Source organism: Leuresthes tenuis, unplaced genomic scaffold (assembly GCF_036924035.1).
Source record: "Leuresthes tenuis unplaced genomic scaffold, fLeuTen1.0.hap1 SCAF_15, whole genome shotgun sequence".
Classification (NCBI taxonomy): Eukaryota; Metazoa; Chordata; class Actinopteri; order Atheriniformes; family Atherinopsidae; genus Leuresthes; species Leuresthes tenuis.
Window position 1 is genome coordinate 14,133,275 of NW_027325369.1, and position 140,108 is coordinate 14,273,382.

At 40.7% G+C, this 140,108-nt stretch overlaps 2 protein-coding genes and 1 non-coding gene across 5 annotated transcripts; 1 reads left to right on the top strand and 2 right to left on the bottom strand.

Moving 5' to 3' along the window:
• Positions 1-5,230: 5,230 nt before the first annotated feature.
• LOC140270965 (U5 spliceosomal RNA) lies at positions 5,231-5,343 on the top strand. The gene has a single exon (XR_011907782.1). It is a non-coding gene; the product is annotated as a U5 spliceosomal RNA (small nuclear RNA).
• Positions 5,344-45,577: 40,234 nt separating this feature from the next.
• LOC140270141 (solute carrier family 2, facilitated glucose transporter member 1) lies at positions 45,578-50,359 on the bottom strand. The gene is made up of 10 exons (XM_072365237.1): positions 50,345-50,359; positions 49,556-49,654; positions 48,786-48,946; positions 48,474-48,714; positions 47,532-47,694; positions 47,078-47,262; positions 46,660-46,761; positions 46,390-46,491; positions 45,956-46,159; positions 45,578-45,757 (listed from the first exon to the last, which is right to left on the bottom strand). Exons 1-10 carry the CDS (start codon positions 50,357-50,359, stop codon positions 45,578-45,580), a joined length of 1,452 nt encoding a protein of 483 aa, XP_072221338.1.
• An 8,724-nt stretch (positions 50,360-59,083) lies between these two features.
• smoc1 (SPARC related modular calcium binding 1) lies at positions 59,084-121,619 on the bottom strand. Of its 3 annotated transcripts, none has more exons than XM_072365957.1 (14): positions 121,253-121,619; positions 102,335-102,500; positions 101,819-101,902; positions 98,779-98,891; positions 98,495-98,594; positions 95,104-95,151; positions 91,029-91,085; positions 90,533-90,613; positions 81,519-81,711; positions 78,568-78,650; positions 74,296-74,401; positions 73,591-73,835; positions 72,894-72,927; positions 59,084-62,947 (listed from the first exon to the last, which is right to left on the bottom strand). In XM_072365957.1, the coding sequence occupies exons 1-14, from the start codon at positions 121,352-121,354 to the stop codon at positions 62,908-62,910; spliced, it is 1,452 nt and encodes a 483-aa protein (XP_072222058.1). In that variant the 5' UTR covers positions 121,355-121,619; the 3' UTR covers positions 59,084-62,907. The 3 variants fall into 3 exon arrangements, with proteins under 3 accessions (XP_072222058.1, XP_072222056.1, XP_072222057.1); XM_072365955.1 differs by having other exon boundaries at positions 91,029-91,118; XM_072365956.1 differs by having other exon boundaries at positions 72,874-72,927; positions 91,029-91,118.
• Between the last annotated feature and the right edge of the window lie 18,489 nt (positions 121,620-140,108).

A 140,108-nucleotide genomic window follows, 5' to 3' on the forward strand; every position in this document is an offset into this window, starting at 1 on the left:
ATAGGTGGACATTCACACCTTCTTGCAGCTGAACACCTCCTCTCCCGCTTATGATCATGTGCGGTTTGATATTCGAAAATTTTCTTTCATGTTTTAAAGCAATTATTGATGGACATTCAGACCTTCTTGAAGCTGAACCCCTCTTTTCCCTCTTTTGATGGTGTATAGTCGGGCTTTCGATCCTTTTCTTCCCGGTTTTTACAAATTATGGTTGGACATTCAGACCTTCTTGCAGCTGAACCACCTCCGCTCCATGTTTTGATCATGTATGGTCTGGCAATACTACCTTTTCTTACCCGTTTGTGAGTAATTATGGCTGGACATTCACACCTTCTTGCAGCCGAACACCACCTCTCTCGCTTTTGATGATGTATGGACCGGCATTCTTACCTTTTCTAAAACTATTTTGAGCAATTATGGTCGGAGATTCACACCTACTCACAGCCGAACAACTCCGCTACCGCATTTGATGGTGTATAGTCGGGCATTCTCACCCTTTCTCATCAGCTTTTTGCAAATTATGATCTGACATTCACACCTACTTGCAGTCGAACAGCTCTGCTCCCGCTTTTGATTATGTTTGATTCTATATTCGAACCTTTTCTTAACTGCTTTTTACAAACTTTGGTCGGACGTTCACACCTTCTTGCAGCCGAACAACTCCGCTTCCGCTTTTGATGGTATATATTCGGGCATACGAACCTTTTCTTACCCGCTTTTTACAAACCATTGTCGGACTTTCACACCCTCTCTTAGCTGAACAACTCCTCTCCCTCTTTTGATTGTGTACAGTCAGGTATTTTAACCTTTTCTTGCCAGCTTTTTTACAGACTATGGTCAGACATTCACACCTTCTTACAGCGGAACACCTTCGCTCCCTCTTTTGATGGTGTATATTAGGGCATTCAAACCTTTTCTTACCCGCTTTTTACAAACTATGGTCGTACATTCAAACCTTCTCGTAGCCGAACACATCCACTCTTGCTTTTGATGATGTGTGGTTGGGCAATCGCACCTTTTCTTTACCATTTTTCAGTAATTATTGGTGGACATTCAGACCTTCTTCCAGCTGAACACCTCCACTCCCGCTTTTGATGGTGTATAGTCGGATTTTCGAGCCTTTTCTTCCCCGGTTTTTACAAATTATGTTTGGACATTCAGACCTTGCAGCCAAAAACCTCCTTTCCCTCTTTTGATTATACATTGTCGGGCATTCGCACCTTGTCTTACCCGCTTTTTACAAACTTTAGTCAGAAATTCACACCTTGCAGCTGAACCACCTCCGCTCCCTGTTTTGATCATGTATGGTCTGGCAATACTACCTTTTCTTACCCGTTTGTGAGTAATTATGGCTGGACATTCACACCTTCTTGCAGCCGAACACCACCTCTCCCGCTTTTGATGATGTATGGACCGCCATTCTTACCTTTTCTAACACATTTTTCAGCAATTATGGTCGGAGATTCCCACCTACTCACAGCCGAACAACTCCGCTACCGCATTTGATGGTGTATAGTCGGGCATTCTCACCCTTTCTCATCAGCTTTTTGCAAATTATGATCTGACATTCACACCTACTTGCAGTCGAACAGCTCTGCTCCCACTTTTGATTGTGTTTGGTTAGATATCCGAACCTTTTCTTAACTGCTTTTTACAAACTTTTGTCGGACGTTCACACCTTCTTGCAGCCGAACACCTCCGCTTCCGCTTTTGATGGTGTATATTCGGGCATACGAACCTTTTCTTACCCGCTTTTTACAAACCATGGTCGGACTTTCACACCTTCTCTTAGCTGAACAACTCCGCTCCCTCTTTTGATTGTGTACAGTCGGGTATTTTAACCTTTTCTTACCCGCCTTATACAAACTATGGTCGGACATTCAAACCTTCTTGTAGCCGAACACATCCACTCCTGCTTTTGATGATGTATGGTCCGGCATTCTAATCTTTTCTAACACATTTTTCAGCAATTATGGTCGGAGATTCACACCTACTCACAGCCGATCACTTCCGCTCCCGCATTTGATGGTGTATAGTCGGGCATTCTCACCCTTTCTCATCAGTTTTTTGCAAATTATGATCTGACATTCACACCTACTTGCAGTCAAACAGCTCTGCTCCCGCTTTTGATTGTGTTTGGTTAGATATTCGAACCTTTTCTTAACTGCTTTTAACAAACTTTGGTAGGACGTTCAAACCTTGCAGCCGAACACCTCCGCTCCCGCTATTGATTGTGTACAGTCGGGTCTTTTAACCTTTTCTTACCCGCTTTTTACCAACTATGGTGGGGCATTCACACCTTCTTGCAGCTGAACACCTCCTCTCCCGCTTATGATCATGTGCGGTTTGATATTCGAAAATTTTCTTTCATGTTTTCTAGCAATTATTGATGGACATTCAGACCTTCTTGCAGCTGAACACCTCCGCTCCCGCTTTTGATGGTGTATAGTCGGGCTTTCGAGCCTTTTCTTCCCTGGTTTTTACAAATTATGGTTGGACATTCAGACCTTCTTGCAGCGGAAAACCTCCGCTCCCTCTTTTGATCATACATTGTCGGGCATTAGCACCTTTTCTTACCCGCTTTTTAGAAACCATGGTCAGACTTTCACACCTTTTAGTAGCCAAACAACTCCGCTCCCGCTATTGATTGTGTACAGTCGGGTATTTTAACCTTTTCTTACCCGCTTTTTACCAACTATGGTCGGACATTCACACCTTCTTACAGCGGAACACCTCCGCTCCCTCTTTTGATGGTGTATGTTCAGGCATTCACACCTTTTCTTACCCGCTTTTTATAAACTATGGTCGTATATTCACACCTTCTTGCAGCCGAACACCTCCTCTCCCGCTTATGATCATGTGCGGTTTGATATTCGAAAATTTTCTTTCATGTTTTCTAGCAATTATTGATGGACATTCAGACCTTCTTGCAGCTGAACACCTCCGCTCCCGCTTTTGATGGTGTATAGTCGGGCTTTCGAGCCTTTTCTTCCCTGGTTTTTACAAATTATGGTTGGACATTCAGACCTTCTTGCAGCGGAAAACCTCCGCTCCCTCTTTTGATCATACATTGTCGGGCATTCGCACCTTTTCTTAACCGCTTTTTAGAAACCATGGTCACACTTTCACACCTTTTAGTAGCCGAACAACTCCGCTCCCGCTATTGATTGTGTACAGTCGGGTATTTTAACATTTTCTTACCCGCTTTTTACCAACTATGGTCGGACATTCACACCTTCTTACAGCGGAACACCTCCGCTCCCTCTTTTGATGGTGTATGTTCAGGCATTCGAACCTTTTCTTACCCGCTTTTTACAAACTATGGTCAGATATTCAAACCTTCTTGCAGCCGAACACATCCACTCCTGCTTTTGATGATGTATGGTTGGGCATTCGAACCTACTTGTTGCCCGCTTTTCATTAATCATGGGTGGACATTCACACCTTGTCGCAGCCAAACACCTCCGCTCCCTTTTTTGATCATGTATGGTTTGACATTCGCACATTTTCTCACCCGCTTTTTACTATGGTCGGCCATTCACAGCTTCCTCTCCACCATACTTGTATGGTGGGATATTCACACCCACTTGCATCCAAAGACCTCCGCCCCCACTTTTGTTGATATTTAGTCGGTCATTCGCACCTTACCCGCTTTTGGCAAACTATGGCCTTCTTGCAGCCAAACACCTCTGATCTCGCTTTTGATGATGTAAGGTTGGGCTTTCAGACCTTGCTTCACCTGCTTTTCACCAAATATAGTCGGACATTCACACCTTCTTGCAGCCGAACACTTCCGCTCCACCTTTTAGTGTTCTATGGGGCATTCACACCTTTTTTTATCACCGTATTTTATAGATTATGGTTGGAAATTCTCACCCACTCTCATCCGAAGACCTCTCCTCCCGCTTTTGTTAATATATAGTCGGGCATTCGAACCTTTTCTTACCCGCTTTTTACAAATTATGGTCGGACATTCACACCTACTTGTAGCCGAATACTTCCGCTCCACCTTTTAGTGATGTATGGTTGGTATTTGCACCTTTTCTTTCCCTCTTTTTATACTGATTGCTGAAGATTAAGTTGTTCTTTCTCAAACTACAAAATTTTTTTAATGGTTAAAACTTTATTTGAAGTGGATAAATAAGGAGGACAAACAGTTTTAAGCCATGCTGATAGAAGGAATAAATTTTATAGCAAAATCTGTACTTCGTCATATGTCGAGAGATGCTTATTGCTGAAGAAGTTCTTTCTCATTCTACAAAGTACAACGTTGTCTATCGTCCAAACTTGATTAGACATGAATAAATATGAAGGACAAAGCAGTCTTAACTTCGTTTGAGTTAAGAAATTCGTTTTATAGGAGAATCCGAATTCGTGCATAACTCGTAAAATAGAGCTTATTTTCGATTATGCTTAAGATACGAATGGGTTTATCAGTCACATCAGAATCCATACATACTGATCATCCCGTAATAAAATGGTCGGATCTTATCAAACACACTTTGTTTCTTGTGACAATCAAGTCAGCGAAACAGCGTATACACGTCAAGACACCGAATCAAGTTTGCCACAAGAACTCATAAGTTTGGCAGTATTGCTCTGCCGTCAGCAATCATACACCCATTTTATTTTCGTGAGACATGTGCAGGCACCTGTTCATCTACTGTTCTATCACTATGAATTAGTTTATCTATTATCAATAAGGATACATCTACAACTACTATCAAAGTATGTCCGGACTTCTTATGTTGTCAGTTGCTATATATGAATAAGTGGGTAGCTACTGACAAGCATTAAGCATGTCACACAGCCCAAACATATAACATTTCAGGACACACCACACAGTTAACAACCACAGTGAAGCGTGTCAAAGCCCAAACATGTATAATTCAACAGGACACTTACACAACACATTCAAATCAAACAGTCAGACAACATACAAGAACATATACCCCAGCCGGCATTGCTCCCTGCCTATTTTCCTACAGCTCACTATGTGTGAGATGACCTTTATTCACAAACTCTTCAACTGATACTCTTTTACCGAAGCTGCTATAGCTCAATTGGCCGAATACCCTTAGATCCTATTTCGGTGAATTTGACATCTGCCTTACATGTAACAGATTAGAGGTTTAGCAGTTTTAATTTAGTTTGAGTGAAGGAATTCATTTTATAGCAAAATCCAAAATCGTGAAGAACTCATGAAAGTAAGCTTATTCTCGGATTCCTGAAACTTTAGATTTGCTCTTTATTTTACAGTCTTTTGCCTTTTACTAAAGACTTCCGTGGAGAGCAGCACTAATGAGTTGTTTCTATTTTTGGCAGGCTTTACCTTTGCGGGTGAAGCCCTTTCTGTCTGTGCAAAAGAAATCTTGTTACTGTGCAGAGTGACTTCTCTGAGTAGAGTCGCCTTACTTGTTGCGACTGTGCCGATGTTTGAAGCTGGAGTGCAAAGTTGTTGCTTGAATGGTGCTCGCTGGAGCGTGCGGGAGTGCAAAGTTATACCATTTAAAAGGGCTGAAGAGTGCTCAGTACAGCCCCAAAATATTGAGCATAAAATAAGTCTTTATGCTGATGATGTATTACTTTTCCCCCTTGCTCCTCGGCTGACCAAGTAGGAACAATCGGGCCCTATTCGATGGCTGCCTTGTCTTTTACTCTGTGCAAAAGACAAGGCAGCAACAAAAACACCACTGGAACACCGTATTGAGGCTTTGTTCTGACTGCTCATTCGGTGTCACGTTTCTTTCAAGCAATTCTCCCGGTTAGCCCATACTCGGCTCGCTCCCAGAGCCGTGTTAAAGTCTACTTCGCATTCAATACAAAATTCTTCATAGAACACACTATACAGGACAAAGGATGTTCAGGATGGGTCTAACACACTCAAACATCTGCTCACATTTCACAGATAACACACCTGATGATTATGCACACGCTTTGTGGTTTTGTGCGCCTGTCCAGAAGTTCTGGTTTGAAGTCTGTACGGACCTATCAACATGGCTAAAGTGTAGCATTCCTGCATGCCCCACACTGTGCATACTGGGTGACTTAGACGACATCAACATGGAAATTAACTCAGCACACATGGTCCTCACAGTGTTATGTATCGCAAAGAAAACTATTCTCATGAACTGGAAAGCGAAGAACAATCTGTGTATTAACCAGTTTAGATATGTTCTTTTAGATTATATTAGCATGGAAACAATGTCTGCCTCCTCAAAACATCAATTGGCTGAATTTCATTCTCTCTGGCCCCCGCTGATTAGCTTTATCACATAGTGGTGGTGGTGGGTTGCTGTCCCGTCGCTCTGGGCGGTTGGGTGTTTGCTGGGGGGGGGGGGCTGTGTGGCTTCGGGCGTCTGGTGGTCTCTCGGGTCGTGGGGACCGGGTTGGTCATTGCTGGGGGGGACTGTGTTTCGGGCTTGGAGGTCAGTTTTGGGGGCTTGCGGGTGGGGCTGTCTTGCGGTGTGGGGCTGGGTCCCTTAGGGGCCTTGGGGTGGTGGCTGCTGGCTCTGTACCGGGTGGCCGGGCCGCTCTGACGTGGGTGGTGGTGCTGGGCCTGGGCCCTGGTGGCTGGGTTGCCCTGGACATGCCAGAGTATGGGTGGGTTGGTGCAGGTCCTGGTGCCAGGCTTGTTGCTCTGGGACCTCCAGGGTGTCCGCAGGTGATTGTTTTCTTTAGGGTGTTGAGGCGTGCGGTGGGGGTTGTTGCTTTTCCCCTGTTGGGGGGGGCTGGGTGATGGTGGGTCTCAGGCCAGTGCTTTACATCAGCCGGCGTCTGGTGTGACCAGGTGGTTTGTTTGTTGTTGTTTGTTTGTTTGTTTGTAGAGGTCCTCCGGGGTGGGGTGGGGCGGGGTGGGTACCTCCTGGGGGTACATTAGCTCCCGGAATATGGTCGCTGCAGGCCCCGAGCCTGGTGGACATCAGGCCCTCCTGCCCTGTGTTGGGTCCCAGGTAGCCGGGGTGCCTATTGCAGCCAGTCCCTGGCTACCCTGTCCGGGGGAGAGTAGCTTAGACATGGATAAATAAGAAGGACAATGCAGTTTTAACTTGGTTTAAGTAAAGGAATTCATTTTACAGAAAAATCCTGAATCGTGCATAACTCCTCATAAGGAGTGTATTGCTCAAACATAAGTGTTGTTCTTTCTCATACAAGGTTAATAAAAAAAGTTTATGTTTGAAACCAGCTTGGACATGGATAAATAAGAAGGACAAAGCAGTTTTAACTTGGTTTAAGTGAAGGAATTCATTTTACAGCAAAATCCTGAATCGTGCATAACTCCTCATAAGGAGTGTATTGCTCAAACATAAGTGTTGTTGTTTCTCATACAAGGTTATAAAAAGAAGTTTATGTTTGAAACCAGCATAAACATGGACAAATATGAAGGACAAAGCAGTTTTAACTTGGTTTATGTAAAGGAATTCATTTTACAGAAAAATCCTGAATCGTGCATAACTCCTCATAAGGAGTGTATTGCTCAAACATAAGTGTTGTTCTTTCTCATACAAGGTTATAAAAAGAAGTTTATGTTTGAAACCAGCTTAGACATGGATAAATAAGAAGGACAAAGCAGTTTTAACTTGGTTTAAGTGAAGGAATTCATTTTACAGCAAAATCCTGAATCGTGCATAACTCCTCATAAGGAGTGTATTGCTCTAACATAAGTGTTGTTCTTTCTCATACAAGGTTATAAAAAGAAGTTTATGTTTGAAACCAGCTTAAACATTGACAAATATGAAGGACAAAGCAGTTTTAACTTGGTTTGAGTGAAGCAATTCATTTTATGGCAATATCTGAAATCTTGACTATCTCCTTAAAAGAAAGCGAATTTCGGATTCCAGAAGAACAAGTGTGGTTCTTTCTCATATAGGGTAAAATAAAGGAGTTTATACTTGAAACCAGCTTAGACATGGATAAATAAGAAGGACAACGCAGTTTTAACTTGGTTTAAGTTAAGGAATTCATTTTACAGCAAAATCCGAAATCGTGCATAACTCCTCATAAGGAGTGTATTGCTCAAACATAAGTGTTGTTCTTTCTCATACAAGGTTATAAAAATAAGTTTATTTTTAAACCAGCTTAGGCATGGATAAATAAGAAAGACAAAGCAGTTTTAACTTGGTTTAAGTTAAGGAATTCAAAGTTAGCAGTTCCTTGATGAGGGATATTTCAGACACCAAAATCCATCCCATCACTATCAGTGATCACGCTCCAGTTTCTATCACACTGAAGAATAAAAGATTTATACCACCAGGAATTGGAGATTTAATACATCATTACTAAAAGACCCTGATTTTATTAATTATTTCAAAATGGAATGGTCTGTATATTTAGAAAATAATGACCTGCCAGGAATGTCAGCTTGTACTCTCTGGGAAAGCGGAAAAGCAGTCATTAGAGGCAAAATAATCTCTTTTACATCAAATAAGAAAAAGAGGGAAAGTTCAAGGATATCAGATTTAGAACGCAGGATCAAATCATTAGAAGTTGTCTACAGTAATCCAAATAGGAACACACACTGAATGAACTAAGAAAAGCTAAACTTGAATTAAACAAAATTATTAACAAACAAACACAGTTTCTGATACAAAGACTTCGCTTGGAGAACTTTGAGCATGGCAATAAATCTGGAAGGTTCCTACCTAACCAACTAAAGAGAAATAAAGAGAAAACAACAATCACTTCTGTTAAAAACTGAAAAGGAAATGTCACCCATGAAATCAACAATGCTTTTAGGGACTTCTATAAAACCTTATATTCATCACAAAATGATCCATCAGATAGTAACATAGATCAGTTTCATAGATCATAGACTATTCTACCATCAACAACCTGGAAACCACAATAGTCTCTCTAGATGCAGAAAAAGCATTTGATCGAGTGAACTGGAAATTTTTATTTGCAGAATTAAACAAATTCGGGTTTGGGTCACACTTCATCAACTGGATAAGGATATCATATAGCTCCCCAAATGCAAGTGTCAGGACAAATGATCAAACTTCTCCAAGCTTCAGTCTGCAGAGAGGTACAAGACAGGGTTTCCCACTTTCTCCCTCACTTTTTGCTATTTTCATCGAACCTTTAGCAGCTGCTATCAGACAAGATAGAAATATTAAAGGCATCCAACCCCAATATATTGAGCATAAAATAAGTCTTTATGCTGATGATGTATTACTTTTCCTCCAGATTTCACAGACGTCTCTCACTCACGATCACACTCATAAATAAATTCTCAGCACTTTCTGACTACTTGTGGAGGGGGGCGTGGTGCATCAGCTGCAGGAGAGAGCTGTGGAGAGAGCTCTAGGGAGCAGGACTAGGTGAGTGATTAGTACACCGGCAGTCACTTGTCTAATCACTCTCCTCTTTTAAAAAACTCAGTAGCGTGCTGGAGCAGGGAGGAGGATTGAAGTGGAGTCGGCAGCACAAACCGGGAGGGAAGGCCTGCGAACGACTCCACATTCGTGAAAAAGAGTTAAATGAACTATACGTTGAACCGTCCGCTGTCTCTGAGTCTCTGAGTGAGAGAACCCGCAGTGGCATCAGGCCGCCACATTGGCACCCAACTGGGATTCAGCAGAGGAGACATGACGGAACCGCAACAGCCCATAACAGCTCTGGCCCAAATGCTGGCGGAGGTCGCGGCGATGAATCGGGATCAGGCGGCTCTCAGCAGGCAGCAGCTGGCCACACTGCAGGGCCAGGCGGAACGGCAGACGGAGCTGCTGGAAGCACTGGTGGCTCGAGCCGGGGCAGCGGCACCGGCCCCCTCGCTCGCTGGGGTTGGCCTATATAAGATGACGCCTGAAGACGACCCTCAGTCATTTCTGGTGATGTTCGAGGCAACGGCGGCGGCATGCAGATGGCCGGAGGCGGAGTGGGCCGTGCGGTTGCTTCCCCTCCTGTCTGGGGACGCCCAAACGGCCGAGTGGTACGGCCGAGTGGTACGGCGGAGTGGGTACGCTGCCACCGACCCACTGACCTGGAGGCCGCGATCACCCTCGCTGAGGACCATCTGGCCATTTTTTTCCAGGGCCGGACACCGGAGGCTCGGCCATTATCGCTGGGCCGGCCAACACCAGCGCCCAGGAGGAGGCTGTCAACAGCTGGCTCTCAGCTGGCAACAGCACGACCGTCTCCTCTCCCCCGCACTAACCTTTCCTGCCCTCTCTTTCCACCCCAGGTTCCAGCCGCTACAAGTCCTGCTCCCGACCCACAGAGGGTCCTTCAGGTGGCGGGGCAGGAGTGTTTGAGGTGCGGGCAGCCCGGTCATTTTCGCCGCGAGTGCCCGCTCATGGAGGTCGGACAGGTGATTCGGGTTGTTGGCCCTCTATCGCCCTCCCCCGGTCCAGGAGGGACGTACAGCGTTCCGATAAGGATTCAGGGGGGTACACATCAGGCAATGGTGGACTTGGGCTGCACACAGTCTATAGTTCACCAGAATCTGATTCGACCTGGGGCTTTGATAGAGGCAGAATGGGTGGATATTAGGTGTGTGCATGGGGATATTCACAGATACCCCATGGTCCCGGTTGAAATTCGCTGTAAGGGGAAAAAGCATAGTGTGAAGGCCGCGGTTAGCTCCTGCCTGGCGCACCCCCTGATTTTGGGAACCGATTGGCCCGGGTTTGATAGATTAGTGGGGCAGTGTGTGGGGGTGTGCTCACGACCGTCAGGGTCATGGGATATGTGTGCTGTGCTCAGCGGTGACGCGAGGTTGTCCGACACTGCAGATGGGGAGGGGGAGCCGACGGTACGTTCACAGGAGGCTCCGTCGGTTCCCGTGTTCGACTCCATGGAAGATTTTCCACTCGAGCAGTCTCGTGATGATACTCTACGCTATGCCTTGGATCAGGTGATAAAAATTGATGGTCATATGGTGCGCCCTGACGCAGTGCTAACATATCCACATTTTTCATTGTGCAGGGAGAGAGTGTACAGAGTGAGTCGTGACACTCAGACAGAGGAAATCATAACACAGCTGTTGGTGCCGAAAAGCCGTCGGGAAATCGTTTTCCAGGCGGCTCATTATAACCCGATGGCGGGGCATATGGGGTATGAAAAAACGATGAATCGTATAATGGCCCGGTTCTATTGGCCAGGCATTCGGGCAGACGTGCGCCGCCTGTGTGCGTCCTGCTCCGAATGCCAGTTGGTTAACCAACCGGCCGTCCCGAAAGCGCCTTTGTGCCCATTGCTGCTGATTGAGGTCCCATTTGAGCGTATTGGGATGGCCCTCATCGGGCCCTTTCATCGGAGCGCACGTGGATATCGCTTTGTGTTAGTTCTGGTGGATTATGCAACACGATATCCAGAAGCAGTGCCGCTGCGCATCATCTCTGCAAAGAGTGTAGCGCAGGCACTGTTTCAAGTTATCTCCCGAGTCGGGATCCCGAAAGAGATCCTGACTGATCAAGGCACCCAATTTATGTCAAGAACACTTAGAGAACTGTATGGATTATTGGGCATCAAGTCGATTATAACCAGTGTTTACCACCCTCAAACTGACGGCCTGGTGGAGCGCCTGAATAAGACGTTGAAGTCCATGATCCGTAAGTTTGTGCACGAGGATTGTAGTAAGTGGGATAGGTGGCTTGATCCTCTGCTGTTTGCAGTGCGTGAGGTACCCCAGGCCTCAATGGGATTTTCTCCCTTTGAGCTGCTGTTTGGCAGGGGCACGTGGGGTTTTGGATCTGGTTAAGGAAAGCTGGGAGGACGGTCCAAGCCCCAGTAAGAATGAAGTTCAGTATGTCCTGGACCTGAGATCAAAGCTCCACACACTAGGGCAGTTGTCACGGGAGAATTTGCTCCGGGCCCAGGAACGTCAGCGGCGGCTGTACAACAGAGGATCTAGGTTAAGACAATTTTCACCGGGAGATACTTGTATTGCTCCCATCTTCTAGCTCAAAATTACTCGCCAAGTGGTGGGGTGGGGTGGGTACCTATGCTGGAGATGGGTGTGATTGAGGAGTCTAACAGCGCCTGGGGTAGTCCCATCATTGTAGTAGTCAAGAAGGATGGGTCTATCCGGTTCTGTGTGGACTATCGCAAGGTGAATGATGTGTCACGATTTGATGCCTATCCTATGCCCCGGGTCAACGAGCTCCTGGATCGCCTGGGCACTGCTCGTTTTTTTACGACACTGGATTTGGCCAAGGGCTTCTGGCAGATTCCCTTGTCTCCAGAGTCTAAGGAAAACACGGCCTTCTCCACTCCGTACGGGTTGTACCAATTTGTCACACTTCCGTTCGGGTTGTTCGGGGCCCCAGCCACATTTCAAAGCCTTATGGATCGGGTCCTGCGGCCGCATGCTACGTATGCTGCCGCTTACCTGGATGACGTCATCATCCATAGCAACAGCTGGGTGGAGCATGTGCAGCAGGTGGCGGCAGTGCTGGAGTCACTGAGGCGGGCGGGGCTCACGGCCAACCCAAAGAAGTGTGCAGTTGGACGGAGGGAGATACGGTATCTGGGGTACCACTTGGGCAGCGGGCAGGTGCGTCCACAGGTAGACAAGAGCAGCGATTGCAGCCTGCCCAAAACCTAAGACCAAGAAAGAGGTGAGGCGGGTTTTGGGGCTGGCCGGATATTACCGGCGATTTATTCCCAACTTCGCGGAGCTGACCAGCCCCTTGACCGACCTTACCCGAAAAGGTGCCTCTGATCCGGTCCGGTGGACGGAGCAGTGCCAGGCGTCACTTGAGAGGGTAAAGCAGACCCTCTGTGGGGAGCCTCTTCTCTACACACCTAACTTCTCTCTCCCATTTGTCCTGCAGACTGATGCATCGGGAAGGGGGTTGGGGGCTGTTCTGTCCCAGCAGGTGCGGGGCGTTGACCGCCCAGTGCTTTACATCAGCCGGAAACTATCCGAGAGGGAGACCAGATACAGCACGGTGGAGAGGGAGTACCTGGCCATCCAGTGGGCTGGTTAGGCCGGATGGCTCCCCGGCCAAAGTCAGGCAGTGGAGTTATGTGGAGGGGGCATGGTGCATCAGCTGCAGGAGAGAGCTGTGGAGAGAGCTCTGGGGAGCAGGACTAGGTGAGTGATTAGTACACCGGCAGTCACTTGTCTAATCACTCTCCTCTTTTAAAAAACTCAGTAGCGTGCTGGAGCAGAGGATTGAAGTGGAGTCGGCAACACGAACCGGGAGGGAAGGCCTGCGAACGACTCCACATTCGTGAAAAAGAGTTAAATAAACTATACGTTGAACCGTTCGCTGTCTCCGAGTCTCTCTGAGAGAAGGCCTAGGTGATGGTAGGTCTCAGGCTGCTGTGTCTGGTGTGACCGGGTGGTTTGTTTGTTGTTGTTTGTTTGTTTGTTTGTAGAGGTCCTCCGGGGTCGGGTGGGGTTGGGTTGAGTGGGGTGGTGTGGGGTGGGTACCTTCTGGGGGTACAGTAGCTCCCGGAATATGGTCGCTGAAGGCCCCGATTCTGGTGGACATCAGGCCCTCCTGCCCTGTGTTGGGTCCCAGGTAACGGGGGTGCCTATTGCAGCCAGTCCCTGGCTGCCCTCTCCGGGGGAGAGTATTTCCCCCGGTGTATATCCCCATACCCCTCTCCCTTTTAGCTCCTGTACACAACACACACTCATACATGAAGGGTTTTGGGGGCGTGTGTGTTCTGTGGGGTGTAGTGGATGGGGCCACATAGGTGGTCCCCTTGGCTGCACTCTGCAGTTCCCCGCCCCTGTTTTAATTACACCTTAGACATCACTACTTATCAAACACACACACACACACATTAGGTCTTGGGGGGTGGTTGCACTGAGTGGCATCTGGTGGGCGGGGCTCTTTGGGTATGTAGGCTGCCCAGAGGGCCGCGCTCCCACTTCTACAAGGTTGGCTTCCCCTCAATTTTAATCGCTGACTATTAGAAAATATTGAAGAGCCAGAAGGGTGAGGGGAGGGGTCTTCTCACACCCCTGCTTCCTGGTTGCTGCTCGGGCAGGAGTGGCCAGGAGGAATTAATTATTCTGCTGGTTCAGGGTCTGTGGTGGCTGGGGGGCTGCTGGCCCCCTGGTGTTTCCGCTGCGCTACACACCAGCGGAGTCAAGGGAGGGAGGATGTGTGGATGTATGGGATGTGAAAGTGTGTGTGGTGATGATTGGGCCTGGGTCTGGGACTTTCTGTTGCCTGGCCTGCCTGTGCTTCTCCCAATGGGGGGGGCGGTGTTGCCTCTCCCCACTGCTCGCGACTTCACCCACCTGTGGGCACGTCTTGACTCCCAGGGCACTTGGCCAGGGGCGCTGGGGCAGGCGCTGACCCACTGCGTGGCTGTCTGGGGCGCTTGGCCCTCCCGGGTATTGGGTGGGGCCTCTGCTGGGGGGTTTTGGGGCGCTCGGGCTCCTGGGGCCCGGGTCCGGTGCACGGCCCATGTCTGGGCGGCTGGGTCCTGGTGGGGTCGGTGGGCTGTTGCCCCTGGCTCCCGGGGGGCCTCTGCCCTATGCTTATGGGGGCTCTGTCCGGGGGCTTCCTCTGCTGTCTACTGGGTGGATGCGTGGTTGTCCCTGCGGTGGGCATCCTGGGTTCTGTGCTCCGTGGGGGCTGCTGGTGGCCTGGGTCTTGTGGCCCTCTCTGCCTGCTTCTGATTGCTTGGGGGGGGGCTGTGGATTGCGGCCGTGTACACTTATACACTCATAACTAAGCACGGTTATCATGTAGGTCCTGTGTGGGGTGTTGCATGTTCTCACACATACACACACAACACACATTCATTAGTACAGAAGCAGTTGATGTATTACCATGTCGCCTCTATATCCAAAGTTGTGTTGTATGCGATTGCCACTACTTGTGCTTGTTTTTGTTTGTTTGTGTGTTTGTTTATTCTCTGCTTGTGTGCTTTCAGGTGCTCCTGGTGGCGCTAAGGCTGGATTCGCAACAGAGAGCATGGATTATTGTCTGTTTTGTTTTTTTACAGGTGTAGCAGCTGGTTGTCTGGTTTTTGTTTCTATTTTTGTTCTGTTTCCTCTTCTTTCCTCTTCTTCTTTCCTTGTCCTGGTCCGGTTCAGTTCTATTACATGTTATATATTGTAAACAGAAATAAATAAATGGGCATCAAGGGGAGCTTTACATTTGTAAAACTTCGTTGGGCTAAGCAAATCTGTTTGGCATAAAAGGTATTCACAATTCTGCTGCCATAATGCTGAACAGAACAAGGGAAAATAAAAAAAAGGGAAGGAATTAATTTTACAGCAAAATCCTGAATCGTGCATAACTCCTCATGAAGAGCGTATTGCTCAAACATAAGTGTGGTTCTTTCTCATACAAGGTTATAAAAAGACGTTTATGCTTGAATCCAGCTTAGACATGGATAAATAAGAAGGACAAAGCAGTTTTAACTTGGTTTAAGTGAAGGAATTGATTTTACAGCAAAATCCTGAATCGTGCATAACTCCTCATAATGAGTGTATTGCTCAAACATAAGTGTTGTTGTTTGTCATACAAGGTTATAAAAAGAAGTTTATGTTTGAAACCAGCATAAACATGGACAAATATGAAGGACAAAGCAGTTTTAACTTGGTTTGAGTGAAGCAATTCATTTTATGGCAATATCTGAAATCTTGACTATCTCCTTAAAAGAAAGCGAATTTTGAATTCCAGAAGAACAAGTGTGGTTCTTTCTCATATAAGGTAATATAAAGAAGTTTATACTTGAAACCAGCTTAGACATGGATAAATAAGAAGAACAAAGCAGTTTTAACTTGGTTTGAGTGAAGCAATTCGTTTTATGGCAATATCTGAAATCTTGACTATCTCCTTAAAAGAAAGCGAATTTTGGATTCCAGAAGAACAAGTGTGGTTCTTTCTCATATAAGGTCATATAAAGAGGTTTATACTTGAAACCAGCTTAGACATGGATAAATTTGAAGGACAAAGCAGTTTTAACTTGGTTTAAGTGAAGGAATTCATAGTTAGCAATTCCTTGATGAGGGATATTTCAGACACCAAAATCCATCCCATCACTATCAGTGATCACGCTCCAGTTTCTATCACACTGAAGAATAAAAGAGTTATACCACCAGGAATTGGAGATTTAATACATCATTACTAAAAGACCCTGATTTTATTAATTATTTCAAAATGGAATGGTCTGTATATTTAGAAAATAATGACCTGCCAGGAATGTCAGCTTGTACTCTCTGGGAAACCGGAAAAGCAGTCATTAGAGGCAAAATAATCTCTTTTACATCAAATAAGAAAAAGAGGGAAAGTTCAAGGATATCAGATTTAGAACTCAGGATCAAATCATTACAAGTTGTCTATCTTGTGATGGTAAATTTTATGTCTCAGGACTGACAGACTCTCCAATCCACATTAACCATTTGTATCACCCAGATACGCTAATTGTTTTAAACTATTTACCTCTTAATTAACACTCAGACAAGATAATTGTTTTAACCTCCTGTTTCTTAATTATCATCAAGACTGCATCCTGACCCCCTCTGGAGATGTTGTTACACATCTAAAGAACAAAGCCCCCACCTCAGGTATAAATGCTCTGTATTCCTTTTGTTTGTATCTTTTCATACCATTGCCGCTGAATGGTGTGGACTGATATTTTTCCTTGCAACGAAGAATAAAAACTTAGCCGGCCGGCAGAAAAAGTAAGTTTCTCTATTTCATTGCTCATCAAAGGTATTAGGATGGAAGCGATTGAAAACTTCCAAAAAAACCTCCAAAGAGGAACACACACTGAATGATCTAAGAAAAGCTAAACTTGAATTAAACAAAATTATTAACAAACAAACACAGTTTCTGATACAAAGACTTCGCTTGGAGAACTTTGAGCATGGCAATAAATCTGGGAGGTTCCCAGCTAACCAACTAAAGAGAAATAAAGAGAAAACAACAATCACCTCTGTTAAAAACTGAAAAGGAAATGTCACCCATGAAATCAACAATGCTTTTGGGGACTTCTATAAAACCTTATATTCATCACAAAATGATCCATCAGACAGTAACATAGATCAGTTTCATAGATCATAGACTATTCTACCATCAACAACCTGGAAACCACAATCGACTTTCTAGATGCAGAAAAAGCATTTGATCGAGTGAACTGGAAATTTTTATTTGCAGAATTAAACAAATTCGGGTTTGGGTCACACTTCATCAACTGGATAAGGATATCATATAGCTCCCCAAATGCAAGTGTCAGGACAAATTATCAAACTTCTCCAAGCTTCAGTCCTCAGAGAGGTACAAGACAGGGTTGCTCACTTCCTCCCTCACTTTTTGCTATTTTCATCGAACCTTTAGCAGCTGCTATCAGACAAGATAGAAATATTAAAGGCATCCAACCCCAAAATATTGAGCATAAAATAAGTCTTTATGCTGATGATGTATTACTTTTCCTCCAGAACTCACAGACGTCTCTCACTCACACGATCACACTCATAAATAAATTCTCAGCTCTTTCTGACTACTCTATCAATTGGTCTAAGACCACAGTTCTGCCCATTAATTGTAGGGTCCAGAATATACCTGCAATTACTTTACAGTCAGGAAATATTAGATATTTAGGCATAAACATTTCCTCCAGGCTCTCAGAGCTCACAAAGCTAAATATGTGCAATTATTAAAGACAGTAGAGGACGATCTCTCTCGTTGGAAGTCCTTACCTATATCACTTATGGGGAGAGTTACAACCATTAAAATGATGATACTACCAAAAGTTAACTATTTGTTCTCAATGATCCCCATAAACCATCTGCTACTTGGTTTAAGTCACTAGATTCATGCATCTCCAAATTTCTGTGGAAAAACAAACCACCACGTATTAGTTTAAAAACGCTACAGAAAACCAAGGAAAGTGGTGGATTAGATTTACCTCATTTTCAGCACTATTCCTTAGCCAATAGGTTACAGTATATATCAAAATGGTTTAAACCTAGCCCAATATATGGATAAATATAGAACAAGCATTGTGTGATAATCTAGAAATCTCTGACCTGCCACTTATTAGTCAAAACGTAAAAAATCACAAATGTTTTAAAAGCATTAACATCAGCACCTCTCTGACAGCCTGGTGGGAATTTCTTAAAATAACAAAGTCTTCACTTGTCCCGTGTAAGCTTACACCCATCTGGAACAATCCTGACATTCTGCAAAACAAAAAAATGCTAAACTTTACTCTGTGGAAGATCAAAGGAATCAAACATCTGGAACATATAATCCAAAATGGAAATTTTATTTCATTTGATGAGCTCATAGGGTAGCAGAATTTCTAAGCATCTGCACCCCAAAACTACTATCAAAAATATATAAATTATTGTCTAAGATAGATGACACAATGTCTCTACAATCCTCAAAATGGGAGGCAGATTTATCCATCAGTTCTAGTCATAGCTTCAGGCCACAAATATGTTTGAACACCTTCAGAATGACTCGAAATCCTAATTTACAGCTCATACAATACAAAATTCTTCATAGAACACACAGAATCAACATGGCTAAAGTGTAGCATTCCTGCATGCCCCACACTGTGCATACTGGGTGACTTAGACAACATCAACATGGAAATGAACTCAGCACACATGGTCCTCACAGTGTTATGTATCGCAAAGAAAACTATTCTCATGAACTGGAAAGCGAAGAACAATCTGTGTATTTACCAGTTTAGAAATGTTCTTTTAGATTATATTAGCGTGTCAATGTCTGCCTCCTCAAAACATCAATTGGCTGAATTTCATTCTCTCTGGTCCCCGCTGATTAGCTTTATCACATACTGGTGGTGGTGGGTTGCTGTCCCGTCGCTCTGGGCGGTTGGGTGTGTGCTGGGGGGGGGGCGCCTGGTGCCAGGCATGTTGCTCTAGGACCTCCAGGGTGTCCGCAGGTGGTTGTTTTCTTTAGGGTGTTAGGGCATGCGGTGGGGGGGGTGCTTTTCTCCTGTTGGGGGGGAGGCCTGGGTGATGGTAGGTCTCAGGCTGCTGTGTCTGGTGTGACCGGGTGGTTTGTTTGTTGTTGTTTGTTTGTTTGTTTGTAGAGGTCCTCCGGGGTCGTGTGGGGTTGGGTTGAGTGGGGTGGTGTGGGGTGGGTACCTTCTGGGGGTACAGTAGCTCCCGGAATATGGTCGCTGCAGGCCCCGAGCCTGGTGGACATCAGGCTCTCCTGCCCTGTGTTGGGTCCCAGGTAACGGGGGTGCCTATTGCAGCCAGTCCCTGGCTGCCCTCTCCGGGGGAGAGTATTTCCCCCGGTGTATATCCCCATACCCCTTTCCCTTTTGGCTCCTGTACACAGCACACACTCACACATGAAGGGTTTTGGGGGCGTGTGTGTTCTGTGGGGTGTAGTGGATGGGGCCACGTAGGTGGTCCCCTTGGCTGCACTCTGCAGTTCCCCGCCCCTGTTTTAATTACACCTTAGACATCACTACTTATCAAACACACACACACACATTAGGTCTTGGGGGGTGGTTGCACTGAGTGGCATCTGGTGGGCGGGTCTCTTTGGGTATGTAGGCTGCCCAGAGGGCCGCGCTCCCACTTCTACAAGGTTGGCTTCCCCTCAATTTTAATCGCTCACTATTAGAAAACATTGAAGAGCCAGAAGGTTGAGGGGAGGGGTCTTCTCACACCCCTGCTTCTTGGTTGTTGCTCGGGCAGGAGTGGCCAGGAGGAATTAATTATTCTGCTGGTTCAGGGTCTGTGGTGGCTGGGGGGCTGGCCAGCAGCAGAGTCAAGGGAGGGAGGACGTGTGGATGTGTGGATGTATGGGATGTGAAAGTGTGTGTGGTGATGATTGGGCCTGGGTCTGGGTGGGGTCGGTGGGCTGTTGCCCCTGGCTCCCGGGGGGACTCTGCCCTATGCTTATGGGGGCCCGGCTTTCTCTGCTGTCTACTGGGTGGATGCGTGGTTGTCCCTGCGGTGGGCATCCTGGGTTCTGTGCTCCGTGGGGGCTGCTGGTGGCCTGAGTCTTATGGCCCTCTCTGCCTGCTTCTGATTGCTTGGGGGGGCTGTGGATTGTGGCCGTGTACACTTATACACTCATAACTAAGCACGGTTATCATGTAGGTCCTGTGCTATGGGTGTTGCATGTTCTCACACATACACACACAACACACATTCATTAGTACAGAAGCAGTTGATGTATTACCATGTCTTCTCAGGTCATCTATATCCACAGTTGTGTTGTATGCGATTGCCACTACTTGTGCTTGCATGGATAAATAAGAAGGACAACGCAGTTTTAACTTGGTTTGAGTGAAGCAGTTCATTTTATGGCAATATCTGAAATCTTGACTATCTCGTTAAAAGAAAGCGAATTTTGGATTCCAGAAGAACAAGTGTGGTTCTTTCTCATATAAGGTAATATAAAGAAGTTTATACTTGAAACCAGCTTAGACATGGATAAATAAGAAGGACAAAGCAGTTTTAACTTGGTTTAAGTGAAGGAATTCATTTTACAGCAAAATCCTAAATCGTGCATAACTCCTCATGAAGAGCGTATTGCTCAAACATAAGTGTGGTTCTTTCTCATACAAGGTTATAAAAAGAAGTTTATGCTTGAATCCAGCTTAAACAAGGATAAATTTGACGGACAAAGCAGTTTTAACTTGGTTTAAGAGGAGGAATTAATTTTACAGCAAAATCCTGAATCGTGCATAACTCCTCATAAAGAGTGTATTGCTCAACCATAAGTGTGGTTCTTTCTCATACAAGGTTATAAAAATAAGTTTATACTTGAATCCAGCTTAGACATGGATAAATAAGAAGGACAAAGCAGTTTTAACTTGGTTTAAGTGAAGGAATTCTTTTTACAGCAAAATACTAAATCGTGCATAACTCCTCATAACGAGTGTATTGCTCAAACATAAGTGTTGTTCTTTCTCATACAAGGTTATAAAAATAAGTTTATGTTTGAAACCAGCTTAAACATGGACAAATATGAAGGACACACGCATAAATAAACCAGTTTTAACTTGGTTTAAGTGAAGGAATTCATAGTTAGCAGTTCCTTGATGAGGGATATTTCAGACACCAAAATCCACCCCATCACTATCAGTGATCACGCTCCAGTTTCTATCACACTGAAGAATAAAAGAGTTATACTCTTATAATTGGAGATTTATTGTCTAAGATAGATGACACAATGTCTCTACCATCCTCAAAATGGGAGGCAGATTTATCCATCAGTTCTAGTCATAGCTTCTGGCCACAAATATGTTTGAACACCTTCAGAATGACTCGAAATCCTAATTTACAGCTCATACAATACAAAATTCTTCATAGAACACACTATACAGGACAAAGGGTTGGGTCTAACACACTCAAACATCTGCTCACATTGCACAGATAACACACCTGACGATTATGCACACGCTTTGTGGTTTTGTGCGCCTGTCCAGAAGTTCTGGTTTGGAGTCTGTACGGACCTATCAACATGGCTAAAGTGTAGCATTCCTGCATGCCCCACACTGAGCATACTGGGTGACTTAGACAACATCAACATGGAAATGAACTCAGCACACATGGTCCTCATAGTGTTGTTAGCCCGATTTTTTAATTGGAAGCCCAAGAATAAGCTGGAGAAATCGTTTATTAAAAAAGTATTTACTAGTGGTCACAAGTAGAGTATATTGCAGCGCTGGACTCGGAGTGCCAGAGCTCCCGCAGGAAATCCGTCAGGCCGAGCCCCGTTATCTGGAAACATGTCATATTTATATTCAGCTTTATCTCACAGAAGTTGTATTCACACTTGTCAGAGTATAATTGGCCAGTTTTATAATGGCATGATCAGGCCAGCTGCTGTCCTTGTTGTGTTCTTTGGATGTGATAAACAATGTGTGTGTATGTGTGAGTGCTGTTTTAGGTGTCTAATGTACCAGACCTATCTGCCCTAATAGAGATGTTTTGTCTGACCCAGTTGTTTATGTCATTCTAAGGTCTTGGACCATTTAAGGTCATCTATTGTGCAGTATGAGCAGAGTGGAAAAGTACCAGCTAGGAACATAGGTTATTTAGTAAAATACAGAATATGAATTTATAATGTCTAAGAACAAAGCCAATTATAACAGTATTATGGTCAATTTCGGATTTTGCTCTAAAATGAATTCCTTCACTCAAACCAAGTTAAAACTGCTTTGTCTTTCATATTTATCCATGTCTAAGCTGGTTTAAAGCATAAACGTCTTTATATTACTCTCTATGAGAAATCTCCACACTTGTGATTGAGCAATACGCTCCTTTTGATGAATTATGGTCAATTTCGGATTTTGCTCTAAAATCCATTCCTTCACTCAAACCAAGTTAAAACTGCTTTGTCTTTCATATTTATCCATGTCTAAGCTGGTTTAAAGCATAAACTTCTTTATATTACTCTCTATGAGAAAGCTCCACACCTGTGATTGAGCAATACGCTCCTTTTGATGAATTATGGTCAATTTCGGATTTTGCTCTAAAATCCATTGCTTCACTCAAACCAAGTTAAAACTGCTTTGTCTTTCATATTTATCCATGTCTAAGCTGATTTCAAGCATAAACTTCTTTATATTACTCTCTATGAGAAAGCTCCACACTTGTGATTGAGCAATACGCTCCTTTTGAGGAATTATGGTCAATTTCGGATTTTGCTCTAAAATCCATTGCTTCACTCAAACCAAGTTAAAACTGCTTTGTCTTTCATATTTATCCATGTCTAAGCTGGTTTAAAGCATAAACTTCTTTATATTACTCTCTATGAGAAAGCTCCACACTTGTGATTGAGCAATACGCTCCTTTTGATGAATTATGGTCAATTTCGTATTTTGCTCTAAAATGCATTCTGTCACTCAAACCAAGTTAAAACTGCTTTGTCTTTCATATTTATCCATGTCTAAGCTGGTTTCAAGCAAAAACTTCTTTATATTACTCTCTATGAGAAAGATCCACACTTGTGATTTAGCAATACGCTCCTTTTGAGGAGTTTGCTCTAAAATGAATTCCTTCACTCAAACCAAGTTAAAACTGCTTTGTTCTTCATATTTATCCATGTCTAAGCTGGTTTAAAGCATACACTTCTTTATATTACTCTCTATGAGAAAGATCAACACTTGTGATTGAGCAATACGCTCCTTTTGAGGAATTATGGTCAATTTCGGATTTTGCTCTAAAATCCATTGCTTCACTCAAACCAAGTTAAAACTGCTTTGTCTTTCATATTTATCCATGTCTAAGCTGATTTCAAGCATAAACTTCTTTATATTACTCTCTATGAGAAAGCTCCACACTTGTGATTGAGCAATACGCTCCTTTTGATGAATTATGGTCAATTTCGGATTTTGCTCTAAAATCCATTCCTTCACTCAAACCAAGTTAAAACTGCTTTGTCTTTCATATTTATCCATGTCTAAGCTGATTTCAAGCATAAACTTCTTTATATTACTCTCTATGAGAAAGCTCCACACTTGTGATTGAGCAATACGCTCCTTTTGAGGAGTAATTGTCAATTTCGGATTTTTTTCTAAAATGAATTCCTTCACTCAAACCAAGTTAAAACTGCTTTGTCTTTCATATTTATCCATGTCTAAGCTGGTTTCAAGCATAAACTTCTTTATATTACTCTCTATGAGAAAGATCCACACTTGTGATTGAGCAATACGCTCCTTTTGAGGAGTTATGGTTGTCAGTTACCAGGGGATTCAGGACGCAGATGCAGGGTCGTGTGGTTACAAGATGGTTTTATTATAACAAACACAAGAGATCACGGCACTGCAGGGCGCTCTCTCGTACGGTGTACATTTTAGGACATCCTCAAGATCAGGCAATTCAGCGTCATAGCTCAGATGAAAAGGTGTCACACTCGCACCAAAAGGCTTCATAAAAAAACTTTTCACAGTCAACGGCCTCAGAAAAAGAAATGTCAGACTCAACGGCTTCAGCTCAAACGTTCTCATATGAAACGGCATCAGCGCAAACGTCATTTAAAACGGCTTCAGCTCAAAAGTTCTCATATAAAACGGCTTCAGCTCAAAGCGCAAACGTTGTCATTTAAAACGGCATTAGCTCAAAAGTTGTCAAACACCTTTATGTTTTGACAAGTAATTTAGTGTACTGAAATTGTAACTGTCTGTGTAATTGATTGATGTATCAATAACACTGCGTTACGCACACTACAGTTTATGGAGGTGCTGGTGAAGGAGCAAACATGGATAAAGGGTGGACGCCGCACACTCAACTCCAAATGCAAAGAGTTTTATTTTACGTTTCAGGCTGCAACAAGGCCATTGTCAAGTCATGCATGCTCATATAGCCAAATATGAGGAGGTGCACTGTGTGAAATGCCATTAATTGCATGCAAGGCAAGGTGAAAGAAAAAAAAGGGGAAAATAATAATAATAATTGACTCAGAACAAGTCCTAACTGCAAAATGAGAAATAAAGCAAACCAATGACAATAGACTGACAACACACTGGAAAATCAATAAAACAAATATTTGTACATAAGTCTTATTCAGAAACAGTAAGTTTACACATTTCAGCATTGTGGATACTTCTTTCTGTCGGGGCTGACATCTTCAAACAGTGTCTGAAAAATATGTTTTTTTAAATAAAATTGGGTGCATGCCAATTAGGAGAGAGTGGGTAAGAGTCACTTTTCATTATCAAGATCACTAAATCAACACAGTTATGTTATCTTTTAATCAAATTGCGTCTGTTTTCGGGGAAAGTATTTGTTTTAATCATAAACATATTTAATTGTGATGTAATAATTTCGACATACACACATAATTAAAATATTTAGTGTATGGGGCAGGTGTCTCAACTTACCCCAGAGGTATTTATTACTTTGTTACTATCTATTACTCCCCACAGCTAAAACGGTGCACTTTCATGCAAGGTCTATTGTTGTAGCTCACAGATAGTACCACAAGTCACATATAAAACAACATAGCCTACAATGTCATCTACTGCTCTTTTAATTGATTACTCGCCGGCTCTGTTGTAAACAAATGCACATGGCCAGGAGGTGGTTTAGCAAAACTGCGCAAAAGTGACTGGACTTTCATAGTTCCCCTTTGGTTCACACCAAATAGCAAATTTTAGAGACAGTTTTGCGTTGTGAAATAAAGAAAAATAAAATAAAATAAAACTTACGTTCGTGTCCTGTTCCAAATATGTCTAGGATCTTTCTGTTGGAGCGCTTGCCATTGCAGATACAGTCGCAACTTGATTGCAAAGTTGTCTCTGGCCAACTTAACCCATTAGGCGCCAGAGGTTTTTTTCTAAAATCCTTGATTTTGACAAATAAATTTCAAAAGGCTATATCTTAAAACTGATAGGAGATATAGACTTTCTGTAAATTAGAGAAATGTTGAGGATGACCCAAAGTTTATGTAGGAAGCAAATTGACACGCCTAATTTGCATATTATGACGTCATGGCGTGGCGGCCATCTTGGATTATAGAATTTCAATGATGAAATGCAGCCTTTTTCCCCAAATATGCCCCTATGAATGTCTGTGCTACATTCAATATTCTATATTAAATGCACTAGACAATGCAAAATGTTCAGGGAAATAGCAAAGAGTAAACCAACACTGTAAATTATTTCTAGTAAATGGCCGAAAAAATGCACATGAGCGATAACCTCACGTTTGCCTGCAGAGGTCAAAATTGGCCCATGCCTATCCATCCAGGTGACACTGTTTGTAGTTTTTTATGGTGTGATACCTTTCATTGCATGGTACCACACAAAGACCCACCCCACACTGCCTACAACTGTAATTTGTCTGACGGCGCCCTTAGGACGGGTTCGATCAGAACATACAACACAATCTGGGAGGTCATCAGCCTTATACAGAAAGTGACGTTCTGTGAGTCTCTGTGGCATTTCTCCTGATGACTTCTTCCTCCCTTTATGACTCTCTTTCCTGGAGTAGCCTTCCAGTAAACCAGTTACCACGTCTTGCACAAAGACCTTCAGAAACTTGTGAGGAGGTGGAATACAGCTTCAGTAAATTATGTGAGCATTCACCATACTTATGCTAAGAATAGCATGGAAAATTCTGTTATACCACTTTCTTGATCTGTGGGGAAAGAGTTAGGTCTTCATTCTTTGATCTGCAGTGTCAATGCACCCCATGAATTAATTATAATCATAAACACACACAGGTGTATTTATTCATCTGTACCCACTGGTAGTGTGTTTTGTCCTGATGCGTTTTTCGATTTCACTGACAGTTACATCAGACCACTGGTGAAATCTTGAATGTGGCTTGATTTCATGGGAGGCTAAAAACTGATGGGCATAACGATTTGTTTCTACAGTCAATAAATTCCAGAAATCATCATTGAGAAAAATTAACAAAAAATCTTGGGTCGAATCAGCATTGGATAGTTCTCTGTCCCCCTGATAGCCAACTGTTTCATCAAATGGCTTTATCCAATTTTGGTACCCCACCTCATCAGTCAAATACTCAAAGCCTGCATGTCCATAACCTGGTTTAGTGAGACGCACGTTGGCTGACTTGTCTCTGCGCTGCGTGACAGCGTGTCTGCCTCTAAATGCGCTCCTGTCATGTCTCCACCAAGTGCGCCAATACGTGCTCCGGTCAGTGAACAGACAGCATGGCTGCATCTGCAGGAACTGCGCCACTACGTTTTACCCCAGCTCTCCCACTGACACTTCGACCACGTCTGACATGTCCATCAGATTTGCGTTCACATGGCGAGCTCGATAAAAAGACCGAACACGCACATTACTCCCAGCCTCGTTCCCTCCAGTACTACCATGCCTGCTAACTCCTAGATGCAAACTTCGACCCCCTGAAACATTTTCCTCACCACCAACATTGCTGGGCAAAGGATCTGAAGTTGGTGTTTGGTGTAGGAAAACACTTTGTACGACTGCTGATGAGGCAGGGATGCGGCGTGGGAACATGTCGCCACTAGCGGGACTAGCTAACAGCTGACCGTCATCTTCTGAAGGTAGATTTTCCCCTTCAGAATAAGGATTATCGAATAGAAGATCCAGCGCTTCTTTGCAGGTAAACTTTTTAGTGGACATTGTGCAATTATTGGAAAAAAATACTCGCTAATGCTGACTATATCGCTCTGCTGCTGTCGCTCAATGAGTACTCGCTCGGTGAAGAACTCGTACTGATTCAACTTGCTGTAGCTCAAAAAAATTACATTGATGGATGACGTTTTTTGCGTCAAAGGTGAAGTTTGACATGTCTGCCAACCAGAAGTGGAGAGTAGGAACAAAATATGACGTTATTTTTGCCACAATGGGCCGTTTTATTCAAGGCGCCATCTTGTCGACTTAAGTCGACCATGGCGCTTAGAGGGTTCATTTATTTCCGCGATCAAACCATGGATTATATTACATCCATGGGTCAAACCTAGACCAAAGACTATCATTGCCTAGACTTTGTACCAGTGACATTTTTTCCCGGTGTCGTTTTACAACCTTTTAGCTGATGCCTTTCAGTCTGACATGTGACAACTTTTGAGTTGAAGCCGTTTTATATGAGAACTTTTGAGCTGATGCTGTTGAGTCTGACAACCTTTTAGCTGAAGCCATTTTAAATGAGAACTTTTGAGCTGATGCCGTTGAGTCTGACAACCTTTTAGCTGCACCCTGCAGGTTTCTGGAGTGATGTGCCCAGGGCACAAAGCTAACATTTGATAACATGTAAGCTAACATTCCCGTGATGACATTTTACATTTAGATGGAAAGCCATAGAAGCACGTTAGCATTTTTCTGAAGTCACCTGACACAATATAATTTTGAAATTCTGAAAGTGAGAAACTTAAGTGGAATAAACTATTTAGATAAGCTACTTACATTCATCGACAGCTACTTGCAACACGGCACTCTGGCGCATATTTTTTTTTTCGTGCAGGCGCCGACTTAGACGATAGGCAGATGGATAATGAAATGGTACAGTCTGCTTCAGGGGCGTTTGACATTTTACTAGAAAATGTCAAACCCACCCCAACCCCCGTAAATCGCACTAGGTTTACACCTACACGTGATCAATTAAAAGTTGAAATCACTTACATTCAATTCAATTCAATTCAATTTTATTTATATAGCGCCAGATTACAACAATTGTCATCTCAAGGCACTTAAGTAATATAGTCCAATTCAAGCCAATTGGAATTCAATTCATTGTAATCATAATCCAATTAATTCATATAGAGCTAATTAAAAAAATTAATATCCTAGCTAAGGAAACCAACAGATTGCACCGAAATGTGTCTTCAGTCCAATCTCCCGTCCTGAGCGTGCCTGTGGCAACTGTGGAAAGGAACGACTCCCTTTTAACAGGAAGAAACCTCTGGCAGAACCAGACTCAGGAAGGGTGGCCATCCGCCTCGACCAGCTGGGGTTTGAGAAGACAGAAAAGAGGGAAAAGAGGGGGGAAAAACACCATAACGCCATTCAAAGGATATCTGTTGGAACAGGGAAACATAGGTTAATAACCACAATAATGTCACATGTACATAAAATCAATTTTGAAATTAAACAGGGGGAAAAAGAGAGCAAAGTGAGGAAAGGTGTGACAGATGAGGTCCCCCAGCAGTCTAAGCCTATAGCAGCTTAACTATGGGATGTTTCAGGATTACCTGAGCCATCCCTAACTATAAGCTTTATCGAAAAGAAAAGTTTTAAGCCTAATCTTAAAAGTGGAAAGGGTGTCTGCTTCCCGGACATTTACTGGCAGCTTATTCCACAAGAGAGGGGCCTGATAACTGAAGGCTCTACCTCCCATTCTACTTTTAGAAACTCTGGGAACAACAAGTAAACCTGCAGTTTGGGAGCGAAGTGCTCTGTTAGGAAAATATCTTACAATTAAATCTTTAAGATATGATGGAGCTCGGTCATTAAGAACTTTATATGTGAGAAGAAGAATCTTAAATTCTATTCTGAATTTAACAGGGAGCCAATGAAGAGAAGCTAAAACTGGAGAAACATGATCTCTCCTGTTAGTTCTCATCAGAACTCTGGCTGCAGCATTTTGGATCAGCTGGAGGCTTTTCAGAGAATATGTGGGACAGCCCAATAATAAGGAATTACAGTAGTCCAACCTTGAAGTAACAAATGCATGAACTAGTTTCTCTGCATCACCTTGAGACAGGATGTTCCTGATTTTGGCAATATTACGAAGGTGAAAGAAGGCAGTCCTAGAAACCAGTTTTATATGTGCGTCAAATGATAAATTCTGGTCAAAAATAACTCCAAGGTTCCTCACTGTAGAACTAGAAGCCAAGGAAATACCATCTAGAGTAACTATATAACTAGACAATTTCTCCCTGAAGCGCTCAGGTCCAAAGAGAACAACTTCAGTTTTGTCTGAATTTAAAAGCAGACAGTTCTGAGTCATCCAGGTCTTTATGTCTTTAAGACAGGCTTGTAGCCTGACCAACCTGTAGGTTTCATCTGGTTTCATAGATAAGTACAGCTGAGTATCATCAGCATAACAATGGAAATTTATGCCATGCTGTCTGATAATGTTACCTAATGGAAGCATGTATAAAGTAAAAAGAATCGGTCCAAGCACAGAACCCTGAGGAACTCCATGACTTACTCCAACGTGTGAGGAAGATTCCTCATTTACAAGAACAAACTGGAATCTATCAGATAAATATGACTTAAACCAGCCTAATGCAGTTCCTTTAATCCCAATAACATGTTCAAGTCTCTGTAACAGAATGCTGTGATCGATCGTATCAAATGCAGCACTGAGATCCAACAGGACAAGCACAGAAACAAGTCCGCTATCAGAAGCTAACAGGAGATCATTGGTAACTTTCACCAGTGCCGTTTCTGTGCTATGATGCACTCTGAATCCTGACTGAAACTCTTCAAACAGATTATTTCTATGTAAATGATCACAAAGTTGAGCTGCAACTATTTTTTCAAGAACTTTGGACAAAAAAGGGAGATTGGATATAGGTCGATAATTAGCCAACACTTCTGAATCAAGAGTAGGTTTTTTAAGTAAAGGTTTAATTACAGCAACCTTAAAAGTCTGAGGTACATATCCTATCAACAAAGACCGATTGATCAAATCCAATATGGAAGTGTCAATTAAGGGGAAAACCTCCTTGAACAGTCTGGTTGGGATTGGGTCTAACATACAAGTTGATGGTTTAGAAGAGACTATTGCTGTTGTTAGCTCAGAAAGATCAACTGGACAGAAGCTGTCTAAATACAATTCAGGTTCGAAAGATACTTCTAAAGCTGCTCTACTTGATGATACATCAGTGATAATAGTGGGAAGGATTCCATTAATCTTCTCTCTGATAGAAACAATTTTATTGATGAAGAATCTCATGAAATCATCACTGCTGAGAGTTAAAGGAATACATGGCTCAACAGAGCTCGGACTCTTTGTCAGCCTGGCAACAGTGCTGAAAAGAAACCTGGGATTATTCTTATTCTCTTCTATCAATAATGAATAATACGCAGTTCTAGCTTTACGAAGTGCTTTCTTATACGTTATTAAACTATCTTTCCAGACTAATTGAGACTCTTCTAAATTAGAGGAACGCCACTGTCTCTCCAGCTTTCTTGCAGTCTGCTTTAACGCACGCAGCTGTGAATTATACCAAGGAGCCAACCTCTTCTGACTGATTACCTTCCTTTTCAGAGGGGCAACATTGTCCAGTGTTGTACGCATTGAAGCTGTAGTGCTGTCAACAAGAGAGTCAAGTTCTACTGGAGTAAAATTTAGGTAGCCATCCTGTGTCATATCAGCACATGGCAGTGAAGAAAAGGATGATGAAATCAACTCTTTAAATCTGGTTACAGCATTCTCTGACAGACACCTTCTATATGTAGAATTCTTCTCAGAAACCGTGTAGTCAAGTAATGGAAATTCAAAAGTTATTAAAAAATGGTCAGACAAGACAGGGTTATGAGGGAACACTGTTAACTGTTCACTCTCAATGCCATAAGTCAGCACAAGGTCAAGGGTGTGATTAAGGCAGTGAGTAGGTCTGTGAACACTTTGAGAAAATCCAATAGAGTCTAATATAGAATTAAAGTTAATATTTAGGCTGTCATTTTCAACATCTACATGGACATTAAAGTCACCCACTACAATGACTTTATCTGTACTCACCACTAACTGGGATAAAAACTCCTAGAATTCAGACAGAAACTCAGAATAAGGGCCAGGTGGACGATACACAACAACAAACACAAGAGGTTTTTGTGATTTCCACTTTGGGTGGGAAAAACTGAGAATCAGAGATTCAAAAGAGCTAAAACTAATCTTGGGTCTAGGACTGATTAGTAACCCTGATCTGAAGATAGCTGCCACTCCTCCTCCTCTGCCTGTGGTTCTAGGAACATGAACATTTAAATAGTCAGAGGGAGTTGATTCATTAATGCTAACATGATCCTCCTGCTGCAGCCAGGTTTCTGTAAGACAAAATATATCAATATGATGATCACAAATCAAATCATTCACTAACAGAGACTTCAAAGGGAGAGATCTAATATTCAGCAAACCACATTTAATAGTTTGATGTTTTTGTTCAGTTAAAGTTTTTGTTTTAAATTTTTTTTACATTGCATGGGCGAAAAAGATATTTGAGATTTGGGGGCGTTTGGGGGCGACTCTGCACCTGCAGGAGAAAGTTTTAGTCACCTCCCATGCCCCTCCCATAAACTCTCATACAAACTAGAGATTGCGGCTAGATTATTTGGTTAAGAGGCTAAAACTAACAAGCAGCTGACGCTGTAGTTCATATTGAGAGCACTAAGTGAGTATTTTTAAGAACAATCATAAGAAGATGATTAATGACCAATGGTATTACCTACGTTCGTGAACAGACATTTACACATTGTGTTCTAAAATACAGTTTCTCTCGTTTCCGTCCTGATGCGCAGTATTGTTCATATCAGTTTAGATGATGCTACATGAACCTGAGCTAGTAAGCTGCATAACAGAAGGAGGTTAAATGGAAGATAACTCTTGAAATCCACATTTTGTTACCAATATGTGGGCTAGCTGATAGAAATAATTTTTTTGTTTTTGTCATTATAAGATGACATTTTGTATTGCTCAAACTGATTAAAATGTAGCATAATGCACGTTTTAAAATAATGTGAATTTTCGGTGCTAACGTTTTCAATGCCTTATCATCAGAGAAGACAGAAGAAAAGAGAGAGAGAGAGAGAGCAATCCCTTTCCTGAGTAAAGCAGCAACAGGCAGCGCCTTGATAAAATCTGGATATGGCTGGAAAATTATATGAATAATAATATGATAATATGAAGGTTTTTTTTCAACTAATTACAGTTTAAAGAACTGTCAGTGATATTCCTTGTTGCACTGTCTTTGATTAAAAAAGGACTATTAACCTACAGAAATCCGACAATAAGCATTACTCAACGAGTGATTCACAAATACAGATTTAACTGTAAAAATGAATTATTAACTAAAATTAACTTAAATCTTCTTTTTTAAATTCATATTTATGCCAGTTTCCCGTTCTTCCATGTTGTCTTCACAGACAGGTCCATTTTCATTAGGTAATAAAGTAAGTAAATTGTAAAAATTTTACAATGAAAAAAAATATAGAACTGGACAACGAAGTAATTAGATATATCGAAACTAATTCTACACCAAAAGTAAAACAACACTCCAAGAAACAGCTGTTTATATCTTCTACTATGAGATCACTAGCCACACAAGGTTATGAGACATTCAGTAAAGCAAGGTTCAGACAGAAGGTAACAATGTGAGTCCTTCTAAGCATCCAGGGTTTCTAACAAGACAGGAGGAGGAAGCCTCTCTCAGCACACAGTTACTGACTTCATTTCATATAGTATAACCTCAGAACATTTTTCCAACATTTCCCACCTGTTTATGCTAAAAGAAAATAAGTATTAAACACATTTTGGAATATATATAAATATATATGTATATATATATTCATGTATATTTTTTGTTTTTTTTCTGCTCTTCAATTACATTATTTGTATAACTTTGTATATATTGTGCACCATTGTTCAAAGACATTTTCAATAAACATTTGATTTAATTGAGAATTCACTTGGGGTCATGCAAGGCACTGCAAAAACATCATCTGCATCCTCGTCTCCATCATCCTTGTGTAGCTCGTCGTCATCGCCATTCTCTACCTGTTGATATGTTGTGCGGGTAAGGGTGGTCTCAATCAGTCTTTTGAACAGTCCTCTCAGCATGGAATACAGCCACAGGTGACTAGTGTGGCTGCTACAACAAACAGATATAGCAGTACTGAAGTAGCTAGGTTGCTCCACCGGCCAAACCACTTCTCCATCAAAACAGTGAAGGGGTTGTCGATCTGGGAGTTCTCTGCCAGCTTTGCAGAGAGTGATGTGAGTCCCTCTGAGTCTAAGGGCTTGGTGATGCTGCCATCTGGGGAAGTATTGTTGGGAATAAAGGTGCAACAAAAAGTTCCAAACATTTTACGCAACCCTCCTTTCTCTGCCAGAAACATATCCAAAGCCATTCTATTTTGCCATGCCATAAGGGAAGTTAGACCTAATTGTTCAGCAACTTTAACAACACCTCTAATGTAGTTCACAAAGCACTGTTGGTTGTAATTTATGTAATTTATCCAATTGCCATGGCCGTTGTCTGTCCATTTTTCCTGCCTTAATTTAGCCACACCCTATGTTCTCGCTTTAGTCGTGTTTTTCTTCATTAAATTTGACACGAAACTATTCCTGTTGAGAGAATTCTCCTTTGTAGTCAGACTTATGCCTCAGAGAACAGTGGTGGATAACTAATCTTTCCTTTCCTCTGCAGGTCATGACCTTATTAATTGACAGTGTGATAAGTGAATCCAGGTAGTCCTTTCTGCTATTTCAGCTACTGTTGGAGTTGTAAGCAGTACCTGATATGGACGTTCCCACCTTGGACTGGACGCGTTCTGTTTCTTTATCATCTTGATGAGGATCCAGTCTCCTGGTTTTACTGTCTTTAGCGATTCTGACACAGGTTCACTTGGAACAGAATTGACAGAAGAGATCTCTCTACTTGTTAACATTTTTACCATGTGTTCTGCTAAGGTTTCTTAAGGTTTCTTGTCTCTTCATCATGTCTGGTGAATGGTTTTAACTGTGGCAGTACAAATGGTCTGCACTTAGTCTCTTAAATGGAGTTAACCCACATATAACAATATTTGACTGCCATTTGGAGGATTGAACTTCAAATGTCAGCTATTTTAGCTGACATTGCTTGGGAGAATATTGATGGTTATTGGTTATTACATATGGTATAAGTGTACCTCTTCATTCTGTAGGTAAAAGCAAACCAGACTTGACTATCTGGGTGCACAGGTACAGGAAAGAAAGCATTACTAATATCAACAACAGAGAAACACTTTTTCTTGTGTGTGTGGATCTGGTACTGTGGAGCCACACGGCACAACTGCTCTGTTAACTGCCTGCAGATCTTGCTCCGAACCTTTTTCACAGGTGTAATGGAAACTTTAGTAAGGCACAGTGTCAGTTTTTTTCTTCTGAGGAGATAAGAGGCTTTTATGATAATATCTTGCGAGAGAACACAGTACAAAATACAGAATTGCTCTGACCACTGAGGCAAAGACACTTAAGTTATATTGTCAATTGCCACATCATCACTCCTTGGGTATCGTTGATTGTTATTATCTAGTCTACCTTTCCTCCCCAACCACAATTGAGGTTACTCAGATTCATTCATAAATACCAGCTTCATCATTATAACGATCACACAATGGGGAAGAGGGATATAAGAAAACAGGACATTGTTAAGGTTGCAATTTGGACTAAAAAGTGGCAGGGATCTGGGAACAATTTCAGTCTCAAGGGTTTTTAATATTAAATCCAAGATGAACACAAATACTCATTGGAACAGAAAGCAAGGCGGTGAAGGCAGGCTGGTCGGGTAAGCACACACATGGAATCTGAGGGAATCATCTGGCAGAGTCTTGGCTGTGTATAAGAGGGAGAGTGATCGCTAATCCTGGACAGGTGTGTGTCATCTGGGTGAGACCAGCCTGCCTCAACCTGAAAACACAACACAAAAGGGAGGGGGGAAACAAAGAAACAGAAGCAACAAATAACCACAACCATCACAGTAACCCCCCCACGCCCCAATGGATGCCACCTGGCGGCTTTCCAGGCTTGTCCGGGAACTCCCGGTAGAAATCAGAGAGCAGAACAGGGTCCAAAATGAGGGCCTTGCTAATCCAAGACCTTTCCTAAGGGCTGTACCCTTCCAGTACCCAGGTACTGGAAACCGCAGTCCCGCCTGTGCACATCCAGCAGGTGGCAGACTGTGAATGCAGGATGACCTTCAATGAGCCGGGGGATAGGAGGAGGCTCAGTGGGCTCTTCGTAATGGGTTTGAGCAGAGACACATGGAAGGCAGGATAAACTCTTAAAGCAGGAGAAAGTTTAAGCCTGATGACACTAGGGTTGATGATGCGTTCAATGGCCCAATATACTTTGGGGCAAGCTTTCGTAAATTAGTCTGAAGAGGAAGGTCACGTGAAGAAAGCCAAACCTCTTGACCAACCTGGTAATCAGGAGCAGGGGTCCGATGTCAATCTGCCAATCGTTGGTTTCTTGTTGCTGTCCGTGTCAAAGCTGTTCGGGCTTCCCGCCAGACACGGCAGGCGCGGCGTAGATGGGCCTGGACTGTGGGGACTGCAACTTCAGACTCCTGACTTGGAAATAGGAGGTTGATAACCCTTGGGAGAGCATGAACGGAGACAAACCTGTGGCAGTGCTGATCAGGGAGTTGTGGGTGTATTCAACCCAAGGCAGGTGAGTGGACCAAGAGGCTGGGAGACAAGAAGCCACACATCGTAGTGATGCTCCTCGGTCTTGGTTTGCTCGCTCCGTCTGGCCGTTGGTTTGTCGGTGGTAACCAGAGGAGAGGCTGGCCGAAGCTCCCAGAGCATGACAGAATGCTTTCCAGTCTTGGGAGGCAAACTGGGGACCCCGGTCAGAATTATGTCCTTGGGAATACCATGAAGATGGAACAAATGGCGCACAAGTAGGTTGCAGTTTCTTCTAATGCTGAGGGAAGTTTAGGCAGGGGTACAAAATGGACTGACTTAGAAAAACGATCAATCAGGGTAAGATTAACCGTATTTCCATCCGATGGAGGTAAGCCAGTAACGAAATCCACAGCAATGTGCGACCAGGGGCGATGTGGTATTGGCAAAGGATGGAGGAGCCCAGCGTTCAATGACGTATGGCACGGTAAGATGACTTGCTGCGCACACAGTCGGAGCAGGCAGAGACAAGGCATTAGGCTTGGTGTTCCAGGAGCCAGGGCAGTAGGTGAGAGTGAAGTCGAATCTTCCTAGGAAAAGTGCCCACCATGCCTGACGAGAGTTCAGCCTACGAGCAGAGCATAAATATGCAAGATTTTTTATGATCAGTCCATACGATGAACGGTTGTACTGCACCTTCAAGCCAGTGTCTCCATTCCCGCAGGGCCAACACGACTGTTAGCAACTCCCGGTTCCCCACATAATTTCGCTCAGCTGGAGAGAGGCGTCTGGAGAAGGCGACACAGGGGTGGATTTTGTCGTTGTCTGGGAATCACTGGGAGAGTATGGCTCCCACTCCTGTGTCAGAGGCGTCGACCTCCACGATGAACTGCAGACTTGGGTCCGGGTGTACTAGGACAGGGGCACTAGAAAACTTTTCCTTAAGATTATTAAAGGCAGCTTGAGCTGCTGAGGACCACGCAAAAGCCTTCTTTATAGAAGTCCACTGAGTGAGTGGGGCTGCCAACCTGGCATAGTTCTTAATAAATTGTCTGTAGAAGTTTGCAAACCCCAAGAACCTCAAGAAGTTTGCGAGTGGTGGGAACTGGCCACTCCATGACGGCTTTGATTTTAGCTGGTCAGGTTTTAATTGGCCTTTGTGAACAGTTGAAACACTAAATTCACATTTTCTGCTTTAACATAAAGTTTGTTCTCCAATAACCTCTGTAACACATGCAACACATGTTCCTTTACACTTTTAGAGAAAATCAAAATGTCATCGAGATAAACAAACAAATCTATTCAACATGTCTCTGAGAACATCCTTTATCAAGGCTTGAAATACTGCAGGAGCATTAGTTGGTCCAAAAGGCATTACCCGGTACTCATAATGGCCAAGGTCAGTATTAAAAGCAGTCTTCCACTCATCCCCTCTCCTAATCCTCACGAGGTGGTAAGTATTTTTCAAGTCTAACTTTGTGAAGACCACAGAGTCATGGAGGGGGTAAAAGCTGAGTCAATTAGTGGTAGAGGGTACTTGTACTTAAGATTAAGAACTCTCTTCCACTCTGGAGTTGCCCGTGGTGAGAGGCGCAGAGCAGGTGTGGGCACACTTATTGCCCCCCGGCTGTGTGCCAGTACATTGGGGTTTACCCGAGTGAACGAGAGGGTAGCCTCCCTCCGCCTTCAGGTGGGGGGACGAGTCCTGACTGTTGTTTGTGCCTATGCGCCAAACAGCAGTTCAGAGTACCCACCCTTTTTGGAGTCTCTGGGGGAGGCACTGGAGAGTGCTCCTACCGGAGACTCCCTCGTTCTGCTGGGGGACTTCAATGCTCACGTGGGCAATGACAGTGAGACCTGGAGGGGTGTGATTGGGAGGAACGGCCCCCCCGATCTGAACCAGAGTGGTGTTATGTTGTTGGACTTCTGTGCCAGTCATGGACTGTCCATAACGAACACCATGTTCAGGCATAAGGGTGTACATATGTGCACTTGGCACCAGGACACCCTTGGCCGCAGTTCGATGATCGACTTTGTGGTTGTATCATCGGACTTGCGGCCGTATGTCCTGGACACTCGGGTAAAGAGAGGGGCGGAGCTGTCAACTGATCACCACCTGGTGGTGAGTTGGCTCCGCTGGTGGGGGAGGATGCCGATCAGACCTGGCAGGCCCAAACGTATTGTGAGGGTCTGCTGGGAGCGTTTGTCAGAATCCCCCGTCAGAAGGAGCTTTAACTCCCACCTCCGGCAGAGCTTCAACCATATCCCGGGGGAGGTGGGGGACATTGAGTCCGAATGGGCCATGTTCCGTGACTCCATTGCCGAGGCAGCTGATCGGAGTTGTGGCCGTAAGGTGGTCGGTGCCTGTCGTGGCGGCAACCCTCGAACCTGCTGGTGGACACCAGTGGTGAGGGAAGCCGTCAAGCTGAAGAAGGAGTCCTATCGGGCCTTTTTGGCCAGTGGGACCCTGGAAGCAGGTGATAGGTACTGACAGGCCAGACGGGCCGCGGCTTCGGTGGTTGCTGAGGCAAAAACTCGGGCCTGGGAGGAGTTCGGTGAGACCATGGAGAACGATTTCCGGATGGCCTCGAAGAGATTCTGGTCCACCATCCGGCGTCTCAGGGGGGGGAAGCGGCTCACAGTCAACACTGTTTACAGTGGGGACGGGGCTTTGCTGACCTCAACTAGGGATGTTGTGAGTCGGTGGGGGGAGTACTTCGAGGAACTCCTCAATCCTTCCAACACGTGCTCGGAAGAGGCAGAGTCGGAGAGCTCGGAGACGGGGCCTCCCATTTCTGGGGCTGAGGTTGCCGAGGTGGTCAAAAAGCTCCTCGGTGGATGAGGTCCGTCCTGAGTTTCTCAAGGCTCTGGATGTTGTAGGGCTGTCTTGGCTGACACGCCTCTGCAGCATTGCGTGGACATCGGGGACAGTGCCTCTGGACTGGCAGATTGGGGTGGTGGTCCCCCTCTTTAAAAAGGGGGACCGGAGGGTGTGTTCCAACTATAGGGGTATCACACTCCTCAGCCTCCCTGGTAAGGTCTATTCGGGGGTATTGGAGAGGAGGATCCGTCGGATAATCGAGCCTCGGATTCAGGAGATGCAGTGTGGCTTTCGTCCTGGCCGTGGAACAGTGGACCAGCTCTATACCCTCAGCAGGATCCTGGAGGGTGCCTGGGAGTTCGCCCAACCAGTCTACATGTGTTTTGTGGACTTGGAGAAAGCGTTCGACCGTGTCCCTCGTGGAGTCCTGTGGGGGGTGCTCCGGGAATATGGAGTGCCGGACCCCTTGATAGGGGCCGTTCGGTCTCTGTATGACTGGTGCCAGAGTTTGGTCCGCATTGCCGGCAGTAAGTCGGATACGTTTCCGGTGAGAGTTGGACTCCGTCAGGGCTGCCCTTTGTCACCGATTCTGTTCCTAACTTTTATGGACAGAATTTCTAGGCGGAGCCAGGGCGTTGAGGGTGTCCGATTTGGCGACCTCAGAATCGGGTCTCTGCTTTTTGCAGATGATGTGGTTCTGTTAGCGTCGTCAGGCCGTGACCTTCAGCTCTCACTGGAGCGATTCGCAGCCGAGTGTGAAGCAGCTGGGATGAGAATCAGCACCTCCAAATCCGAGACTATGGTTCTCAGCCGGAAAAGGGTGGAATGCTCTCTCCGGGTCGGGAATGAGATCCTTCCCCAAGTGGAGGAGTTCAAGTATCTCGGGGTCTTGTTCACGAGTGAGGGACGATTGGAGCGGGAGATTGATGGGCGGATCGGTGCGGCGTCTGCAGTGTTGCGGGCTCTGCACCGACCCGTCGTTGTGAAGAGGGAGCTGAGCCAGAAGGCGAAGCTCTCTACTTACTGGTCAATCTACGTTCCCATCCTCACCTATGGTCACGAGTTGTGGGTAGTGACCGAAAGAACAAAATCGCGAATACAAGCGGCCGAAATGGGTTTCCTCCGCAGGGTGTCTGGGCTCTCCCTTAGAGATAGGGTGAGAAGCTCAGTCATCCGGGAGGGGCTCGGAGTAGAACCGCTGCTCCTCCGCATTGAGAGGAGTCAGATGAGGTGGCTCGGGCATCTGGTTAGGATGCCCCCTGGACGCCTCCCTGGGGAGGTGTTCCGGGCACGTCCCACTGGGAGGAGACCCCGGGGGAGACCCAGGACACGTTGGAGAGACTATGTCTCTCGGCTGGCCTGGGAACGCCTCGGGGTCCCCCCGGAAGAGCTGGAGGAAGTGGTCGGGGACAGAGACGTCTGGGTTTCTCTGCTCAAGCTGCTGCCCCCGCGACCCGACCCCCGGATAAGCGGCAGATGATGGATGGATGGGTACTTGTACTTAATTGTGATTTCATTCAAACCTGTGTAGTCTATACAAGGGTGCAGGGATCCATCCTTCTTTTCAACAAAGAAAGATCCAGATCCAGATCCAGTCATCCTTCCACAGGTGAAGATGACGGGAGGATGAGGCCAGTTGCCAGGGAATCTTGGATGTATTTCTCCATGGCCTCTTTCTCAGGCTTGGAGAAGTTATAGAGCTTCTTTGCAGGGAGAGGAGAACCAGGGAGTAAGTCAATGGCACAATCGTATGGTCTGCCTTTGGCTGGGGCAGTCGCAGGCAGCTTCGGCAGAGAGAGTGCTTTGTCTTTGCTGAATACCTGCTTGAAGTCATGATACTCACTGGGGACAGCTGACAAATCAATCTCCTCTGGGGGCCTTGGAGAGCTGGAAACACTGGAGGGTATGGCTGAACGTAGACAGTTCGCATGGCAAAAAACACTCCAGTTAACTATACAAGCAGTGGACCAGTCAATATGTGGATTATGAACCTCAAACCAAGGTAGCCCAACTACAACAGAGGAAATGGGTGAGGAAATCACATATAACTCAATCAGCTCGGGGTGGTTGCCAGAGAGGACTAAGGAAATGGGTTCAGTAGGATGAGTAACTCTATGCCTTTTTTAGGCATTTCAGGCCTTTTGAAACGCCAGCAAATTTTTTTTTGCTAAATTTTAAAATTCTTCTGCATTGTTTGTCATCTGATTTTTTGATCTTTTACTTTTGCATATTTCTTCTCTTTTCTATAATTTTCTGCCTTCATCTAACTCCTTTCAAAAATATATTTCAGACCTTTTGAAACCTCAGCGAATTCATTTTTACTAAATTTTCAAAAGCTTCTGCATTGTTCATTGTGCATTGTCACTTTTTGTTTTGCATTTTCCTTCTCTTTTCTGCAGTTTTCTGCCTTAATCCAGCTCCTTTCAAAAATACCTTTCAAGTGCTTTAAAGTAATAACTTTCTGCTAAATTTTCACTATTTTCAGCTTTTTTAGCATGGTCAGCTATCCCCATTCAGCTCATCAGCATTGTCACTGCTGTTTCGCAGGAACAGCTTTTTCTAGTTATTATTATTATTGTTGTGAGAATGCTGATTCAGCACTATTACTCACTATTGTTTTTCTGTTTCTCCTTATTATTTTACAACATCTTAGTGTCACGTTTTCAAGGGAGCGAAGGAGCAGGACCCAAATTCTGACACGGACAGGAGTCACAAGTAACTTATAGGGTGTATAACAAGAAATAAAAATCACAGCAATGCTGGAAGAAAAACTAGAAACTAAGGTACTAGGAAATTCAAAAGGAGGTAACAAAACCAAACACTACAAAACTCGGGAGGAAACTTGGAAACACGGAAAACTAGCGACTAGAGAAACAGACAAAGTGTAGACTACGGGGGTAACAGCGAGGATCTGACAAAGACTGAGAGGACAATAGGAGACTAAATGCTGTGGAGAGAATGATTAGTGATATGAAACACGTGGGGAGACTTAACATGGGACATGGGGGTGGAACTGGAGACTCACAGGGAATTGAGGGAAACAGGAAATGACAAGTTAAACTAATAGAAAACTAAACAGACTAGAAACTAGGAAACCAGAATACAAAACTAAACCAGAAAAACACAAAAACAATCAAGGATCATGACAGACCCCCCCCCTTAAGGGATGGATCCCAGACATCTCAAACCTTGGGTGGGAGGGAGGGGCTCTGAAGGAGAGTCCCGGGGACTGGAGTCTGTCTGGCGGCCGACCAGACGAGCAGTAGTGAGGGAGCCAACTGCTCGTCTGGCCGGCCAGACTTCCGGCGACGTGGGGCCCAGGATTGGAGTCGGCCTGGCGGCAGACCAGCTGAGCAGTGGCGAGGGAGACGTCCGGTGGCGGGTGACGTCGGACCTGTTTCTTAGGCTGGACCCCCTCCAGAGCAGCAGCGGGGAGAGGTGAAGGCAGAAGCGGACCCGCCCGGGCTCCCACTGGCGAAGACGAGGAGGAACGCAGCAGCGAGCCTGCCCGGGCCACCACTGGCGAAGACGAAGGCAAGGAGAGAGGCGAGCCCCTGACTGAAATCATTCTTTCCTCCTCCCCCCTCAATTAATTCCACAGGGAGAGTGGAGCTGGAGGTCGGCGGGGCGTGTGTCTGCTGGGTCCGCAGTATGGTCAGATCCTATTGTCACGTTTTCAAGGGAGCGAAAGCGTGCCTCACATGTTCCCATATTTCTGAATACACCAACCAGGCCTTATGTGTGATCACAGGTTCATGTCAGCCCCTCACTGCTTATGAGGCCAGAGCCAACATGGCTGCCCTCTTCTAATAGTAATAATAATAATAACATGGCTGGCCAATTGTAACAGCTTTATGCCACCCTGTGTTATCTGTGCAAAAAATACAAAATAACATGACAGCCTCTGTCTCTTAGACATCACATCACACTTTTCCATTATAAACAGGTTGTCCTTTTCTCCTTTATATTGATAGTGAGGGCTGTGTTCAAACTGACATAAAACCTGTATTATACACAGGATCTCTATATAAATTACACGAGTGTCTTCAGCAGACCTTGCTCTTATTGAAAAGTTCAAATTTGTGAAAGTGGATTCTCCTCCCTCACCTACCCGAAGAGCGTTCTAGACTGCAGCCTCCATCTGCCCCAGAATAGACAAGCTGAGCACTACCCACCAGGGCCAGTCATCTCACTGAGGTAGGCATACCTGACATCATGAAGCCAAATGTTTCATTGTTGAAAAATGATAATAGAAAATATAAGCCTTGTCGACAATGATTATGGATTAACTTTGTTTTGTCAATCATAAGCACATGTGTTCAAAATGTGACACATTTCAAAAAATGAATTACATGTGGGGGTCCCTGTTCTGTTTGTCTCTCGTCCAAGGGGTCCTCGGGCTGGAAAAGGTTGAAGACCCCTGCCCGAGAAGACATGAGATTATTAGTTTAAGTTTGTGAGTGTCAGTGGGGCTTTTGTTTAGCATCTATGCATGCCTGTATCACTGTGCTCATTGACAGCACAGAAATACAAGCCTCCATCTTCTGGCACCAGGTTCTTCACTGTGAACATCCCAGTGTGAGCATCAGGCTTGGTGGTTGAGCATTTCTCCTTGCCAAAATCCCCAAAGTCATGTTCACTTTCTCCTGTAGTTGTGAAGACGATCAGTTTCATGGCTTCATCTGGCAGCTGTCTGTACCAGTATATCTGGAAGTAAAAATTGCCTTTGGTGTGGCTGCATTCTATTGTTGTATTTTCACCCATTTTTCCACACAGTGGAGGGCTGAGTGACATCAATCCTATGAGTAAAACCTGTAAATATAAAAGTAAAACTTACTAAAAAATATTATTGATCATAAGTAAATTCTCTAAATTAAATTGTTTTATTTTGTTATTTACCTGATGGCCACATTAAAGAGACTAGTAATCGCAGAAGATTTTGTTAAACGATGATTATATCCATGTCCTGTTATACAGAGGCTGCCACAGTCCAACTTAGTTACACAGATATTAAAAGCTGAAAGGGGAGTGGCAGTGCAGCATGTGAAGGGATCATGTGAGCTGCTCTCTAATCTGAAAATGGCTTTTAAAGCACAGCTTCAGTTTTTATTAGAGGTTCCCCACAGTGTCATTTCCTGTATAGATTACATGGTTAAGATAAAAGCTAAAAAAATTATGGATTGAACATGTTTTATGTTTACTCTGTTTTCTTTAATTTAAAATAAGAAACAGATACTGTTTGTTTGTGTAGATGTAACTTTGTAAACATAAGCTGTGCTACGAGTGATAGCATATTCTTTGATGGAGAGCAACAATTGTTTCTCTCCATTGCTGATGTTTTTCCTGCTTGGCACACTTGAATTCCCAAACTTCTGCTTTTATAGAAGTGCTCACACTAGTTGGTGACCAATAAATCAAGTGGGTTCATATAACTTACTCTCGTAAATCCTATGGAAGCGTTAAGGGTGGACAAGTTTTTGTTCATTGTAAATGGAGGAAATGGAAATGGAGGTTGCTTGTGTAGTTGCTCCTCTAAGGCTGCATGTACCTAATTTTAAGTCCAATTAAGGAAAAGATATGTTTTTTATTATACCTTTACACAAAAAACCTCTTTTGTGTACTTTTTTTTTCATTAGTGTGCATAAAAGTAATAATAATTCTAAAAAGAGAGCATTTATAAATCTACTTTTGAAGTAAGAATTTAGGGAAAGCTCTTGAAAAGTTCATTGTCTCATGACCTCGGCGTGCCAAATAATACGACATACGACAAATCATTTTGTTCAGATTTGTTCAGATTCCAAAATATTAAGATTGATAACAGTCTTAATATTTCATCAATTTAAGATTGATGACAATATATAAATTTTCAAACCAAGCTCTTGACACTTTGGGATAGCAATTTAATTTGGTAAAATTTTCAGTTAATCTCCTTCATTGCAGAGTTCATTTGAGGGTCAAACTGATGTGAGGGAAGTTTTATTTGACAACATCTTTCTAAAGACAGAGTAGTTGGAGTGCCACCAGTGACGGAAGAAAAGGTTAAGCAACTCAAAATGCTGATGGATTTGTCCAAATATAGCTCCAAAAACTCACCTGGAATTAGAGGTTTATTTGATCAACAACATGTTCTGTACACTTTAGTCCAGTAGATGACACTGTTTTCTAACTTTTGAACAAAGAAATCAGGGAAGTCAGAGAATATCAATGAATATCGTTGTTCCTTGGTCTAATGGGACTTAGACCAGTAAGTCCTATTAGACCCCACTGGATTAAATATTTATCCTCAGAGCTGTAGTTGGTTCCAAGAGAATTCATGTGGCATTCACCCATTCACCGAGGCATTCAGCGTGAAAGTCATTTGAGTGGTCAGCTAGACTATAAAAACGCTATACAAGTAAAGTCCATGTTGTGTGTTCAGTAAAAGAAACAAAAATACCAACAAGAAATTTAAAAAATCCTAATACTTGATCTCAGTAGCAACTGAACCTTCAGCTGATTCATCTGATATTGCTTAGTTTTGCACAAAACATTGTAATAATTTATACACATAACAGTGACATACTGTACAGTAATGCTCAGTTAAAATCCTTAGAACTTTACATGAAAATCAGACGTCTCCATGACGGAGACATGTTTGATATCGTTTTACAAACGAATACCGTTTTCTCCATGAACTCAAGAGAGAATATGTATAATAAAGATAATGATAATAATAATATACGTTTTTGGAGTCAGAGGACGTTTTTATCTTTATCCCTGATCCTGAACAAAATGTTGACACACTGGTAACAAAAGACAGTATATACAGTATATAAAGCATTATACATGTCTGATTTACTGAGGACAAACCAACAACAGAAAACCTAATGAGTCAGTGCTCCCAAAGTTTTAAAAATATCCTTCCAAATAATATTGTGGCTGCATTGATGAGTTTTTTTTAAGGATTTCACAACATGAATTTGATTTAAAAACTAAAGCAAAAAACCAAAATGATTTTGTTGTGTGCTACTGGTTAGATGCAGATTAAACTGATCCAGATAACAATTAATCAGGAGTGAGAGGCTCTCTTTAGCTGAAAGTGTTGAATCTGGTGCTGTTGTGCAAAGGGATGCCCTCTGCTCCTCTGAACTCCTCTGCGATGTCATCGAATGTGCGGCCTTTTGTCTCGGGGAGGCGAATCCAAATGAAGGTGAAGGCGAGTAGAGCCACAGCCATAAAAAGGAGGTAGACGTAAGCTCCACAGATTTTCTGTGCATGAGAGAAACAGACATGACATCATTCTGTACGATTTGTTCTTTTTTTTTCAATTGTGTTACCAGAAATGCTCTGTTAAGATGACAACGTCATGCCATGTGATCAAGCAAAATCAAGAAATCCACCTCCAAAGTTTTCCCAGAGTCTAGCTTGGTCATGCAGCATGCATGCAGGCCAACAATATAAACACACCAGTAATGGAGGAAAGAGGAGTGCCAGAACAAACTTCCCTCCCCAGTTGAGCATGCTGGTGAAAGCCATGGCGATGGGTCTGCCAGGCTGGTCGAACAGCTCAGCAGCAATGAACCAGGAGATGGGGCCAGGGCCCAGCTCGTAGGCTGAGATCAGACAGAAAACCAGCAGGACCTGCAGGCTTCGTAGTTCTGGGACCAGGTGCTGCACAGTGGAGAAATTACTCTTGGAGGGAATGTTGTGGGTTAAACATTGAAAGTTGGCCAGTTGTTATGTTCTGCATGGTGGGGATCGTAGGATAATACATATAGTTCGTTTTTATATCTATCTTTGTCTTAAAATTTCTCATTAGTTGGATCTGTCATCATCATATGTAAGGCCTGCATGAAACTTTTCCTGCACAAATTAGAATTGCCACACTAAGATTGTTTTACCAGGACAGAATCGACGATGGTCATGAGTAAGTTGCACACTGCTATGGAGATGAAACCAGTGAGCAGCAGTTTCCTCCTGCCAGCCCGCTCCATCAGGAAGAACTGGAGAGGGAAAAATTAAGTGCTCATATTTCATCCACCTTTTGTTTTATAATGCACAGTTACTGTCACATTTACTGACTTGCTGGTTATGTTGTTACACTCTGAAAAGATGATATGTTAGGGAACAAGAGGCTGCAGTAAATTATTTAAAGTAGATCTTGTACTTACCGCTACCAAAGTGAAAGTGAGATTGACAGCTCCCACACCCAGAGTAAGAAACTTGGCCTCTTCAAACTGGGCCTGGAACATTCTGGTGGAATAGTTGATTATCTGGAAGCAAAGGGCAGGAATTTGATTTATCGTAGCAGGTCACGGGGGTATCTTTGTGTTCCTAAGGAACTGAGGTAATGTGCAGACACACTGCCTCCAATTCTGAGTGGGAGCTCGAGTAGCAGTAGGAGTGCTGAAGTTGAATAATTCAAAGAAGATATTCCACAGAGCTGTAGCTAAATCTTTATAGCAGTGAACAAGCCTCACAAAGAGCTCAGCCCAAGCATCACATAAATTAACAATTTTTCAAGTGTTTATGAATTTCAAAGTCTCAGCTTCAGAATTTATAAAATAGCGTTTTATCACAGCGACTGACCGCATTGAATCCAGAGAGCTGGCTTCCCAAGTTGACAATCAGGACAATAATGATTGGCTGCCTGTAGCTGCGTTTCTTGAAAAAATCATGGATGGTGACACCGCTCTGAGTGTGCGAGGCCTCCTCTTTCATCTCTTCCAGCTCAGCAAATACCTTGTCTCCTCTGCCTCTCAGCCTAAGCAGGGCTGCAGGGTGAAGACATTAACCGATAACACCTTCTTTAATGAAGCTTTCGAAGTCTAATGCAGCCATAAAGCTGATATGATAGAGTGCACTTACATTTTAATGTTTTAAATCCTGGTCAGTCATTAATCTTAGAGCTCATAGAAAAGATGTATTCAACTTATCTCTAATTATTCCTAAGCAGAATCTCTCTCCATAATCATAACATGTTATGTAAAATAACATAAAATAACATCTGCAAATTAATCATGAACCACCCCCTGGGACCCACCAACTTCTGCATTCCATTCCTCTCCTCGGTTAATGAGCAGGTATCGAGGGCTTTCAGGGCAGAAAGGCAGAACCAGGTACTGAGCCAGCGCTGGGATGAGAGACAGGGACAGCATTATGGCCCAGTAATGCTCTGTACCCAATACTGTCTCCAGACCAGCCACCTGCAGCAAACAAACAGAGAGACTCTGTTTCACAAGGCCAGTCTCAGCAGAAAATGTGTAATGTCCTCATCCCCAAAACAGCAGTTTCACGATCCATGGTTATACATTTTGAGATGGCAGTGTCATGCTGTTCTCTTTGGGGCATTGTCTACATGACCTGAAGGGAATTATGACCCATAAATGGTCAAAGAGCGTAAAGTCCAAGTAAGTACATTATTTTAACCCTAACCACCCTAATAATTTTGTAACATTTCAACCTAACTGTGGACAGTATATTAATTCCAGTTTTAATTATATATTTTTTTACTCCTAACCATTCAGGTGTGAGAACAAGTACGGGTCTTGAACTCAAGATATTAATCCACAGATTACTTCTTCCATCATCCCCTCCTTCATTATTTTAAACTTTGGTCACCAAATTAACAAAACCAAACCTCTCATAACATATTCAAAGTGGACAAAAATGTAGTGAAATGTGGAGTGAATGAAAGCATGAAAGTGAAGATGCTGAAAATCAAAGTAATGACGTGTATACTACATCGTGAAGGGAAGCTACAAATATTGCACAATTGAGGAAGGATCATTGCAAAACAGCAACATTTTACACTGAATCAATGTAGCTAATAGTTTCATATGTCTATTCTGACGTTAGTTTGTAATGAATTGGAGAACATGCATGGAGAGAAGTTGTCTGTGTCTGTGTTTGCACTCTGACTCACAGCAAGTTTGCATATGCAAATTCAACCAACAAAAAAGATGACAGCAAGCACTGTCCTCACCATTCCAACCAGGGTGCCAGAGGCAAAGGACACCTGGTTGAGCGTAGCAAAGGCCCCTCTCAGACTGGTGGGGGACACCTCCTGGATGTAGAGGGGGTTCAGACTCATCACGAGACCGCAGAACAGACCAAACACCAACCGTCCCAGAATGAGAACCTCAAATGACTCGCTGGCTTTGGAGGCAAACATGATACACGTTCCCATCACAGACAGACAGTTTACTAACAGGATGGAGTTACGCCTGCAGGGGAGAAGAGAAATAAAAAGTAAAGGCAATGATTGAAATTCTGCTCATATTTCTGTCTCTCCTACCTGCCATAAGAATCTGCCAAGAATTTGACTCCCAGTGAGCCCAGCAAAGCTCCAAAGTCTTTAATACTGACAGAGAGTGACCACAGCAGAGTCAGGCTGTGATCTGGCATTGACTGGTTGTGTCTGGCTCTCCAGGTGTGGTTGAAGAACTCTTCAATGATCTATACATCAATGATAAAAAGAGAAACAATCTTCATGCTTTGACAGTTTTAACTTACTGTCAAGCTAACAAATGGGGACTGTCCTTTCTTTTGAAGCAGAAAAACTCATAACACTTCAAGTATTGCACAACTTATCGCATGAGTGTTTGTTAGAAAGCTGAGTGTGAAAGGCACACTGAGTGACTGTGAAAAAGCAAAAGCTAGGACGGGAGCTGAGCCAGGGAGTTTCAGGGGATTGTTAACTTTATTCAGTGCTTTATTGAGGCTCTGTAATATTTGTTTGAAAGTCAACCTGGCGTCCAGGTCTTTATTCATTCATCAGCCATGCATGGCTGATGAATGTGGTTGGCAGCCAGTGTCTGATGTTTGGGTTCATGTTTTGTCAGAGTTTTATGTGTTGTTTTCCATTAGAAAAATATTGCTTTTGATACTCTTTGTGAGTCTTCTCTAGATGGAATTTACCTTAGACATTCTGTAAAGTACAATTCAGAAACCTACTTCTAAAGCTAAAATGATTTATTCAGATAAAAGGAAAGAAATATGAACACATTATAAGAGTGTCAGAAACTGAGACCTAGAATACCTCCAGCTCCCGTCTATCCTGCTCACCTTGGCTGGAGCATTGACGTTGCCTGTGTGGTAGCCAATCTGCAGGGAGCCAAGCACTGCTGCCAGGATGGAGATCAGGAGTGTGGCCGTCAGATGGCTCTGAAACAGTAAGTGTTCAGGTTTGTGATGTCTTTACCCTCTTACATAGCTCATACAGCAGATAAAATACAGTCATGTCAAAAATAAAGTGCACACTCTTTCAGGTTTACAGCTTAATAAATCAAACATTAAAAAAAAAAAAGGCGAAAAAATCACCTAGTCTTACCCAGCTTTGAAATTAGGTTAACACAACATCAGATGAACGACAGCACATACATTTTTACATCATTACATCATTATTTATTAAACAAAAACTGAGCCATAATGCAAAAGCAGTGTGTGAAAAACTAATTACACCCCAGTATTCAATAGCCTCTCAGACCACTAGCAGTCATTTTTTCGATATAATGTTATCAGTTTCTCATATTATTGGAGGAATTACGGCCCACTCTTCTTCATAATGTTGCTTCACTTCATTGAGGTATGCGGTTATTCATTTATCCACAGCTCTCTTAAGGTCCCACCATAGCATTTCAATCAGGCTGAGGCCCGAACTTTGACTCGGTCAATGCAACGTCATTCAGTCATATTTTTCTTTTTTTCACATGCTGATCTTCATCTGAGCTTGTATTGAATTAATTTCAAGACCTGGTACAGGTCAAAGTAAACAGAAACGAGGTATAAGCAAGTGCTGATGCTCTCTTTCTACAGACCACATTCATTTGTAGAAAATGATTCATACAAACAAACCTCTTGGAATGCCATTTGTTTGGGTCAGATGGAGTATTGCTCGCTCAGGATGTAGGTGCATTTATCTTCCACTGATTAAATTTTCTGTGAAACAAGAATGATGGGAAACAAGGGTCAATGTCGAGTATAATAGTTTTAAAGTAAAGTATTTTAATACTTTTATATGATGGTATAGCTGCATGTGATCAAATAGTCATAAAGTATGGTCATTTGCTAGTTTCACTCTGGTTTTGCACAGTGTGCATTTTGAACCTAAAAATCTTCCATTTGCATCACTGAAAATGCTCCTGACAGACACATTACAGGTAACACAAAAAGCTCTAGAATACAAAATATATCTTAAAAGTAACATATAATAAAGTTATTTTTGTTCATGTTTATAGCTGTCTACATAAAGATCTTTCTTGCTTCTCTGAAGACAGCTTACCTGAACTGTGGACTAAAGGAGTCTGCTTGTTTAGTCCAGATGCATAAATGCATAGAAATTAAAAGCTGGAACAATTTGTACACACACTGTGCCTCTCAAATCCTCATGCCTTCATCTATCTGTCTATATTAACATTTCTGAACTTAACTTTAGCCTCACTTCTGTCTTTATCTGCTGTACATTGGTCCCTTCGTCATCCCTGAGTTTCAGATATGAGTGCGTACATTTGAACACACTATCACTTGAAACATATTGGACCAGTGAGTCCAATGATAAAGTCGCACCCAGCTGGTGAATTTGGGGCAGACCTGATAGAATGGTAACTGTGGGCCTCCTCTGGTTCTCATGGACCAGCTGATAAAAATTCTGTGTTCCAGCTGACCGAGGATGTGTTTACCTTCTGCACCCAAACCTCAGACTAAGTCTGGAAGGACACGACAGTTCCCATGTCAGAGCTGAAAATAAACTTGGTTTGCTTGTGGCGCACTGAGTGATCATTTTAACAAGAGCACAGACACATGCTGTTGTTTTATGATGGCATTGATGGTGTATGTAGGTTTGTGTGTGTGTTTGGGTTGAAGGGGTGTTGTGTAGCTTAGAATTTAGGTGCACATTATGGCAGTACACCTCCAAATGTCTTTATAGGAACACTGCCTTCCTTGAATTATCCAACTGGTGCCAGTTACATAATACAAACGTGCATACCTGATATATGAAGACTGCAGTTTTAAGACAGATTGAATTGCAACTAACCAGCAACAGCAGCATTGTATATTGTGGTTGGCCACACCCCTCACACAATACTGATACAGTTCAGAGCCTGAAGAATAAGACAGCATTATAAAATGAAATTAAAGCCAGTTAAAGCCAAGTTGATTCTTGACCAGTGCATATTTTGGTTTTTATTTGAGTTATATTCCTCTAGTGGGTTTTCTCGGACTGGGGGGAAAAACAAGTTAGAAAAGTCAGAGAGACATTCTGCGTGAAGACATGTATAGTTTATGAGAATGTTAGGCTTCTGAGAAGAATTTTACATATAGAAGGTGTCTATCAGAGAATGCTGTAACCAGTTTTAAAGAGTTAATTTCATCATCCTTTTCTTCACTGACATGTGCAGATATGACAGAGGACGGTTACCTAAATTTTACTCCAGTAGAACTTGACTCTCTTGTTGACAGCACTATAGTTTCAATGCGTACAACACTGGACAATGTTGCTCCTTGGTATAATTCACAGCAGCGTGCGTTAGAGCAGACTGAAAGAAAGCTGGAGAGACAGTGGCGTTCCTCTAATTTAGAAGAGTCTCAATTAGTCTGGAAAGATAGTTTAATAACGTATAAGCCCTTCGTAAAGTTAGAACTGCTTATTGTTCATCATGATAGAAGAGAATAAGAATAATCCCAGGTTTCTTTTCAGCACTGTGTCCAGGCTGACAAAGAGTCCGAGCTCTGTTGAGCCATGTATCCCTTTAACTCTCAGCAGTGATGATTTCATGAGATTCTTTATCAATAAAATTGTTTCTATCAGAGAGAAGATTGATGGAATCCTTCCCACTATTATCGCTGATGTATCATCCAGTGCAGCAGCAGCTTTAGAAGTATCTTTAGAACCTGATTTGTATTTAGATGGCTTCTGCCCAGTTGATCTCTCTGAGCTAACAACAGCAATAGTCTCTTCTAAACCATCAACTTGTATTTTAGACACAATCCCAACCAGACTGTTCAAGGAGGTTTTCCCCTTAATTGACACTTCCATATTGGATTTGATCAATCTGTCTTTGTTGACAGGATATGTACCTCAGACTTTTAAGGTTGCTGTAATTAAACCTTTACTTCAAAAATCTACTCTTGATTCAGAAGTGTTGGCTAATTAGCGACCTATATCCAAAAATAGTTGCAGCTCAACTTTGTGATCATTTACATAGAAATAATCTGTTTGAAGAGTTTCAGTCAGGATTCAGAGTGCATCATAGCACAGAAACAGCACTGGTGAAAGTTACCAATGATCTCCTCTTAGCCTCTGATAGCGGACTTGTGTCTGTGCTTGTCCTGTTGGATCTCAGTGCTGCATTTGATACGATCGATCACAGTATTCTGTTACAGAGACTTTTTATTGGGATTAAAGGAACTGCATTAGGCTGGTTTAAGTCATATTTATCTGATAGATTCCAGTTTGTTCTTTGTTCACACACCTGAGTAGGTCAAGGAGTTCCTCAGGGTTTTGTGCTTGGACCGATTATTTTTACGTTATACATGCTTCCATTAGGCAACATTGCATGGCATAAATTTCCATTGCTATGATGATACTCAGCTGTACTTATCTATGAAACCAGATGAAACCAATAGGTTGATCAGACTACAAGCATGTCTTAAAGACATAAAGACCTGGATGACTCAGAACTGAGCGCTTCAGGGAGAAATTGCCTAGTTATATAGTTACTCTAGATGATATTTCCTTGGCTTCTAGTTCTACAGTGAGGAACATTGGAGTTATTTTTGACCAGAATTTATCGTTTGACGCACATATAAAACAAGGTTTCAAGGACTGCCTTCTTTCACCTTCGTAATATTGTTAAAATCAGGAACATCCTGTCTCAGGGTGATGCAGAGAAACTAGTCCATGCATTTGTTAAGATTGGACTACTGTAATTCTTTATTATTGGGCTGTCCCACATATTCTCTGAAAAGCCTCCAGCTGATCCAAAATGCTGCAGCAAGAATTCTGATGAGAACTAACAGGAGAGATGATGTTTCTCCAGTTTTAGCTTCTCTTCATTGGCTCCCTGTTAAATTCAGAATAGAATTTAAGATTCTTCTCCTCACATATAAAGCTCTTAATGACCGAGCTCCATCATATCTTAAAGAGCTCATTGTAAGATATTTTCCTAACAGAGCACTTCACTCCCAAATTGCAGGTTTACTCGTTGTTCCCGAAGTTTCTAAAAGTAGAATGGGAGGCAGAGCCTTCAGTTATCAGGCCCCTCTCTTGTGGAAGAAGCTGCCAGTAAATTTCCGTGAAGCAGATACCCTTTACACTTTTAATATTAGGCTTAAAACGTTCCTTTTTGATAGGGCTTATAGTTAGGGATGGCTCATGTGATCCTGAAACATCTCATAGTTAAGATGCTATAGGCTTAGACTGCTGGGGGACCTCATCTGTCACACCTTTCCTCACTTTGCTCTCTTTTTCCCCCTGTTTAATTTCTCAAATGATATTATGTACATGTGACATTATTGTGGTTATTAACTTGTGTTTCCCTGTTCCAACAGGTATCGTTTGAATGGTGTTACGGTGTTTTTTCCCCCTCTTTTCTGTCTCCTCAAACCCCAGCTGGTCAAGGCGGATTGCCACCCTTCCTGAGTCTTGTTCTGCCAGAGGTTTCTTCCTGTTAAAAGGGAGTCATTCCTTTCCACAGTTGCCACAGTCATGCTCAGGATGGGAGATTGGACTGAAGACAACTTTCAGTGCAATCTGTTGGTTTCCTTAGCAAGGATATTGTTTTTGAATTGTCTCTATATGAATGAATTGGATTATTATGAAATTAATTCATTGAATTTCATTGGATTATGATTACAATAAATTGAATTCCAATTGGCTTGAATTGGACTATATTACCTAAGTGCCTTGAGATGACAATTGTTGTAATTTGGCGCTATATAAATAAAACTGAATTGAATTAGGCCATTTTTGAAAATGTATATTTATGAAAAAATTGCTTGTCAAAATAATTTATATCCTTTTGGAGTAAACACCGCAAAGCCTGTATTTCTTATCCAACCCATTCTCACTCCTAACTGATCACATGCTGACTGCACATGCCGACTGCATCGGCTTAGGATGCACAGGGTACCCCTAAAGCAACACTTTTGGCATGCAGTGTTTACAGACTTTAATGTGTACTTAAACGCTATAGTTTTCCATTTAATATATGACAAAATAGTACATAAGTACAGCAAAGAAGGTACAGACTAAAACTGAATGTCAAAAATAAACACAGAGGTGAAATACAGTGGTGTCAAGGTTGGACTCAGTATGTCACTTCCCACCACAGATGGTTAACTGTCAATATGCAGCTGTAGAGTAATTCCTTATGCACTGGAAAGTGTTGACAATGGGGTACAACGGGTGTCAAAAATTGACAGAAAGGACTTTTGACCTTCAATGTGTGAGAATGTGTCAGTATAATAGCAGTTTAACAGCCCAAACCTGGATACATTTTAGAATGTTTGGAGGGAACCAAAGAATAGTTTGATATTAGAATAGTTATTCAAATAGAATAAAATTGACAAACGAAATAACAAAGGAAAAGGACGGGGCAGGAACCCCTCAGAGTGTAGGCACTGGCAGTGGCAAGTGAGAACAGATCTTTCTTACTCTACCAATAAAGAGAAGTGGTCCAAATCCCAAGATGTGCAAAACTTGTTAGCAATCTTATTAATTTCTGTGATAGATAATAAATGCTCTGTCTGTGAATAATTTTGGATATGACATTTCAATAGAAAATGTTTTGACGTCATACTGCAATTACAATCTTAATCTCACATAAGGCTTTTCTATCAGTAAAACACAAGTTACAAGCAGCTCTTCAAGATCAAATCGCAATGTTAGCGGGACACGCACCTGCTTCATAAATAAATCCAAGATGGACAATTCATTTCATTGCCAAGATGTTCAAGCCAAACAAAAATAAAAGTATCAGAAGAAGGATGAACTTAATCACAAATGTTGAACGAGGAAACATTCCTCAGCCTCGCCACAAACTGTGCGCATGTTAACAATCTTCATAAAACTTGACTATGGAAGATATGTAAAAATGAATAGCAAGTGGTCCTTTGATCCAAGAGGTGATGAAAAGCAGTTTAATGCAATCCACAGGAAAACCTGCAGATACTCGTTGGTGACATACTTTCCCAAAGAGAAGTTTCTCAACTTTTACTCAATTTACTGCAGTGAAACAGAATCTTTACATAGTTAAGAGTTTGTTTCTATTTTCAAAATTGATCACTGGGTGGAATTTTGCAATTATTTTGCCTGCATGTATATTTACCTAAAAACTCCATAGATGTTTCACATACACACACACACACACACACACACACACACACACACACACACACACACACACACACACACACACACACACACACAGAAAGAACGAATAGTTAGCGTCAGGGGGTAAAATGCATCATCCACCTGCAAGCTCTGTTCCTGCAGCTGAGTTCTTAATCAGGGTGTGGATACGCCTGTCTGGAATGTGACCTTTCACCCCTGAGTCCTGGCCTCCTGGCAGGCAACCCCCTGACCCCACACTTAGGCAGCTGGGCAGGTGCTGGTGCCGGCACAGAGGGCATCAGACACAAATGGTATGCAGTGTGCAACATCACCCCTTCCCCCCTTCCCTACCCATGCACCCCCACCCCAGCCACTGCTAATGCTTTGCTATCACTGAAGCTAATGGCCCTCTCTAAATTACCTGTAATGGCATTTCTGATCCGCCTCTAAGTGTTTCAATGCACACCAACTTGTGGAAAATAGGAGGTCATTGTGCTGAACTATTATGTCCGTATTATCCCTGCAACTTTGAATCAGAAAAAACTTGTCTTTAGAACACATAGCCAGATTATAAATGGACCTGTGTTGATCTGCATTTTTTGCTTAAAAGTGTAATTATTTTCTTATTTGTTGTGTCATCTTTATTATTGATCCAATATGTGTGTCATACTTCTGGGTGATAAATAAAAATAGCTCTTTGTACTTCTTTGCATAGACAGAAAAAAATTGATTTTACCTTTTATGACCTTTGATGTTTTTAGACTAAAACCTGTTAGGTTTATTCATTATTTATAGAAGGATTATTCACTCTTTGCAAAAATGAGCACCTTCTGTAGGTTAAATAACAAAGTTATAAACCTCTTAAGGAATCATGCAGCACCTGCACTGCCCACACGTCACTTTCAAAACCCAAATTCCACCCAATGAAACCCCTCCGGCAGCCCGCCTAACCTCGACCCAAGCCTCAACAAACGAGAAAACACACGCACACATGCGCAAAGATCCTTAAGCAGCTGCGTCATTATAAAACTCTTTTGAACTTCACACTGGAAGTCAAATGCCACATGTGTCAGTGCAAGACAGATGTATTGCAGCTGCCATTTGGCTTAAGTTTCATCTATGATACCCACCATACAACCTCCCCCCCCCCATCCCAAGCAACCTCTCCCCAAGCCTCCCACCTCCCGTCATGCACTCATGCGCTGAGAACATCTGCACCTTTGAAGTCTCATCACTAAATTGGATGCACAAAGTATCAAAAAATTGATTGCTGAATTCAGCGATCAAAACGGGGAATTAAAAATAACTATAATTGTTCAATTGAAAAAAGTTTCCACTTTAAAAGTATTTTATAATGTTGTAAAAATGTAATGATAATTGCCAGTTTCTTTCAGACTTCAGCGAATTTTAAAAGGAGAAAACTTTAAAAAAAAATAAAAAATGTAAATGTTTGTTATCAGTTTGTGTAATTGATTTGACTTTTCTGCAGCATCATAGGTGTCCTTATGCATGCAGTACAGTGCAAATTTGTTGAGCCACCTTCCTTTTTAAAAAAATTGCCAAGAAAATAGGAAATGGCTGCATGGATTTATTGAAACACGTGCAAACATAGTGTTAACATGTACATAATTATAACAAGTTAGCATTTGGTATGACCATCTTATGTCTTAAAACAGCCTGAACATCCTCAGACTAACCTTTTTTGTCATTTCTTTAAGTAGTCTTCAGGAATAGTTCTCCAGGCTTCTTGAACGACATTCCAAAGCTCTTTTTTGGATGATGGCTTCCTTGGTCAATGATCCCATATGTTCTGGTCTGGGCTCTGGGGGTGGCCAGTACATCACTAATCATATTCCATTTTGTGTTTTTGAATCCAGGTATGCTTTTACTGTTTCCACCATATATTTTGGGTCATGATCGTGTTGAAAATTAAAGCTGTTGCTACTGAGATAGTTTCCAGATGGTGTCGCATGGTGGATTAAAATATTTTCGTACATTTCTGTGTTCATATTCTATTCATTTTGACAAGATCCCCAGTGCAGTCCCGAGCTATGACAGAGCCTTCATCATGTTTGTTACTTCCAGCCAAGATGGCTGTAGACACTGGACGTTGTACTTACTCTGTACATAATGATGATGATTTGAACAAAAAGTCTTGACAGCCACCCTACTTAGAGACCAATTCTGGTGAGGCTTTGGAGAAAAGGAGATGTATCAGTTGAAGGTCCTCTTTCTTATAGGCATCACTTTCAGATACTGTTCATCTGCAATAGATTTTTTTTTTTTGTCCTTCACTAGTTTACGTCTGTCAATCTGTGTTTATCTTTGGCATTTATTTGTAGCTGCAACTAACAAAATGTGAACAAATTAAGTCTAAAAAATGTTCTTTGCTAAATTGTTTATGTGTAAATACAACAATTATTTATACCTTGAGTTAGGTGCCTTTTTAATGGTCAAATGATACACAGATCAGAGTTAAGTGGCTTAACAAACAAAAGAACAAATTAATCTGAAAATGGTCATTGTCTGGACTGAAAATTCCTGAAAAAGCAGCCAATATCCAAAGAAAAATCTTGAAAGACAGACTTCAGAAAGCCTGGAGAACTATTGCTAAAGACCACTTGAAAAGATTTGTAACACTTTGAAAGAAGCAAAATATATAGAAATGAGGGCCTCAGACTTTTGCAGAGTACTGCACATGATTCAGTGAGAGAAGCTGTAAACTGCAGTGGAGCATTGTAACCATTTGGGGTCAGTGTGAAACTCTTTCTCCCCCTGTCAGAACCCTTGTTTTCTTTTACAACTTTAAACCCTTTTTGACTATCCAGACTGAGCAAAGTTAAACAGATGTGGTATGAAACAGTGTTAGGACCACTTGTACCATTTCTCTTGCTCTTTTGCAGCAGGATTATCAAGCAGTCAGAGATGTTAAATAAATAAGAAATAGCTGGCGTGTTTGTTTCTCTGCTGTTGTGAATGTAGAGCATCAGTCTTTTTCTCATTAAGGCTGCTTTGAATGTATGTCACAGGAGAGTACCAACATGTGCCACCCAAAAGAGTGATATCACCCAGGTGTAGGTGCCTGCTGGATGCCAAAATGCACTTTATAAACTCGTGGGGAGAAAAAAAGTTTGTTTTTGTTCCTTCTTGTATTGTGGAGCTTTTTCTGCCACAGGTTTATGTAGCTTAAGAATTGCAGTACAGCAATGTATGTTACATCGGACAAGCAATTTGGTTAAACAGCAGCCCACTGAGCCACATCGTTTTACATCAACAAACTTTATTCAGAAATGACATGTCTTGGTAATTTGTTTTCCACCAGATTTCATTTTCAGCAGTGAATAAGAAATATTTCAAAACATGTTGATCTTGATGATACGGCCGGGCGCAGGGCACAAGACAGTTCAGATTTTACTGTCAGGACAACAGTCAGCTGCAGCCTTTCTTTACACGTCACCCATCATAATTTGCAGCGATTGTCAGCCCAAGTTTGTTTTAGATCTTGCGTGAGATCTGCAGCGTCTGGAAGCACTTCAGCAGACACGCACCAGCTTTGTGTTCAAGCCTGAATTGAAACAGGTGTTCAGGACAAAGACGGGTTTCTTTTCTCATTCTTGGCATAAATATTCAGTTAAAATTAGATTGGACTTGTGATTGTAATGATAGATACTGTATACATGTATACACTGTATACATTCTTAAATGGTGTGTAGTGATGAAGACAGAAACTGTAAAACACAAGCAGGAGTAGTAAAATAACCACAGCACGGATCAAATAAACAGTCTTCAGGGCAGATAAAATGCAGTCCCATCTAAGCATTTCAATGTTTTTGAATGAGCTACCGTTAGAATCTAATGTTTGACATGATGTAAAAAGAGAAATAATATTGTTTGTTTTTTTTATACAAGAAACCAGAATGACAGTGAAGTACATGGATATGCAAATACCCCCAGTGAGATTTAGTAAACAAACAAACAAAGGTTATTGTACATATTTACAGCAGCCTTTTTCTCTTTTTTTTTTTGTCTCGTGTTCGTGAAGCATTGCAGTGACTCTTGGGAAATACACAACTCAAAACAAATTTTGAATTTGGGTTTTGAAAGCATTCAGACTTCAAAGCAAAAGCACTATTCTCCTATTTTGAAACTCAAATGTTATTTACCTTCCTGTTCAGTCATTTTCCTATTAATCTGACACCCTGAAAGGCATTTTATAGACTGGCTGCAGTGTTTAACAAAAGGTGGTTGAGCTTCAGTATGTGTGGTGGTTAGCGTTTCATAAATACTGACATCAGCTGTTGGAGGAAAGACAGTAACTGCGTTTGCATGCACAAAACCTCTGATGTTACTGGGGTGAGTCCAATATTTATTCTATGAACTGGAATTTGTAAATGCCACATCTTGCTTACAATAACTGGAGTAAACATGGTATGACAACTGAAATGGACTGATTTTCACACTCCTACTGAGCCATGTAAACACCTTACTCCATTTACTGGCTCGGTTTAGTCATCTGTGTACTGTATCAAAGGGAGTACAACTCCAATTCCAATAATTTTTTTTTGCTCTTTTTCCTCTTTAATTTTTGTGGTTCTTTTAATGTGTAGTTCTGTTTCAATTATCTCATCAAGCAGATAAAGGACCTGGCATATTTTCAAGATTGTCCAATAAAAACAAAAACATCAACCATGGCTCATGTGTTTAAGTAGAATAAAAAAAATAAATCTAGATTTTTGTTTCAAAAACATGCAAACTCTAGCTTGTGACATCATCAAAGCAACCAAAAAAATAATATGCTGTCATGTAACATTTGAGTTGTGATAGACAGTTCTCCTCATACCATGCCATGCATTGCATGTTCCTGCAGACCAAAATGTCCAACATGACCACCGTTGAAAGAACATGCAACAGCAACTACATGTGGTTTGTGAAAATAGCATCCAAGAAAATAATAATCATGTTGTAAAAAGAAACTATTTCAGTTTTCAAGCCCTAACCATATAGTTTTTATATCTATCTACCTTAACCAAGCCTCAACTAAAATGCTGTGTTTAAATGTAATAGGCAACTAGCAAAATTATGTTGTATGTTGTGCTGCAAAAAGAATGTATTTTAGCGCTTTCTAACCGTAACAAATTTGTTGCCTAAACCCAACCAGGAAGTGACAGAAGTGTCTTATAGTGGCTTTATGTTATTAAGCAAATGCAGCTCAAAACTGGAAAAAAAAAAAAATCATCATTTGTTGGTCTTGAACACATATCATGAACACACCAATGAAAGAAAGCGTTGCGTTAAACAGCAACATCTCATCCCTCTTCAAAATATCAACAGAAGGACTTTGTTGGTTTTCAAAGCGTTGAGTTGTTAAATGAGACATTTGAGAAGGACATTTGCTCTGATTTGGAATCACTTATCCTACTTATAAGAGCGGTACTTTACAAGACTGTTTTGATTGGAGGACGTGTTGGTTGTGGTAGGATGTATAATAATGTAAACCAGAATTTCAAAAACTTAACAAGGTAGTTTTGCATCCTACGTTTAAACAAGTAGTTTTAGTGCCTAAGCCTAACCAAGTAGTTGTGATGCATAAACAGCAAGTAAACCCAAGGAAAAGGGTGAATGACTGAAAATATTAAGTGAAAAAAAAAAAAAAAACAGTTTTCATATTGTGGTCTTGAACAGGAAAGGGCTGCACTTACTAGTGCCATCCACCCCACTCTAAGTATTTTATGGTTTGTTAAAGTATATGTATAAAGTATGAAGTAATATGTAACGTTGAAAACTGAAAACTCCTCAGTGCATACTATGCCCACAGGCATAGTATTTCTGGGTATGAACAAACTACTTAAGTGAATGTTTGGGTTGGAAGGCTTGTTGATATTTTCCCATGAGGTGGTGGAGACTTAATTATAGCTAAAAACAGATGTGAATTTTAGAGTTGAAATGAAAATATTACTTTGTGTGAGCTGTGTATGAAGGTGCAACTGACAACATTATAAGGCAATATTTTGGGATTGTGTCTAAGGTTTTTTACTTTCTCAACCCTTTATTTTCTCACAAACTAATCAATGCAGCTGTGATATTGGATCTTAGTTGTGCCACATCTGTGAATGGTTCAAAAAGTCTGCAAGAACAGAACTAGTGCTAAGGGGACACGTGGCTGTACAAGCACCAGTAACCATCTTTTAGGTTCTCACAGTCACTGTTTGTTTAGCTTTTTTTTTTTTTCTTAAGTCTTCCATCAGTAAGATTATTATGTTTTTATTTGCTAAACTGAGAAAAAGTATTTTGTAATACAGTATAACGGTCGGGTTATGCTGTATTAAAGGTTTTGGGTGGCACAAGAAGTACAAAAAGTATCCAAGTAAAGTAACAACCTACAACTAATTATCCCATACAGCTAATTATCGTACAGGATATAAACATCTGATGATTGTTAAGGCAAAAATATCAATACAATTAGAAGGATTTGTGCTAAATATGATCTTACAAGTAGGAGTCACAGTTTGATTGTGATGCTGGTCACTTAAAATTTGTATGTTCACACTGACATATCTGTTCTTTTTGAATACTATTTATCGAGCAACATTTGGGCTGAATGTAAGCTCTGTAAGCTCCTCTTTTGAGATTTGCCACTGGCCTGTGTGCCGCTATATGTAGCAGGGGGCGTGTAACTTACATCTAATAGCCACGCAGTGTGTATTATTGCCTGCTATTGTTAAATGAGGATAGAACAAACAAAAAAAGCAGACTGGACATACAGGAAGATGTGGTAACATACGCATACATGCTCCTCCAGTGGTGGTCATTTCTTTACAAATATATTCTCATTCTTACCTGGAAATTTTCAGTCACTTCAAGAGAAAAAAAAACATGTAAAAACAGATAAAATGTCAAACATAGGGAAGAGAAAGTGCAAATATTTTGGCGCCACTTTGTTTGCTTTTGTTTTTCTGTCTTCTTTGTAAAAAAAAAAAAAAAAAAAAAAAGGAACTTCAGGAACTTCTTTATTTTAATGCTCCATCTTTCGATTTCCTGTCAGCAAGCTTACAGATGCCTTCCCTCTATGCCCTCTGCTCTCGTCTCAGCTTCTTGGTCCTTCTCGTATCACACCAGACGACCTACTGCAACAGACAGACACAAGACAGGAAGGAGGGAGAAAAAGTTTTTACCTGTTTGCTCCAGTGTCCAGTGTGCAAATGTGTGAAGAAAAAGCTTTTGCATGAAAATAAGAGACACACTTGACCACACTTTAGTCAGTCACTTTAAGGACCAGCATGCACAATTAAATGTATGTAATTTAGTTTCTAAAACAACAACAAAAAAAACTATTTTATTTTGTAAAAAACAAAAAAGAAGACATTCAGTGACTTAAGCTGTTCTGCAGCTGTGCACCACCTACACACAGTTTGTCAAAGTGCACTGTAACATGTGCTTCCATTATGTTACAACCAAGCGCTATCTAAACATGTCTCTCGAGTCGTGTTTTGTGTTGCAGTCATGCCAAAACTGCCCAGGACAATGTGCTGCTCGCTCATCAATCAGACAAGTGGTTGAAGGGGGGACTGAAAGAGGGAAGGAAAGAAAAAGGGAGAGGCCTGGGAGAGAAAGAGATGGGTAAAGAGCTTAGATTGCTTACAGATGGCTGTCAAAGAGAAGCAGAGGTCCTCCTGAGCCCTGTTACAGCTAAAAATGTGTGTGAAGGTGTGTGTTTAACAGTGCTTGAATGTGTGTTTTCAACCATTTAAATTTGCTGGGTTCAAAACTGGATTGTGTTAGTGTAGGAGAATGTCTTTCTGTATGAGGTTGCATGTGCAGTATGTGCACACTCTGCTGGCCTAGATGAGGTTCTACGTGTTTGCAGTTTGTGGAGGTGAGGGTGGAGCAGGTGTGCTGCCTGTTAGATTGCTGGTCATGTGAGCAGTGAAATAGAAGTCCGACTGATTTCTCTCTAGATGCTTCCGTAGATTTTGAATAAAGTATTTACTACCAACTGTTCTGTTCAGACTTAAATACATCAAAACCCATATTCAGTAAATAATAGTAGTTACGGGTATTTATCTGCTTCAGCTTCAGTCAGCATTGATGGAAAAACATCTAGGTGGACATGCAAATTTTTAATGAGGGTGCTGCGGTCAATGCTACAATAGTGAGAAAAGCTAACTTTCTCTTTACAGAAATACACTATTATCAACTAAAGTCTCACATGGACATCAGAAACTGGCATCAACAATTCCTTGATAAAAGATGAGTGGTCTATTTTACCGTCTATAAAACACAATGCAGCTCAACTCTCAGTTTTGAGTCATCCGATTTTGTACCAACAAAAATCAGAAAAAAGATTGATCGCTGTCATTGCACAGCTGGTACATTTCTAATGTCTGATACTGCAACATTATACATTAGTAAAAGACCCGACTGACGCTTACTTACTGAGCTAATGTCAACGATCAGGGCTTCTAAATGTCTATTGGACCCTGGCCCAACTAAACTCTTTCAAGATGTTTTACTATCAATATATGGGTCTGTACTTGACCAGCTTAATCTGTCTGTTTTAACCGCCTATGTACAACAGGCTTTTAAAACTGCTGTTGTTAAATCATTGTTAAAAAAAAACACTCTTGATCCTGATACCTTATTTTATTGTTGTTTTATTTCTAAATTCCTTTTAAAAGACTGAAAAAACTACTTACTAACTATTTACAAAATAATGGTTTGTATGAAGAGTGTCCATCACCACAGTACTAAAACTGTACTGATTAAAGTTACAAACAACCTTCTCATTATCTCTGTGCTTGTCATTTTAGATCTTAGAGCTGAATTCAACGCTATTGACCATAACATCTTATTGAAAAGACTTAAACATTTCATCAGAATCAAGGGTACTGCTTTGGACTGGTTTAAGTCCTATTCATCAGATAGATTCTACTTCCTTCATAATAATGATGTGTCCACCACACATGCCAGAGGTATCTCTGGTGTTCCACAAGATTCTGGACTTTGGCCAATTCTGTTCACTTTATACATGCTTCCTCTGGGTATTGTTATTAGGGAAATGACATACATTTCTATCGTTAACCCTATGCCTTCTATCTATAAAACCTGAGAAAACCAATCAGTTGCAGAGCTTACAAGTCTATCTGGAAGACATAGATTTGGATAACCTGCAATTTTCTCTTTTTGAATCCAGGTAAAACCCAGGTCACCGTTTTTGGCCATAAAAACCTCAGACAGTCATTATCCAATCATTTAGTTACTCTGAATAGAATTGCTTTTGCTCTGGCTTTTGAGGAACCTTGGAGTAATCTTTGACCAAGAACCACTTTTTTTACAGCCTTTTTTTTACCTTTTCTAGACATTTTCTGGAAAATATTGTCTTCAAGTGGTAGTACGGAAAACATCTGAGGCATTCAAGAAGGCCATGTTCCTGATGCAGGACAAGGTTCCATTCCATTCATCCAAGACCTCAAAGATGACTGAGTAACTGTAATTACAGGGCCACTTTCATCACCTGACCTAAATCCTACTCCTCATAACATTTAATTAGTTCAATAATAAGACAAATCAAGAGGAATACAGATTTCCAAGCAAATCAATGATAATCCACATTTAGATCACATTAAATGTTTTCCTAAAATAGGAAATCAGAATATTCCAACTTCAAACTGAGAAATTAAAGAATGCCAATTAGAAGTTGGATTTCCTACTCAGGATATAAAATATTATACAAACTACTAGAAGAGAATTATTAGCTCATTTCTTTTTCGCTTAAGTGAACAATTTTCAAATTTTTTATTTTTTTTTTTAAATTGGTAGTGACTTCAAATGCCAAAATATACACTCCAAAGCGCAGAAATGTTTTTTTCACTATATGACCCCTTACATTATTGTTACATACAAAGTGAAATACATCAATATTATACAGTCCAGCCTGTGTGGAAATAAAAACATGATATAATTCATGATCCTCTCTCCACTGGTCGTGTAGAAGGTTTACTTTGGCTCACATCATTAAATTCTAAAACACTGATATCCGTGGACAATCCACTGAGCAAGAATCTGATATTGATAAAAATGAAAATATGATATAAGGAAATCATGGATAGATAGAGATATTTGAATAATAGCTCAAAAATGCAGACCAGCTGTTCTCAACGGCAGTCTGGTCTCATGATAATGGATTTTTAAGTAGAGTTTTGTTAGTAGTAGGATTTTGTGTCAAAAACCTTTATACCTTGGCAACATCAGTGACATGTTATACCAGTAAAATAAGCAGTATAACAATATTTCCTAATGCCTCTTTCCACCGAGCCGAGATAGATGTATCTGTTGTTCGCGGCTGAGTGACAATTGTTCTGATGAATCGGCTTCGCAATTACCAGGCTCCAGAGCAGCAAATGGTCCTCTTTCCTCTCTTCCCAGTCACTGAGGATACTGTCTGTACCATTAACAACAGAAAGCTCCCCAGCCTCTCGCTGGACACCTTGGCCCCACTTGTGACAAAGAGCTGAAAGGAGATCCTGTCTAGCAGTGAAACGCCTTGAGTCATCTGGGACTTACCATTAAAGACATTTGACTCAAGAGCTGGGAATCATGGTATATGACAGCAACTGTTGAAAGGACTGCGCTAACAGTCAAACCTGTGTAGGTTTTGACTTCAGAGTCATCTGCAGAAAACAGTCACATAAGGATAGCATAAGGATTTTGTAGAAATAAATGCTTATCTAGCTGTTGCAGTCCTTTCTGATGGGCTGTTTCTTTCAGTCCAGCAGTGTGTCAAGCTAATGTCAGAGCAATTAAAGCACAAGTTGTGTGGAGTAATTGCTGTTGGCTCTGAGAGGACAAGACCCTGAGCTCTCTAATGGCCCTGCAGCCCTAGTGCCAGACCAGACCAGCTCCTTTGTCCTGTGTCCAGCCAGGACAAAGGAGAGCAAAAAAAACACAGGAGAGCAAAAAAACAAGGAGACGAGAGGAAGAGAGGAGAGTTTGACATAACACAGGAGACAAGACACACAAATCAAGCATAAAGCTGTCTGCAAGTTTCTGTTAGTGTAAGAGCAGCACTGGAATTTTGAGGAGGCCTCCGTAAGATGAAAAAAGCCTCTAAAAGACTTTATTGAAGAGACGGTAGTACTCATTATTTCCCTATGGATTGCCAGTTCTACTGAAATATGATCACATGCTAAGCCAAAATGCAGAAGTAGTGAGACAAAAACAGAGCACACCCTCAATGCTTTCATAGAGATTAATAGTAGCAGCCAGGTGCTGATAATCAAATGCACTTGACTGATTGGTCATCAACAAGTGTGAGCAGCTCCATAAAAGCAGAGGTTTAGTAAAGTTGCTGGTCTGGAACATTCAGTTGTGTGTTAACACAATGCAGAGGAAAGAAAAGCAATCATCATAGAGATGAAAATGTTGCTGCTCTTCAGTCTGGGAAGAGTTAAAAAGGCCATTTCCAAAAAGGAAACCATTTATGGCACCCACTTGTGTTTATCCTTACAGTGTTTGTAAGTGGAATTAAGACTTGTAAAGGAGAAGACTGTATTTTGTTCAGTACAGTAAAACAAAGGCCCATTGAAAGTTCTTCTGTTCAATCTCTGGCCCTACAATGAGGTTTCCAGACTCTTCAAAGAGTGAATGCCTCATTCTCTCGTATCTCAAACAACATATGGTTCCTTTGCAGTTAAATAGTCAATTAACTCCATTTATATTGCCCTTCCCTTGTCTTTTTGACCACACAAAGCAGTTTTACACTTCAAGCCAAATTCACCCATTCACAAAACAGGCCACAAAGTACTTATTTTGTACTATCACACAATGATGGACTCAATCAAGGCAACGTAGGGTTCAGTATCAAGAGTGAGGAACCTCATATGGACATGCTTCACTTTACCCAAAATACTCACAATCTTTCACCAAAAAGCATGTACTATAAACTGGAACGTCACTGCTATGTTGTTGGATATGCTTACAGAGTTGCAACAGGGCATGATAAGATTTAATGCCTGGTCAAAGCAGTTTGACTGAAAGAGATCCAGGCCATTAAAGAACAGCAGGGCATACCTGAACAGAATGGCTGTCTATCTTAGTCAAGGCAGAATGGAGCCATATGTTCTTACAGGCCCCAGCTTCTTCCAAGCAAATTTTCCGTTTCTACCATAAGGAGCTGTATAAAGTTGTCAGGCCATTTACCTCCCGCTCTTAAGCATGAAGGCGATAGATTCAGTGACTACAGCAAAAACAACCAGTCGAGCCTCCTCCTCTGCTCCTCCAAAACCAGCAATATTTCTCCTGGCAGCCGTGACCCCCGTCTGAAAACCCTGACGTTCCACTCGTTAAGAGCCAAAGGCACTGCAGGACAGAACCAGGGTAAACACATGACCTCAGAGCTATGTGGCGCAGAACCAGCGCAGTGGACAGAATCAGCAGCGCCAGTGATCACTCAATAAGGGGGATCCCGACAAACTGAACGAGAGATATTACAAAGACAGAAAGATGAGGTGAGGTGAAAAGAGAGACAATCAACGAAAATATCAAATTCTTTTCAAGTAGTTGTTCATTCTTTGTGTTGCTGTTGACTTGTAGCATGCTGTTGCTGTTTTTGTTGTTTAGCTAAAATGAGGAGCAGGACAACATGTCAAAATATGAAATAGTCTGAAATGTTTACGGTCAGAAAATGTATCAGCAAGTGTGTAAACAAATATTCAAGTAATTTTTCAAGCAGAAAAATGGACCAAGATGGACCACAAATGTCTTTTGGGAGCCATACATAGATACAAATAGCAGTAAAGATTCTGTGAAGTATGAAATGGGCCACAGATAATATGGACCTCTACTTGTCTACAGTAGAACACTAATATTAATAGATAATACTGTTCTGCCAAATGTGAATGTTAGATAAACATTGGTCCCAACTATTCAAAATCTTTTCAGGCTGAAGATGTTTCAAAGCTCTATTTGCAGTATTGTCACAGAACAAAAAGAGTTCCCGGTTAGCGATGTCAGATTGTGTTCCGGTTCGGCTGCTATGCGCCAGCCTTATCGGCAGTAAGTCTGTGTAGCTCTCAATTTTGTTCGTCGTTTATATAATTATTTGTAATTTTTAGTTTTTATTCAAACTTTTTTAGTAATTTTTAGTGATCTGCTTTTTTCCTTACATTTCGTTTGATTTTTATTTAAAAAAAATTTTTTTGACAATGTGCACTGCTATCAGTACTAGAGCAGTATACACAAGAGAAGAACTGTTGGCACTGTCAAGGATTGGACGGAATTAAACATCCAATTCCGACCGAGCTAAAAAAAGCTGTACCGTGGAGGCAGAGCTGGAGCAAAACGAAAGGCAAAGAGGGACGACAGGAGGTGGAGGTACAAGTCTCTTCTACCCTCTGTGATTATGGGAAATGCTAACTCGCTACCAAACAAGTATGATAAGCTAGAGGCACTTATGCGGAACCAACGGCTGTATAAGGAGAGCAGTTTGATCTGTCTGTTTGAGTCCTGGCTGAAAGACAACACACCAGACTCATGTGTGGACATACCTGGCTTCACAGCCGTACGAGCAGATCGTGACCGGAGTACGAGTGGTAAGCGGAAAGGCGGGGGTATTCTCTTGTTTTTTTAATCAATGGGTTAACACCCGCAATGTGACCATTAATGAGAGGATATGTTGTCCAGACATTGAACTGCTGTCAGTTGGTTTCCGTGCGTTCTATGCGCCCATAGAGTTTCCATATACAGTCATCATCGTTGTTTACATTCCACCGAGGGCAGCACCGACGACGGCGTGTGACGTCATCCATGACGCCGTTGCTAGAATAGAGACCCAGCATCCTGAGACATTCATGCAATCACAGGGGATTTCAACTACATCTCTTTATCCTCCTGCCTGACTGGCTTTGTACAGTATATGGACTGTCCAACACGTGGAGAAAAGACATTAGATCTGTTTTATGCTAATGTGAAGGAGGCTTACAGGGTAGTGTCTCTTCCACCACTGGGTAGATCCGATCATAGAATGGTCTATTTACAATCCACATACAGACCTTGTGTACAAAGACTTCCTGTTACTACCAGATCTTTCAGGAAGTAGTCACCAGAGGCGCGAGATGCATTGAGAGACTGCTTTGATGTCACAGACTGGGCTGTATTGCTGGAGGAAGAAGAAATGGACATTGACATGGACAGGAGGGTGAGCACCATCACTGACTACATTAACTGACACTGTGATTCCAGGGAGGACTGTAAGGTGCTATCCTAATAATAAACCATGGATGTGACATCAAAGACCTCCTGAACCATAAAAAGATGGCGTTCCAAAATGGGGATGGAGAAAAGCTTAAAAAGACACCAAGTCGAGCTAAGGTGGAGTACAAGAAAACGGTAGAGAGACAGCTGGAGAACAATAACACCAAGGAGGTGTGGAGGGGCATGAGGACCATCACTGGACACAGACTGAAAAACTCTCAGTCTGTGGAAGGTGATGATGATAGAGCCAATACTTTTTACCAATATTTCAACAGGTTTGATAGTGTGGCTTTTTCCATCTCTGCTGCTGCTCCCTCCACCCTCACCACTACAGGTGCTTCCTCAATGCTGCTTTCACTGCCTAGCTGTACTTCCATCTCAATGGCAACTCGCATCGCCAAGCCTCCTCTTCTGCCTGACTGCACCTCAACCTCTGCAGCAACTCTCACGAACAGGCTTCTTCTGTCCAGCTGTACCTCCACCTCTTCGGCAGCTTCCATCACCAGGTCTCCTGAGTCAAGCTACACCTCCACCTCTGCGGCAGCTTCCACCACCAGGCATCCTGAACCCAGCTGCACATCCACCTCTGTGTCAGCTTCCACCACTAGACCTCCTGAGCCCAACTGCACATCCACCTCTGCGTCAGCTTCCAGTACCAGGCATCCTGAGCACAGCTGCTCCTCCACATCAGTGGCAGCTACCACATCCAGGCCTCCTGAGCCCAGCTGCACCTTTACATCTGTGGCTTCTCCCACTGCCTGGCCTCCTCAGTTCAGCTGCACCTTCACCTCTGCAGCAACTCCCACCACTAGCTCTCCTCTGTCCAGCTGCACCCCCACCTCTATCTCTAAAATTGATAGCAACATCATTCCTGTCGTCATCCCTCCGCTACAACCTCTTTGTCCAACTATAGAGGAGGTTGGAGCTGAGCTCAGGAGCCTTCAGTCAGGGAGGGCTGCAAGCCCAGATGGAGTCTGTCCAAGTTTTCTAAGGGACTGTGCTGGTCAACTAGCAGTCCCTCTTCATAGGCTCTTCAATATGAGCCTTCAGATGGAAAAAGTCCTGGTGCTGTGGAAAACTTCTTGTCTCATACCGGTGCCCAAATTAGGGCAACTGGTGGAGCTGAATGACTACAGACCGGTGGCTTTGACATCTCATATCATGAGAGACTCGTCGTATGAGATTGCAGGTGGCTGCGGATCTTGAGTTTGCTTACCAGAAAGACATAGGAGTGGAAGACGCGATTCTGTACATGCTGCATCGGGCATATGCTTATCTGGATGTGCCTGGTTCATATGTGAGAATCATGTTCTTTGACTTCTCCAGTGCCTTAAACACCATACTGAAAGATAAGCTTCTAGGTATGGGTGTGGCCCCCTCCCTGACATCGTGGATTATAGACTATTTGACTACCAGACCACAGTATGTCAGGATGGGGAGATGTGTTTCTGGAACACTTGAATGCAGTACTGTGGCTCCGCAGGGTACTGTTTTGGCTCCTTTTCTTTTCACCTTGTACACATCAGACTTCAGGTACAACTCAGAGTCCTGCCACATACAGAAGTATTCTGATGATACGGCTGTTGTGGCATGTGAGCGCGGTGGACAGGAGAAGGAATACAAGGACCTTGTGGAGTCCTTCTATGGCTGGACCAAAAATAACTTTTTCTCCTGAACACTACCAAAACCAAAGAGCTGGTGGTGGACTTCAGGAGATCTAAAACTCCATACCAGTTAGTCTGCATTGATGGAGGGGAGATAGAGACCGTTCAGACCAGCAAATACCTGGGGGTGGTGCTGGATAATAAACTGGAGTGGTCTGCCAACATAGAAGCAGTGTACAGGAGGGGCCAGAGCTGTCTCTTCTTCCTGAGACGGCTCAGGTCCTTCAATGTCTGTAGTGATATGATATGCATGTTTTATCACACTATCTTTGAGAGTGCACTGTTTTATGCCGTTGTCTGCTGGGGAAGTTGCACTACAGACAAAAACTGTAGGAGCCTGGACAAATTGGTAAAAAAGGCCAGTTCTGTTGTAGGCAGAAGACTAGACCCTCTCAGTGCTGTGGTGGAGCAACGGATGAGGAGGAAACTGTATTCTGTTTTGGAGAATAATAAACATCCTCTCCATGTGATCCTGGCAGAGGAGCAGCTGCAGTGAGAGGCTCATCTCACTGCGCTGCAGGACTGAGAGGTTCAGGAGGTCCTTTGCCCCCACAGCCATAAGGCTTTTTAATAGTGACTGCTGACATGTTCTTCTCAAATTTATCTCAATCTATTTTGTCATTAATTATTATTATTATTATTATTATTACTACTATTGTTGTTGTTGTTGTCTAGTGTGTAGTCATAAATATTTATAATTTTTTGAGCTACTCGACTAATTTGAATTTCCCCCACTGGGGGATGAGTAAAGTATTTTTCTATATTCTATTTCTAAAAGGCAATGTCAGATGAGGCAAAGAAAAGTGCCAATGGTGAACATGCTTGAAGGATTTTGAACAAGTGCTGTCCCACTACACTGAAGAATAGAGGTGTTAAAATGTGGTACAGTGCTCTTTTTTTTGTTTTGATAATTAAACAGTCCGAAGACACCAAAGCTCTTAACAATGTTGCTGGTGTTGGATGAGACCTGATTAAGATTTGCATATCAACTAAATGCTGTTCATACTAATGTTAACTTTTCTAAATATCATCAGTGCATGTGTGTGTGTGTGTGCGTGCATGTTAATAGATTACACCATAAACACACTACAGAGCTCAAAGCCAGAGGCAGGGTTAGTCATAGCATTAGTTTGCCTTACTGAACAAATTTGTCCCTTGCCTTGTCCCTTGGTTGCCACTTGTAGTTGAGCTACCTACAAAAGGACAAAGACAACAAGGATTAAACTTGAAAGATGTGGAGGTCCCACTTATTTTGCATCTTTATTTCACTATTAATCACTGACTTCTTATCAGTTTGTGATATCTGGATTATTCCTGGCAGTAGCAAAGCACTGTTAGACTTTTTTGACAATTGTTAATGATCTCTGTGGACTATGATGAGTTGTTACAGTATTGTGGCTAAGACTGTGTCAGACTGATTTATGAGTGTATCTTTGACAAAGTATTCAACCGTGAGCGTTGAGTGAAGCAGTGAATTTTTAATTAGATTGCCAGCACATCCATTTGTCACATACACTGCAGTTACTTCATCCTCTACTTGAAATAATCAACTGAGTTGGCTTTTTAATCTATAAGTCTCTAAAGAAATATTAATGAAAACAATTTCTACTTTTTATTATCATTATCATTATATTTATGATAATTCAGTCATTATAGCTCTAAGCTTGGCTGCTGGATATCCTCAATTTGAACTGATGAGTAACAACCCTGCATCTGTCGATTTGCTGAGACAATACTATATGCGGATTTTACCAGCTGGTCTGACCTTAAAGCCAGGGTCTTGAACTCATTAAAAGAGCCCACTAAACAACTCTTAACTGTTACTTCCTCACTTAATCCGCTGCTTCCTCTCTTACCCTCCTTGCTGACGCCCAGACAGCCTTTCAGCTCTTGCAGGGAAATGCCCTTGTCCTTATTCAGGTCACAGTAGTCAGTGAACTTGCGGGCGCATTTCTTCGGTTTAGCCTTCTTCTTCAGATACCTCTTTAAAGGTTTTAGTTCCTTCTTGTTGATGTCATGGCTACCGTTGTTATCCAGCTGAGCAAAGTACCAGTGCACCACTCTCTCTTCTAGAGTGTGACTGGGGTCTGGCTCAACAAACCTGTGAGGGTCAGAAAAAACAAACATCAAAAACAAAAACATCATCCCTTAATACATAATAGAATAAACCAAGCAATACATAAAGCAAAGAAAAAATTTTGCAAATAGGCAAGATTTGCTAGTCAGCAGTTCTCAATTCTGCATGGCACACTGCCATTTGATTTGTGTGATGTGATCCTTTTCTTTATTTCTAATTGAATAGAATTGCAAAATTCTGTGCAAATGAAATAGTTATTCTAGTTTTTTGCTTTAATACAGATATTATACGTTTTTCAATTTTTTTCATTAAAGGTCAGTGTTCATGGGCATAATCTTGAAATAGTTCTCTGCTTTGCACAATTTATTTGAGCTTCAGTCCCATCTGTACACAGTTTTAGCACTGATGGAAGGTGGGCCTTAGAAATCTTCAAGCAAAAATCAGCCATGAGATAGCCTGTTCTGTCAGAAGCATAGTGTCTTACCTCCCACCACCAGAGGGTGCTGGTGAGTTTATGGCTTGCACCATATCTGTGGTGAGGGCATCTAACAAGCTTGTAATGAATTCCACTTTCTTCCCCTCTGGGCAGCCTGGCAAAGACAAAAAGTACACCAAAATTACCTTCCACCAGTAATTTGGGCCATTACGGCACAGTAAAGTTGAAGTGCCTCTGAAGCCTGGACACCAGTGAATCAGCATGACAGATCTCAAACAGAGAACGTCTGTTACGTGCTTAAAAAATGCATGCAATCCTTGTCCAGAGCTTGAAGGCAAAGTGTATCCGTTACATGGCTGACAACCAAGTGTAGGTGAATTGTTACTGCATGAACATATTTTTAGTGTAGGCGATAAGTTTGGATGTTTTGCAAGAGAAAAACTGATCTGAGGCACATGGTGTGAGGTTGGACAAGAAGTGTGCTGTGATGAGAGAGCTTTGTTGAGCAGTGCAGACCCGTTAACTTTTATTACACAATTCTGAACACCTTGGGTAGCTCTTTTTAATTGCCCAGATGTATGGTTTTAATGGCATGCTAAACCAGTGCAAATTTTTCCCTCCTAATTGTGTCTCTTAAAAGGGAAACTTTAAACGCAGCTGCATAGTAAACTAATCTTCTCATTCTGTCTTTTTTCCCCCCTTTCTCTCAAGCTTTCCCAGTCGATCCCTTCTTCCTCCTCTGAACGTTTGTTGCCTCCCAATCCTCTACGCCATTCTTTTCTTTCTCTTTGTGCTGTTCCGCGTTGTTCTGTGGAAGGTGGTCCACTAACCCAGTGGTCCCCAACACCCGGGCGGTCCGTGGATCAATTGGTACCGGGCCGCCCAAGAAATAATTACTTATTTTCGTTGTAGTTATTATCCGAGTCTGAACAATCTTTTATTTTGAAAAATGACCGGATTCTCTCGGTTACATTTAACCCACAAGCTAGCTAAATGAGTAAAAAACAGACGTCTTTGGGACGTTTCTTTCCGAAGAGGTAAAAGCCCAGTGAAGAGACAGAAGAAGAGCCTCCAGCTTCTAAGAAAAAGAAAGCTCTTACCCAGACAATACCAGGAATTCTACTTTAAATATGGATTTATCGCAACAGGTGATTCCCACAGACCAAGCCCGCTCTGCATAATATGCGGCGATCGGCTCTCTAATGAGGCAATGAAGCCTTCAAAACTAAAATTTATTTGGGGCAGAGAGGATGTTAACAGAGACTTTGATGTTATACTCATGTTATGTTGTTGGCGCCATGTTACGAGGAAGCTGCTAATAAAGTTGCATACGAGTATATAGTGGATTCACGTTTATGATTTTATTCGCAATATAAACAATCTACGTGTGCCCTTCTCAGCCGCCGGTCCGCGGTAAAATTATGAAGCGTTGACAGGTCCGCGGTGACAAAAAGGTTGGGAACCAATGCACTAACTGCACCAGGTGAACCCAATTAATATTTCCTACAACATGACTTGAAGAGGCACCACCTGTGCCTTAATCCATGTGTTAAATTGGAGTGTTAGCGTAAACCGTTGCGTTGTATGCAGCCCTATGTGCCAAGGTGTCAAGGATAAGGTGTGGTGTGGGACCTCTGGAACTCTGGCAGCATCAGTCAGGCTCTGGGCTTATTCCTTTTCCGAAGACTTCAAAACCCCAAAAAGTTGCAACAAACATTGCTAATTAAACTGATTTTCCTTTTTTTTTTTTTTTACTTGTCTATGTCTTACCTGCAGTAGGCAGCTGCCAGAGAACTCTCAGTTTGAAGAATCCAAAACTAATGGGTAAGCCAACCAAAGGTTAACTCAAATGTCAAAAATTTAATAGCAGTTTGAGTAAGAGCTTTATATTTTTATACATCACTATTGCATTAGAGATTTGTGTACTTTTTCACTACATTTTCTGTACGGCTGATCATTCGTGCAACAGTCCACCATCTGTTGCCACATGATGGTAACATGGACAGTATTATGCCCAGTCTGTGTGACTGCCTGATGCAAAAGGGATGTGGTGTAGAAAAACCACAATATAGCATTTGCTCAAACCACTATGAAGTTTTTTGAAATGTGCTCCTCTTACGACTGCCTTATGAGTAACTTTTAGCTACGTTCGCCTGTCAGAGAACCATCTCACTTTCCAAACTGAGAGCGCTCTGGCTGCTGTCTACTGCATGCAAAACATTCACTATTCATAAGTACACTACACAACTCCATGTAAAAGAAACATTCTAATTCTAATGATCCCCTTAAGGTGTAAATGGGATACAGTAAATACTAATAGGGCCATTGTGCCAAAAGTGAGACTTCTAATCAAGTTTTCCTCTTGTGAAGCTCTTAAAACAAAGAAATGTTTGCTAGCAGCACCATGAATTTCTTTTTTTCTTCTTCGCACAAACTAAATACTGCATATAAAATCTGATGTGATCAGATGATTTTCCTTAGTGTCTGGAGGTTTACAGTAACCACAGTACAGTCATTTGATGTTTTCAAATCCTTTCATGCTCCCTGTTTCTCATTTTGCAAAGTATAGCTTTAAGAGTGCAAAGAAAAAACAAAACAAACATCTCAAATGCTACAGTTAAATTTGACACTGTATTTAACAACAGACAACAGCTAACACACTTCCCTTTTCTCAGCTTGGGGTTTTAAAGTTTGGATTCAGATCAACATACAGTTCTTTATCCATTAATAAAGTCAATGGATCCCAATTATGGAGATAAAATCGACTCAATACATCGTGCGTAGCACTTGATTTGTGCGAGTGCATTATTTGATATGTGCAAAGCACTTGATTTGTGCAGGTGCATTACTTGATTTGTGCAAAGCACTTGATTAGTGCGTGCGTTACTTGCCCAAAGATACGGACAAAATAATAAAAATACGAATTCAAAAAGCCTCCTACACACACAAAAGTTTACAGGGAACTAAGTATCGAGGGAACTAACGCTCAACTCGGAAGAAAATTCAGATGACCCAGCTTTCCACCAGTACTTAAATGCACCATGTATGGATGAATCTGTGAGGCTTCCAGAGGCATGAAAAGAGTCTCAAAACGCGTCGTGCTGATCTATAGGTAAATGTAGCATTGTGTGTGTGTGTATGTGTGTATCGGATGATTCGTGCATGCGTATTTTGTGTGTGTAGGAGGCTTTTTGAATTCGTAATTATCGTTTTGTCGAGTTACGCACGTACAAATCAAGTACTATGCACAAATCAATAGTACGCACACACAAATCAAGTACTACGCACAAATCAAGTACTACTTACGCATAGATGTATTGAGCCGATTTTCTCTCCATAGCCAATCCTCTTTCACAGGAGGAGAGCTCCTGCATGCTACTCCTCACAGAGGTGGTATTGTGACACTCTGTGTACATTAAGATTGTACCTGAAGCTGCACAATGTTAATAGACTACCCTCTTAAGCATTCTTTACTCCCCCGCCTTGATGTGATGGCCATGAAATAATGAGCTTTGTTGTGGCGGTTCAGAACATCCTTCTCCAGTACATAAAAATATCTTCAACGCCCCCAGCGCCCCACAGCCACAACACCACACCCCTCAACACTCACACCTTCCATAAAACATGCCACACATCTGCTTCACAGTCAGGAGTATGTTTGACTCTGTAAACTCACCAGATGGGGAATTAAATAAGAGTTACAGTGCCACTTTAAATGATGGGGAAACAAAAGTAAGTGAGCAGTAACAATGAGAGACAAGTAGGTTACAACCTTTGGTTTGGAGGAGATCTTTGTTGCAAAGAAATCCTCTGATAGATATTTAATGTTTACGCTTTTATAAACTACCTCTTTTTTTCCAAAAAGTTTCATCAATTAGTGGCAAAGTTCACCATTTACAGGCTGGACTCATGTTGCCTTTAAACACAGGACAGGACAACTAACTGATTGCTCTCTTTACATCATCTACATATCAGATCTAAGTACAAAGTTATGTTAAAGCAAATCAAACCTTCACTACTGCCCCACATTAAAAAGCTTTCAGCTGGTGAATGTGGGGCGGCTTATTAAAGTTTTCTTTCTATGTGGTTGGTCACCAGTTCCTCCCTTCTTGTACTATTGATAAATTACCTGCTCCAGTGCATTTACTGTCACTGTACCTTCAAATAGATAAGCTCTGAAACTTTAAGAAATTAAACTTAAATCTACAAAATCATAAGAAAAGAAATTAAATGTTTAACACAACCATAAAATAAATGTAAAACAGTTTCTGTAATTCCAGCCCCAAAGTGAATTTAAGAGCAGTGAAAGGTAAAGGAAACCTGTCAGGTCTCTGCCATGGAATGGGTCTTCTGTGTTTGTGATGCGAGATCGTGCAGTCCCGTCACACTCCGGTGTCTTGTACCTGTTAAAAAACAGATGAGGACATGGCAGCATGAGACAGAAGCTGAAGATAAAAAGGGGGTATGTGTCTGAGAGATCAAGGGAGAACATCATCCATGCTGACAGATTTGCTCAGTCACAGACAATAAAAGATATCAATCATGGCGTGGAACTAAAACTTATCGAAACAAAAACACCTGAATCCTTCCAAAGCAATCTGAGGTGGCACATGACACTAGCAGAGCACTTGCTGCAGGAGAAATCATTTTGACTGCCTCCATTATGCACTGCCTTCGATTAATTTCACAGCATGCCAAGTCTGACGTCTTGAAAGTATAACCTTTTGCCTTTATTCTTCTGTGTGTAAGGAATTATTGAAGGTGATTAACCTTTCTTCTTATGATCACTAAACTGAAAGAGAAACTTGACGAGCACAAATCCATAACAAACTGTCTAGCATTAACTGGCATGACTCGTTTTCTCCTGGCTTTTGTATCCGTGGTTCTTGAATGCAATGGAAAACAGAGCATGTGTGTCTCATTTGTTTTTTATTTTTTCCCTTTTCTTTTTAAAGAAACAGAAAGCCCTTGTTTCTTCTTTCACAGTCTGCAAAGCCCCAGATCCAAGATAGGATGTCTGATGCATGACTCTGCACAATGCTGCCCAGAGGAAAGAAACTGGGACGAGACAAAGTAGAACACATTTCTATGTGATGAAATAATCACCTTAATATTTTCGTTCAATATCTTGGAAATACAGATGAGAATTTGGCTAAAAATTGCGGGATCAATTTCATGATTTTATTTTCATTTCATCCGCAGTTACTTTAAAAACAAGTACTGGTATCTCATTGATTTCAAACGGGACCTATTTTTGTATTCTAACTGAAGACAGTTGTCTTTGTTTGGAAAAATCTGTAACTCAGCCAGTAACACAAACCAACTTGTGGAGAATGAATGACATCCCGTCTATTTATCAGTGCATGCTTACAGTTATTCAAACATCTCTTTCTCTACCTCTGTGTCTCTAGAGTAATATTCGTGTTCTCAACACAAATTAAACAAAAACTTCTTATGCAATCAAACCATCAGTTGTGGGCATCATAACGTAACATAGTTTTTGACAAAAAATTGTCTCCACCATTTCCCAAAAGCAAAGACAGAGACAGAGACAGAGTGTTTATACCTAGCTAACCAATGTTCTCATCAGTGCATGAAACTAATCAGTCTGCCAAGTGAACTGGTAAGAGTAGACTGGTCTGAAAGTAGAGGTGTGACTGGATGGATTGCTGTTTTTCTGTTTGATCTTCCATGAAATTTGGTACGAATATGTATGTTTTCCAAAGGAAGAATGTTAATAATTTAGGGATCCATCAATTGTCCTGTTTTGTAACCATGAGGTTTACTTTTCTGGTTTTAAGGGAGGCATCTCTTGGTAAGATTGCCCTTATATTTGGAGAAAATGGAAGCCTCTCTCTGGAAAGATTCTAAGTGCAGCATTTTAGTGTCATCATTTGCTTAAAATTTCTGTTTGTCCAACATTTTCTTTTGTAAAATTTCACTGATCTGAAAGCATGGCAGTACACTCATATACAGCTAAATATGAATTCCCCAACACATTAAAAGTAACTACCGCAGAGCACTTTGAAGGGAATATTAGGCAGATGGTTTTGAATATTGTTGCAAACCAATGTAGTTACAGTTATGATCCTGAATTTAGATAAATATAAGATAAAATGAACAACAACACATGGCATATTTCACTGTGTCACTGTATATTCAACAACAACGAAGCCAAAATGCAGAGGCAGTGTGTAAAAAACTAAGTCTACACTTTACGCTTCCTTAGAATAAGTATCAGGCAGGTGCTGCTAATAAAATGCACTTTATTAAATGATCATCAGCAAGTGTGAGCACTTCTATAAATGCAGACTTTTTGGCACTTAGCTGGTCTGGAGCATCCAGGTGTGTGTTAACACAGTGCTAAAGGGGAAAAACATCAACAATGATCTCAAAGAAGCAATTGTTGCTGCCCATCAATCTGGGAGAGGTTATAAAGCTTTTTGCAAACAAACTTATTGTCCATCATTACAGAGTGTGAAAATTTATTCACAAGTGGAGAACATTTGGGGGTGCCATTCTTACCAGGACTGAATGTCCCAGCAAGTTCTTCCCTAAGCCAGACTGTGCAATACTCAGAGAAACTACAAAAAAACCCTAAGAGCTACATCTCAGACTCTACAGGCCTCAGTTAGCATGTTAAATGTTAAAGTTTGTGACCTTACAATTAAAAAAGATGAAAAAGAAGAAATTTGGTTTGTTTGGAAGTGTAGCATGAACAAACTCTCTTCCCTCTAAAAAGGACATGGCAGTACAACTTGGGTTTGTGAAGTTACATATGAACAAACCACTTCTGACTTCTGGAACAATGTCCTTCAGAAAGACAAGATCAAAGTGAAGATATTTGGTCATAATGCACAGCAACATGTTTGGTGAAAAACAAACGGAGCAAACTTTTAATTCCAACTGTAAAGCATTGTGGTGGAGGGATGACGATTTGGGCTTGTTCTAATGCTTGGCTGAAAATGGATCATGCAGCAGGACAATGATCCCAAACACAGCAGCAAATCTACAAAAGAATCAAGGTGTTCCAGTGATCTAGTCAAAGCTCAGACCTCAAACCTGATTGAAATGCTGTAGTGGGTCTAGCAGCAGCGTATCAACAAATGACCATAATACTCAATGAACTCGAAGAACTAAATAGTGACACAGTGTAATATATCATGGGTTGTTGCTCATCTGAGGTTGTATTGATAATGATGATTAATGTGCTAATGATCAGATGATTCTTTCTCTGCTGTGTCCTCCAGTTCCTTGATAAATTATATTACCTTGTGGAGGTTCCAGGAATGGGCCGTCCTGTGTCCACCAGAACACACCAGCAGTAGCCTGTGGACTGGTGGCACTGGACTGCTTTGTAAAGACCTCCAGGCCCACAGTCTGGGATGAAAATGTCCTCGCGAGGACTATGTCGAGCCTCGTCCAGGGCATTCTGTTTCTCCTGGTCACAAGAGGGAACTTTCTCTAAAATCAGGAGAAACACACTCAATGCAGAGACACAGAGTTGGGCAACCAGACACACAGAGAAAAACACATTTGAAAAAGCTGTAATAACATTAAATGGGGATGATTGAGTGGCTGATTAGTAGTTCATCATTATTTAATTAAAGTCTTCAAAATGTGTTTACAACATGCTTCCAAGTGTAGATCACTGTTTAGAGTCAGCTTACCTTTGACTCTTCTTTGAGCAGTTTGACTTCAGTATGAAACGCAACAACCAATATACCATTGCCAGCCCCTCCTCAGCTTATATCAGGAAATCTTCACCACATTCTTTCATAGCTTTCTGCTCAACAACAGGCTACAGACCTGCAATGCCTTCTGTCCGTACACTGTATTTACGTTCACATCCATTTAGCCCATTTCTCTCTCTTAAGCCAAATACAACAGAGTCACATGCTGAGCTTGTCACCACGGTGATGAAGTGTGCTTATACCACTCTTGAACAATTTTTCATTTACATACAAGAGTGTTATGAAGAAATAACAGCAGAGCCAAACTGACTATTGAGAGCCTCTTGCCTCAAGGGAGTTGAGGCAAGAGGCACCACATGTGGTGTTGTTTTCACATTGTAGAACATTCTCTCTAACGTGAAACTGTCGAGGGAGAAGTGGTTGAATCCTTTACTTGAGGCTGGATCAAAACAACAGATTTGTCACCTGTTATTACAGTTTCCTTCCCCTCTATGGAGAATTGAGGCCTCTTATAGCTTGTTTTCTTTTAACATTTTTTTTTGCAAACGCAGCCAAAACCAAAAGAAAGACAGAAAAAAGATGAAATTGGCAGACATTTTACGACATAAACACCATAGACTGTCCAAACTATGCTGACAACATTTCTTTTTTTACCATAATGATTACTTTTAAAGTTGACAACCAACTAGTTAATCTCTTAAACCCTGGAACATCTTTTTAATCAGACCAAACTGAACAAATATGGACGCCCTGTAAGAGATACTTGGGAGTGTTCTGAACTATAGAAACCATCCCTTTTCTACAAGGGCAGAGCCAAAAGGTGGCCACCACAGAGTTAAACCTTTCCAGCCTTTTGACCACCCTAAAAAACGAAGGGTGAATTACTCTTGAGGGCTACACCATGGCTGCAAATCCTAAACCGCATATTTAAAGGTCCACTATGTAGGATTTATGAGTATCTTAGTGAAAGAGTGCAATGTAATCTTAACTCTGTTTTCCTTATGCAAAGAATAGTTCTGTTTTAATTGCCTTTGAGTGAATAATTTTAATCTACAAGCTTTACCTTGGTATTTCCCTCATATCAAAGAGTAACCATTGGCATTTCTTTGTATCATATGTAACTTTGCTGCAATATCACCGAGTTCTGAACACAGCTACTTTAAGTACCTCTGTTTTCAGAGTGTTGCAGTGAGTGGGGTGTGAGCATTGTTTGCAATTCATCAGTTTCAGTGCCACCCCAATGAGAGAAATGGTCTTAGTCTGGCCACGCCTATAAAAAGTTTCTGGCTCCGCCACTGTCTCAAGACAAGAGTGAGATTGGAAAACTCTGGGAAAGACTGGCATTTTTACCTTTATTCTTATAAAAACTGTTGATTAGCGTAAATAACATTAGTTTCAAGTGCATGCCTACCAAATTTGTTGCAACAGAAATTAATCACAACATATACTACTTCAGTTTTGGTAGTGATGTAACCTGATCACTCTATAACATACTAAGCACAATGTAACGGGACAGTTAATAGTAGTTTTTAATAGATACTTGGTGTTTCTCTTTTTTTAATAGAGAAACACCAAGTATGAACAAAAAACATCATCCTTCATGGCAAAGTTAATAAAGATAGAGATGATGGTGGAAGTAGAGTGGAAGGTCACATTCTGCATGGCATGGCTGCCAACACAGAACCATACATACCACTGCTTCAAAAAAAAAAAAACTTTTTCCTCCAGGGAAGACTTACACTCAAGAGTTCTTCATGATGTTCTTGCCAAGGTTCTTTCACATTTAAATTATTTAGCACCGTTTATTATACAGAGGTTCTGCTGGCGCCAAGCACTAAGATTCCCTAAAGAAAATAGTTTTTGCGCATATAAATGGAAAAGGGCTGGATGTGAAATTCAATCTGTGTCGTCTCTGCCTGCCTTGAATATCTGCATTTCTACTCTATTTATTTTTTGTTTTTGTTTCCTTTTCAGTTTTATTTCTTCTCTTTGCAGGAACTGAAATAGGAGGAAAAACAAACTCTTGGAAAACAAATATTGCTGAAAAATAGAAGAAAATAAACTCACACAAGTAACCATTTGCTCGTTGTTGTGGTGATTTTCCTCACGACAACTCGATAATGGGCAAAAGATGATAGACCAAAGTACATTTGATGAGAGCAGGATGCTCCATTCTTTGCATTCCACTTCAGATCTTCTCCTTTCTCACCTTCATTTTCTTCTTCTTCTGTTCCCTGCTTCCCTCCTTCCTAATGCCACCCTCTTTTCACCCCCATCTCCCTGAACGCTCTCCTCTTCACTTCACTCCAATGGCTTTCAGCTGTGGAGTAATCGCTGCAATATTGTTTCTAGCGAGCAGTTAAAATAGCTGAAATGCTGGGAAGAGGGGGAACTCTGACAAGGTTTTGTAGATGCATGTGTTTGTTTAAAGGCACATAGCACGACAACAAAACCAGAGAGATGATTAACATCTTAAGTCATAGGAAATTTTAACCAGTCTCTCTCAACACAGTTGTTACTTCTCAGCACGTCACATTTATTGTATTCTGTCACGGTCTTCACTTATTGTGCTGAAACGTAAAACACACCTAAATGCTAGGCCACACTGGGCATGAAAATAGGATTAAAAATGTTTTCAGACAGCCAATGTTTATGCAGAATCACACTCGTAGATGACATGATTCCATTAATCTTCCTTCAACATTCTATTTTCTTTTATTTGCCTCTCTGCAAGGGAGGATCTGCGCTTGGTGAGTTTCTGGTTCTCCACACACTCTTATAAATGAGCTGCTTGACATCGCGCTTCCCCCTTCATGCTACATTTGGACAAGAGTGCGTCCAAGTCTGGCAACAAAGCACCCGTTTGAAAAATGGATTTTACGTCGCTTTGCCTAAGCAAACATGTTTCACTTACACAGTCTCCACATCGCTCTCAATCATAATTATGTGGTATCCAGAGACAGAGCCAGTAAGTGAATAATGTCCTTTATGTACAGAAAGGAGGACTGCATTGTGAGCACTCAGGTTTTCCAGCTTGTGAGAAGACAGAGATGTTCTGATTCTGTTGACTTTAAATAATGTCCTCACTTTGCAAGCAGTTTTCACAAAGAGGGAAGACAGAAAGCAAACTGTATAATCAGATAATCTCTTCAGATAACTGATAATGGTCTCAGACTTCTCTGGACTCAGGCCTCAGAGACTGGCAGGATTAAACAAGCTCCCAGCCCAATAACACGGGTCACACACACCACTGATGGAAGAGGTATTCCAAGTCTTTGACTCACTAAAAAGTAAACTTTGTTACAAGCAGTCCTCCATTTCGAGGTTTGTTTAAGTAATGCCCAAGTATAAATCTAAGGCATTGACTACTGATTATTTTCTGGGAGAATTAATTTATAAGATATCCTAAAACACGACAATTAATTAATAAATTAGTGAATGATTTATGACAGGTAAAAATGACTACAGAGAACAGCTGGGTCAAGCAAAAGATCGAATGTTTTCAAACTAATTGAGGTTGGAAAGGAAGCAAATGAGCCAATCAAACATAAAGAATGTCTGTATGAAAATCTGAGGTAAAAAATGACAACTTCTTACTTTATTTCACAGTCTTGATTGATAGTTTTATGCTTTATTTAATACAGCGTGATGTACATTTTGTGAATTATATTTTCATTTTAGAGCATGTATTAGAGTCATGAAACGTTGCCAGTGAGATTGCATATTTTTCAGTTTTGTCAGAGCTTGTGTAACTTCTGGTGTCAAAAACCCAAGAAGCCAACCAGTATCTAAAAAAGTGTTGTCACGGTGACCATCTGTTTTACAGATCAATGTAAATGCTTTGATAAACGGAAATGAAAATCATTTCAGTTTTCTTCTTTTTGTTCACTATTTTACAATAATCAGAATATAGTTGTGAATATTATCATTCATCTCTGCAAATAGGATGCTGAGCTTTTTCTAGTTGAAAAATAACTGCCCTGATTCACAACCTGCTGTCACACAAACAGCTGCCAGTTACAGTTAGCAACTAGTTGGTGGACACAGTGAAGCATTTACAAAATAAATTCTCTTAAGAATTGCCAGTGGCTGAAAATGAAGCAGAATGAGAGTGAATACTGAATTTCAAATACAGTCAAGATCAACATTAAGTACACCACCTTTCACTGCTAAGGTTTTATGTATCTGGATGTGAAAATACACAAGCTGGTCCAAAATTAGATAAATACAACCTTAAAAGATAAAGATAAAGAATACATGAACTGTAATATTCTTTAACAAAAACTATGCCAAAATGCAAAAAATGCAGCGCGAGAAAAACAAAGGTACACTGGACTACACACAGTGCATGTCGAACCCCTTTCAGCAGCAACAAGTTGAGGAGATTGTCTTCTGCTCAGTCTATCACATCATTGTGGAGGAATTTTAGTATCAACTTTATCTGTTGGACAGATGGCCGCATTATGATCAAAAAACTCTATTTTGGTTTTGTCTGTCCAAAGGACATTGTTCCAGAAATGTTGTGGCTTGTCCAGATGTAACTTTACAAACCTAAGCTGCGTTGCCATGTTCTTTTTAGAGAGAAGAGGCTTTCTCCTGGGCAACCCGCACAAGCCATACTTGTTCAGTCTTTTTCTAAGAGCGCTTCCACACCAAGATAGTCCAGGGACTGATTGGGCAGGAAATGCCAAAAAATGTCATACCTTAATTTGGTTTGGTTCACTTTCATAGTGCACTTTTGAAAGCGGACCAATCCTCCTGGACAACATCACACAGTTACAACAGAAAGGAAGGAAAAACGGCAGAGGAACGCCAGAGGAAGAAGAAAACCAATAAATTGGCCAGGACCAAAAACGGAAATCCATCCCCTTCAGCCAGCTCGTTCACAACAAAAACAAATAATGGAGCAATGTCAAATTTTATCCACTTGCTTTTTCACAAGAAGCTGCCAAGTATGAGGAGCAGGCAAGGCAGCGAGCTATCCAGCATGTTGCTCTGTACGTGTCACTTCCTCTCTTTGGTTCGCTGGATAGTCCGTTTGCATTTCCCACTGTAAGCGAACCACACCAGGGTTTATTTGCAAATGGACCGAGACCCACGTTTTCAGGCAGACCAGAGTTCAGATGAGCTTTCACACCTGCCCAAACAAAGCCAACCATCCGAGGAAATAAACTCTTGGCCATTTAAAGTGGACCAAACATGTCTGGTGTGAAAGCCCCCTAATAGTACTGTCATGAACATTTAACACGCTAACTGAGGCCTGTAGAGTCTGAGATGAGATGGTCTCCAAATAGTTTGGAAATGCCTTATAACCCTTCCCAGTTTGATGGGCAGCAACAATTGCTTTTCTAAGATCATTGCTAATGTCTTTCTTCCTTGGCATTGTGTTAACCCCAACCTGAACACTCCAGACCAACAAACTGCCAAAACGTCTGCATTTATCGATCAGTGAATTAAGTGCATTTGATTAGCAGCATCAGGCTGCTACTTATCCTTTTAATTCACATAGAAACAGGATAGGGGGACTTTTGTTTGTTTTTCTGTTTTGGCTTAGTTTTATCAAATATGTCATGACACAATATAACATGTCATGTGCTATTGTTTGTCTGGGATTGTATATGTTAAACCTTAGATTTAAAGAGAGTATACTTTGTTTTTTTTAAATGACTGTATCTGCTGGACTAAACAAGCAACTCCTCTCAAACCAATTCACCAAATTGCCTCAACAATATGACAATTTTGTCTCGCCAAAAAAAACATCCGTATTGCCACCTAATCACACACATTTTATTGCTTTCTAACTCTAAAATATAGACAGGAAGCAGCAGCTTGCATTCATAAATATGTTGGTTGACAGGTACACTGATACTTAACATGTGGCTAATTAAGTTTTTGTCGGTGGTCAACACCCATTAAAACATAATAAAATGATTATGATACTAGTAAATTATTCCACAGACACAGTCAGGGCCTGGCAAATTCCCCACGATTTGTTTAACATTATTTCGAATAGACTTCTTGTTTATTGTAAATCGTGGTGGCAGACTTGAAGGTGTAAAAATGTAGGGGAAAGATACAGCTATATATTGCTAAAGAACAATCAATAGAAAAAAATAAACTGGTTCTGGAGGTTCTGATAAAAAGCAAACATTAGTCTCATATATCAGCCAAACAACATTTCCATCCAATCGTAATACACACAAGACTCACAACCCCCTGCATCATTCACTCCCTGACTCAGTACAGAAGCGTGAAAGCCGTCCAACTGCCCAGAGGGTAATGAACATGTCGAGGAGTGATTGAAAAGAAGACAGAGAAAGCTAAACAAATTACACCAAAGGAAAGAAAACAAGAAACATAATACTGGCAGAGTGGGGCTCTCTTCAAACAGGGAAATGTTTTACATTTCATCTTAAAGTAATTTCATCTTTGAAAGCGGTTACAAAAGAGTCAAGTTGACGTGCTGGGGTTCAGACAACTATATTTACCCTGCAAAAGTCTTAAGTCCCCCCTGCTTTCGTTATATATTGCAAGAAAATGAGAAATAGCACAACTATATAAGACAAAAATAGAGTTTTGTACATTTCTAAGGAGCTTGAAAGTGAATATTTGTTCTGAGCACCTTTATTCTTCAACCCTCTAAGATAAGCTTTCTTGTCATCTCTTAAAGTAGTCTTCAGGAATAGTTCTCCAGGCTTCTTGGAGGACATTCCAAAGCTCTTCTATGGATGTTGGCCGCCTTTTGTTCCGTTCTCGGTCAAGATGATCCCACTCTGCTTCAATAATGTTGAGGTCCGGGCTCTGGGGAGGATCCATCCCTCCATAAGACCTGTTGCCACTGATTTTAAGTCCAGTTCTTGTCTCATTTGGCATACTGCAGCCCTTTCTCCCCACTTCCCTTCCTTAAAAATGGCTTCCTGACAGCCACTCTTCCATGGAGACCATTTCTGATGAGTCTTCAGTGAACGGTAGATGGAACAACTGAAGGTCCAGCTGCATTTTACAGGTCCCATTAGGTCTTCGTTGGATTTTTTTGGGAGGATCTTTACAGACATCACTGTCAGATCCGGATCTTCTGTATTTTTTTTTTTTTAGGTCTGCCTCTTCGTTCATTCTCTACTTGCCCAGTTTCCACTGATTTTTTTTTAGGATGAAATATGCCAAGTTTTCCACTAAAAGTGTGCAAAACTGTTATTTTACATCTGTCAAACTGTGTCATCTTTGGCATTCTTTATAGATGCAACTAAAGATTTAGGAACAAATTTCTATGTCTTTATGTCTTCAAGCTGCAAATAACAAAATATCTAAAGATACCATTTAAAATTGTCTCTTTGCTAAGTTGTCTGTTATTTGTTGACACAACACTGGTTCATCACTCGAGTAGGTGCTTTTTATATGCTCAAATGATTCTTGGGTCATTACACCACTCTAAACGAAAAAAAAAAAAGAAAATAAACATTTCCCAGTTGAAATTTCAACATTTCCCAGTACACCATGGCTGCGATTAATTACATATACTTAAACATCGTATATAAATAGGAAATTATCATATTACTTCCTCATTATATGAAATCAGTTGTTATTGAGTAATAAAGAACCAAAATGATGTTTTGTGATCTCATTCTACAGAATGGTGACAGGAAATAGGAATACAAATAAGAACAACTAACTTTCATCTTTCAAAAAGCTTTGCCTATTTGAAAGGTAGGAGAACATTACACTTTGAGGTAGGCAGACCCCTGAATTGTTTGAAAAACTGAGAAAGAAAAAAGATTTTCAGTCCATTTTCAGCCTACTGCTCATCTTGAACTTTTGGACACACAGAATTGAGAACACTAGTCTATGAATATTTTTCAAAAATCAAAGTACCAATAATTTGAGGTGGTACAAGTGCCCTTTTGCTACTCCACTGGCTGTCTTTATTGTAATGGCTGTGTCAACAATGCTGGTTGGTGACATGGTTATAGCTGTGCTGCTATATTATTAAACTATTGAATGCAATGAAATTACAGTTCCAAGCAGCTGTATCAAAAGCCAAGCACTTTCAAACCCTTGGAAACACCACGTTAATATTCAAGCATTTTCAATGATTCTCTGCACCTGTGTGAATCCTCAAATTCTTTGGTCAGTTTTAAGAGCTTGATAAAAATAAAAAACTTTCTAAATAAATAATCAGCTCCTAGTACTGGACTGAAAATGAGTTTAAAAAATGCAGCCGACAAACAAATATGAGCCTCGAAAGAGCTTCAGAAAGCCTGCAGAACTATTTCTTAAGGCCACTTTAAAAGATGAGGTAGCTCAAAACTTTTGCACATTACTGCAGTTTTCATATTCTGTTATTATCAATATGTCTGATACTTTACCCCATAGGCAGTTAAATTGAGAGGAAAGGAGGAGTTTATTAGTAGCATTGTTAAGAATATGAGGCCTTGTTTGAGTCAGTCATACATAATTTGCTGATGTTGCGCCATACCATACTGAATGTGAACTATTGTCGAATGTTAAGAATGTTCCGTGTGAAACGAGTGTGCAGGTCTTTAAAGCTTTTATGTGTGGTGTTATCAAAGCGAGGGTGTGTTTCTTTCTCTCACCTTGTTTTCTGGAAGTGGAGCTGTTCTGCTTGTTTTCCTTGTAAACCAGGTGTTTTATCCATAATGTCGGAGCAGTTATCTCTGCAGTGACCGAATGACAGTGTAGATCAACATCTCTGACACATTAGGGTGGTCATAAGAAAATGTTTAACCTCCAACCACAAAACTAAAATAGCATCCAAGACCCAAGCATTTCCAAAAAAAATAATCAAATATAGCATGTGGTATTTTTGACATCTGGATTTTTCCATTAGATCCAATAGTGCATTTTTATGAAATGGGATCTTAGGTTTGGATATTGAATTCATGACAGACTGTAGCTTCAGTGAAGTGTTGGAATAAGCTGAGCGATGCTTTAGTACACTAAGGAGCAATGCTGTGAGCTTCCTTTTAACCTATGAGGGTCATTACGATTATGTGGTATGCACATTAGCTATGTAGGCGGCCATCTTAACGCACTGTGCTACTGTTAGAAGAACTGTTGGAGAACACTTACCATCACCCACAGAGGGGATGTGGGTCTCCATGGTGGGTGTGGGCTTGGAGCCATCGTCTGGGTTGAGGGTGAGAAAGAAACGGAAAGAGACTACCATTATTGAGGTTAATACAATCTACTCTCCAGAACTGTTGAATGGTTGGGATTTGCACATGGCCCGGCCAAGTGAGACAGACAGAAAAAGAGACAGATAGACAGATGGAATAACAGAAAAACACAAGACAGCCACCCACATGTGGTTCAGTAAGTCACTCTCACGCCAACATGATCAGGCTGCACATGATGGAATCCACCTCATAATCACACCGTAATCCACTCCCACCAACTCCACCATCCTACCCAATTGTCATGCATGTGTAACCTGTGTTAATAACGACAGAAACCTATAGCTACTGTAGATACATTCATGGTTTTCAAAATAAGCTCACTGAGATCTGAGTCTAGACTCCATTAAATCTTGGCACTAATATAATAATTGTCTTCAGAGAATAATTCTGAGTAACTTTGGAAATGGCCTTACCCTCAATTAAGCCTCACCATCAGCCGACTTGCGCCTCAGTGGATGTCTTTCACAAAACTAGTCCAGATTTTTTCAGACTCTCATTAACGCCGTTGACAATGGGATAGGTGAATTATTATTATCTGGTTTTCCTCCAAACCTTTCCTCTGGTGCCTCACTCTGCTCTGCCCAGAATCACATCTGTCATCTTAGAAATGTGAGAATATTTTTTCTTCTAAAAATAAAAATTTTAAAAGTAAATAAAAAAAGCTTAAGGGTTGAATGGCCTGATGGTTTTTCCTGTAGCATTATCCTCAGAGTGAACTTCTGTGTGTCTTCTCAGCACATACAGCACTACATGGCCTTGTAGTGCTGTATGTAGTGTTGCAGAGGCAGACATGAGGTGGGTGGGTTTAAATCCAACAGGACACTGCATGAGTGCATTCAAGTTATACAACTCACTGGACATATTAACTATATACTGTGTAACCAAGAACTGAAGGAGCCGTTAGGGATGAGAGATGACATGTCTTATAGGAACCACAAAACAAAGTGCAGTTACCTTTTTTTTTTCCAAGCTCCATGGATGACCACAACCTGGATGTCTGAGAATCTACACCAATATGTCACCATATAACATATAAGTCTCATTAAAGATCATGGTATAGCCATATTTTGATTGTTTTGTGTATTATTCATTCTATACGTAATTTGATCATCTTAATACTTTGATCAGAATTGTCACTGGCATCTCAAATTCTCTCCACTAGAATCAATTTTTTCACCTTGTCAACATGTTCAAAGCCATCAGCACTATGGCTAAGGATTTCTGCTTTGAATCGACATCAACATCCTTAACCTCAGAAAGGTGAGCTGACATGGGCTGAATGTTGTGCGTATACTATTTGGAGGCACCAGGACCAACCAATCCTGACGACTTGCTGGGTGGCGGTCTCCACAAGCAAGGTGGAGAAGAAAGTTGGTGTGTCTGGTTGACTGGCAGATGTGATACCATATTCTGGAAGCTGTCTGGAATCTGCCTTATCCACAGATGGTAACCCACAGCAGAAGTGCATATAGTTTATTTGGAGATATCACAAGGTTCCTACATAAACACCTGAGTGTCTGCAGTCTTCATTTTTACTAAAGCCATTTCACAAACTTGAACATAAACAGCTGGATTTTGCAAATAAACTCATTGGAAAGTGTGACGTAGTGCCAATCATTTATCAGAGAGACACCGCAGGTACAAGTGGGAACATCCTTTCTTTTTATGTGCTTTGTCACAAGATGCCAGGGAAGATAGTCCTCCACCAATTAAGGTTACCTGCTTCTCCCGCCGGTTCTAGCTGAGTGGGACAAAGCCATCCTAAGAGAGATGGCTTCGGCACAGGCAGTGACTCCCCTTTCCCCTGCTCTTGAATTTGACTCATAAAACAGCTGATTTTGCCACTAAGCTTGTTTTTAATAACTTAACCAACCATGTGGGAGAGACCACAAATATGAGAGGGCAGGTCAGTATGTTTATTTTTTCTAATTAGTTTTTTCACTGTCACACTCTTGTTTGCAATTCATGCCATTGGGGAAAAACCCACAAACAACATAGCCAGCAACCCAGCTAAAACCGCCAGAGAAAACACAATCTGCGGTACACAGTTCAAAAAGCCTACAGGGAAGCGGGGTTTTCCCAGGAAGGCGATTGCACACCATGTCAGACTTCTCATCAGCGATAAGTCCTGGGCAGACTTTCTCTTCCAAATGGTTCCTGCATCTTACGTGAAAATACTCAGATTTTCACATTCATTGAGTGAGAGTTAGCAGCCTTGATCATCATTTTATTGTTGTTTGGTCATTATCATGTGGACATAGCAGAGTGAGTTTTGCACAGTCAGAGGAGACTTTGAGGAACTGCTGAGCGGCAGAGATATGGGTGTAGCTCATTAGCACATTTGTATATCCCCACTCACTAAATGAGGAATAACTTGGAGAGCCATGCCTCATGCAGTGTTAATGTCATGAGTTTTTTTCATGGCAAAAACTTAAGATTTTACAATTTTCTTTAAAACATATGATTAATTAGGGGACCAGGAACTGCCAGAGTGAGACTTTACATCTTTCTACAGCTGTAATATCATGACATCAAGTGATTTGTTCTTTTTTTCCTGCATATGAGACTTTTTGTCTCTGCAGTGAATGGTAAAACTACAATTCATACTTTGTTGCAAAGCTTACTTTTGCTGTTATTCAAAAACAGTCATATTTCCAGTCAAATGTTACATTAATATGCGAGTTAAGAAATATTCTGACAAGCTGAAAGAGTCAATGTCCAAGTGGTGATGGATGTTATCTAATGCTGTGAATTGAGCTGCCTAGAATACTCACCCATGTGCAGTTTTGTAGCATCTGGAACATTCCTTGAGAAATAATTCGATCAAAAGCAAACAACAGAAAAACTGATTGGAGGTCATTCAACAGACAGTACAGTTGAATCCTTGAATCAGATCACATGTCAGATTATTGAATACATTTTAGGGTTAAAATGACCTGATTTGATCAAACTGTGAAAAAAAAAAGCAATAATTACCGTGTTGGTCACAGAGAAGTATGAACATAGAAATTAGCACAATTTTTTGTAGCCATATCAAGATATACATATATTGTTTTGTAATTTCATGTTGAAATTCTCCTCTGTTAGTGCTACTAATAACCTGCTGTGTTTCTTATTTACTGTTTGATCTAGGTCTGCACTGTGCGCCATAAATCATAATGATGAAAAGCCATGAAAGTAAGCATCAGCTTTCTCTATTGTCTAAGTTGTCCTACTCACAGACTGAATGCAACTTGACAGAACTGCCCTCACTGCATTCATTCTTTGTTCAACTGTCCTATGACATTAGGTTGGCTAAATCCAGTTGCCTTTAGAGCAAATAAAATCAGCCAAGCAATTAATGGCTCTGTCGCCAACAACTACCTTCCTCACACACCTGATCCTTCACAACACCTGCACTATGAGCAAAATCCTCAGCCCTTTGGGAAGCAACTAATATGCTCTGAACCGGAAAGGCTTTGAGAGGCCGCCCATGTTTTCTATGTTAAGAAAGTCCTTTGAGACATTATCTGTGAAATTTCAGTTTGTCAGATGGCAAATCTACAGTAATGTTTTACGATTGTGCCACATCTTACAATTTCAGAAGGTACGGATGAAAGAAAGGCATAACTGGAACTAAAATGGTCAAGATTTTGCATGGTATTTTATTCATTCTGCAGTCAATTTTGTCAGTGATCCCATACTTGAATTTAACAGACATTAGAGGATCCAGTGTTGCTGCAGTATCTTTATTTCTTCATTTACAAAAAGCTCAGCTGTCAAGCAAACATGCCAAAAAACAAGCTCAAACAAAAACAGCTCCTAGACTGGTTCTTTTGAATTGTGCAAATATGAACTTTGCACATGTCAAATGGAGCTAAAATTATGCCAAAATACATTCTGCACTCTTTTGTGCTCTTTTTACCCCTCTCATACAAACAGAGGCACTCACCACATGCACACACAACATACAGCAGATCTCAACTCACCTTTTCTACCAGAGTTTGGTGGCCCGGGTGGTTTATCAGTTACTGACCCTGTAAATAGAAAAAAAAGAAACATTATCTGAACAAAGAAAAGAATTGACAGCTACAACATCCACTATGTTTCAGGGATCTTTCTCCATAACTGTGTATTTTCATTTTAGAAATACTTGTAGTAAACTACTATACTGCTCGTAAATTAAATTTTTCATTGCTCTCTTTTAACTGATTGACCCAGGTGAACACAGGCTACAGAGTGCAACACTCCCAGAGATTATCTGACTCATAGAAGTCTTGCTGCAGAGGTGCACACAGAGATCAATGTGTTTATTCTAGCATATCCACACTGAAACACTGGGCACACTCTATTAACCTAACACAAGCCTGAATGAATCTGTCCACATTTGGAAAAATTATTTCTTTGGTGCATGTAGGTAGTTGGTGTCATGTGTGATTGCATTGAAAAAAAAAAAGTTACATTAAATTGTGCAACCAGTTACAACAGAGAGTGTGGGCGACGAGAAGGAAATTTACTACCTGACAATCCATTTATCCCAGCATGAGATCCCATATATTCACGGAAATTTCCGGCAAATGTATGCGAAATGATTGATTTCATACATACATTTGATACATCATGTACAGGAGCATCTAACATGTCAGCAGAGGTTATTTAAGAGGGAATGTGAGTGGGCATGTTCAACTGTAGCAGCTGTGTACCGTATCAGGTTTACTGTGCCCAGATTTTAGTTCCACTGTCATACATACCTTTGCAAGAAACAATGAAGATATTGGATGTTATACAGGACAGAAAGGAGACAGGTAGGGATGTGTTGCGTAGTAAACTATGTTTTAGGATTTCAACTGAGAAGCTTCACAGAGATCTGGTGCAGTTTAGTGAGTGTTGTAGCAGTGCATCTTTCTAAAAGCAAATATTTTTAGAAGTACTGCCATTGCAAAGATCATTTCTTTATTGTATAATGTGGTGGATATATTATGTTATTATTAATACTGGTTTTAAAAAATGGCAATCACTTTACTATCATGAAGAAAAGTCATGTGTAAAACAAAGTACAACGTCTTTCAACTCTAAGGTTTTACATATCGGTATATAAAGAATCATCTGTTTCTAACTAGACCCTAAAATTAGGTAAATTAACCTAAGATGAACATCAACACATCACAGTAAGTCCATCCTTAGTGCTTCCATAGGATTTAAGAGGGTAAGTAGCCGCCAGGTGCTGCTAATGAAATGCACTTGATTAATTGATCATCAGCAAGTCTGAGCACCTCTATAAAATCAGAAGTTTTGGCCGTTTTCTGCATTCATGGTATGGGTTCACACAACACCAAGGAGGAAAGACATCGGCAATGATCTTACAGAAGTAATTGTTTCTGCCCATCAATCTAGGAAGAGTTATAGGGTAATTTCACTATTTGTGTATCTTTGCAGTGGACATGCCAGCAAGCTCACTCCAAGGTCAGACCATGGAATGCTTTACAGGCCTCAGTCAGCATGTTGAATGTCAAAGTTCATGATAGTACAATTAGAGAAAGACTGGAGAGGTTTGGATTGTTTAGAAGGGTTGCAGGAGAAAGCCTTATCTCTCTAAAAAGAACATGGCAGCACAGCTTTGGTTTGTTAAGTTGTATCTGAGCAAACCACAAGACTTCTGGAACAATGCCCTTTGGACAGTGAAGACCAAAGTAAAGATGTTTGGTGAAAATCCAACACAGCATATCAGCACAAACACCTCATATCAACTATTAAGGACAGTGGTGAACGTGCTGATGATTTGGACTTGGACAACTTGCCGTCATCGAGTCCACCATGAACTCCTCTGTATACCAAAACTTTTTTTTTTGACACAAGTTAAATGTGAGGCCATTTGCCTAACAGCTAAAGCTTGGCTGCAAATGAGTCTGTAAGTATGTAAAAGAACAATGACCCCAAACACAGTGGCAAATCTACAACAGAATGTCTGAAAAAGAAAATAATCAAGGTGTTGCAATGGTCCAGTCAAAGTCCAGAACTCAAACTGATTGAAATTTGGTGGGACCTTAAGAGAGCTGTGTATAAACAGATGCTACAAACCTCAATCCACAACAATGTGAGACTAATGTCACACAGAGAACGATTACTTCAGGCTTTTGTTGCTAAACATGTTTCTACAAGATATTCAATCATGAAGAGTACTTTGGTTTTCACACTAAGTTCTTCTGCATTTTGGTTTTATTTTTGTTGAATAAATAATGACACAGTGTGCTGTGGTTCATCTGAGGTTGAACTGAGGTGGTTCATCTGAGGTTGTATCTAATTTATAAGACCTGATAGGAAATTAGATGTTTTTTCAAAACCTTAGAAATTCAGTGTACTGTTGACAGTCTGAAAAACGTGGATTCAAACCCACAGGGTTTCACGTCAACAAACCAAAGGACACAAAACACAAAAATTACTATACGTTTATTTTGGATTTAAATGAGTAGGTAAGAATTTCAGAGTGATTGGACTCTATTATTTGAATTTCACTAGACCCCTTTATATGGTGGATGCAGAAGGAGAAATACATAAGTTTAGCTAAGCTGAAACAATGACTTGCTTGAACTAAAACTTAGAACTTGCTACATGCCTTTGTAGTGTGCTTTAATCCTCCAACAGAAAAGGATATTGTTACATTTGTGAACTATCCTGACTCTCTTTAATGGATTGAAAATTATGGTGATTATCATAAAGTGTTCCCATCCAGGATGAGTGTGCACAGCCCTGCTCCTTTTCCTTAGGCCTGCAGAGAGCATTTAGTATAGGGGGGAGGGCAACAGGGCGGGGAGGCCCCTGCATGTATCTATTAGCCTTCTCGCCAACCTTACACCTGCTATACACCACATGACAAGTAATACACATGTGCCATAGTATGGCACACTGTTTACCGACAGTTTTTGTCATCAAATACCTGTGTTCTCTCTTTATCAGCACAGCCATTCCCCCTGATAAGCTTTCATATCAGTTCATGTATAACTTAGTCAATCTAAGTTTGACCCTAAATATGTTGAGCACAAAAATTATCTATTCTTAAACTTTACTATGATAAAGATAAAAGGCCTACGAGTAAAAAAAATTCCATTTGTTTTCTGAGTTCCAGTCCACCTCAAGTGGCTGAACATTAATTGACCAAACTCTAGTGGCTTGGTTTTTAAGCACTCTTGGCTGCAAGATCCTAACAACGTAACAACTGGGACAAAAAAATCTGTTTCACTGCCTCTCCACTACAACAAGAAATTCACAAGAAACAGCCAAACAGATCTGAGCTCTACTGTACAAAAATAAACTTGTCCAACTTTAAAAAAAAAACTAAAAAAAAAACCTCTCACCCCACACCTCCACCACCACTCCAAGTACCTGAACACACTGGTGTCCTGTTGTGCACAGAGGAGCCACTCACTGGCTTGCCGTCACTGGTGGCACACCAGCAGTAACCTGTCAGAGTATGGCACTGGACCTGCACAGGCAACACAGACAGAAAGAGGTACAAGAGACCAAAAGTAAAATAAAATCAACACATACTAGTCAATGAATAAAAAGTAAACTCTTGGATGATGCAAAGATGGTTTAGATGGAAAGAGAAAGATAAGGCGTGAAAGATATAGGAGAAAGGCTGCGGCCACAGATGATCTGATATGCACCTGGGCAAACGTTCCATCTTCATTGCATTCTGGGATAAACATGGACTCCTGAGGTCTTCTAGCTTGTTCCAGAGCCTGGTTCCGCTCCACACGACACTTCGACTGACCTGCATCTGTAACATATTGACAACAGCAGTCTGGTCTTAAATACTGCACCTGTAGCTACACTGATTTTTTTTCCCTTTTCCTCTGGTGAAGACATGTGTTCTTTGTCAATAACACAATGTTCACAAGTGAGAAATGCCCAGTGAATTTTATTACTGTTGGTCTTTGAGAGTCTGTCATAAAAGTGCCTTGCTCCAGGGTATGTTTTGACAGTTGTATGGGAATATAAAACCATTTATTCACGTTTTGAGAGTTGCAAATGGAAGAGATAGTTACTCAAAATGCAACAAAACAAAAAAACCTGTTTGCTTTGCAAATAGTTCAAGATAAACATAACAGCACTTCAAACTTTGTGCACTACATTGTTACTAGGGTGTTCCATATTCCATATTCTGGAGTGATTAATACTGCATGAGGCATGTCTATGGAAAATAAGCTGCCATAGTGCTCATGAGTCACACTTGCTCTCAACAGACAATGATGGAAGTGGCTTTAAAGGGTCTAAACCCCATCAAGGAGCGCTGTTTCATTGCACTCACAGCTTCTGTGGAGTCAAGCTTCGTATTGAACTGTTCCGGAGTACATACTCACACCAGGGAGCTGACCAGACTGGCCGCAGTTCTCAGCTTTTGGCAAATATTCTCCCTGGATAAATAAAAGCTTAAAAAAGTTGCCTCTGGACCTGACAGACACAGTGTCTCCACTGCAGTAAAATAATGACAGAATTACAACAAAGTGGTTGTTTCACAGAGAAGGACAAGCACAGTTACATTAATCTATGTGTATGTATATTTGGTCTTCTTAAAAGAAAATGTTCAGTAAACTTTGTGGTAATTGTGTCTTAAAGTTATTGCTTGTGCTGTTTAAGGTTTACTAAATCCAGAACATTCAGATTAGATTAGAACATCTAATCTGTCTGAAAAAATTTTCTTTATTTTAGAGATTCTGAATACTGAGTTAATTTGTATCTACTTTTATGTAAATTCACAGCTTAAAAGATCTGGGTTTTTTTTTAACAACTAAAGATATGTGTTTGCAGTTGACTGTGGGTGTTTGCTGTACCTCCGGGCAACACCATGCAAAAGTCTTTAGTCACCCTTCATTTCTTTACATTCAGCTTCAAAGCAGCCAGACATTCTTGTAATCTTTTAAAGTGGTCTTCAGTAATAGTTCTCCAGGATTTCTGAAGGTCTTTTAAAGTTTTTCTTTGGACATTGGCTGCTTTTTCACTCGTATCCTTTTATCTGACCATTGTCATGGGTTTTATTATTATTATTATTATTATTATTATTATTATTATTAACACTGCCCAATGATTTATTAAAGCAAAGAAAAAGGCTTCACCTTAAGAGATGAACAAGTGCTGTGTCTACACAACTGACAACTTAGCAAAGAACCAATTTTACATTTAACCTTTATTGGTTGCATCTAGTAGAAAATGTTATACCAACACAGCTTCACAGACATTAAACTGTATTTTTGCACCAACAAGGTGATTTCCAGACAGCGATAAGCAAAAAACCTGTATCTCAGCACGGTGTGCAGTGTGTCCATAAAAATCTGAGGAGTGGAGGAGAAGTGGAGGAAAAAAGAAGAAGTGGCATACCTAAAACTCTCTACAGCAGAGGAACAGTATCTGAAAGCAATGTCCTCAACTAATAGGGATAAGAAAAAAAATCCAGCAAAAACCAGACAGAAATTGAGAGATATATCTGAACCTTCAGTTGATCCATCACTGAAGCTGAAACTTTACTGAAGCCTCATTAGAAATGGTGTCCATGGAAGGGTGGCTGTCAATAAGCTGTTCTTAAGGAGGGGAAATGGGGAAAAAGGGCCAAATGACACAAGAGGTGGACTGAAAATCAGTGGCAACAGGTCTTATGGAGGGATGAATCCTCCCCAGAGCTCAGACCTCAACATTATTGAAGCAGTCTGGGATCATCTTGACAGAAAACGGAAACAAAAGGCAGCCTACATCCAAAGAAGAGCTTTGGGATGTCCTTCAAGAAGCCTGGAGAACTATTCCTGAAGACTATTTAAAGAAATGAGAAGAAAGCTTGTCTAAGAGGGTTCAGGCTGTGTTTTTGCCTTCATATTATATTTCCATGTTTCACTAAACTACAGCACCTATCTCACATTTTCCTGCCAATATGAAATAATTGGTGGCTCAAGACTTTTGCAGAGAACTGTACCTCACACTGAAATGTATCCACTGTGTTTTATCTGAGTCTCAGGTTCAGCTCAACAGATCTTTGTCAGGCTCTGTTATTGTAAGCAAGGATTAATATATGGACCGCCTGCTTAAATACAGTATCACTTTTATCACAACAAAAAGCCCTGCTGCATCTACATAAGCTACTTGAGCTTTGCCCAGCTTACCCGGCCTTGGCACACCACTGTTATTGTGAAACAAAACCACTTTGAATAAGCTGGAAAAGAAACTGGCAACAAAAATGGATTTGGTTGAATTGTTTTGGGTTTTTTTTCTAACGAACAAGGGGGCTGAAAAAAGGGGGTAAAATACCATGTTTCAACCTTGACTCCAGACCTATCAATCTCTGCTGTTGTTGCTGGGCTGGCATCCAGAGATGGAGGAAGTGTGTGATCCTGGTCTGTTAAAACTTACACGGCTGCAGAGAGGCGGAAAATGAAAGACATCTTCTCATTCAGCCACTTTTCCCTTTCGTTGTTGTGGCTCCAAGCTGCAATATCGCAAATAAGCACTTTGATCCTCAAATAAATGTATTTTATTGCTTTCTAAGCTTACATTTGTAACATGTCAAAGGGAAGATAAGCTTATGAGCAGGTTGTTGTGGCAGTTTTTGATTTTGCATTGAGATAACCATTGGAGAACAGCATACCACCCCCATTACCCGTTCCTGTTTAAAAGGCTGAATTCAGCTGTGCTCAGCAACTGAGGCTTCCCAGTCCTCACCTTTCAGCTCCAGGTCTCTCCCCTCAGACGCTGAAGTAGGTGCTGGAGCCACGGGCAGCTGATCTTTTTTCACCCAGTTTTTAACTGAAACACAAAAAAGTATTTTCTATTACCTTTAATTAATTTTTTTTTAAAAACTAATACTACAGATTAACTGTAACAATTTACAAAGCTACATAAAAACCTAGCAATGCATATAAAGTCTTTAAATTCTGCCAGATAATGTGATTATTAATTATATGATATATATATTTGTATAATTATGACTGCAGAAAAGATGCATTTCACAAGACATTTACTTATATAGCTCTATCAATTTATCTGTCAAAATGTTGTTACTGTTTGTGAAGATAAACCCTTGAAAACTGCTGCTATGAAAAAAACCGATAGCTTAAACTTTCTGTGAATGTGTTAAATTATAATGTGAAGATCATGAATCCAAGATCTGAGTTTCTTTTAGTGCATTCTGATAAATGTTTGTATGTTGGGATTTGCTAGCCAGCATTGCGCTCTGACCTCGACACCGGCCGCGGTGTGCCAGTGTAAGTGTCTTATCTTTGCAGCGTGCCCTCTGCAGTTCACAGCCCGTCTCATAGCTCCGGCCGTCCGAACCACACACCGGCTTGCCCTGCGTCCGTGAGCAGATGACCCCGCAGTGGCTGTCTCGGTCTCCAATCAGCCACTGTAATGACACATTCAGTAACATGTTAATATGATAAGGCTGCAATTCACATGAAACTCCCAGGTTATACATCAAAAGACTGATACTTTTTAGGATTATGGATATATTTTTTTAATCCTTCTTTCATTCTAGTCTCCTTGTGTTTGAACAAAGTCTGCTCTCAGATCAATCTGAGATTATGCCTAACAGCATTTGTCCATTGTGCTCACATTATTTCTGCATTCCTCAAACACTTGTGAGCTGCTGCCTCTCTTTGTTTAGGCCAAAATAAAGATGTGAGCTGCTCTATACTGAAGCTCAGCCTAGAGGCTGGTTTATCTCAGTGATCTCTGGCTGAAGTACTTTGATTAAGTTTCAAAGGAGCCTAACCACACTGAACAATGGGAATCTTTCCTTTCCCTTTCGTCGAGATCTTAACACATGACCTATTGGTGGGAAGACAGCCTTCTTTCTGTCAACAGTAATGGTTTTTGGCTTCCTAGCAGTCTCAAATATATCTAAGCTCAAAAGGATTCCAGGGAAGCTCAAACCTTTCCCAAATAGATATAGCTGTAAGTTGCTAAGGCAAAAGGGTAGGTGTACATCGAGCATCAGGACAATATCCTGCTATAAAAAGTGGATCAGCAGCCAGATTTCATTCAAAATATTTCAACAGTCTGAAATAAATTTTGAAAACGCACATCATGCTTGAGCTTGAGCGTTCTCATCTTAAGGATTAAGTAGTTCAAATACCTTATTCATAAAAGAGAAGCATATCTATGAATCTAAGTAATTGTCAAGCTGGAACATACTACATGTGAAAACTTTTTTCAAATGCATTTTCAGGGACAGAGTGCTGGTCAAATCTAACACAGGATATCTTGTAAAAGCAAGATACTAATGGAAGAAGGTGGTGGGAAATTAAATATAAGCAGAAGCATGGGGCGCACTTTCCATCCTTTACTTGCCAACTCCTATCAGACCATCTGTTATCATTTGTAAAATGATCCACAACAGAAATTTGCAATTGCATGTGTAGTTGCTCCCATTGTTCTTTACTACAATGCCCAAGTTTTGAAAAACATTACAATTGTTGCTTGGAGACAGATTTGCTCTGAACATATAAAGAGAAATCACAGTTTAGAATACAACAATGCCAAACCACTGATGTCATGAATGTGTGTGTGCACAAACGGATCTTATAAACAAATGAATCATCCAAAGTTCTCATTAAACAGATGAACAGTGACAGTCATTTAATCGCTTTTGCATTTAAGGTAACAGAAATCTGAAAGATAAAGAATCTGCAGTCTTGATTTTTCTTGACCTTTTTTAACCTTTGACCTTTTAAATCTAAGTGTAAAATGATACTTGTTTTAAGAGAAGTTCAACTTTGGATCTGTGAGACCAACTCACACAGGTGGTGACACACTGACAGCACACTCTTACTGAGGGACTTCTACATTCTTTGTCACGTGGCAATTATTTGTTTCTTTCTGATTACATGGAAACTATACAGGAATTCAGGAGTTTTTTTTTTGTTTTGTTTTTTTTAACTTTACACAGACCAAACTGCTTCTGCCAGCACTGACAGTTTTGACAGCCATGAACATTCATTTTTATCTCTCTGCAGTTTCATTAAAACCACCAAAAAAATCTTACAACTAGTGAGTTGAAGTAAATCGTTTCTATTACAAATGAACAGGCCAGCTTATTTTCTTCATATTAAAGAAGAGAACTGCCTGTCTTTTGTGCACTCACTTGCACGGTTAAGCTAAGCTATGGGTGCTGTTTCAGTTTAACTGGACCACTGTCTTTGTCCCTGTATACATGCAGACTATCAGAATTGAGTTATTGGCTGAAGTATGTCCAATGCCACAATGCTTTGGGCTGCATGAGAAAACTAAGCCATTCTGCAGCTTCTAACTGTTTTCTCTTAGGACCATGTGTTGAGCACCTAGCCCCATTTGGGTCTAGTTGAGCAGATATAGTGCTTCAAACCCCAAGCCCATTATCTGAATGTGTAAAGTTCTTATCATCTGCAAGAACCAGAGAGAGATCAGACTCTTCCCGAGTCTGAGACTATCAGACAGATAAAATCAGAGAGTGCTGTTTGGGGTCCAACTCTGAACAAATAGAAACTCTTTCGGCTGTTTCATACTCCTGTTATATACTCATACTTCCCTTAAATTGATACAAAAAAAAAAAAAAGAAACTTCGTATAAGTGGGTGAAAGGAAAGTCAAACAAAGGAAGAGTAATAATTCAGCGGGACACAGATCCTGCTCGCCTTGCCATAAACAGTGTGTCCAGAACAAACCAGACAGTTAATGCGATTTAAACCTTGGCAATGAAATGTAGAAGAAAAAATTTAAAAATTAAAAATTAAAAAAAAGGATGCGTTTCTTTGTGGGTAACTGCAGTCAAGGTAGAAAACAAAGCCTATTGTTTCATTTTTTAACTTGCATGTCTTTTTTGGCTTCAGTGAGAGACAACAATACTATACTAGTTAGAAAAAAAAAAAGAAAAAAGCATGCACCTGTGTTATATCATTTTGCTAATTTTTTTTCCTGCCACTTCTGCAGTTGAAGAACCACACAGTCTGACCCATCCTCTCCAGCCTCTTTACCTCCACTGTCATAATAAAGCATTAAATCGCATTTTTAGACGCCATTGTCTGGTACGTTGAAAAATAAACCCTTTTACTAAGTCTCCCACATTTCTGAGTCATTCTATCCCACCCACAGACTACAGTCTCCCCTAAAGGTGAAACTGAAGACTCCAACAGACCTGGAAAACTTTCTCAGTTTCTAGTTAGAAGTGCTTCAATGCAATTATTGAATTACACTTAAAAGGAAAAAGGAAAAGAAACGTATATCACAAAAAAAAACTGCTGTGTATCATATTTTCCTTGAAATACAAAAATCTAGCATGGAAATTATTACAGATTAGGAACAACATTCAACCTAACACATGACATATTACACCGTCATTTTTTATTTAACAAAAACAAAGCCAAAATGCAGAAACAGGTTGTGAAAAACTAAGTCTACCCTTGCAGCTTTTTAGAAGGGTCAGTAGCAGCTGGTAGCTGCTAATCAAATGCACTTGATTAATTCATTAATACTCAGCAAGTGTGAGCACCTCTATAAAAGCAGAAGTTTGGGGTTTTTGCTGGTCTGGAGCATTCAGGTGTGCGTCAACACAATGCCAACAAGGAAAGACATCAGCAATGATCTTAGAGAATCAAATGTTGCTGCCCATCAATCTGTGACAGATTATAAAGCCAATTCCAAACTTTCATATATCTAGACAAGGAATGTAAGGGTTACGGTAACCGTAACGATTACGGTAAAGCGCAGTGAAATTTTATGCGATAAAGATTACCGTTTATGTTTAAATTAATCTCATTATTGCGGTGGATTATCGGGATATGTAGTAACAGCCTCATCCAAGTCTCCCAAGCTTTGATCTAAGTGTCTCCAAATGAAACGAAACTGAAGGCAGCCAGTCTACCGTCAGCTCCACTGAGCAGAGCGACACAATGTAAGGTGACGTAAAATAATGTAAACATGTTCATTAACATTAGGAAGAACATACGGTGATATTCATTATAGCGAGTTAAAAACGTGAGTTTATACTGACAGTGAGTTATGCTGTCTGTACGTAAAATAATAAAATAAAACGCTGTGTTAATTTAATTCACTGCTCAGTGTTGACCCAACATACACACACACACACACACACATACATACATACACATACCAGAACATACACTCATTTTCTCACACAGTCACTCCTCTCACTCATACTTCTTATGTATGAAAAAATCATGTAAACAAATTTTGTGTACAAATTACAAAATAAATTCATTCTGTGCCAGTTGTTTGCCCCTTTAATGTGAAAGTTTCCTTTTTTATAAGAGTTTGGCTTCAAAGGTTTTAGTATGATAAGAGAATCAAAAGATTTCATGAAATTATTTCAATGTATGTGTTTTTGGACATTTATACAGCAATTAAGAATACCGCGATAATACCGTTAACTGTGATAAGTTGGTCATTATAATCGAGATATCAAATTTTCCATATCGTTACATCCCTAATCTAGCCACAGTAAAAGAAAAAGATTATTTACAAGTGGAAAGTGTTCAAGGCAGTTGACAAGTTCACCCCAAGGTCAGACTGTCCAATGCTCAGATAAACTGTTAAAAAACCTAAGTGCTACATCTCAGACTCTGTCAAAGTTCATGACAGTACAATTAGAAAAATACTGAACAAGTACGGCTTGTTTGCTTGTTTGGAAGGGTTGCAGGAGAAAGCCTCTTCTCTCTAAAAAGAACGTGGCAGCATAGCTTAGGTTTGCAAAAGCTGCATCTGAACAAACCCCAAGACTTCTGGAACAATGTCCTTTGGACAGATGAGACTAGAGTGGAGATGTTTGGTCAGAAGCATGTTTGGAGAAAACCAAAACCAAAGCCAGGCTTGTTTTGCAACCACAGGACCTGGACACCTTGCAGTCATTGATTCAACCATGAAGTCAAATGTGAGACCATCTGTCTGAAAGGTAAAGCTTGGCTGAAACTGGGTCATCAACAGGACGATGGTCCCACAGCAGCAGATGTAGATTTGCTGGAGAGAGCCCTCTGTTTCTTGTCTATAAGATTATACTGGCATTGGTCATTGTATACATAGAAATCCACTCAACTGAAATGAGCTAATCTGATGCTGGCTGTAGCTTTTTACACAAACTCTAGCATGAATCCTTTCACATTTAATTTTTACGGGCACATCCTTCACCTGAAAATGGGGCAAGTAAATGTTAGAAAGTTACATGATGGTATCACAGCAGGTTCTTTTTCACTCTTTTAGTTCAGTTCTCTCAAACTTAAGTCCAATTGAAAACATTTCTGAATGCTGCCTGAGCAAAGATAGCTGAAAATTGTGACTTTGCGGACAAAGAGTTGACATAGTTTCTGACAAAGGCCACAAGTCTTCATTGCCTCAAAGCACAGGAGAAGGAAGGAAAATTAGCATATTGACAAAAGTCCTTTGTCAGGCCAAAGCAAGTAAAAGAGCACACGTTGCCTGAAAACTTCTCGTTATCATCCATCCTCATCTGAGAAAGGACATCAGATTGTTTAAAGAGGAGCAAAACAAGCAAATTTTACGTTATGCAGGTAACCTCTGAAAGATTTAAACTAAACCATGATTTTTTTCCTACTTTTAACCAAGTATTTTGGATGTCTTAGTAAAAAACAGAGGCTGAACCAACCGTAGCTCTCAGCTGAAAGAGGCTGAGGACTGATGCAATGCCACCGGCCAACCTCCTAATGAGGGCTTTCCTCTCCTTTTGAGAGAGGAAACACCCACATATAAATGCCATTTAAATTTCACATTTATGTGCGTTTTCCTCATGCCAATGTGCTCTCCTGTGGTGAATTGTCAGGACCATTTGCTATATATTTGCTATAAGATCAGTATGTAGTAAACATTACAAGAGTTTTTGTAATGATGTTTTGTTAACCTTACCTAGATAGCTTTTAATCCCTAAACATAATCAAATAGGTCAGTAAAGCAAACAGTTAGTGCGGTTACATGCGGGCAATCGGATCGGATTAATGGCTAAATTACAATAACATTGAGTTATTCAGCTCATGTAACAAGCTTAATCGGACAAGAAATCGAATCGGATCGGGTTACTTGTGATCGAATTAAGACCCCGGGATAACTCGATCCGATTGCCCACTTAAAGTGCCTGGAGATGCGCATGCTCAAGATTTTTTCCCGCGATCGTCACCCGGAAGTTGAAGGACACGATATTACTGCTGTTGTTGTTGCCGTCAGAAAGAAACAAACAATGCGATGGAGAATGCGCCGTTCTGCATCGCGTTTGTGCCATAACCATGCTCATCACAAATGTAGATGGATGTAGCTTCATCTTGCTCTTCGTTCGCCATTTTTCTCAAATGCCTTAGTTTTGTTGTTGGTGGTGGTGAAGACATCAACCGGAAGTGGCTCTATTAGCAATAGTTGAAATGGGTACAGCGCCACTTATTTACTGTGGTATTGCATGCTTTGTGCCAGTGATTCGATTAATTCACCGCCATGTAACAAAGGATAATTACCCTTGCTCAGATAAGGAGCATAACCCAACTACAGCTATAATCGAGTTAATCTCATCATGTAAACCCACTGAATGTCTGACAAGAATGGCTGTTGGATACATTGAGGAGGCAAGCTCCAGTTCAGAAATGAAAGATGGCAAGAACAGTCTGGGAGCTTAAAATCACACCAATGATTCAAAAGGATAAAATAACCTGGAATCCAGTTCCATTTAGATTTTTTTTCAGTTGAGACTAAAATTAATTGGATATTAGTCACCCCAGAGTCATTAAATTGCAGAACCTAAATAGCTTTCACATAACCATAATTGCAAAAGCACTGTTTTAGATCAAAATAACATCCGTCTAATTAGGAGGGATTAGTCAGACCATGTGGCAAGATTATCAAATAATCTAAAGTATACTGAACTCTCTAATGTAATCTGTTGACAAAGATTCTGCTCTGTATCACAGCTGCTTCGAAGACTTAGTTTCACAACAGTTTCGACAAAACAACTGCTTTACATCAGCTCCTAACTGCAGTAAAAGAGAACATGGCTTGTGTTGAAATATTGTTCAAATAAAGCTACTCACACAAGTAGTGTTTGACACATGGCCCAGGTTAACCAGCAGAGACAACTAGATGAGTGAGGTTTGTCTTTTACCACCAAAGCTGGAAACAACAAATCCTCGGACGAGGCTCTTACACTTTCTGTGACCTCCAGTTTACCAAATACTATCTGAATTGTCGTGATGTGGGACCATCCCATCTAGCAAATTAAGGAGGTTAAAACAAACAGTAAAAATTATTTTCAGTCATTGTCCAACAGCTATGTTTGACAGCAATAAGCTGCTACAGTATAAGCCAGGATGACGGGACTTGGGCATTATCTCTTGAGAGAAAACAGCTCCTCTCTTGTTAGACCAATAACGGCTGAGCTTGAGACCCCCAATGCCCCAAACCAAAAAAAAAACCTGTAGATCGAACACACCAACATGCAACTAGAGCTATTACTGGATCTGCTGAGGAACATGGAGAACCCAAAATAACAATAACCAAAACTAGGCCAAAGCGGCAGACAACAGAAAAATTTAATTGTAACAACCACTCAGAGGTTCTTTTTTTTTTCCTTTCTTATTTCTGAAGAGGAGAAAAATAAGAAAAAATGCTTTCTTTTTCCTCTTTTTTCTATTTATTTATTTCTTATTTCTCCAAACATCTCCAAACATTGTCTGGATGTGATATCCACCTTCTCCTGAAATCAAACTAAGTGGGTGTTAAGGATATCTTGACCTGGAAACAATGAGCATTGAGATTCTCACATTTAACGAGCCAAATTTCCCCAACACACACAAGCACATAAGCTTGCACACATCTAACCAATAAGACCACAGATCCCTGAGCTCTCTCTCCACCACTCATAAAATAAGTGAAATGCAACCCCCATTGTGCAACCATTAAAGCTTTAGAAAAAGCCCTTTTTTTTTCTTTTTTTAACCACCTCTGGCAGAGAATCTCTTCTAGTCTGACTTGCCACAAGATGAAAGAATATGATTAGAAAATAATCTTTTTGTTTTTATATGCATTCTGAAATGGTGGACAGGGAGAAAAAGCTAGCTACGCTAACAGGCACAGTAAATAAACAAATCTGCAGATTATGTCTACTACAGTAATTGTAGAGTAAACTTTCCAAATGGCTTCATCCATGTAGAGTAGAACTAATAAGTTTCAAGCATCAAAAGCCCAAAGATAAGTGACATTAGTTCAACAAATTACGAGCCCTTGTTATCTTCAGTCTCTGAAGACAGTAAACGATGGATGGCTCTACCTCTCTCTTTGATAGGTAGAATAAGTGTAATCAAAATGACGATTTTGCCTAAGTTTTTATATTTGTACCAATCGATCCCATTGGCACCTCCACCCTCATTCTTTCCAAAAATAAGAACGCTGTTTATGAATTTTATCTGGAATAATAGAAAACCAAGACTCAGATTATCTCTTCTATATTTGTCATATGACAGGGGTGGATTACAACTGCCTAATTTCCAGTGGTATTATTGGGCTGCTCAGATGAGAGCCACCATGTTTTGGTTTTCTAAAGGAATAGATTTGCCCTGGTTATAAATCGAATTGTTGTCCTCTAGTGAATTGACACTTCATAGTTTTTTGTACTCTGCCCCAAAAAAAACTTTTTTTGAAAAAAAAAAAAAAACAATCCCTTTGTGAAAAATACTATTGTGGTCTAGCATAAGGTATATAATATCTAGAAGACTTTCCAGTATTGTCTTGTTTTTTACCGATTTGGGGCAATGAACATTTCAGCCCAACCAAGAAAGATTTGGGATTTAAGAGTTGGTTAAATAAGCTTTTAGACCTGTATAAAGACAATACCTTTATGTCGTTTGACTTTCTAAAAGAGAAGTTCGACATCCCGAAAAAGCATTTCTTTAAATATTTGCAACTTAGAAGTTTTATTCTGACTCACCTCAAACATTCATTTCGGCAACCTCCACTGTCCACACTGGACTCATTCTCCACACAGAACTGTTTCAGTAAGGACCGGGTTGCTCAGTTATACAAAATTTTGGTAAATAACAACAAAGATAATACAGAGAGAAAGAGACAAGACTTAAATGAGGAAATATATCACTGGAGGAATGGGGTACAATTACTCGAAGGTCCAATCACAGTCCATTAACACCAGACTGTGCCTGATACAATACAAGTGGATAATGAGATTATGCTCTACCCCAGTAAAATTAAATATATTTGATAAATATATTTATATCCCTGATCTTTGTTATAAGTGCAGTGAATTATAAAGGTACTCTATACCATTGCTTATGGAGATGTGAAAAAAATTCCAGAACTTTGTAGATTAGTGACACAGTATATCTCACAAATTACCTCTACGTTGATTCCTCTAAATCCCAGATTGTGTGTTCTGGGTGTCTATCCCACCAATTGCTCTCTGGCCAATAACGAAAAAAAGATGGTGGATTTGTGTCTACTACAGGCTAGACGTTCATTTGCCCTGTGTTGGAAAAATGTTAATGGTCCTACCCTCTGCCTTTGGCTGAGAAATCTAACATCAAGTCTGGCTTTAGAAAGACTCACATATATTATCATCAGGAAAAACCTCTGAATTTAAAGACATTCGGAAAAGATTCTTAAATTTTGTTAAACATGGTGATATTGAAGAAGCTCTGTAAATATGAAGCTTTCCGTGTAATGTGATGTGAAGTGATTATTTGATGTACTGTGGGGATAAATCAGTAAGTGTTCAATGTTATATGCTGCCTGTTCGAATGGGGAAGTTGAATTGCTTTGCTGTGTGATTGTTGTTATTGCTCGTATTTGAGTTAACTGTGTTAAATGTAAAAAATCTAATGAAGACATGTTTAACGAAAAAAAAAAAAGCATGGAACGCTCACTTGTAGTGAAATCAGTCAACCATTTCTGAGTTTGTAAGTCACTATTTGGTTGACTACTTTTTATCCTTCACCACAGTCTGAACCCTCTTAGACAAGCTTTCTTGTTATTCCTTTATGTAATCATAAGGAAAAGTTCTCCAGGCTTCTTGAAGGACATATCTAAACATCTAAATTTCAGGATGCATCCCTCAGGTCATTTATCAGGCCTTTGGTGATTCTTTTTTTTTTTCTCATTTTCCCATTTCTTAAGGATATCACTCTCAGATACTCAGTACAAAGACCTAAGACTTTGCAAACTCACTGCTACTCTTCTTTCATTTAGTATTTGATAATGTTCATGAGCATAGGTGCGGTAACTGTAGGACTTTGGAATAAATCACTGTAATGAGCAATCGTTTGTTGCGCATATCTCTCTCCGTTTCATGAAAGTTTGTGTAAAAAGTCAGCTCAGTACTATTTATGAACTGCCAGGAGAGATAATGTTACCAACCTGCAGCCAGGCATTCCAGTAAATGGTACTTGAGGTTGATGTTACTTTTGGAAATCATAGACTGTATTGTTATCACGATGGAAAAATATATATATACCGCTCCGTACCCACCGAGGTTAATATGATACTTCTGGCTAGTGTTAAAATGTTTTAAACTACAGGGGGGAAAAGGACTCAAACATGTCTCAGCAGTGTGGTGCTTGCATTGTTTAATCGTTTTTGTGTGATTTAGCATCACTGAAATCAAATTCAATGTTAGAATGCAGATTATGTTTCCAGAAAGTTTTGTTTGTCTCAGGGAGGTGGCGTGGTTGTTGTGCATCCATTTGAAACTCTCTTAAAAGAGTTAACTTGCATGCTTGGAGACTTGCAAATTATTAACATGCATAACTTTTCTCAGTATTTTCAGGGTATTTTCTCAGCTTCCAAATGCATTACTCAAGGCTGAACAAGAGAAAACAATATCATGATTATAGACCACAGAGGCACAAATGTAGCTTTTTTCTCCACAGATTTTTCTGCTGAGTCAGACTCGCAGTAATCTCTCTTTAGTCTTATGTTGAAAAAGTCCCCTGCAATGGCAACATGATATCACAAGCTGATTATCAGATGTTAATGCAAAAACTTAACAGGAATAGTCACCCTTACACGAATGACATCACTGCTTCTAAGAAGAGGCTTTTACATGCACAGATGAATTACACGCAGGTCTATCAGTGTGTGTGAAGTGAGAGATGGGTGGGAGCAGAGTTGCCAGCTCCACGGTAACGTGCTCATTATTCTCCTTGCATAGCAACAACACATACATAAAGAGCCACTTGTATATGTCCACCTTATGCCTCCCTGCATCATTAATGGTCAGCCATTTATGGCATTCCCTCACTCGCAAACAAGTGGATTAGTCAAATAGACTAAAAAGAGGATAAAAGTAAGCCAACCACTGAGGTAACAAGCCAATGAAAGCTGTCCACCAAAGTCAGGGTTAATTGTGTTTTGTAAGGAGCTTTTAACAGGCTGATGTAATCACTCTTTTCCAATAATTAGCATTTAGTTTTCAGGAAATCTTTAAAGCAAGCACCATCCCTCATGCTGTTTAAATTTACAAACTTTACATCACTGCGGTATGAAACATTTTTTTAAAAAGTTGAGAAAATAAAAAGTGAAAAGTTTATTTTTTGTCTCTCCCTTTTCTTTTTAATTTCTAATTTAGTTTTGTCCAATGAAAAAACAACTGCTGCTGTTCGGTTTCAAAGTTCAGATTTTAAAGTAAAAACCCAGAACACACAGTCTATCACAATTTAGTGCTGTGAAGTTAGCAGGAGGTGAAAAGCTCACATCAGGAGCAAGAGATGGGCTTAGAATATAAAAATGTATTATTACTGTCAAGTTTCAAGGGGTAACATTTTGGCAGATTAATATCTTAAAGTTGACACAGGAAAAGCGCAAAGCAATCGGACAAAGTACATTATTATGTACATTAAGTTAACTTTCTTTATCCCATCTCTCTATCTTTGAGCTAAATCCACAAACATTAAATGAGGGGAGATGAGTGAATCTGAAACAGACCAAGAAAGCCCACAACCTAAGTGTTAACACACTGTATAAAGATGTGAAGAAACTACACCGCTGGGTGATAACTTTGTGGGTTTATCACTTTGTCAAAAGTGGCTGCTTTAACATTAAAGGCAGAAATGTTTTCCTTATGAAATACAGATTACAGATGCCTTAATGGATCATTCATGTAGAGTCCAGTAAATTTAACATATCTGATAAAAAGTGTATGACTTACATTGTCACACTATCATACCATATTGAAATCAGATTTCCTCTTTCTGATAATCAAGAGATATATGTGTGATTAACAAAGAGGGTGACTTCCGTAGTTCTCTTTTGAAGTGGTGTGAAGAAATTTAAATCAAAGAGGGACATGTTCTTCCTTTTCGGATACTGCTCTAAATCTGATTAACAACATTCCCTGTTTGTCACTAGTGCTACATCCTGGCTACAGAACAGTCAGCTCTGCCTGCTGTTCCCAAGAAGTGCGGAGGTGGAAGTGTGTGTCCATCACACATTACAATAGATGCTACGTCCACATTGCTTACTTAGGACCACACACTCACTCAAATCAAAGGAAAGTTAAATACGAGGCAGACCAGAGGCTAATCTGCTGAATGACTCTGATATGGAAGCGGAAATGTGTCTGCCGTTTTGATAATCTGAAGGATTAAAGAGAGCAATAACTCATTCAACAGGCAGTCTTCCTCCCAAGCCACATCCTGAGCAGGTCCCGAACTCAAAATTTACATGAAGCACCTTCCCTTTGTGAACTAGACAATAACGTGTATGTGAGTGCACCAAACAAACCACAACTATCTGAAGGATCTGCAGAAGAAAAGAAAGGTTCAGTGAGGGAGTGATCATCCATGAGGGGAGCTCTCACGACTGACTCAATGACGGCTGCTTTTCATTACACTGATTAGAAAGCTCTGAAATTAAGCATGAAATACATTTGCTAATCATTGATTCATCATAGGGAATCAACATATGCAAGCAATTTGAGTGGACAATGGTGGAGTCACCCTTAAAACTATCTGTTAGAGTCCACTGTATATATACTATAAGTGGAGCACTGGCTTCTGTGAGAGTTTGGCATGTGAACCATTTTCCTTCAGTGCAGGTTTGTCCAGCTTTAACATGGTTTAGTAAACATATGGGGCTCTTGATTTGCTGTTTCCTACTTAACATGTCAGATTTACTTCAACTAATCAGATTTTATGAAAAACTCATTAACAGTACATGAAAAAATTGCTTTTTATTTTTTTTTTACATTGATTTTTTTTTTCTTGTGAAGATGACACACGTCTACTATAGCAGCTCTGTCAAGCTGCACAACTCATTGTAAAGCTATGTAAACTACAAGAAACGGCAGGGGACGCTAAACTTGAAATCACTGCTGGAAATACTCTGGAGGGGGACCTGGGTAGAGCTCAGAGGAGGCAGGACATAATGGAAAAAAAAAGTTTTTAGCACATCCAGGAAAGTGAAGCAATTCTTAATGACCACCACTTTTTGCACTACTTTAATATGTTCAGAAACACAGGAGTGGGTATGAGGGGAAGGAAAGTGGTGATACATCACATGACCGTATGCAGTGTATCACCACTTTCCTTCCCCTCCTACCCACTCCTGGTTTAAACTGTGCTCCAGAGGGACATGTGGATGAAGTCGTCCCAGTACAGTGCCTGTTTAGAAATCCCTCCGTTAACTCTCCTATAGCCGCAAGTAGCCACATAACAGCACCTTTGAGCTAACAGAGCTATAGTACACATTCGTTCGTCTTAAGGTATTGGTGAAATAAAGACAGATAATGCCTTATTTAGAGGCTGCATCGTTTTTTGCCCCGTTCACTCCTTTATATGAATATACGCAGATCGCGAGTTATCTAAATAGCTTCCGAAGGACGCCTACTTTCGCCAAACTGTTCTCGGTGAGTAGATAAACGTATTTAATGCAAGAAATAAGATCTAGGTTTAAAAATACCGAAGTTCCCCTTTAAGTTTACAATTTGTTTGAAGAAGATGTAGGTGCCCTAACCAGAAACAAATCTCTGGGAAGAAAAAAAATTAACAAATAAATAACATCTACAGAAGGAAAACGAAGCAAGTTCCTCTTAAAATTTACTTTCATTTGTCATCCAACTTTTGGGAGTATCTAGGATATTATATCATATCTGGGAAAGACACAAGTAAGTCAAGTTAGTTTATCGTTTGCAGACTCGTCCCAGAAACAGCTGATGAGTCACTCAAATCTTTTTTTTTTTCCCCTTGTCCTCTCCAGCATTATGGCAGCAGAATTGTAATCTGAATACCATTTATGCCAAACACATTTACTTTACCAAGGGAAGCTTTATGAATATAAAGCTCCGCTCATCAACCGCTTATTTATTTATTTTTTGTTACAATACTTAACATGTAATAGTGCCAAACTGGACCGGGGGACAGAGAAAGAGGAGAAGCAAAGAAAAATAAATGGAACAGAAATAGAAAGAAACAATCATAGAAAACAATGAAAAACCAGACAACCAGCTGCTACACCTGTAAAAACAGAACACAAGACAATCCACGACCTCTGTGGAGAATCCAGCCTTAGAGCCACCAGGAGCACCTGTAAGAAGACAAGCAGAGAAAAAACAAACAAACACACAAAAAAGAAAAGCATAGTTGGCCAGCACATGCCCCAGTGCTCCAGGACTCAAGATGTGCCCACAGGTGGGTGAAGCTGCCAGCTGCGGGTAGAGGAACAGCACAAGCAGGCCAGAGGACAGCAAGTCCCAGACCCAGTCACCACATAAAACAGATAAGGGAAAAATTCATAAAAAAACAAATCATAGTAATAAAAATAAATGAATAAACACACACACACAGCATACGCATCCACTCATGTTCCCCCTCCCTCAACTCCGCTGGGGTGTGGTGCAGCGGACACATCCAGGGGCCAGCAGCCGCCCCGCCAGCACAGACCCCGAAGCAGCAGAACAACTCCTCCTCCCGGCCCCTCCCGCCCCAGACAGCACCCAGGCAACAGGGGTGTGGGAAGACCCCTCCCCTCTGGCTCTTCAATATTTTCTAATAGTGAGCAATTAAAATTGAGGGGCAGCCAACCTTGTAGAACTGGGAGCATGGCCCTCCGGACAGCCTACATACCCAAAGAGCCCCGTCCACCAGATACCACTCAGTGCTACCACCCCCTAATCTGTGTGTGTGTGTTTGATAAGTAGTAATGTCTAAGGTGTAATTAAATCAGGGGTGGGGGCTGCAGAGTGCAGCAAAGGGGACCACCTACATGGTCCCATCCACTATACCCCACAGCACACACACGCCCCCAAAACCCTACGTGTGTGTGTGTGCTGTGTACAGGCAGAGTATGGGGAATCTGGCTGCAATAGGCATCCCCGTTTCCTGGGACCTGCCACAGGGAAAGAGGGCCTGACGTCCACCAGGCCTGGACCTGCAGAGACCATATTCGGGGAGCTTTTTTTGCACATTAGTTGATGTTTTACCCCATTTTATTCAGTTCTTCTTCTTCACAACTTCTAAATGTGAATAATTTCCATTACCACAGGCAGAATCCAAAATCTTTGGAAATCCAGCTTGTTCACTTTTCTTCATTTGGACTGCTCAGCTTGTCTAACATCTGAACTGAATTTGACTGAATGATATTTCATAAATCCAAAAAATCATCAGTCATTAGTATTTGACATTATGTGTGTTACAAACTGGATGCAAAGACAAAGAAAGATGTGAGCTTTTACCAGGACGGGAGAATCAAACATAATGATGCTATTTATGACTCCTCTAACTCCATCTCCATCCTGTAAGTGTAAAATAGTTCAATACCAAAGCATGTATCCATTTTCTTTTAATTTGCCTCATCTACTTTTTCCTTTGATCTCTTAAATTTCACTTTTTTTTTCAACAACTGGCAGATAACAGATTTCTTTTTTTCTAAATGTTATTGTTTCTTAAGCTGTAAAGGAAAATAAATATTTCAAGTCTAGAAATATATTCATAAATCTGCAGCTGCTGTCAAGGGCAAAGCAAGTTTTCTTCTATGCAATATCTCATCTACTGTGCTGCAAAGTCAGACCAAATCTCATAAGACACCCGCACAGTGACCAGTATGATATACAAGCATTGCCTGTTTTACCTTAAGGTCAGACTTCTCTTCTGCCCTCACATTTAATTTACCTTTAAAAACAAGATGTTATTTCTTTGTGCACTTTGTGAGCATAATTAAGACTCACAGGCTATGCAGACACACACACACACACTGCTCACACCTGCACTGTGGCTGTGATCTACCTCACACCAATAAAATATATATATTTTATATATTTTATATTTATATATATTATTTTTTTTTAATAAATTAATTTAAAAAAAAAAAAGACTTTCCTGCTTTCGAACCAGGGCTCTACTCTCCCACGATAAAGGTATGTAGTCTTGATTACTTTGTCGCTAAGGCCTGGCTGATTACGTTTGTTTTTCAGTGAGTTTATGGAGTCCTCACTGATACTCTCACCAAAGAATGCAGGTTGACTGCTCGATGCATCCCATACCTGGCACTAACAGATTGATGTGATGAAGAGGATTACGGATGCATTAGCATCCTCATTTGTTAGCACTTATTTCGGAAGGTTTCCCCCTGGGAAAAAGATTTCTTATTAAAACAAAAAAAAGTTTGAGGATACAGTTCTGTCCACCACCTGCCTCATTAATCTGGTGATTCCAGCCCCTAAGGTTGAAAAAAAGGCTGCATAATATCTTTTTGCACTCATTAAAAAAAGGCAACTTTAATCCTCTTAGACTGTCATTTTGCATCACAGCTCATAAGCTCAGTGAGATCATGATGTCTTTTTTTTTTTTGTTCTTCTTTGACATGACATGACTGATCATGAAAGATTGTGTTGCACTGCTGTTGAAGTGAAGAGTGTGATCACCATCCATAACCATTATCACGCATCCTTATCATCAAAGGGGCCCTGACCTCCCTCTAGCTTCTGAACAAATTACTAAAATAATAAAGGAGACTGCAAGGTTAAAATCACAAGAATAAGGAGGGAGTGAGCAAGACAGACTTATCTCAATGACACGGACCACAACAACGACATGAGGAATTTTTTTTTACAAAGAATCATTTGTCTCCTGTTAACTTGTGTTGTCTTGTTCTGAGAAATGTTGGACTTGTACCCATTACATCATGGAGCCTCCAGGGATGTGAGAAGGAAGCAGTGTTATGCAGGGAAATTTCCTCAGTTCCCCACTGATAGCAATGTGGAAAGTGGGGGTGTAAATTCTGGTCTAATGGCAGCTGTGAGCAATGTTAAAAGTATCCACCTTGTGGTGAGTGGGGGTGTTCAGTGGCCGAGTGTGACCTTGCAAAGAGGAGGACAAAGTGGATGCAGACAGAGTTTAATTTGATGAGGATAAAGTTGATGAAGATGCGATGATTATTCAGCAGTTTGATCCTGCTTTAAGTCAGAAATGTTTATCAGTAAAGAGTTTAGTTTTGAAAACTTAGAAGCTTTGCTTTCAGATTGACCACCCTGTATTTGGGAATTCATCCAGTGCGGGTTTCAAAGGTTTTTCCCAAAGCTGAGGATGAAAGAATCTCCCAGCCTGCAAAGTAGTGTGACCTTCTTTGGCTAAAGTTACAACAGGAAGAAAGACGTTCACCACAGTAAGATTATCTATCATGAGAGACCCTATAAATCCCATTTCCTAAAACATCCAAGCACATGTGGCTAACAATAAATTGGAAACCCGGAAAGAAGCAAAAATGTAACAAAATAACACACTCCATGTTCATTTGCACTGAATCAAAAATCCAGTTAGATCTGCTCAGTACCTGGCCAGAAGATAAACCATGACGAAGTTAGCAACACAAAACTGATTAGACAAAGCATAAGTTCATGATGGCTCCTCTCATAGACCTCAGTGGATTGTGTATAGAGGGAGTTTTCAAAGACATTGTGAAATAGTTCCAGTATGTGAGAGAGTATTACATATTCACCCCCTGCCATGAGTCCCCCCCACAACCACAACTATTACAGTGCATCTGCGAACTATAACAATACTGTTGCCCTCTGCTTTGCATCACTTGGTTCCCTCTCTGCCTGGATGGAGCAGTGAGTTTTTTGTGAAGGAACAGAGCAACAGTGAGGGGGGGGACAAGTAAAGCAGTGTGTGAGAGAGCGGAAAGAATAGACAGGACAGTGAGACATAACAGTGACAAAGATCTGTCTGAGAAAAGTAGAGAGAATGAGAGCAGGGTCGCTGGGGTGACGGAGAGCAGGGAAATGTTTGGTCAGTGGTCAGACCGAACACACTAACCCTCATTTACATTCACTCGATTCACTCTTACACTCGGATTGCACCAGTAAATGTGTCCAAAGAACAATAACAAAAAATAATAAATACAATCTGAATTTTGGTGGAGTCTAGCTCCACAAATCCACCTGGTTGGAGATGGATCAGGACTGGTGTGGCTGTTTCTAATCACTCAGTGAGACGGGATAATCACTTTTGGAAAAAGCATCAGAATTAAAGCCATAAGCTGCCAAAATTTTCTCTTCTCCTAGAGAGGTTCAATATGGAGACGTTTTTTGACTAAATAAAAACACAATAGGTCGATCAGCTGCACAGGTTTAGCAAAACTTTAAAAAAGTGAAACCAAGAACCCAAATCCATCATAGTGCCTCTTATTTCTGAAGCTTATTTATTTAGTTGACAAGGCCATCGGTAAGAGTTAAGGCATTTAACTTGTCTAACCCATATAACATGTTATGACTGCGTGGAAAGTCCTTGAATTTCATGCCAGCTGCTGACTTTATTGATTGCTTTGAAGAACTGTACTTAATAAAAGCATCAAAGGTCGACTCATACCCTTCTTTTTACACCTGGTCTGCACAAAAAAAAAACATAAAATGCAATAATGCCCCCCCCCCCCCCCCCCCCCCCCCCCCAAAAAAAAATCCACCCTAGGTATAGTAGGGTAAAAACTTATCACGAATTGTGTCCTTTTATAACAAAATTGTAAAGAACAATTATAGTGAAGTGAAGTGAAAATGCAGTCTGAACGAATGACGCGCTGTAGCGTTTGGCACATCACCTTGGTAATTACACCAAATGAATCCTTCATCTGAAACAGTGCAGACTGTGTGCCAGCAGACACACAGATATCCACTCACCCGTGAGCCAGGCTTCTGTGCCGAGACGTGAGGCAGGTAACAGAGAAACAGCGGCGCCAAAAAGCAAGAAAAGGTGAAAACAAGAACGCTTGGCATAAACATAATTGAGTCTCGATGAGCGCACGGTGAGTCCGTCTGTTTTCAGGCGGGTCCTAATCTTCCACAAAAAAATAAATAAATAAAAACGCACGCACTTTTCTTTTCTTTTAAAAGATTTCTCCTTTATCTGCCTGTCCAATCACTATTCACATAGTGCCACGCGTTGGATCGAAAATCAGGAGTCGTCGGTGACCATTGCGGTTGAATTTATCCACTAGGAGAGGACCAACTGCTAATCACGGCTTCTACAGGTTGAGTCGCTCCTGAATCCATTGCGACTTATTTTAAAAGCAAAAGAGGAAGCGAGCCCCGCTGATTGGCACTCCTCGGGCCCAATAGCAGTGGCAGTGGGGGACGGTGAGTAAGCCACGCCCACCCCCAAAGTCGCCCAAGGCGGAGTAGAAAAGCCACTGCGATCAGTCAGGAGAAAGGAGCTGGAGAGGCAACAGCTATTGAGACGCCCAGCGTAATATCGTCAGTCTTTGAGAGCAGAGACAATGGCCGAACAATTGTGAGGTCAAATTTTAGGTTTTCATCCCCATTCAGGGACACGTAATGCTCTATAATAGCCAAGTATCCTGCTGCTGTGACATTTAGCCTGCGTACTTGGTTTACAATGGAAAACATCTATTGATTAAAGTCAATAGCTGTCACAGGCACAGCAGGGGGTCAAGCATGTTTGTGGATTTGGTTGTGTGAGTCTGTGTGTGTGTTGGCTGAGGATTCAGTGGTTGATTTTACCTAAATAAACCTTACTTTCTGAAAGAGCAGAAAATAGAGGAACGCAACACTACATTTAAATAATGTTTTGCATTGAAAAGCTGGTTTCAATTTACAGTAACAAATGTATCAGTATGCAGGGCAAAGGATTTCCTAATTTGATAAAATCCTCAATTTGATCCCTTTTCTTTTTTTTTTTTGGCAGTTTGAAAGGAGATCAACACATTTGCATCATATCATTATCCACAAGACACTGATTTCTGATAATAGTCAGTGGCGGAAAGTATATATGTTTTTCAACTTAATTATACAATTAAGTTCAAATGTCCATCCTATACTTTACTTTATTGAGGGAAAATAGAAGGGAAAAGTGTTAGACAGATATGAAGATTAGTAGTAAATCTGCAGCACAAAACCAATCCAACAATAGGCTGTGATAGTTTGTATTGCCATATGTGCCATGTTTCCATATAATAGGGCTCTTTACTTTACCTTATGTGCATTTGATAAAAATTATTTTTATTGCAAGACTTAATTTGTAAAGTAACATTTAAAAATTCCAGTTATGCTTCTCTCACAAAGGTAAAAAAAAAAAACTTTGACAACCAGTTACCACACTGCATTATTGTCCAACATTACAGGTGTGCTTACTATGCACTCATAAGTGGTCCCATATTAGTCATCCTACAAACTGTCAACTTCTGGCTCATGCATTCCTCTTCCCCTCTGTGCGCTCTCTTTCTCCATCCTTTAATTTTTAGATAAGCTTGACGGCCCGCTTAGAGAAAGTTACAAAGAAATAGGAGAGAGCTAGGGAAGGAGAGCTCTGTGCAGGTGTCCAGCTTCAGTCCAATAACCTCTCGATCCACAGAAACTATGCTTTTAAGAGCTGAAAAGGACCATCCGCTTCCACCCCCAAAAGCCCTCCCTAGCACTCTTTGTCCCTATAGATATTTTTTAATTGTTGGTTGTGACAGTTCAGCGGCCTTTTGAGTGGCTCACTGAAGAGCCTTGTAATTGGAGCTATTGAGCTCCGGGAATTGGCACAATTAGGGTCAGCATTAATGATTTCTGTGTGCTAGCCATCCTCTATAAAGAAGGATTTTCTCATATATGATGGAGAGAATTTGTGAAGAGGGTCAAGCTAAATTGTTGAGAAAAAAAAAGGACAGAGCAGATGTATATAACAGGAGAAGAAAAATTAGTGAGTGAACTCTAGACAGTGAATTATCTGGACTCTTGTTGATCGCAGAGCTTTGGGACTCAGCAAACTGTTCGTGCCATATCATTGTCAGAGATGTGCCCAACTGCAAGCTGTTTCTCAAAGCAGTGAGAAAACAGCCCCCCCACTCACGCACACCCTTGTTTTGTGCCAGCTGGTTCACTCATGTCTGACTGAGGAAATGTTGTGGGAGGTAAGGATGAGGAGCAGAGAGGGGGAACAGGAGTGTCTCTTGGAATGTTAACGAGATCAGTTTATATCTGCTCTTCCCTCTCGCTTCAACCCTCCATCCCGAACAAAGAAGACAAAGTTTTCTGGGGAGTAAAGCTATTGCAGGGAAAGCATGGGTCGACACTTAAAATTCTGTTGTCATTTGGCCGAGCATGAAAGAAAACCTCTGAAAACAACAACAACAACAACAACAACAAAAAAACGCAATGAATGGGTACGCTGAAAAGAAATGTATTTCCCAATTACCGCAACAGCCCCTCCAGAGATGCCCCAGCCGCTGTCCCCCAGCCAGCTTACTACACATGGCCGAAAATTAGCAGGTGTCTGTAGACACAGAAACACACGGAGTGGTACAGAGGCCACCCAGAGCTGCGACGGCGGGGCAGATTTAGCACAGATGTTCAGCTATGACGTAACATGAGCAAAAAGTTTACACACACACATACAGTTCAGATGTGTTGTGCTGAATGTTGGGATTAAAAGGATTAATAATAGTGTTGCAAATTAGTACATTCCTTCATTATTATTATTATGGCTGTTTATAGTTTAACACTAAACAAACAACTTTCTTATCTAAATAAAGGCTGAATTTATACTATGCCCACTGTTTAAGTGGCCTCTTAAAGGTATGTTTTAGTTGGGAAAGTTGTACTTTTACTCAACATCAATTACAACCCTGTTTCTAAAATCTGGAAAGCATAAGAAATGTCAAAGAAATTTGAAATAAATTATTTACGAATCATTAAAAGGCTGCAATCAGTTAAAAAAAAAGGGGGACAGGTCTGAATTGCAGAAGGGCCAGTTTAGTAGTCTCTTTCACTATGGAGCCATGCTGTTTGTTATATTTTAAGCAAACATGGTTCGGTTTTGTCTTGCTGATATAAGCTAGACTTTCTCAGAGAGAACAAAAAAAAAACAAGAGAAAAAGATTTGAAACACATTTATGGTGACCAAAGGTCTCAGGAGAGGGAACAGCCTGACTGGAATTCGACCAGGTGCTTTTCCTTAACAAATTATAGAACTTTAGTTGAAAAGTGGGTCATTTATTTTGACATGACTGCAGTGGAAGGAACATGTGGGCTATCAAATGAACCAAATGAAAGTAATGCTACATGTTCTGTCACATTCTCAGATGCCCATATTACTACCTCTGTCAGACTAGATTGAATGGATCTGGTCATTTTCCAAAGCTCATGGCTGATAGGCCACGTTGTGACACAGATTGGCAAGTGAAGGCACCGCATTGACAACTAAAAATGCAAAAGATCAGTTTAGTCCAAAGCTAACTTCAAAAAGCATATTTTTACTCGCAAAGCTGAACTCTCAATGTAGAAAATGAGTATGCTGTAACTGATCAGTTGGAAAGTCGGTCACCCATTCTTTATTCGAACATTTCCCTAAATGATGAATGCCATATTGGTCCTTTCACTGCTACAAATTTCAAATGTAGTAACAGAGCATAGAATCTTCAGAGGAAAACAGGACTGATCTCCTGGTAAAGCTCTGACGTGAATGAAAATATCAGATAACATGTCATCTGGATGCATATATTGCTATAAAACCAACATAAACACCCAAAAAGAAATAATATATATACATTAATGATGATTTCACAGATGTCAAGTTACCCATGCCATGTGTACCGATGCACCCAATACTGTCACCGATGCTGGCTTTTCAGCTGTGTGTCAACCAGATGGTCCCTTTCTTCTCTAACCTGAAGGCAACAGCTGATCACAGGACAGTTTCCTCTTGGCTTCATCTTATATGAGCACAAAACCAAAGAAGGCAGCATTATTTCTGATCTTATCAATGTTTCATATTTTCTTTGTGTGATGGGCTTCCCCTAATTTATGGATACAGTGACGAACTGTGTTCATTCACAGCAGTTTGAAGAAGTGTTTTATGAGCACATGGAGTGATTTCTACTTTAGAATCTCCGGAATCTTGGCTGTTTTTATTGCAGTGCTGCTTTCAGTTTTGTTTTCAGTTGTGACACATGCACAAAGAGATTTTCTCTGGTTTTTCATAATCGTTTTAATGATAAATGTTGTGATGATGGAATCTCAATTCTTTGTATTATTTCTAGATTGCTGAACTATATATTTGCTTACTCATTTTTTCAGACTAATTGCAAACTGACCCAAGTAATTGTGAAATCCTCCACTTAAAACTAGTTTCACTTTTTTTTAGGAAAAATACTTTTTTCGGCACTATTTTTGTTTACTGCTCCACTTAAGCTTAAATTTCAAAACGATTATTCAGTAATTATACTTTCAAAACCAAAGTTAGCTTCATATATTTCAAAGCAAGTTCAATTTTGTCGTAACTATGTTTGAACAAAAATACATGAATTAACTTGCAGTTGATTCCTGCAAGTTAATGAATGTATTTCTTTGTGTGAAAACAAGTTAAGAGAGAGGTGTCAATCAAGACAGAGCTGAAGCACAGCAGAGAGGGACAGAAAGGGGCCTGAAAGTTGTTCCCAATTTTGTATTGTAGTATACCTTCTTCTTCAGTCCTGCTTTTAATTCATTCCTCTTTAATTGATAAGGAGCTATAGGGTTTAAAAAGTTAATTTAAAAAGATGCTATTAAAGCATTACTGAAAAATAGCCCAGTGAATATAATACATATATAGTATATATAGTTATCCTGCTAACAGAAAAACAAACAAAATTAACCAACAAACAAAACAATTCTGTATCGAATACAAGATCCTGAGAATATCCACTAGTTTTATGTTCAACAATATTTTTTACATATCAGTCCCTCCCCAAAATTTGTGAGATTTTTCCTGGTATTTATACATTTATAAAGTGGTGCTTCTTGGGCATTTTATCATGGTTTTGGTACTGAATTCATCAGTCATTTATAACAAGGGACCACTATAGTGAACACTTTTACTTATCTCAAGTTTTAATGTTTTTATGTGTATGTTTTATGTTTTTTATGTTTTTTACTTTAAACATGTTAAACATTTTCCTAGTTTTCCAACACTATATCAACTTTAACTGAAAAATAATCATGTTAAATTAATATAACACCCTAAAAGAGGCCACTCTGCATTATAGGTGCTTCTGCTTTATCTCCAGGACATGTTGTTACAGTTACTTCTATGCTTTTACTAACATAAAATTTGGTTGTTAGTATCTTCATCCAAAGGTTCACATTTGCATAATTGCACAGTCGAAATACTTCCTCCAGTAGCACAGCTCTCTAAACCGTGTGTGATAATGCATACAAACCTAGTATTGTAACACACAAGTAAACAGAAATCACAACACTGAATGAAAGACAGACGGGGAAAGGGGGTGGGAGGCGTGCTGAATGGAAAAAAATTGGAGGTCAGATAGAGAGCCCTCTCCTTTTAAGTGTCATCTGGATTTCATTTAATAAATTCCACATATTTTACATGTACTGGCTGCAATTTTCACTAGCTCCTGAAATGAGGAGCCATGTACAGGCCTCGGCTGGCCAAAGGTTTCGGACAGCAGCAACTTACTACCCTCTTCAAACACAAACTCGGACATAAACACACTCTCTCTAACAGTGATGTAGAAGCATGCCAGGTGACGAAAACGCACAGCTACAAATAAATAAACGCACAAAGCTAAATTATCAGAGATGTGAAGGATTTTTACACAGAGAGTTAAAAGAAAAGTGGCAACAGAGACCCATGAGTTTGAAAAGGGCTATTGAGTCTGGGGTGTCCCGCACCTGCGCTGTCTATTCACCCCACTGTTTACACACTGTCATCCACAATTACTACCTCCTGGGGACTGTGCTGCCTGCTCTCCACAGGGCCCCCAGACCCATCCAGGGCCCTTATGAATGCCTAATTGAGCATACTGCTCTCCTGATTAAATTAACAGCTCTGTCTCTGGGACCTTTTCCCCTCTTCAGCTAAGGAGGGGGACTATTCCACACTTGCATGGGACCCCTGTACAGTCCAACAGAATACAGAGCAAAAAGAGAGGGGGTTGGTGGCTGGAGAAAGCAAAGGGTCAGAAGGGGGAGTTGTTGAAACTGTCCAGAAAAGGTGGCCCTCTCTGTTAGTAAACCAAGGCTGGAAGTGTGAACTGGGGCAATGAAAGGTCTCAGCCTTCACAGGGCTGCTGAGTTCCAGCAAAGCAACGAGTGTACAGGACAGTGAAAACAACAACATCAGCATACAGGGCTGTACACACACTCATGAGAAGTGCTTCTGCAACTTTAACTTTCTAACACTTCCCTTGGAAACACTCTTTTCTTTCATTTCTTAAAACACATACCATTTTTCATGTTATCTTGTTGAAATAGAGCAGCTGAAATTGAGCCTTTTCTGTGCTTCCAAACCAGCAATGGTGGAAGAAATATTCAGTTACTTCATTAAAAATTGGGCCACCAAGTAAAGTCCAGCACTGAAAATACGTAAAGTTTCACATTCTAAGTGCGAAAACATTGTCAAATGTGAACCATAACCATTAATGTCACATCAAATTTCCAATTTTTTCTGTCTTTAAAGAGCACAAAAAAAAATTGGACATGTAAAAATAAAAAAATAAAAAATGAGCTAAGTATAACATCATGGAAGTCAAGGAAATAAAAGTTAAGATACACATGGCATAATCATTTCATGTTGGCCTCAACTTGTTTGAACAGTGTTAAACTCAGTAAATTTACTCCACTGTGAGCGAACCATCTGGCTCGATCCACTACGATAGTAGTAAAATATAATAATGAGTAAAATCAGAAGCTCTCTGGAGAGCGATGGAAATGCATTAAGGATGACAGCACCCTCTCTGTTTCCAGGTTCTGTAAAGGAGTTTGGCATGTCTTTATCACTACTTGTCAAAGCTTGGCTCACATGTCCGACTGAAAGGCAGATCTGCCTCTCTCAGGGAAACGAAACGGATGAATTCATGTCAGCTGAGCATGCTGACGGTCTGAGACGTGCAGCCAAAAGTGCATATAGTCCGAGCTGCCTGAATTTTTCTCTGTCTGTATCCGCTGATTGGGTTTATGTGTCGTCTTTGTGTAAAAGTAAGCCTCCTAAAGCAGTATGAACGGCACAAAGATCTTTCTCTAAACACAGATACTGACTCGAGTTTGTTATAAGATCAGACTTCTGAATCAATCACTTGCTCTCACATTTTCCAAAGAGGATGAGCACATAAAGAATCAGTCAGGTTGAATGGTGGAAGTGGAAAAGGATTCTGTGGTCTATTGAATTAAATTAAATCCTCGCGACTAAATAAGAGAGGGACCATTTGGCTTGTTATCAGCATACAGTTCAATACGTGGCGGTGTGGGGCATGGCGTGGGTAACTTTCACATCCGTGAAGAGATCATTAATAACCAAAGATTTTGAGCTAAATATGATGTCATCCAGACATTATCTTCTGTATGAGAAGTTCTTGGTTTATTTCAGCTAGATAATTATTGTGAAAAAAGTACTTTGACAAACTTAAGCAGCTTAAATCCTACATCGAGCTAAAATGGAAAAATATTTTGTTTTGAAAACTGTAACAGTTGCTCTCCTCAGTTCCCAAATGCTTAAGAAGTGTTAAAAGAGGAGGTAATGCGACACAATGGTAAATAAACCCTTGTTCTCGCTTTACCAAAACCTGTTGCTGGCATCAAATTCTAAATGAGGGCAGATTCCTCATCAAACAATTAAAAAAAAATTTATTAAATTAAATAAAAAAAATAATAATCACATATTCAATATTTTATGTTTTGTATTAGAACTAATTGCAATTCTTTAAAAAAAGAAAAAAGAAAGGGTTTTATATTAATTTGTATGTTGAAATTGTGGTTAAGGCTGCTGCTAATTAACTTGCAAGTTCCCAGCATCAAAAACATTTAGACAACAAAACAAATTATTAAAAAGAAAAACAGCAATCGTTGTATTCATAGTCTGTCATTTTGATCTAAATATAAATTATTTCCCCCATAGTTAAAGTTAACCATTAACTGAAAAGAGTGCTGTGCTGAATTTATGCCACGTGACAGCTCTGGTAATCTAATGTTAAAAACAGATTTCAGGGTATAAATGTGCCTCTGGGCTGTTTCAAATAAACTGCATTTTTATCATCAAAAGGTAGCTTCAGTCGTGCTTGCAACCTCACAAATATACTTATGCCTATCACCCCCCCACACACACACACACACACACACACACACACACACACACACACACACACACACACACACACACACACACACACACACACACACACACACACACACACACACACACACACACACACCCCACCCAGTAGATGAGGGGAATGTACTGGGCTCTCACCACCAGCTGGGCTTTGCAGTGGTCTCCATAACTGCTCCGAGCTGCTCACCTCTCGATGAACCCCCAGGCCAGCTTTGGTGGGGAGTATGCCCTACCAAAAACAAAAACAAAAACAAAATTTCTGCCAAGCATACCCCTGCACCAGTGAACTGTGCAGCCACCACACCGTGCCTCGCTCCTCTCTGGACCCCCACGCAGACCTCCGTGCCCCCAGTTAACAAGCCAGACAACACGTTCCCTGTTGTCACTGTCCTCTTGATACGGCTTGCAGGCGGGGCCAATTAAACTCGCACTGTTCCCCACACCGGGTCAGGAGTTTAGTGGGTCATCAACACCACGATTTTCACCCAGAGTTATCTAATCCTGATTTAAGTACTCTCACTAGACCAAACCAGGCCAGTGTGTTTTCAAAAAGTAGCTTTCAGTAGATTAATTAATGCTGTTGTCACATGTAGTGAGGGAAAACAATCAGAAACTAAAATTTGATAATATAGCACCTACTGTGTGTTATGAGAGGAGATGTAGCAGCTCTCCTGGTGATAAAAGCAGTATTACAGGCATTAACTGAATGATTTGAACAGTTCACATTTCAACTGAAAATCTAAAAGAAAGACGACCCAATTCATCCTCCAATGCATGCAGGATTCCTCCCAGGGCCGGTTCTACACAGGCATATATGAGGGGGCAGTCAGAAATGTGAAGGGGGTATCATGAGTAAACATCAGGCTCCAGCACTTTTTTTCTGTGCTTATAATAACAGTGTTTTCTTCATGGAATTAGGTTGTTAGCTACGTGTCCAACCCCAACCTGGAGAAACTTGGCTGTACCACCTGAAGACTGAGCTCCTGCTGGTATAGCTCTCTAAAATAAATTTGAACATACAATCAGATTTCACACACTATAGTCAGTATTTACAAAACTGAAAGGTAGTCTTATAAATAATTTTAAAAAATATCTTCTTAAACTAATTTATAAAACACAACAGATATAGAGCAGAACGTTTTATAACTGTTTTCTTTCGTTTTATTTGGCTTGTTTTTTAGCTACCCAGTATTGGCTGAGATAGTGCATTGCCATTGAAGTCACTGGGTAGCTGAGCAGGCTACTTTGGGGTAGCACTTGTTGGGGGAGGTACAGAAGCAGTGCTTGCTGATGTATAGTTAAGTGAAGTATAGTTAAGCTAGCTGCTGTCTCTGATGTACTAGCAGCAGCATCATTGCTACTACTATTAGTACAGGCAGGAGCAGCACTACGCTTCTTAAAAGCTCTGAAAAACAGATGCATTGTGAGCTGCTGGAAGCTGGAGTGGAAATAAACTGGCTTTGTTCATATGTCAGGTGCGTCTGCAATCCCGATTGGCCACTCCTGGCCTGGGTGTGTGCTGCGCAGACTGTAAGATAGACAGCGGAGGGACAGAGAGAGGAAGCTGATACTGTATCTTGTCCCTTTTTCGGCAGATTTTTCTGCTACTGCAGTTACTTTTGTCAACTTGTAATATATTAATTTTGTGGTTATATTAACATGTGCTTTCTCAACTTCCAAAAAATTTGATTTTAGGGGGCAAGACATTTATTTGAGGGGGCAATGCCCCTGCGTAGAGCTGGCCTAGATTCCTCCTTCATCCTGAACCGGGTTACAGGGAATTGGAGTCTGTCCAAGTCGGCACCGGGTGAGAGGAAGGGTGCACCCTGGCCAGCTCGCCAATCAATGACATTGTTAAGGAAGTAAGACAAGCAATAATCATTTGGTCAAAGTCAGAGAACACCCACACAGCCAAGGGTCAAACCATATATATGTAGATAGATATGAAGTGGTGAACACTGCCTTGTCCCGTCTCAAACACTGACACAGACATAATTTGACTTTTCAGAAAATAAGCTATCCTGTAAGAATACTTTATATTTAGCTCTGTGCACACTTAAGAAACACCAACAACTCTTTACATTTGGTCTTCTTTTTAGAATGAGGAATCTGTCACTCTTGAGCAGATCAAGATCTTTATTAAAATGTTTCCTAATGTAATTCTATGGTCATCTTCCAGGCCTCATTGAGTTGAGACGGGTGCATGAACGGGTTACAAAACGTAGAAACAACTTTAGTCTTTTCTGTTAAGAAAAGCTTTGAGCCGCACATGACTAAAAAGGAATACTTAATGTTGAGTGCTTCTCTGTTTATGAGAATATAAAGCTTGCTCATTAATATAACTTACCTTAAACATTGTAAACATGTTTAGCTCGTGGACGCGTGAAGCTACTACACTGTTAGCCCGGATTTTATATCTAATTAAATGTTTAATTGCAATACACTTAAAAAATCTAAGTTACATACCATTACTAAACAACCCTGAGTAAATTGTACTAATCTATTGATGTTGGCGAATGTATGATTAATTTTAAGTCAAATGAATTTAAATTTCTAAGTTTTTGTCAGACCACATCTTTTTTTTCTTTTCAAATTAATTGAGTGAGAGGCCCTCGCAGTTACAGACTGGACCATCTGCGTTTAAAAGTAAGTGTGTTTGTTTCTCTCTTTTTGTAGTATCCTACATAATACTCAACTAGATAGATAGTAAAACAGAAGGAAAGACAACATGCAGCTTTATATTAAACAACGTCATTCTGTAAAATGTAACTGAAAATAAAGTACTTTGATATTTAGATTTGTGACGATTTGTTGTGGCGTGATGCATGCTGGTGGCGGGAACATAAACGCCCATGACCGCGACCACGTTCAACATTCAGTTAAAGTCAGACCTGTGCTGACCGTTCTCCGACCATACTACAACCGCAATTGCTGTTGCATGAATTCGAGGATCTATTGGTGAGGAGATGAAGTTTTTGTTTTAATCTGTGTGGTGCTTAGGACGTTTACTGTTAACCGGTTTGACGGACATTTTAAGGCTGGCTGTCCACTAGCTTACTTTTCCTCAGTGGGGGAGGGGATGTTTAGTCGCAGTGGAAACTGTTCAAATTCTTGATTTTTTTTATCGCTCAGCTTAGCCTGTTTGCTATTGTAGAGCTAGTTTTCTTATTCTGATAGCTTTATATGAGCAATAAAAGTTTATTGTAACAAGTTTCACCGTCTTAGATACAATTCCGGGATCTCAACTGAGACGAAGGTGTTCAGCGAGGCGGGCTGTCCTGTGTGCGCGGAGGGAGAAAACGCGTCCAGCCGTTTTTCTTCGCTTTGCTACTGAAACTGGTAAGTTCACATATTTGACCATATTGGTCCTCAAAAAGGCAATTCAGGCAATGATAGCTTATGCGGGAACATTAGAAATACATCGTTAAAAAGTCCAAACGTTATGACAACTGTTCAAAACAAAATTCAAACACAATGATTTGGAAATGCAAGTATTGTGCTTTTAGCTGTGAAAAGAGAGCACATCTGTTTAAACATTATAGACTCAAACATGGAAGTTATGCAAGAACAGAGCCATTTCCTTGTTTGCATCAGGAATGTCTGTGCACATTTAAATCACTAAATGCACTTAAAGTGCATTTATCCCGCATTCATACCAAAACCCCAGATCAGCAACCAGCAGATGGACCAGTAAAATTGAATTGTCAGTCATGTGAGTTTACTGAGTCTTGTTCAGAGAGGGAGTTTTTCACTCACCTGCATTATGTGCATCTAAAAGTAAATCATAAGGTCAAATGCCCTTATAAAGACTGTAACTTTGAAAGCAGTGTTTACTCCACATTCAAAGCACACAAGAGCAAAGTACATAAAGAACAAAACTGGAAGAGGTTTAAGTCAGAAATCATTGGTGATGATATTTTAAGTCATGATGGTGATACTGCACAAGAACAAATGTCAGATACAGATGATATTGAAGACATAGACAAGGTCAGTGAGGTAACCAGTGACCGTGATCTCCATGATTTAGAAAAACAGCTTGGGCACAACTTAGCATCTCTTCTACTAAAGATGCAAACCGTTTTGCACATACCAGAGAGTGCTGTGCAAGATGTGGTACAACAGCTTTGGCAAATAAATCAGCTGTCACAACCACTTCTACAACACAGAGTCATGATTGTATTAAACAAATATGACTGCCGCCTGGATGAAACATTTGTTAAAGAGATGATTCGTGCTGTGTCAGAAAGTAACATAATGTCGCATTGTTCCAAAGATGGACCTTTAGGAACTGCCAAAAAAAGAGCATCCTATGTGCACAGAGAGTTTCCACTGGTAAATCCAATTGAAGGTGTTGTGGGAAAAGGCAAAAGACCTCTTGCATATGTTCCTATTGTTCCCATGCTACAGAAGTTGCTCAACAAAACTGATGTTTTAGACAAAGCTATGTCGGAGAAAGTCCATGTCCCACAGGAATACAGGTCATATGCAGATGGCCAGTACTTCAGTGAAAATTCACTTCTTTCAAAGGATGAGTTCACAATTGCTCTTGGCCTTTACATTGACGACTTTGAAATAGCCAATCCTCTTGGAACATCAAAGGTGAAACATAAGATGTGTGCAGTTTACTGGGTTATTGCGAACATACCAGCAAAATATAGATCCACCCTTAACTCTATCCAACTAGCTCTGCTGTGCAACACCTCCACAGTCAAAGAGTGTGGTTATGAAAAAGTACTGCAACCTCTGATCTATGATCTTCAGTTTGTTGAGCAAAATGGCATTTTCCTGGAGCAGCTAGGTACAAGTGTCAAAGGTACTGTTTTGTATGTTGCAGCTGACAATCTTGCTGCTCACTCTCTTGCAGGATTCTTTGAGAGCTTCAGTGTCGAGAAATTCTGCAGATTCTGTTCAGCCAGCAGGAGTGACACTCAGCAACGTGAGATATGTTCCGGTTTTTTCCACATGCGCGATAAAGAGTCCCATGATAGGCAGGTGCAACAGGTGCAAAGAGATCCTGGATTGGGTCGGTCTTATGGTGTTAAAGGAGCATGTCCTTTAACTCAAAATCTTAACCATTTTCATGTGGTGAGTGGGTACCCTCCTGACATCTTGCACGATATCTTGGAAGGCATTGTTCCAACCGAGGTATCACTGTGTCTTTCAGACCTGATAGGCAAGGGTTATTTTACACTTGATGTGCTGAATCAGGCCATCAAATTCTTTAAGTACACCTTTAGTGACAGAACAGATCGACCTCAGACGATTGGAAAGGGATTTTCCACCAAAGGGACAATTGGTGGAAATGCCCACGAGAACTGGTGTCTCATAAGGCTCCTTCCACTTCTTATTGGTCACTATGTCCCTGAGGGTGACAACACTTGGGAAATCCTCATGCTTCTCAAGGACATTGTGGAGTTAGCTGTAGCACCAAGGCATACTGAGGAGACGGTGCATTTCCTGGACTGTAAGATTGTAGAGCACAGGCACTTGCTACAGCTAATCTTTCCAGATTTTCGTTTGAGACCAAAACACCACTTTGTGGAACATTACCCTCAGCTTATCAGGAAGTTTGGTCCACTGTGTGAAGTTTGGACAATGCGCTTCGAGGGGAAGCACAAGTTCTTTAAAAGGGTAATTCGCACTGCGCAGAACTTCAAAAATGTCGCCATGACACTGGCAACAAAGCACCAGCGGGCAATCAGTTACCACCTTGATTGTAGCTCTTTTTTCAGACCATCAGTTGAGATGTCACGGGTTACCCCAGTTTTGCTTTGCACTTTCCCTCCAAATGTACAAACAGTACTTGCGCATAACAGAAGAACACCAGTATCAGTGCTTAATGTGTCATCTGTGTGTGTAGATGGAATAAAATATAATCCAGGCATGATACTTTCTGCTGGGTCAAGCTCAGGTCTCCCTGAATTTGCCCAGATTGAAAAGATTATTGCAGCTGATGCAGAGATTCTGTTTGTATGCCACAAAATGACAGCATGGTACATTGAGCATTTGAGATCTTACCAACTACATTGCAATGATGTTACCTCTATGTATGTGGTTAAGATGTCAGAGTTAAATGATGTCCACCCATTGTCAGCATACAGGGTACAAGGAGAGCTTATGGTAACACTGAAACGATTTGTTATTTGCTAAATAACTGTCCATAATTTCTCTCCAGATGGCTGTGCAAGATAAATTTACCATGAGGATTATTGTCACTGAGGGAGATATAAGAAAGTTGACAATGACAACACGACCAGACACACTTAAAGATTTAATTGACTGGCTCAAAGGCACTCTCCAAGCAAGTTACAGCTTTGACTTGCAATACCAAGATCCTGAATTTAACAATGAACTGTGTAACCTCACAGATCTGTCTGAGCTCCCTGAGAAACCAACTATCAAAATCATCCCAGTGGTTGAACTTGTACCAGTCCATGAAACATGTACTGACACAAGCAGCCTGGCAGACACGGATATCCTGTCCATCTCCTCTTCAGACAGAAGTTCTCAGTGGCCAGAGATATTTGAAATTCCCAAATTTCCAGTTGATGTTGAATATAGACTACGTCAAGGTAACCTGCTGCATCTCAGGGATGCCACCTATCTGAAAGTGACAAAAGAACTGAAACATGACATCCTCACAAAATTGGCAGAGACAATGTATGCATTTAAAGCATACCCAACAAAGGAAGACTTTGAGACTGTTGCAAAAGCTTTAGTGCAAACACATCCATGCCTTAAAGAAACAGGGTCACCCTCTGGTTGGGATGGATGGAAGAACAGTCTCAAGTTCAAGATGGGTAATTATAGAACCAAAATGCGCCAGTGCGGTCGACTTGATGTCACGGTCAATGGTGGTAAACGTGGAAGGCACTCTACAAGTGGTGACCCTCCCAACAAAGACATTAAGAAGCCAAGGAAAGGTGAAATAAATTTTCTGCCTGATTATCCTGAGGGGATGGAAAAACACAACCTGGAGGGAGCTCGTCAGGTTCTGGTCAATGAAATGATGAAGAAAAAGCCAAATGGGTCCCTGGTTAAGAAAGAGATGGATATGACATTTGCGCTTCGTAGAAAGGAAGTTGTCCAAGACAAGCCTGCCATCAGCCAGATGGTACAAAGATGGCCTGCTCTTTTCACAGAAAGTCAGGTTTGTATTCATGTTTTTGATACTTTTAATAAATGTTTTTATGTTTCAACAGTAATGTTGACCATTAAATAATTTCACCCATATGTTTTGTTGAGGGTGTCAGATAAGGTAATTTGACAATGTGCTTATATATTGTTTTACTGTGTTTCAGGTTTATTATGAGTTCAGCAGAGTAGTGGGGAAAAATCTCAGAGAAAACTTCTTTGATGTACTAGACCGTTTTTCTCCAAGTCTGATGGACCTCTTCAGGAACAAGAGAGGCCTTACTGGTCAACTTTTGGCTGAGCTTTTACATCGCACAAAGGTGAGTTGTCTACATTATCCCCATCTTGTGAAGTTTTTATTTGACCTCTGTTCCTTTCGTCTTTTTTTCTATTCTTTTTCCTCCTTTGGTCTGCTCTATTCTTCCCTCTTTTCTGTTAATTCATTTCTTACCTCTGCATCTTTTGAGCTCATACATTTACCTCATCTTCTGTCTCCTTTTCTACTTTTGTCCTTTCTCTGTTGCTCTGTTTTTTAATTCCTTGTATCCTTCTTTTTATTTCTTCCCTTTCATATTTCCATCCCTCATTCTCTTATCTTATCCTTTGTTTTTTCATTATGTCTTATAGACCAAATTATATTTTAAATAGACGTTAGTATCCTTATAACTGTTACTACTACTGTATTCAATGTCCCAGACAACTGAGCCAACAGACATTCGGTGTCTTTGCCTTCGAGGGCTGCCAGTCATCTTGGGAGATGATCCTTCTGCCTTCTTCAAAACATGCTCTGTAAGTAAATCAATTCGTTGAACATGTTTTTTCTTTCTTTCACTTTGTTTTCTTTGGGGAGAGGTTTATGTACACCTAAAGGCAGTTTGTGTGTACAACACAATACTATTTAACCGTTCTGATTGTCTTCTCTTTATTAATTTGTTTCTCCTTTAGGATGAAACTGTCCAGGACTCATACATTCAAACTCCAGTGGGACTCCTGTGTATTGATGAAGAAGGCCCACAGCTGAACCCATCCAAAGTGGGAATCATCTTGGAAGGACGTCTGGTGATGGATGACTTGGACAGTCTTCCTCAGGCCTTCTGCATCCTTTATGGACTGATTTACGCCTTGCACCTGGACTATCCCAAGTACATGAAAAATACTTTCACCTTTGTCCAGCAGGTGATGCTCAGCCTTGGTAAAAGTCAGTTGCCACCCAAGATTCAGTCTTTGAAAAACCAGCTCTCAGTGTAAAGTCGGTTTCTGACTGGTGCAGATATCAGGTGCTTGGTTGAAATGTTGCAATTTTTACATGTTGCTGCTCATGTTTATACTTTGTATATTATAGAGGGGCACTGATACTGTGGTTCGATTACGTTGAAAAAGATGTTAGAGCTGTTTGTTTTTGGAATTGTTAAAAAATATTATCGTGTCTCACAAGAAGATTGTATATCCATCCACTTCTGGCTTTAAGAAGTGAGCAGTGGCAGTATTGTGAACTTGGATATTGTTAAGAACTTTTCTACTATAGATTGAAACTTATAATTCAGACCTTTTTGCACACTTTTTCTCCAAATAATTGAAATGTTATTTGTTGTGATGTTAGTGTGAACATATTTAATCATCCAAAGTTAAAACAGCTGACAGAGATTGTCATAAAATATTGTTTTAATGTTTTATACAGAATATGTTAAAGACATGGGTCTCCATCCTGTAGCACGGTAAAGGTAAAACTTTAATAAAATAAAACACAAAAATGATGCCACTTTGTTGTTTTCTTTTTCTCACTACTATTTAAAGGTTCACACAACACATTGACGATAATAACTGGACTAGATAAATGAACATTACAAATACGTTTGAATTCAGTCAACTTGGACTAAAGTGCATTAAACTTAAAGATATTAAGTGTAATAATTGTGCAAAACACTTGACCGTGTAAACTATTCATAGTTAAATCAACTTGGCATTTAGTGTGTTTAACTTAAATATATTAAGTGCAATAGTTGCGCAAAGCAGTTGACCTTGCAAACAAATTTAAGTTGAATCAACTTGGCATTTAGTGTATTGAACTCAAGCTTTCAAGTTAGATGTACTTAAGTTTTCATCATACATTACTAAAAAATTTTAAGGCAACCAGTTTCCTCAAATTTTTTTAGTAAATTCAACTTATCCGGGCTTACAGTGTAGGAGTCTCACTGCAGCTATCACTGAATTATTCACACCTGTGCTTCTCCTACCGCAGTGTGGGGCGTCACCCTCTGCAAGGTGAAGACTCTTTCAACTACATTCAACTACATTCTACTTTTATGACACAAAGCTATATTCTAAATCCTGTCATTCTGGAGCAACTTCACTCATACATTCAGGATTAAAACCTGTTATTAGGTTACTATAACATTTCCGACTCCCTGCTGACCCCTCTTTGGCACAAATCTATATTACTGTAGTGCCCTCTTGTGTCTATATAGAGTAATTACACTCATAATCAAATCGTAAAACTCGGCAGAGGACAGCTGTTGAAGATGTTACTTCTCATGGAACAGCTAGCGCAGATTACGTAAACAACTTGCTTTATACATCGTTTATTATAAGTTTGGGTTTACTTGACTTTCCTGTTAACACAGACCGATATGTTAACTAACAGGAGAGATCATGTTTCTCCAGTTTTAGCTTCTCTTCATTGGCTCCCTGTTAAATTCAGAATATAATTTAAGATTCTTCTTCTCACATATAAAGTTCTTAATGACTGAGCTCCATCATATCTTAAAGATTTAATTGTAAGATATTTTACTAACAGAGCACTTCGCTCCCAAACTGCAGGTTTACTTGTTGTTCCCAGAGTTTCTAAAAGTAGAATGGGAGGTAGAGCCTTCAGTTATCAGGCCCCTCTCTGCCAGTAAATGTCCGGGAAGCAGACACCCTTTCCACTTTTAAGATTAGGCTTAAAACTTTTCTTTTCGATAAAGCTTATAGTTTGGGATGGCTCAGGTAATCCTGAAACATCCCATAGTTAAGCTGCTATAGGCTTAGACTGCTGGGGGACCTCATCTGTCACACCTTTCCTCACTTTGCTCTCTTTTTCCCCCTGTTTAATTTCAAAATTGATTTTATGTACATGTGACATTATTGTGATTATTAACCTATGTTTCCCTGTTCCAACAGATATCCTTTGAATGGCGTTATGGTGTTTTTCCCCCCTCTTTTCCCTCTTTTCTGTCTTCTCAAACCCCAGCTGGTCGAGGCGGATGGCCACCCTTCCTGAGTCTGGTTCTGCCAGAGGTTTCTTCCTGTTAAAAGGGA

Coding starts and splice junctions, on each gene's coding strand:
- LOC140270141 (XM_072365237.1), bottom strand. Junction 48,947..49,555: donor ACGTCAATGCTCCAGCCAAG/GTGAGCAGGATA, acceptor ATTGATGTATAG/ATCATTGAAGAGTTCTTCAA. Junction 46,492..46,659: donor TCACTTTCACTTTGGTAGCG/GTAAGTACAAGA, acceptor TTCCCTCTCCAG/TTCTTCCTGATGGAGCGGGC.
- smoc1 (XM_072365955.1), bottom strand. CDS start 121,354: ATGTTTATGCCAAGCGTTCTTGTTTTCACCTTTTCTTGCTTTTTGGCG. Junction 81,712..90,532: donor CTCCACTTCCAGAAAACAAG/GTGAGAGAAAGA, acceptor TCCTGATTTTAG/AGAAAGTTCCCTCTTGTGAC. Junction 73,836..74,295: donor GCACCCTCTGGTGGTGGGAG/GTAAGACACTAT, acceptor TGACCCTCACAG/GTTTGTTGAGCCAGACCCCA.